General features: G+C 41.5%; 1 protein-coding gene across 1 annotated transcript; it reads right to left on the bottom strand.

The window, feature by feature from the left end:
- Positions 1-2,886: 2,886 nt before the first annotated feature.
- Positions 2,887-102,365, bottom strand: LANCL3 (LanC like family member 3). The gene is made up of 5 exons (XM_002719829.6): positions 101,654-102,365; positions 26,757-26,880; positions 21,214-21,411; positions 12,697-12,904; positions 2,887-4,700 (listed from the first exon to the last, which is right to left on the bottom strand). Exons 1-5 carry the CDS (start codon positions 102,224-102,226, stop codon positions 4,541-4,543), a joined length of 1,263 nt encoding a protein of 420 aa, XP_002719875.1. The 5' UTR covers positions 102,227-102,365; the 3' UTR covers positions 2,887-4,540.
- Between the last annotated feature and the right edge of the window lie 10,291 nt (positions 102,366-112,656).

Raw genomic sequence — 112,656 nt, 5'->3', positions numbered from 1 at the left:
TAGATGCAGCAGATAAAGGCTCAAGTAGCTGGATCCCTGCCATTCACATGGGAGACCTGGGTTTTGTTTCTGGTTTCTGGCTTCAGCCTGGTGCAGCCCTAGTTGTTGGGGGTATTTGGGTAAATGAAGCAGTGGATAAGAGATCTCTTTTTCTCTCTCTGCCTTTTCAAATAAATAAAAATAAATATATTTAAAAAAATAATTCTGTAATTAAACCAGCCCTGGTAAATCAGAATCTGAGACACACATGTCTTAGTCAAGACTGGTGGTAGAATATTAAAAATTTGCAATTGGTTTTACCCATTTTTAGCCAGACCCCAAGCACTGCATCCACATATGGAGATTCCATTTGGTTGAAAAGTTTACTGGAAGTCATAACTGATCAGGATTCTCTATGCACACAGTAGGTACTTAAAATATAGTACTCCTTTTAAATATATAAAGGGACTACATCTTACTCTTTTATATCCATTTTATCATTGACAACCCTGTGAAGGGGGTAGGGTGCTGCTACTGATGACAATGATGATGGTGGTGGTGACCCATGAAGTTGCAGAACAAGGCTTTCAGATTTCTAACACAGGGCTCCTTGCATTGCTAATATTTTTCCTTTTAATTGTGTGTTTTCTTAATACAGTTACAAATCACAAATCCCTTTTTCCACTGAAGTTACTTGTATTTGCTCTTTACAGATATTGAAATAATTTGAGAACTACCTTGATAAAAATCTTGGTGTGTCAAAAAAAGTTAAAGAAAGTTGCCAGTGGGGCTGGTGCCATGGCGCACTAGGTTAATCCTCCACCTGTGGCGCCAGCATCCCATATGGGTGCCGGGGTCTAGTCCCGGTTGCTCCTCTTCCAGTCCAGCTCTCTGCTGTGGCCTGGGATAGCAGTGGAGGATGGCCCAAGTGCTTGGGCCCCAGCACCCACGTGGGAGACCAGGAGGAATCACCTGGCTCCTGGCTTCGGATAGGCGCAGCTTCGGCCGTTGTGGCCATTTGGGGAGTGAACCAACAGAAGGAAGACCTTTCTGTCTCTCCCTCTCACTGTCTGTAAACTCTACCTGTAAAATAAATAAATAAATCAATAGAAGTTGCCAGTGCATGACCTCTCTTTTAGCATAGGCCATGGAAATGACTGTTTTCCTAGTTATCAGTAAGTGAATGTTGTTATCTTAATAGCACACTCAACTTCCTGAAGAAGTATAGGGAAAATAATATGCTGTCAAACCTGTTTTTCTAAGATAGCATTTTAACAAGAAAAGTAAAGACTTTTGACTGAAATAGGATTAAAATAAATATTACTAATATTTTGGGGAAATTTGGAAGAAAAGGTATGTAATTGTGTTAATGAAATAAAATACGCAAAATGTCCTTTTGCAAAATATAATGTGTGATTAAGTGACTTTTTCAATGTAACCTCATCATTTCTATTACCTTCAGGGTTTATACTTGTGCCACATATAGTAAATAATATTTAAAATATGTTGGTGAAAATGTCCCCGTAGCCTATAAGAGGCAACATGCCTATGTACTACATTAAGAATGTTACTTGGGGCAGGTATTTGATACAGCTTTTTAGATGCTACTTGGGATGCCTACATCCATATTGGAGAGCCTGGGTTCTCAAGTCCCAGCCCTGCTTCTAATTTCATATTCCTGCTAATGCACATCCTGGGAGGCAGCAATGATGGCTCAAGTACTTGGGTCCTTATCATCCACATGGAGGACCTGGATTGAGTTCTTCGCTCCTGGCTTCAGCTTAGCCCAGCTCTAGCTATGGCAGGCATTTGGGGAGTGAACCAGCAGATGGAAGATTGCTCTCTCTGTATCTCTCTGACTTTCAAATAAAATAAATTTTTTTTCAAAAAAGAATGTTACTACATAGAAAAAGACAACGTGAGTAAATAAGAAGTGGCATTCCAATTTCCCACAATAAAATATAAGGGTCTTTTTGCCTCCTTAATGAGGAAAATAGAAGAGTCCCTTCCCAAATCAATTATTCTGTTCTTCCAGGAATAAGAAAAGCTTCAACATGTTGAAGCACTAACAATCCTACTCTTCTTTCTACCTTACTGAGATATCATTTCATAAAGACAACACCAAAACATGGCTTTTGCTTGAATTTGATACCAAAAAGGGCTGCCCCCTCACCATGGTCAGCACAATTTGTTAGTCACCTCACCAGATCTTAAAAGGCCAGGTAAACAGGGAAGAGGTTCAGTTTCTCTAAAATTTCTAGCAATAGAACTGATATGATGAGCTAGGGTTTCACTTCTTAATGTTTTTGGTGTTTAGTTTCAAGGATGAATGGTGGAAGAATCAGCAAACAGAAACAGAAGGTAACTTTGAGGGAAGGTTCATTGTTATCTCCCCAACCTCCAGTGTAGAATCCCGAATAAATAAAGTTGGAAAGTGAAACCATGAGTTTGAATCCTTGTTCTGCCCTTTAGCAGCTGTGAGACTTTACAGCAAAAACAAACAAACAAACAAACAAAATCTAACAAACCTCAAGGGGACATGGAATGATGAAAAAAAAAAGGATGTGTCCCATAGGACCTGATATTGGAATGGTTATTATCTTCAGTCTACATGAGCTATATGAAATGAAGTTAAAATGAGATGCTGAAAAGCAGGCATTACTATCGTGTCAAAAGGAGACCACTTTGCATCTTGCCTTATGGTCTGGCACAAGGTACTTGCCTATTCATTAAGGAACTTATGGAACCCAATTTTGGGAGCCATTTGAAACCTGCTATTTATGTAGTGTTTCCCCAAAGTGAGTGTTTTCACAGATGAACAAATGAGGCCAATTTTATATGATTACATCTGAGGATGTAAAAAATGGAACAATAAGCTTGAAAAAGTCTCATAGTTTAAAAAAAGAATTATGTTGCAGTTGTTTTAATGAGTGAAAACATACACAGAGCCATAAAACACACAGAGTTCTTACTGTTTGGGGGTCAGATTCTTTTACGATCTTATGAATGCAAGAGATTCTCTACACCAAAAAATGAGTGTATACACACACACACACACACACACACGCCAACATACACATAAATATTTTAGGCAACAGAGTATTCCCTAACACTTCCAAAAGTCTACCTATGATTCAAGTTAGGAACTACTGAACTATCAACAATTGCTAGAAGTTTACATGAGGACAGATGGTACACAAATATACTTGTATACACATATGTGTATATATACACATATATACATATATCTTCAAATATTTAATAACTATTTAAATAACTAAGTCTTATGCAGTATGAAATTTACAATGACCAAATTATAAGAAAGGGGTAGACTCACGTTCTGCACATTTAAGTGACAGATGCTCCTGTAGTAGTTCTGCAACTCACTATTTAATTGAAGCAGCTTCACAATTTCTATGTGTTTACTGCAGGACTGTATATGATATGATAATTTGACTCAATGGGTATTGTAGCCAATTTCTAGCAGACTTTGGAAGGTACGGTGACTAGCCAGGTTGTTCCCTCATCTCTTAATCTAATAATACTAAAATACTGAGCAATGTTCTTTCCACAAACAGTGGTGCTTCTCCCAGCCTGTTTCTGCCTGTCCTAGGGGACACAGTATTCCATCAAAGACAGAAATGACACATCTTTGTAGTGGTTACCCTGATGTCTGAGATGAGTGATTTTTACCAATAGTATATTTTACAGTTCTGCTAATAGCTTCATACTGATTATGTATATAAATGCATTTTTAAAAATTAATTACTAACAACAGACGATACACAGCTCACACTTCAAACTGAGAAAAACACTGGACAGCAAAACTTGTGACAGTATTTGCTAGCATATGAGTTTTGCTGTTCTAATTGAGCATTAGGAAAGGAAAAGGAACCAGGAAGAGATGTTCTGAGGCCTAAGGAAACTTTTGAATTTCAATGTATAAGTTATGACATGATTTCTTTAAAGAGCCCAGGGTAATGATTAAAAAAAGAGACTGATATGCAAATATCTTCATTCAGTAAACATCAGGAATTTCAGTAAATAAAGGCATAGGACAACTAAGAGTCTTCTTTTATGTCCTTCAACAACCTGACACTTCATCCCTACTTGCAGCTTTCAACTGGGCAATGACTTTAGTTTTTAATTGTCTTTTTTTTCCCTGAATTTAGGGGTGGAGGGTACCCACAATGGTCAAATACTTTCCAAATGTGAAGGTATTAGCATTTTATTGCCCTACTCCACGTTTCAGTTTTATTTTCTATATCATAACTGAAAATAGATATTTCTCTTTCCTGTTTTCCTTTGATCCCTGGTTTCACATCTATTCCCTGAAATACTAAATCTCTATGGTTTTAGATGTGCAGCAGCATCTTCGTTTTGCAGATTGTCTCTTGAGTTTGGTATCACTGCCTTCACCTGCCTTCTCCCCTCCTTCTGGTGGCAATGTTAAGGCTCATGGTTGTGATACCATTAAATGTGGCTTATGTGGAAACTGCCTTGGGTAGGCTCAGGAAATCTCAGGGGACCTCAGCAAGCCCACAGTGGAAGATGGACCCTTCTAAACAAAGACGCTGAAGAGAGGGAATTCAGCCTGATTGGGCTGCAGCAGATCGATGAGAAAGCACACGGTCCCGGAGAAGCCTTCATACAAGCTGTAGATGCTTTCAAGGACCCGAGAACCGGCCTTGAATTCCTCAGTAAATAAGAACTGAGCAAACCTAAAAGAAGAAAACATAAAAAATTTTAGCTTGAGTGTTTCCATATAATTGACCATGGGTCCATATTTCCATTTCTGCTGAATTAAATGTCAAGCATTATTTTATTCCCAGAATTATGTAATTATTTTAAGACTTTTTCTATGGGGCTGGCCCTGTGATGCAGTAGGTTAATCCTCCATCTGTGGCTCCAGCATCCCGTATGGGCGCCGGTTCTTGTCCCAGCTGCCCCTCTTCCAATCCAGCTCTCTGCTGTGGCCTGGGAAAGCAGTAGAAGATGGCCCAGGTCCTTGAGCCCCTGCACCCATATGGAAGACCAGGAGGAAGCACCTGGCTCCTAGCTTCGGATCGGCACAGCTCCGGCTGTTGCAGCCATCTGGGGAGTGAATCAACGGAAGGAAGACCTTTCTCTGTGTCTCTTCCTCTCACTGTCTGTAACTCTACCTCTCAAATAAATAAATAAAATCTTTTAAAAAAAGACTTTTTCTCTGTTAAAAAAGGAACTATTATATAATTGTGTATGTTTCGCAATAAATCATGCTGGCAAGATAATCCAGAGTTTGCAAAGCAAAGCAGATTGGTGTTTTCTGAGGATTTGATTCCTCTATCATCTAATAATTAAAAGAAAAAAATGACAAATCACTCTACTTTTATTTATCTTGAATAGAATTAAACTGATATATCACTTTTCCTTTTTTTAAAAAGTAAATATGCCATGTTTTTGCAGGCGTATTATTTCTAATCTGGGTTTCATTTGTATGTGACAAAGAGCAGAGACTGAAAATAAATAGCCACGATTTTATACAATCTGTGCTTTGAACAAACAAAGGAAGAAGATGAATGGGAAAAGGCAAGCAACCTTTTATAACAATGACATCAAATAGCAAATTCAGCTCCATGACAGATTATTTTTTAAGACATCACCTTAAAAATAAATTACTGACCTCTAAATTCTCTAAGAAAGACCTTTTTCATTTACTCATATTTGCCACAAATCCTATTCACATTATTTGTAATGGGTAACATTTGTATAATATTTTATAGCCTTTAAAATGTTATCACCTAAGTCATCTTTTTACTGACTTGCTCTACTTGTTTTAATCAACAACAAAAATAATCAATAATTCAGAGGCTGGAGATCACAGCTTCTTTTTTTTTTTTTTTTTTTTTTTTTTTGGACAGGCAGAGTGGTGGACAGTGAGAGAGAGAGAGAGAGACAGAGAGAAAGGTCTTCCTTTGCCGTTGGTTCACTCTCCAATGGCCGCCGCGGCCAGCGCGCTGCGGCCGGCGCACCGCGCTGATCCGATGGCAGGAGCCAGGAGCTTTTTCCTGGTCTCCCATGGGGTGCAGGGCCCAAGCACCTGGGCCATCCTCCACTGCACTCCCGGGCCACAGCAGAGAGCTGGCCTGGAAGAGGGGCAACCGGGACAGAATCCGGCACCCTGACCGGGACTAGAACCTGGTGTGCCGGCGCCGCTAGGCGGAGGATTAGCCTAGTGAGCCGCGGCGCCGGCTCGATCACAGCTTCTTAAGGCCCAAGAGCTGATACTACCATAAATTTAGATTATTGGTACTACATAGGGGGTCTGTTGAACAATAATTACCTATTTGATCTTTTAGGGTGTCTGAGATTATTGGTGGTAGCTTAGAATATATCAGCAGGAAACATATTGTAATTTTGTTTGGTACAATTTTTCTTACAATTCTTTTCCTGAACATGCAACAATTTAAAATGGAATTTTGAAATTTTAAACAGAAGAATGGTGCATCTTAAGAATTAATTCAAGATTTATAATTATATAATTAAGTCAGTATCATAGTATAGCTTCAGAAGGGGGTCTTTTTAGTCCCCATGCATCATTTGCAGATGGGATTCCTTCTCAAAAAAAAAAAAGAAGAAGAAGAAGAAGAAGTTTCATGTGCATAAAGTAAAATACTCAGTATTACAAAGGAAGTTAACTTCATTAAAACACAGTAAGCAAATGTTTAAACCAAATTTATATTATAATAACATATATGTCCCTTACTAACACATTAAATGAAAAAATATATTAGTGGATCAAATAACTCCTGATATGCCTAAGTAGTGATGGGACTAAATATTTTACAATATCTCCAACAACAGTAATATGACATGAGAATATCTATTGCTTTTATCAGTTGCAGAGTCACAGTTACTGTTAATACTTATTGAGTTGGGGCCAGCGCTGTGGCACAGCGGGTAGAACTGCTGCCTGCAGTGCCGGCATCCCATATGGGCACTGGTTCTAGTCCCGGCTGCTCCACTTCCAATCCTGCTCTCTGCTATGGCCTGGGAAAGCAGCAGAAGATGGCCCAAGTCCTTGGGCCCCTGCATCTGCGTGGGAGACCTGGAAGAAGCTCCTGGCTCCTGGCTTCGAATAAGCGCAGCTCCAGCCATTGCAGCCAATTGGGGAGTGAACCAGCAGATGGAAGACCTCTCTCTCTCTCTCTCTGCTTCTCCTTCTGGCTCTATGTAACTGTAACTTTCAAATAAAATAAATAATTCTTTTTTTTTAAAAAAAAGCAGTGGAGTAGCCAGGACTCGCGCCAGCACCCATGTGGGATGCCGGCACACCAGGCGGCGACTTTACCTGCTGTGCGTCAGTGCCAGCCCCAACAGGTCATTTAAAAAACTTACTGAGTTATCTTATCTGTGACTTACTACTTACATTTAGAATCGAAGAAAATGTCGCATTTCAGTTTGAGATGTAATCATTTTCTCAAGCAAGTTCACAAACCCTAAATGAAGAACTCTTAGTACAATAGAAAGAGGAGAGTTTTGGAGTTGAGATACCCAAATTTGACAATTCCATGTTATATGATCTTTGTCAAATTTCTTTATCTGACTTTAAAATGATGGAGTTGAAGGATTGTATAGCATTATTCACAAAGATTAAAGATACCATATATTTGGCTCTGAGCATGTGGCAAACATTAAATAAATGAAAAACATCTTTTCATGTTTTTTTGACAGGCAGAGTTAGACAGTGAGAGAGAGAGAGAGACAGAGAGAAAGGTGTGGGGAGCAACTGGGAGCAACTCGGACTAGACTAAGTTACTGGAATTAAGACTTATTCTATGCATCTGCTCTCCCACAATATGGCGCTGAGAAGGGAGAAACAGCTTCTACACAGTTGCCTCCAGTTCAACCAATAAACAGCAGGACCTGCTCCTGATTGGAGGAGAGCAGCGTACTCGGCGTGTGGGTAGCAGAGTTGGGATTGGTGGAAGAGGACTATAAAGGAGGAGAGAGACAATATGCACCAGGAACATCTAAGGGGAACACCTGTGCAGCCCCCGAGAGAGCCGGCCGGCGGTGTGCCGCTCCCCCGCGGAAGTGGGGAATGTGGCAGGGGGAACCGCCCTTCCACGGAGGTGGAAGGGACGGTAGTTAACCCAGGAAGAACCAGCAGCAAACCCGGGAAGGGCCGAGCAGACAAAAGAACAGTGCAGGGTCCTGTGTCGTTCCTCCACGAAGACGGGGAGCGACAAAAGGTCTTCCTTTTTCCGTTGGTTCACCCCCCAAATGGCTGCTACGGCCAGTGCGCTGCACCAATCCGAAGCCATGAGCCAGGTGCTTCCTCCTGGTCTCCCATTAGGGTGCAGGGCCCAAGGACATGGGCCATCCTCCACTGCCCTCCCGGGCCACAGCAGAGAGCTGGCCTGGAAGAGGAGCAACTAGGACAGAATCTGGCGCCCCGACCGGGACTAGAACCTGGTGTGCCAGCACCGCAGACGAGGATTAGCCTAGTGAGCCGCGGCACCAGTGAAAAATATCTTTTCACGTGAACACAGCAGAATATTTCATTCCACCATAATATAAAAGAAATCCATAGTTAATTTTGCTTACTCTTCTCCTGGCCTTTATCCTCTACTCATTGCTTTATTGATTACATTATTATATATTATTAATGTGTAAATGATTTGGCATCCTGCATTCTTTTACTTAAAATAATATGATATATTCTGTGCTTTGCAAAATAATCTAAATATGCACAGCAATTTGTCAAATATTTTTCTGCAGTCATGAATTTTAACTATACATTAAAGGAGTAATAGGTGATGACCAGGTAATGTTTATTCCAGGCAGGTTAACACTATTTACCATTACCATTTTAGGAACCTCTCGGATGCAAGGGAACCAGACTGCATGAATAGGTATTGTGGGGAGCAATCCGGACTAGACTAAGTTACTGGAATTAAGACTTATTCTATGCATCTGCTCTCCCACAATATGGCGCTGGGAGAGAAGTAAACAGCTTCCGCACAGCTGCCTCCAGTTCAACCAATTAACTGTAGGACTTGCTCCTGATTGGAGGGCAGCGTGCTCGGCGTGTGGGCAGCCGAGTTGGGATTGGCGGAGGAGGACTATAAAGGAGGAGAGAGACGGCATGCACCAGGAACATCTATGGGGAACATCTAAGGGGAACACCTGTGCAGCCCCTGAGAGAGCCGGCCGGCGGTGTGCCGCTCCCCTGCGGAAGTGGGGAATGTGGCCAGGGGGAACTGCCCTTCCACGGAGGTGGAAGGGATAGTAGCCAACCCGGGAAGAACCAGCAGCAAACCCGGGGAGGGCCGGGCAGACGAAAAGAACAGCGCAGGGTTCAGTGTTGCTCCTCCACGAAGAGGGGGAGCGACATAATGGTGCCGTGACTCGGATAGGAAACCTAGCTCGGATAGGAAACCTAGGAGGGAAAGACCGGGAGGAACTGGGAAAATATCGGAGAGAGAAACTAGCAAAGAGCCTAGGGAAATTACCGGAGAAAGAGACTAGTAAACAGCCTAGGGAAAAGCCGGACGAAAAAGGGTGCCGGAAGAAGCTATTGAAAGCCTAGGCATAGACTCGGATACGGACTACGGGGGGAAGCTGGGAGAAATCTCTAAGGTCGAAAGCGAAAGTGAAAGCTAGAACAAACAGACTCGGATGCGGACTGTGGGGAGAGGCCAGGAGAAATGAGGGAGGAATATTGTTGGAAGAAAACTTAGGGAAACATACCGGGTAGAGAAAAATGTTTGGGAAATTGAAGCCGCGGGGGGCAGGCCAAGGCGGAAACGAAAGCCACTTTGGGATTCTCAAGTTAGCCCGGGAATAGGGGGCGAAAAGTTGAAACCAGAAGCTGAGACGCAAGCCAGGTTGGGATCCGTCTGATTAGCCCGGGGAGCAAAGGACGGGAAGCCAAACCGTGGGGCGGAGACGTACGCTGGGTTGAATTCGCCAGGCTAGCCCGGGGAACTTGGATTGAATGCTAGTGGTGGAGACGCAAGCTACGCTGTGTTACTCGCGGAAGCCGCCGCGTGCAGAGAGAGCACGGGGCGTGAATAGATAGGGAACGCTGGCGTAGGCCGTGGTTCAGACGCGAAAGGGTTAAGCGTGGAGACCGCGGAGCGCGCGAAGCCGAGCCGCGCAAAGCCGGGAAGCTGCGCAGATGAGAGAGGCGCGCGGGCTGAAGCGGTGCAGAGCCGGGAACCCGCCGGCGGGGCGAGGTGCCGGGAAGCTGCGGGGATAAGAGAAACAGAAGTTTGGAAGTGAAGTAAAAGAGAAATGGGAATGCTGGAAGATAGAAGTGAAATGGGAGAGGTAGGAATGCCCGGAGATAGAGAAATAGAGAAAAATAAGGCCTCCCCTCAACATGCCAATTAGAAGGCTTGGATTCGGTCTGCCCGATTAGTGAGGCGATGAGCACCTGGGCGGCTAGCCGCAGGTCACCGAAGACAGGCACGAATTAACATCAGTAAAGCTTCCCCACAATACCGCAATTAGGAGGCTTGGATTCGGTCTGCCTGATTTAAGGCGGTAAGCGCCAGCAAAGCTCGACCAGAGTATGAGCTGCAGGTCACCGAAGATAGGCACGAACCAACACTAATAAGTCTCCCCCACAATAAGGCAATGAGAAGGCTTGGATTCGGTTTGCCTGATAGGTCTTGTAAGTCCCCTGCAGGCAGAGCAGAGCATGCGCTGCAGGGCACCGAACACAGGCACGCATCAGCGCCTAAAAACCTCCTCACAACACGGCGAAGAGAGGACCCGGATTCGGTTTTCCTGATTGATAGGACTTGTAAGAGCCTGTGGCAACTCTAGCAAGTAGAGCAGAGTGTGTGCCGCGGGACACCGAAGACAGGCGCGTATCAACGCTAAAAAATAAAAAGAAAGGGGGATCTGTGGGGAGCAATCCGGACTAGACTAAGTTACTCGAATTAAGACTTATTCTATGCATCTGCTCTCCCACAATATGGCGCTGGGAGAGAAGTAAACAGCTTCCGCACAGCTGCCTCCAGTTCAACCAATTAACTGTAGGACTTGCTCCTGATTGGAGGGCAGCGTGCTCGGCGTGTGGGCAGCCGAGTTGGGATTGGCGGAGGAGGACTATAAAGGAGGAGAGAGACGGCATGCACCAGGAACATCTATGGGGAACATCTAAGGGAACCCGTGCAGCCCCCCAGAAAGCCGGCCGGTGGTGTGCCGCTCCCCTGCGGAAGTGGGGAATGTGGCCAGGGGGAACTGCCCTTCCACGGAGGTGGAAGGGATAGTAGCCAACCCGGGAAGAACCAGCAGCAAACCCGGGGAGGGCCGGGCAGACGAAAAGAACAGCGCAGGGTTCAGTGTTGCTCCTCCACGAAGAGGGGGAGCGACAGGTATGAGAGGCCTCCAACTTTAAAAGATCTAAGTGCCACAGAGGAAACCAGTGTCTCTTGTAGCAACTTATGGACACAGACAGCTTCCAACTCCCCTCAAAAGGAATGTCAGTTTCATGCCATTCAGCATTTTCTCACATTTGTGCTTTCTACCAGGTTATTTAGAGTTCATTCATAGTCTTTCTGGCCCAGTTTACCAGTCAGGGTTATTTCTATTGAAAACAACAACAACAACAACAATGTTTTCTGGCATGTAGCTGATGTCCCATCTTTATCAGGTTTGTAGGAAATAAGCTATAGAGGAAAATTTAGTGTTTGTCAAAATTATAAATAATAATATCTTTTGGTCTAATAATTCTACTTCTAGGAATTCCCCTTTAGATATACCTATATGTATGCAATGTGATAGTTGTACAAGATTATTCATCACAGCATTACTTGTAGTCTAAAATATTGGAAATTATCCAAATAAAATATTTTTTCCAAATAAGGTATTTTAATCCTAGTATTTCATAAAATGATTGAAGAAGTCCTTTGTATACTGATTTAGGGTGATCACTAAGATAAGAAAGTGCTACCATTGGTATAAATAAATGATGGACAAAATTTTATGTGGGATCTTCAAAAATTCATTAAAAAAGCATATTACAAAAAATCTATGCAAGCTGGCGCCGCAGCTCAATAGGCTAATCCTCCACCTAGCGGTGCCGGCACACCAGGTTCTAGTCCCGGTTGGGGCGCTGGATTCTGTCCCGGTTGCCCCTCTTCCAGGCCAGCTCTCTGCTGTGGCCAGGGAAGGCAGTGGAGGATGGCCCAAGTGCTTGGGCCCTGCACCCCATGGGAGACCAGGAGAAGCACCTGGATCCTGCCTTCTGATCAGCACGGTGCACCGGCCGCAGCGCGCCAGCCGCGGCGGCCATTGGAGGGTGAACCAACTGCAAAGGAAGACCTTTCTCTCTGTCTCTCTCTCTCACTATCCACTCTGCCTGTCAAAAAAAAAAAAAAAAAGAAAAAAAAAAGAAGAAAAGAAAAGAAAAGAAACTTCATTCTCTCATTAAAAAAAATCTATGCAAGAATTTCAAATTGTTTGTACCAAAATAAATTTATCTTTTAATTCCATGAGGCTTGTGAAGTACCCTCATACACCTATCTCCATGCATATACACAGACTATCTCTGGGAAGATAATGAAGAAACTGGTAACACTGATTGTCTCTAGGGAGGTCAACTAAATGGCCTGAGGGCACTGTTGATGTAATTCTTGCTGCACTTTTTGAACCACGTGATTATATTACCTGTTTGGAAAATTAAAATTTTGAAAAGAATTCACTTGAAAAGTGGCTGACCTTTGGGCTCGATAGATGTATTTCGAGTTTCCTGTGAGCCGGTACAGCAGCAAGAAGACATAGGCACTGCCAGCTACGCCATGGCAAATCCCTGGCCCCTTCTTTAGCAGGCCCTTCTTCCACGTGAGCTCCCCACACCGAATACATGTGTCCAGGTACTGTGGCTTCTTGGAAACCAGATAAGCTTTGGCAAACAGATAGGCAATTCCTGTAAAAACATCAAAGACATTCAGAGAGGTGACGTTCAGGACTTAATACTACAGAGTTGGACTTGTTGAACTGTAAAGCATCACAAGAAACCACAATTTCTAAAATGGTAGGGCTGAGGTGGGGCCTGACATGCTGCTTTTCTAACAGAACTCTCCTGGGGACCACACTTTGAGTAGGCAGGCTATAGAATGCTCAATGAGAGAGTATTTTTCCCTGTAGGATTTAAGTTGCTTTAATCGTGAGGCTGGCCCCTGGAGGAAGAGCAACATTTTAACTGAGTACATCAACTGATAAAATCAATAATTTAATCTACAAATGGGTTAATATTTTATGATGTTCACTCGGGTAAGTATTATGTATATCTGGCTGTTTGGAATATTTACACATCTTACCGATTTCCCCACAGAGGTTCAGAATTTGTATTGTTTAAGTACTTGTAACAATATGCATTTTCTTAAGAGCAAAACCTGGGGGAGTCTTCAAAAACAACAATGCTCCCAAATGACCTTGCCAAGACTTCGACCCCAGCTATGAAGTGAGTCCTTTCCAAGTGGATTGTTTCAAGGAAAGAAACGTTTCTCCAAAACTCATCAACAAAAGTAGTATCAATTACAAAGGCAGGAACAGAAACCAGAAGCACTGCTATTTATAGAAATGATTTTCTCTAAGCTCCAAGTTCCAAGTGCTCAAGTTCAGAGAGGAGGCTAGTAAGGCAAGATGAGTCTCTCCTGCATAGCTTACCTTTCTCCTAGATAAAAAGTGAGGAAGAATGAAATGCAGTAAGTGCATCGACTAACTCATCCATCAGGTCTACCTCTGCCTTTCATTGCTTCAACTAGGCTATTTTTACAACTCTGTAAAGATAGAGATTACCTTGTAGAAAACTGATAGCAATGTAAGTAAGTCCTGTTCCTAGAAACTCAAATCTGTCTGGGAGAGTTTGAAGTGACTTCCCTCTGCCTCTGTGGAAGAAACTAGTTTGGCATCTACATGTATTAAACAAATCCATTTCATCATTCCTAATGGCCTATAAATGTCTGCTCTTTGGATTTTCCTCTGAACTGGTTGTAACACCTTTCTGGTTTCCTTCTTAATTAATGAGCTATATAAAATGCTTGATATACTCAGGTGCTCATTTTATATTTGTGTGAGAGTCATGATTTCATCCTCTTAAAATGTATCCTTTAACACTCCCTATGATTAACACTTACATTGCAACAGGCTCCTTGCTTAGCCTGTGTATTCTAGTCCCATTTTTGACAATGGTTCCCCATAGCATTGCCCTGCTTAAGTTTTAGGAACTATCTTGCACAAATGAAAGGATGATTCTTTTAAAAAAAGAATCTATTTAATTATACATTCATTCATTCACTGAAAGTGGTCACTGATTATCTCCTGTATGCGTAGCCCTAGGCAAGACCGGCCTCATGGGCATGTAACCTGTGCAGACCCATCGACAGCCCACGTCCCTTCAAAGAATCCAATGCTGGTTTAAGTGTTCTGCTATTGCCATATTTAATAATTTTTCTTAATATTCTAGGCCCTGTAAGTTATGTAGCCAGTACTGGCTGCGGGTGACAGAAATGCTCAACATGACTCTTGTCCTTCAGGAACATACTGTCTGAAAAAGATAAAATATGCATATACGACTGACACATAATAGGACATATAGCTCATGATGCCACTGAAACATACATGCTACTGTCAATAATACTGGAGGGGGCGTGCAGTGGATTAAGCTGCCACTTGTGAAGTCAGCATCCCCTACTGGAATACCATTTTGAGTGCTAGATACTCTGCTTCGGTCCAAAATTTCTATGCTTGGGAGGCAGCAGATAATGGCCCAACTAATTGGTTCTCTGACATTCACGTGGGAGACCTGGAAGGAGTTTCTGACACTTGGCTTCGGCTTGGCCTAGTCCTGGCTTTTGTAGGCATTTGGGGACTGAACCAATGGATAGAAGGTCTCTCTCTTTCTCTCTCTCTCTCTCTCTCTCTCTCTCTCTGTGTGTGTGTGTGTGTTTAAATAAATAAATACTCTTAGTAATACTAAAAGAATTAAAAAGATTCCCTAAGAGAGAGTGTCAGACAATGCCTCAGATGGATGTAGAGCTTTTTAAGATTTTGTAGGATGGATGGAAAACTCCAGGCCCAAGATGAGGCAGTGAGGGCATTCTAGGCACCAGGATCAGCAGGGGCAAAGACTAGGAGCCAGGAAGGATAGGTTACATGAGGGTCAGTGGTGTAGAAGGATAGTTTCAGTTCAGATTATGGCTGATTTTACAAATCCAATTAGACAGATCATATTCGGTGGGCAACAGGGAACCAGTGGAAGTGTTTTTCTTGTGAACTGGCATGCTTTTCTTTTTATGTAACAATAGGACTATTACTATAAACAAAATGACACACAATGGTGTCGGCAGAGACCTAAAGAAGGGCAATGGAGTGGCTATGAGGTGATTATGTTGGCCCAAAGATGGGAATGAAGCTAATGAAAGGAGACACTTCACAGAACTTGGTGGCTGCTTAGTTATTAATTGAGTATCTACTGTATGTGAGACACACAAGCAGATGCTAAGGTTTTAATAAACTCCTACACCTTAACTGGAGATGTTAATTTGGCCATGTGTTGGAAAACAGAGTTGTCATGAGAGCATATAAGAGGACCCCAACCCACAGCTGGTGGCACAAGAGGCCTACTATAGGGAGTGACACCATCTAGCATGAGCACTGGAGGAGAAGGAGGAATTAGCCAGGTGTACCAGATACACTTGGTGCCCTGCCTGGATCCCCTTTACCTTACCAGCAGATTCCAAATCTCCCAGTTGCTGTGAGAATTGCAGCTTCCCCCTAAATGGGAGATTTATCCACAGCCAGATGGAAGGCTATGCTATGCACCCCTTCCTCAGAGAATTTTAGCCAATGACTTACTGACACAGGAGTACAATTGCCTCAAGACAGAACCAGCATGTTGGTATAACCTGGGCCTCTTAGCTTAACCTCAGAATCAGGGTAAAACTATCTGCAGGTGGGTTATGCGCTGTTTGGTTTTTCTCTACTGCCCTATCCTGCTTCCCTGCTCCCTTTGTTGGTTGTTTCCAAGAGCAGGCTCTTCTTCTAGACACTTGGCAAAGAGCATGTTGGAGAGGGATGTGTTCCAGCCACGGGAAGCCTAAATGGCTTCCTATTACCCAAGTGCCACAGCATGACCCAGAAAGCCCTTTGTGACACAGCTCCTAGTCTGTTCTCCTTCCTCTTCTCATCCTTTCCCTGTTTAAAGCTTTTCACTTCAGAAAATCCAACTGTCTGCATTGTTTTGGTGCCTCTGACTACCCATGCTGTTGACTCTTTTTGGAACAAGCTTCCCACCTTTCCTGGCTTAATTTACCCCAGGCATGACTTCCTCTAGGGAGTTTTCTCTGAACCTGTAGGCAGCACACCAAGAATCCCTCCCCTTATTACAGTACCAGATTAAAACAATCTATTCCCATGTCTACCTCCCCTAGTATAGTGCTAGCCATCCAAGGTCAGAAACAGCATCTTGTTCATTTTTGTTTCCCTGGTCCATAGTATAGTGTTTGGCACCTTGCAAGGGCTCCATAAAAGTCTACAGGCCATATAATGCTACGTTTCTCACCCTATCATGGGCTGTCACTGGGGTGAAGATGGGAGATGTGGAAGCAAAAAGGGATGAGATAGTCTGATTGCTCTATCAGGCCAGTATCCTCAGGCAGCTTAACAACAGCTATTGATCCTGTGTTTCTGGACAGAGTGCAAGGGCCTCTACATGAAGCCTGGGTCACAGAACGGTGCATGTAAGAGACCTTGCAAAACTTCTAAACCTATGGGTTCCTAACCTAATCTAATAGAATTCATAGTAAGGCTGCTTAATCTGAAGGGAAGGAATGTTGGCTTTCTTTGCTTTTTGGGGGAACCATATAATTTTGTTATGGGAACGCTAATTGTTGTGCATTGATAAGAGACCTCAGTCAGCAAGAACTTATGTCTTTGCCAAATGCAACTGGGAAAAGGAATTATTACCTAATAAATATGGCTTGAGAGACTAAATCTTCATAAACATGGGTTCTAGCAGAATCTTGTGATAGCCAGACTTGGTGCATGCAGTTTATACATGCTACACATTCATCACTCAGATCCATTCTGGGCTGCATAATATTGTTGAAGCTCACATCATATGTATGATCTGCACTACAGAACTTCGTGACCAATGACACCTATACTGCCAAAGCATTGCTCCTCTTTATTCAAAGTCACCAAGAGCCCTTATGAAAGAGTTAAAAAAACACACACCTGTTTCAAGCAGAGTAGAGGAAATGCACTGTCAGTGTTACCACGGTAATGATGTAACTCAATGCAGTAAAGAGTTTATTTTAGCCACAGAATTTGTTCTAATGATTTTGCAAAGTGACTTTCATCTTGTATTGCAGAGTTATCAAGGCTATGAAGCGATCATATGAATCTTCCTGTAATGCTTCATTGCATTTAACGAGTAAAAGCTACATGCCACCACTCCACATATTTATAAATGAGCTTGTTTTCAAAGCTTTCGGTATATATCCCACAGGAATGGCAAGGGTCCACAATCTAAAAGAGGGGTCTGTGGTTATAAAAAGGTTGGATTCCATGATGGATATTAAGCCTAACAGCTTAGACACTTGCATTCCACAATGGAATATGTGGGTTTAATAGTTAGCTCTTGGTTCCTGGCTCTACCTTCCCACAAATGTAGACCCTGGGATATAGTAGTGTTGACTCAATAACTGGGAGACCTGGATTGAGTTCTTGGCTCTTAGCTTTGGTCTGGCTCAGTCCCCACCACGGAAGGCATTTGGGGTGTGTGGCAGGGAGTGAGCTCGCTCCCTCTCTCTCTCCCTCTCCCTACTTTTTTTTTTTTTTTTTTTTTGACAGGCAGAGTGGATAGTGAGAGAGAGAGAGAGACAGAGAGAAAGGTCTTCCTTTGCCATTGGTTCACCCTCCAATGGCCGCCGCGGCCGGCGCGCTGCGGCCGGCGCACCGCGCTGATCCGATGGCAGGAGCCAGGAGCCAGGTGCTTTTCCTGGTCTCCCATGGGGTGCAGGGCCCAAGCACCTGGGCCATCCTCCACTGCACTCCCTGGCCACAGCAGAGGGCTGGCCTGGAAGAGGGGCAACCGGGACAGAATCCGGCGCCCCGACCGGGACTAGAACCCGGTGTGCCGGCGCCGCTAGGCGGAGGATTAGCCTAGTGAGCCGCGGCGCCGGCCTTCTCCCTACTTTTTGAAAAGTTAAATAAAAAATTGAATTCTGTACTCCATTTCAATGTGTTCATTTCACAGATGAAGAGACAATGGCAGAAAAGAAACTAAGTAACTTTTCTCAAAGTCATTTAGCTGAATATTGCTGGAGCTACAATTAGAACACAGAGCTATTAACTCTGAATCAAAAAAACCTTTCTACACAGCATCGCTGATAACTAGAGCTGCCCCCTGTACAGGTGGGTTGAAGGATAATAGAAAAAAATTATGGGGAGAGATAGAGCAGTATTAACGAAGTTCCACATTGTAGATTATCTCTGGCAGGTTTTTAATCACAGAATTGGTCTGCTGCCCCAGCCATCTGCACTGTTCATAAGTCTGCACTCAAAAATGTTTTCTTCAAACAAATGAAAATTATTTTTCTAGGCCACTTCCTGTTTCAGAATTTTTAGAGAGTTTGTTCTTCCCAACTTTAGTGAGATATCAATGTTCTCTGACCTGTACTTACCAGACTTCTAATCATATTCAATGCTATTATTAGAGTATTTCTTAAAAGGAAGACCTATTGGTTTTTAGGTAGGGGTAGAGGCTGGCAGAAATAATGGACTGCATTTAGTGTTTTATTCATTTGTGAGTTGGTTTAATTTTGGTAGTCAAGTGAATACGTGGATTGAATGATTTTGCTTTGGAGCCTGTGTTCAATCTTCTCAGGATATTGAACATGAATGACAAAGGAGAATAAATAAAGTCCCCAAAGTGACAAATCCTATGCTGCACTGTTATGGTACATGATTTACAAAGACAGATGGCACTTAATGTACAGAAATGATGGAATAATTGCCTTTCAAGATACCTAAATCAATGAACTGCCCCACTTGCTCATTTCAGCAGATAATGTTCCTATTCTTTATAGGGCTTTTACTAGCACACTGAGTGCTTTTAAAATATTCTGTATTTAATTTGGGACATCTCCAAAATTCAAGGATCCTGGGATGCTTGGAGGATATCCAGAGACCATCATTAAGAATGATTAAAGTGAATGGGAAATGGAGGTATTGAAAATAACAAGAAGAAATATAATTTCCAGGATGGTAAATAACTGCTTTTCCTCCAAAAAGGTCAAAGCAAGAACAAATGGACTGAAATTATAACTGGCAGGAGTTAGCCTGAACATAATGTACAATGCCCTGGTACTGGTTCAAGCACACATTTTGAAGTTCCTCCCATAGATAAATATGGCAGGTACACAATACATAGTCAATAGTCTGTGACATATTATTCATCAACTCAAACTATACTACAGAAAGAGTAAAATTACATTTGGATTAAAGAACATTAATTAGGGAGTGAAAAGAGATAATAAAAATCAGGTAACAAAGTAAAGATAAATCAAATATACGTATTTTAAAGCTGCACTTACAGGATTGAAATACAGCCTTGAAAATCAAATCTATTCATAATCTAAATATTTTCTTATTTTGATATTTCAAATCTCTTCACTGGTCAATTAACCAAAATTAATTGATTTATTTGAATTTAGTTTTTTCAAATTGCCTCTTCTCTGAAGGCCTAATTAGCAGTGTAATGGGACTGTAAAAGAGGAGAGAAAGAGGGTGTCTGATAAATTTCTAGGCTGAATTCCATTAGAATTCACTGGGATAGCTTCATATTTCTCTAGGCTTTTTATTAGATACTAATGGAAATCTTCATTTGAAGAATTATAGAACAGGGCTTGTCAAACTTTAATGTACATACAAATCACCTAAAGTTATTGATAAAATGCAGCTTCCGATTGAGTCTAGGGTGGGACCCGAGATTCTGTATTTCTAACAAGCTCTCCATTGTCCATGCTACTAGGTCAAAGACCACATTTTGAGCTTCCAGGTTCCGGATTTGTACCATGCAATATAGCTATTGAGAACTTGAAATGTGACTAGTCTGAATTAACATGTGTAACTATAACATATACACAGGATTTCAAACACAGAATTTTTGAAACATGAGATATCTCAATTTTTCAATCTGTTACATGGTAAAGTGACAGTATTTTAGGTATATTGAGGTAATATATAACATTACAATTAATTTCACCTGTTTTTAATTTTCCAATGAGGCTACTGAAATTTAAATTACATATGTGACTTGTGTTATATTTTTATTAGACAGTGCTTATTTAATGTAATATACAAATGGACATAAGTCATATATTTTAAGAAATATAGGATAATTTTCAGGAGTCCTTTAGAGACCAAGACATTTTTGGCTTTGAAAAATTTTATCTTGACCTTTATATCTCACACAGTTATGACAAGAGGAGAAATACTGTCACTTAGAAGAGGGCATTTGGCCTAGCACCTGAGACATCAGAGCACCTGGGTTTGATTCCTAGCTCAGGCTCTGGCTCTTTTTTAAAAGATTCATTTTATTTATTTGAAAGGCAGAGTGATGTACAGAGAGACAGAAGAGGGAGAGACAGAGTGAGAAAGAGATCTTCCATCTGGTGGTTCACTATACAAATGGCCACAATGGCCAGGGCTGGGCCAGGCCAGAGCCGGGAGCCTGGAACTTCATTCAGGTCTCCTAGGTGGGTAGCAGGGGCCCAAGCACTTGGGCATCAACTGCTGCTTAGGCCCATTAGCAGGGAACTGGATCAGAAGTGGAATGGCTGGGACTCAAAATGGTGCTCCAATATGGGATGGTGGCATTGGAGACAGTGGTTTAAACCCACTGTGCCACAACGTCTGAACCCAGCTCCAGCTCTTGACTCCAGATTTCCACTAACGCAGACCCTGGGGGGCAGCAGTGATGGGTCAAGTAATTACGTTCCTGCCACCCATGTGGGAGACCTGGGGAGCACTTCCAGATCCTGGTTCTGGCTGCCATTGAGCCCCAGCTATTGCAGGTATCTGGGGAGTAAACTAGCAGATGGGAGCATTCTCTCTCTCTCTCATAAATAAAAATATTTTTAAAATAGTGATACTTTCAGAAAAGGAACCTCTCTTTGGCTAAGCTGAATGAAAAGCAAAGGTTTCAGATAACAATGTGTGAGAGACCTGGAGCACCATGGCACCAGTGTACCAGCTCATTCTCCCTCTCGATCGTCTCGCCAAGCTCAGGGGGCCAGTTGCAGTTCTGTTCCTGTTCCATAAGGAAGTCTACACTCTGCCATACCAGCTCACGATCTGAGGGCTTGAGGTGCTCATGGTAAGACAGAAGCATCTGGAGAATGGATGACAGGCCATGAGCTGCCCCTATAACAACAGAGAAAGCGTAATTAATTCACATGATTAGAAGAGCCAGTTTGATTTGCTGAAAACACGCTCAACAGGATAAAAAACGACAGTATTACTTGAAAGCACATAGAGTACTACAATAATTGAATTGTTGAAGAACTACGCATCTGGCAGTCTACAACCTGCAGGTCCACTGCCTATTTTTTTAAATAAAGATTTATTGGAACATTCATGCTGATGTGCTTACATACTTGTTTAGCTGATTTTGTGCTACAATAGCAGAGTTGTATTTGTGAGACACAGTACATGATCTACAAAGCCTAAAATATTCACTGTTCAGCCCTTTACAAACCCAATTTGTTTTCCAATTCCTACTGTTTAGATTGTTTTAATTTTATAATTAACCTTTCAGTAGCTTTTATGAAAATGTTTCTAAAGTGCTTCAAAATAATTTGGTATGAGTACCCTAAACACTTATTTATTCATTCATCCATTCAACACAGAAGTATTAAGCATCTACTTTATACCAGATACTGTATTCCATGCTGAGGACAGATCAATGAAAAAAACAGATTAAATTTCTTATTTTGTAATGTTAAACACCAGTGACTGGTATTTTTACCTAATCCTTCACTTTTAGTACTTTGTATATAGGACACTGTCTAATCCTGGGAATATACAGATGGATATGATTTGGTTCACACCCTTGAAGACTTCCCCATCCAGTTGTGAGACAGCCAGGTTTGTAAATAAGTTATTAGAACATAGGGTGATAAGTGCCTATGGAGGGGTGTATTCCAGGAGTGTGGTTAATTTTACATGTCAAATTTGACTAGGGGGCAGACATTGTGGTGTAGTGGCCAGTGCTTGGAATGCCCTCATCTTATATCAGAGTGCCTGAGATTGAGTACCGCCCCCCATTTCTGATCCAGCTTCCTGCTGATGTACCCTCTGGGAGGCAGCAAATTATGGCTCAAGCACTTGGGTTCCTGCCACCCATGTGGGATACCTGGATGGAGTTCCTGGTTCCTGACTTTGGCCTGGTCCAGCCCGGACTATTGCAGGCATCGGGTAGTGAACCAGCAGATAGATCTCTTTCTCTCTCTCCCTCTCTCTCTCTCACACACACACTCTCTTTCTTTCCCTTTCAAGTAAATAAAAATAAATAAACTTAAAAATAAACTTGACTGAGTCATGGGATACCCAGATATTTGGTTAAGCATTATTTCTGAATGTGTCTGTGAGGGTGTTTCTAAATAAAAATAACATTTGAATCTGTAGGCTGAGTAAAGCAGATTGCCTTCCCTCATGTAAGTAACCCTGATATAATCCATCAAAGGCCAGAACAGAAGAAAATGAAGGACAAGAAAAACTTATTTCTCCCTAGTTGACTGTCTTCAAGCTGGGACACTGGTCTTCTCCCTTTTGACCCAGATTTGGACTTTAACTCACACCACTGGCTTTCCCTCACACTACTGGCTTTCCCCAGTCTGGCTTTATCAACCTCCACATAATGTGAGCCAATTCTATTTCTTTTTTTAAAGATGTATTTATTTGAAAGTTAGAGTTACACACAGAGAGAAGGAGAGGCAGAAAGAGAGAGAGAGAGAGAGAGAGAGAGAGAGAGAGAGAGAGAGAGAGAAAGTCTTCCATCCACTGGTTCACTCCCCAGTTGGCTGCAACGGCCCTGAGTTGTACTGATCCAAAGCCAGGAGCCAGGAGCTTCTTCTGGGTCTCCCATGCGGGTGCAGGGGCCCAGGGACTTGGGCCATCTTCTACTGCTATCCCAGGCCATAGCAGAGAGCTGGATCAGTGAGGAGCAGCCAAGACTAGAACCGGCGCCCATATGGGATGCCAGCACTTCAGGATAGGGCTTTAACCTGCTGCGCCACAGCACCGGCCCCTGTGAGCCAATTCTTTAAATCATATATATGTCCTGTCTCTGGAGAATCTTGCCAAATATTAATACAAAGAGCTAAAAGACAACCAGTGAAGGAGAGTTTAATTTGACCTCAGGAGTGAATTTGGTACTGAAGGTTCCACATTAGTGGTGCCATCTAAGCAAAGTCTTAAAGAATTCCTAAGAGTTCCAGCAGAGGGTACTGAACCAGCCAAAGCATGAGCCTCCCTTTGCAAAAAAGGAGTTAGTTTAAGAACGTTAAATGCTTGGTGCCAGCGCAGTGGTGCAGCAGGTTCACACCCTGGCCTGAAGCACCAGCATCCCATATGGGCGCCAGTTCAAGTCCCGGTTGCTCCACTTCCGATCCAGCTCTCTGCTAGGCCTGGGAAAGCAGCAGAAAATGGGCCAAGTGCTTGGGCCCCTGCACCCATGTGGGAGACCCAGAAGAAGCTCCTGGTCCCTGGCTTCGGATTGGCGCAGCTCCGGCCATGGCGGCCAACTGGGGAGTGAACCAGCAGATGGAAGACTTCTCTCTCTCTGCCTCTCCTCCCTCTGTGTAACTCTTTCAAATAAATAAATCTTAAAAAAAGAAAGTTAAATGCTAGCCCAGTCACTGTAGGAGTTTTCATTTATTCCCAATTAGCGAAATCCTGATTTGTGGGGTATTAGGTTTAGTATATTCTGAGGGTGTCGCTCCCCCTCTTCGTGGAGGAACGACACAGGACCCTGCGCTGTTCTTTCGTCTGCTCGGCCCTCCCCGGGTTTGCTGCTGGTTCTTCCCGGGTTGGCTACTATCCCTTCCACCTCCGTGGAAGGGCAGTTCCCCCTGGCCACATTCCCCACTTCCGCAGGGGAGCGGCACACCGCCGGCCGGTTCTCTCGGGGGCTGCACGGGTTCCCTTAGATGTTCCCCATAGATGTTCCCGGTGCATGCCGTCTCTCTCCTCCTTTATAGTCCTCCTCCGCCAATCCCAACTCGGCTGCCCACACGCCGAGTACGCTGCTCTCCTCCAATCAGTAGCAAGTCCTACAGTTTATTGGTTGAACTGGAGGCAGCTGTGCGGAAGCTGTTTACTTCTCTCCCAGCGCCATATTGTGGGAGAGCAGATGCATAGAATAAGTCTTAATTCCAGTAACTCAGTCTAGTCCGGTTGCTCCCCACATGAGGGCTTGTTCTTTAACTCAATTCTATAATGTTAACACTTTCTCTGTATTCAGGCATCTTTTAAAACTCCTGACTCACCAAAAAATGCCTGACAGTTGTACCTAGTCAACAATTCCATAGTTCTTAAAATTTGGTCATAAAATTTGAAAGTACTTTTTTCACTGGACTTGAAATTGCTAGGAAAAGCTTGATTTTCAGGAAAATGTTTACGGATTAAATAGAAATTTGGTTTGCACTCTACATGTAAGTGCCCAGACATTAATTTCTCTTTAAAAATCTGTAATGGAAAAGGGGTAGCTGTATTAGGGGCTAGGGCAGATACTATCAGTGGCCAGCCCATTACCTCATCCAATACTCACCGATCAGGTGCAACTACTCTCCCTGCTTCCTACCTAATGGAAGCATGTATCATTCCACCTGAGGCTTTCTCTGGTCACATGAGTATGCCAGAGTGTGCCCAGACCACAGAGGCAGGTAAAAATTGCTAGGGAATTAATACTTCTGGAAACAGCTGTGAATGAAGCAGGATGTTGGTGGAAAAATACTCCAGCTCCCTCACCTCTTAGATGAGAAAATTCAGAGGCAAGTTCCATAGTTTCTCAAAGTCCCCAGTGGAATTGAGTCAGCTGTCCACAGCTGCTCATTATTACACACTCAATTGGCTTCTTTTTCTTCCCTATATCATTTTCTTATTCTTCTATAAAAACTTTCTGGGATCACCAGAATGAATGAATGAATGAATGAATAAATCTTCTACATTCAAATCCTCATTTCAAGGTCTAATTCTAGGGAAACTTAGACTGGAAGTTAAAGGTTCTTTGAAAGATTAAAAAAAAAAACAAAAAACCTCTGATGTTTTCCTTAGTCATGCACCTAAGGAAATTTCCTTAGCCAAGTTTAATTTATTTGGGTACCTTCATTATGTGCATGCTCTGTGGCAAAGATCTAGGGATCACAAAGATAAATGAAAGCAAGTCCCCATCCTGAAAGTGCACAAAGCCCTCGAAGGTAGTTGAACTACTAACCCACTAATTATAGTGTGATTTAATAAGGGTTCTGACAGCAGTGTTAGCAGAGTGACAAGACTGTTACCCAGTTTTTGTTTCAGGCAAAAACCTGACACATATGAAAGTTTTTTCCAGATATGGTTCAATAACCCTTTCTCCAAAAGCACATAAAGCTTCTCAGTAGATCTGATGACATTTGCGCAGTCTTCATGTCCGGGTATGATTATTACCGGTACAAGAAGGGGCTGGAGGAAGTGGGCGATTCTAGGCAAAAGGAACATGCACAAAGGAATAAAGATAGGAGGCAACTTTGTGTAGGGTGGAGACTACGCTGGACAGAATGTGGAGGGGAGAAATAAAGCTTGTGTCTGGAGAAAGAGGCACGTGGTCTAAAAGGGCCTGATCAATCCATTGAAGAAGTCAAAACAGGAGGAACTTATTCTTTATGCGGTTTAGAACTCAAAATTTGTCATTGCAATTCAGTAGTCTTTTACTAATCTACAATTATTAAAAACTCTAAATGTGGGGCTGGTGCTGTGGCATAGTAGGCTAAGCCTCTGCCTGCAGCACCAGATACCAGTTCGAGTCCCGGCTGCTCCACTTCCAATCCAGCTCTCTGCTATAGCCTGGGAAGGCAGTAGAAGACAGCCCAAGTGCTTGGCCACTGCACCCATGTGGAAGACCTGGAAGAAGCTCCTGGCTCCTGGCTTCGGCCCAGCTCTGGCCACTGCGGCCATTTGGGGAGTGAACCAGCAGATGGAAGGCCTCTTTCTCTCTCCAACTCCACCTTTCAAATAAATAAATAAATCTTTAAAAAAAAAAAACCTCTAAATTTTAGTGGCTGAATCCTGTTTCCCTATGCAGAAGCACTTTTGGAAATCAGTGAGAGTGAAAATTATTCACAATCTTTCATCAAAATTGGGCCAATGAGCTTTCAATCTAGAAGAATGATTTTAATATTTGATGAAAGCAGTTGTTAAAAGAGCTACATTTCTGCAGGGAGATTATGAAAACACATATTGAACCATGAATTGTAATATCTGTCAATATTTGTTTTAAAACTGCATTTTATCAGTGCACACTGTATGCTTATATTGAAATATCACACTGTACCCCACAAATACGCACAATTACTACATGTTAATCAATTATTAAAAATAAATTTAAACATTTTTAAGTAATATTATTCCTTACTAAATGAATCCTTATGACTTAGGGCAGAAACAAAATGTTTCAGTCATTGCTCAATGTTAATGTCAGAGACTCCTTCTGTATCAACACCTTCACTCACCCAAGTACTCAGTTCCATAGTAAGAATACATCAGGGGAATCGGTTTTCTCTTTTTCATGGCATACTGCTTCCCAGAGTCCAGAATTGCCTGGCAAATTGATTTGATCTGTGCTGGAGTCAGTACCTGTGTAAGAAATTCAAAAGGCAGAAGTTAAAGCAGAATCTTTTTTTTTTCTTTTTCTGAGACACTGGGTTTTCTTGATTGTGAAGTGTATGAGAACATAAAGAAAAGATGAGGAAATAGAAACATCCATTGTCTTATTTGATTAATTTATGTTGTATGCATGTGTTGAAGTATTGTACTGTACCCCATAAAAATGTATAAGTATTACATGTTAACCAAAACTTTAATTTTTAAAAAAGATTTATTTACTTGAGATGTAGAGTTACAGACAGTGAGAGGGAGAGACAGAAAAAAGTCTACCCTCTGCTGGCTCACTCTCCAAATGGCTGCAAAGGCCAGAGTTGGGCCTATCTGGAGCCAGGAGCTAGGAGCTTCTTCCAAGTCTTCCATATAGATGAAGGGGCCCAAGCACTTGGGTCATCTACTGCTTTCCCAGGCCATAGCAGAGAGCAGCCAAGACTAGAACCAGCACCCATATGGGAAACCGGTACCACAGGTGGAGGATTAACCTACTGCGCCACAGCACCAGCCCCACCAAAACTAATTTTTAAAAGGCTCATCAGTATATCTCCAGAATCCTTACCTGTATGTAAATAAGCTTAACTATTTATATGTATTTTACCACCGATTTTCCCTTTAATGTCAAATGTATCTACCATCTTCAGAAAATTCGCTGTTTTGATGATACTGCTATAGACCATTATAAAATACAATCTACCTCACAGCTGTTATATCATTAACCCTCAGCCAAGAACAAGAATATGCTCAGAAAAGAACAAGTAGTGGTCCTAACTGATTTTGATTAAAAAAGTTGCAACTTGTCATGTATAGTGCAAGTCTGGCCCAGACACTGAGTCTTCCATTTGTGTCACTTAGACTGTGCATAGAAGCCATGATTCTGTGACAAGCTGTTGCATGACATACTCACTCTAGATATTTGTTCTCTGAATGAAACCCAAGTTCAATAATGTCAAGAGAAAATAATTTCTAAACATCAAAGTGAATGTTCAACCTAATGGTTAAGACACTCATGTTCCACATCTGAGTGCCTGGGTTTAATTCCTGGCTCCAGCCCCAGACTCTAGATTCCTGCTAATGCTGACCAAGGTAATGGTGATGGCCCACATAATAGGGTTCTTGTCACCCACATGGGAGACTTGGATTGAGTTTCCAGTCTCCAGCTTTAGTCTGGCTCATCCCTGGTACTCTCTACTTTTCAAATAAATTAAAAAATAATAATAATAAAGACTTCTAAACATCAGAATGACTCTGAATTCAGAGAATGACTAAAATGTAAGAACTTTCAGTCTTCCACATTTTATTCAATCTATCCACAGTCAGTTTTAGGACCATGGCAATTAAAATGTTCTCAAGCCTTCAAAGCATCATTGAATTTATTATTCTGCTCAGGTTTGCAATGTGTTCTGTGTCCTGTCCTTCCTCGGGGCAGATCAGAAGCTCCCTCTGGCACACTGCCTGCACCACCAGAATGCTTGCTCCGGTGCAGCATTTACCACCTGCTACGTTAGGTCTCTCATTAGACTCTCAGTTCTTTGAAAGCAAAGACCATGGCATCTCATCATTTTGGTATCCTTGGTGTCCTACACAGAGCCTGAGGGGTTGCTTGGTATCCAATGAGTAAATTTAAGTGTCAAGTTAACTGGTATGAAAAGCAGAGCCCTCCCTCCTTTTCCTTTTCCCTTGCCTCCCCTTCTCCTCCCATCCCTCTGTTTCTCCCTCTTTTCCTCCCTCCTTCTTTTACATCCATTCAGGATTATTTCTTAAGCCCCTAATGTATTCCAGGCAAGCCTATTTGAGATGCTGGAGGTGACAGTGACCAAGATATATAGGATCTCTGTACTCATGAATCCAACCTCTCCAAAAGGCAGACCTACACAAGAAAAGTACCTGTTACATCAATACCTGTCCCTAATAACAACAAAATGTTACCTTAAAAAAAGTCATCTAAAGTTCAGTGTGACTGAATGAATACAGAATCAAGAAAAAGCTTGTTGGATTTTGGCCTCTCTTGTAAAATCCATACATCTAATTTTCCTACCTGATACCTGGCATTAGACCTGCCAATTCTTTTTTCTTTTTAAATTTATTTATTTGAAATGCAGAGATACAGAGAGGGAGCAACAGATAGACACATGGACATCTTCTATCTTCTGGTTTACTCTTCAAATGGCCATAACGGCCTGGGTTGGTCCAGGCAGTGTCGCTCCTCCGCGGGCTCGAAGGAGAACGACACCGGACCGCACGCTGTTGTTTAAGCGAATGACTCTGCATTGTGCACTCAAGTTTGCTCCTGTGCTAACCGCATTCTAACCGCATTCCACTTGGTGTGTGTCCGCATTCTTGTTATTCTTTCAGCGTGTGGTGTGAGATGTCTGGGGCGCCTCGCGGCGCATAAGCGAATCCCCCCGCGCCGCTTCTGTCTTGCCTTTATAGTCCTCTCCCACCAATCCATGCTCTGCTGCCCACGTGCTGAGCACGCCGCTTTCTTCCAATCAGAGGTTGGGTCAGCTCCTGCAACTCATTAGTCAAATTGATGAAGCAGCCGAAGCCGCTGTGTGGAACTTGTTTACTCCCTCTCAGCGCCATGTTGTGGGAGCCGGGCCCTGCTTCCCATAGGCAGAAACCAGAAGCCAGGAACTCCATCAGGGTCTCCCACATAGGTGGCAGGAACCTAAGTACTTGGGCCATCTTCCACTGCCTTCCCAGATACATAAGCAGGGAGCTAGATTGGAAGTGAAGCAGCAGGGACTTGAATCGTCACTCTGACATGGGATGTCGGCGTCTCAGGCCACAGTGTAACCTGCTGTGCCACAACGCTGGCCCTGAGACCACCAATTCTTTTAGAAATAAAATCCCACTTATATCCTAACTTGTTCATCTGATTCACCCAACATAAGAAGGGTATATTAAAATCCAGGTTTTGGTTCACTCAAATCAAACATTTAATTTGGAAAAATAATCACTTAAAGCAGAAACCATTAATTTATTAATTCTGGCAATTAACATTTGTTTGGCTCCTATTCCAGGAAGGTCGAACACTAGGTCTCATACTAGGCATTGTGGGGAAATTCTAGAAGGCATGGGACGCATTTTTTCACATAGGGAACTTAAACTGCCAGAAATGAAATATGACAAAAATTCACAATAGCTCAGTTGAAGTTTATGAGCCTATAAATGGAAAGAAACAGGAATGTAGAGTATGCAACATGGACAGTGAAGCACTACTCATCTTCACAAAGACTTTATTCTCTCCTCCATTTCATCTGTCTGCTCATAAACAATTAAATTAAATTTCCCTTTTATTAATTACCTATCTTTGTCTCTTGAGTTTAGTCTTCTTTTCCTGAAGACCCTATCTGCCTATGCATTCCCACTGTCATCTGGCAGCCCAAGGTCTTTCCTCAGTCCAACAGCAAATTTTTCTTAAATGCTTTACTGGTCTGCACTCATTCACATTGCTATCACAATTTTCACTTGATATTGAAAACCTTTACTCTCTGGGTTTTATCTGTATCAACTCATCTTACATTTAGTCTTTACTTAAAATCTTGCATCATTAGTCTCAAATCATTCTCTCTACCCTGGCTCATTCTCAGAAACCTGCTAACAGCCTTGAAGGGCATGCACTTAACAGCACATTACCCTGGTTCCATCTCATATTTTGGGGGAATATATCTTTCTCTTTGGCTGTACTTAGGATCTATGCACCCAATATTGATTTTGAATCCATATGGCAGAGATGGTAGGAAATGATCACTAACTTTTCAGAGATATACTCATTTGGATTACTAAAATTCTATAACTGAAAATTGGGTTATTCTTTCCTCAGTTGAATGTTTATTCATGTTTTCTGTGTGTTTATATGTGTGTTTGCTTGATTTTAACCCAGAAAAAAAATCAACTTATGCTCTATGTGGTGTCCTCTCTCTTTCTTTCCATCTGTAATCCACAGCTCAGCATTGGGAATGAGTTTATAAATATTATTTCAAAACCTCTCCTGGTCATGCATCATGTCTGGGTGGTTTCCTCTTATCTCTCAGAAACACTGTGAAAAACAAAGAGAAACCAGCACTTGTTCAGCTGGATAGAGACCAGTTATGCATGCAGTTCTTTATCTCTGGAAACAGACAAGACCAACCCTTGAGTGTATTGATCAGCAAATAAAAACTGAAAGCAGTAGTCATTAAAAAGTCTTTGTGGGGGGGATCACCAAGGAAGAGCATGTCCCCTTCCCCCCCCCCCCGACAATAGGGAAAGAATAAAGGAGATGAAACTCAGGGGCAGGTACTGGATCTTTTCCTCTGGTTTGTCTGCTTTCTCAAACATTCCACCATTCCCCACTCCTAACACACAGGAGCAAACACATGCACATGACTCACTACCTCTAAGAAGATGGCCTCTGTACTTGTCAAATACTCTGAGGCCCTGGCAAAGAGGAAGTGGCATTTCCCTGGGCAAGGGGAGATAAAAAAGTAACTAGGGATGGCAGAGGGTCTCCCTGCCCACAAGTCCTTCACCAAAACAAACCCAAATTCCCTTTCCTGTATTTCTAGCACCTAAGGCCTATGCATGTGTTCAGATTTTGTATGGATTGGGTTTTTAAACCTTTCTTTTTTTGTTTCACTGAATTAAAATAAACTAAGATATCTCAAAAATACAAATCAGGTTGTGGTGTTTTGACTATGTTCCTGAAGTTGTACTTATGAAATGCATGCAGTTTGTATACTTTAATAAAACGTTTCTGGGTGAAACAAAAAGCTTCATTAGTGTAAGGTTTTCTTCACTGATCTGTGAAATATTCCTAATGAGATGGCCTCTGAGTATGAAGACACAGGAGAACAATAAAGCATATGCAATGCTTCTTGGCCCTGCCTAAAGGTCATGCTATGACTGATTTACATCCACACAGAAGAGATACGACCTCCATTAAGGAAATGAAGACAATGGGCCAAGCCACAAAATGCTTGTCTTACCACACACCCCTTCCCCAGGCCAGTGTCCTGCCCACAGCCTCTCTAAAGTAGCAGTCTTTGGTGGCTATTTTTCTTTTGCTAAGTATCAAACACCTCTTGCCCCTCCCTCATCAACACTGATTGAATCCAAAGGCAACAGCAGTGGAGTCCTGGGTGTGCAAGTGTCCTAAAGCATACTATGCCAATCAAATGCCACTTTTCAATTTGAAATACCTGTTCCAAAAAAAAATTGAGGCCTGTTCCAAAAAAAAAAAAAAAATTTGAGGCCGTCAACAATTACAGCTGGTGCTGAAAGCAGGTCAGGAGGTAGGGCTGGAGGCCTAATGGGCCTATTTGCAAGCTGAGGGCAAGGGTTGAGTAAGCAGGAGCTGTAAGTCCAAACAACAGAGTAAAGGTGAAAGAAGACTGGTTCAGATAAGCCGAGAGGTACAGGATACCAAGAGAGCAAGTTAGAGAAAGGTCCTTACCTTAGTTCCTGGCCACCCCATCCTCCTGCTCCCCCCTTGACTTTAGTCATTTGAGAAAGTCTCAGTTCATTGCAAAAAGAGCCTACGTAGAATAAGCACAAATATAAAGGCAGCCTTTTCATTTTTCACTCCTTTACTCTTGATAAGAAAAATCAGCTTTGCTACCTACCATGCTAAATCCTTTCAGCTAAGATTACAAAGATGCCGGCATCTGAGACACATGGTAGGGCCCCCAGTCTGGAATAATCTATCTTCAAACTTCTTTCAAAAGCCCATTTGAGACATTTGGTGTCTGAGAAATAACTGTGGTCCATGGGCATTATTCCAGGAGTCCCAAGCCCCGGCCCAGACACACCGACTCAGGAACTGAATTTTAACAAGATCACCAGGTGGTGTGAATGTACACAAAAGCTTTAAAATCATTGGTTTAAGGAATAATACCCACAAATGCTGAAAATTTCCCAGTATTAGGTAATATTCCAACACAGCATGAGCATAACTCAAAAAGTTCATGGGAAAATGAAATTAAACATATTTTGATAAGTATTTTATAAGTATTGGAATCAATATAGTTTTTCATAATATGCCTTTCTATACATTTTTGAATACCTCTCATATATATGAATTATATAAATCTGGCTTTCCACAGATTTTTTTCCCCTAACCATTACTCTTATCATGCCCTTCATTTCTATACAAAGGAAAGGTTGATAAAGGAACAAAATTTTTGCAAAACTGCTATGGAAGATACTGCCTAGTTTTCTAACACTTCTATATAAAGGCCCAAGTGATAAGCTCCTCTCATAGTCCACCTAACAAACTGATAAGCTTGCTTTCATTTATAGTAGAAGCAGCAAGAGTTCTGTCTTGAGGTTCAAGAGGCAAAGTTAATTCCTGTGCTTAGTACAGTAACTCTCTTCAGCCTAGGGGAAAAATTATGCTTCCTGAGCCTTAATCATTGTTTGAATGGTTAATGGTTCCACCATATTCATGCTTTTTTGTTGTAAATCACCCCAAATACTCTTTTGGAAGTAGGAAGAACAAAAGTAAAGACTTTTACGATGTGAGGGATAGGTGTCTTGAGGTGGCAATTCAGTGAATGTCAGTTATTACTGTCAAACCAAAGTTCTCAAGCTAACCTAACAACTAATCCTCATGGAATCTGAAACAACTATCAGAAGATTCTAGACTTCCCACCCAGGCCTTGCTCAATCGCAGCCATCATTGTTACCTAATAGTCAAAATGTTCTGAGTGCCCATCTGCATAGAATGCAGAGTCACTCCAAAATCATGTCAAACGCAGAAGTAAAAGAATAAGAATCTGATACTAAGTTACATGTTTTTCTCCAGAGATTTATTTCCTCTCAACCCTTTGTCCCACAATTCTGGTGGCAGGATAGGCTTCTTCTCAGAGAAGAAATAAGCCATTTGGCTACTAGCAAACTTCAAAATGATTTTTGAGGGGCCAGTGCTGTGGCGTAGCAGGTTAAGCCGCTGCCTGCAGTGCCGGCATCCCATATGGGCGCGGATTTGAGACCCGGCTGCTCCACTTCTGATCCAGCTCTCTCACCTGGAACCCATTAGGTTACAGTGAACAGCCAGATCTTTCAGGAAATCTCTGAAACAAGTGTGGATTTACTTAAGGTGTAGAGAAGACAGACACTTGGAGGAGCTGTTTTGAAGTAGAACATCATGAACAGAGGTACCAAGGAAGCTTAAATAAAATAGGGCTAAGGGAAAACTTTCAGACAGGAAGCTGATTTGATAAAGGGAACAATTTGTATTATGTGCAAGGCCTGTGCTAGGTACTTCTAGGGAACAATCTTAATGATCAGACTAAGTAAATATGTGAACCATTTAAATAATGAAAGATTCAGCATCTGTTTAAATCCTAAACATAGGATTTAACCTGTACATAGACCTGTAGGAGTAAGATGCACAGAGTAAATACTGGGAGCTTCCCAAAGGAAGAGAAACGTGAGCTGAGCATTGAAGGACAAGTAGCAAGTAGATAAAAGAATTATGGGATGATGGGGAAAGCCCTGTGTATTAAAGTAATGCTTCTCAAACCACAGCTTGGACACAAATCATGTGGAGCTCTTGATAAAAATGAAGATTTCTCGGGTCAGCAGGAAAAGCCGTTGCAGGTGATGCCTCCATCCCATGTTGGAGCTGGCTGCTCCACTTCGATACAGCACCCTGCTAATGGTTTTGGAAAAAGCAGTGCAAGATAGCCTAAGTGTTTGGGCCCCTGACACCCACGTGAGAGACCCAGATGAAGCTCCTGGCTCCTGTCTTCAGCTTAGTCCAGTGCTGGCAGTTGTGGCCAGTTGGTGAGTGAACCAGCGGATGGAAGACCTCCCTCCACTCACTCTCTCTCTCTCCCTCACCCTCTCCCTCTCTCTGTCTCTCTCTGTAGCTCCCTCTATCTCTGTAACTCTGACTTTCTAAATAAATAAATAAATAAATCTTTTTTTTTTCAATGAAGATTCTAATTCAGTAGGATGAGGGTGTGGGCAGGATTTGAAGTTTCTAAAAAGCCTCAAGATGATGCTGAAGATAATGCTGCTGGTCCATCAACCACACTTGCAGTAGCAAAGGATTATGGGGATAGAGACTGGTTTCGGCAAAAGGCTTCATTTTGGGAAAGTGAGAAAATAGACTGAAGGAGCTACAGGAAGCTCCCAAAGATGTTCAAGGAAGGAAGAAACAGCACAAGGCAAGAACACTGCATGCTATAATTTAAATGATTAGATTACCCAGAGAAGGGAAGCATCAACAATGCTAAATCCTCCTCCCATATGCTGCATGTAGGAGAAACATGTCCAAATTTGCAAACCCCAGTGGGGAGCTCTCTTAGCCAGTGTGGCCAGGTTTGTTATTTTCTTAATTAGTCTCTAAATGGGGCATGTGTGCTGGTGCAGAATGAGCAAGTCCCTTCCATCTGGTTTTCCTGATGGTCCCTGACCATTATTATGCTGGACTAGGAGGAATGGGAGGCAGACAGCTCTAGTGGATTATTATCATCCAGTCATTAAAGAGATTCAGCAGGGAATGCCAGTTATAATCATTTGGTCCCAGATTCATTTCACAGTTGTTTCTTTCCCTTCTTATGTTACAAAACATAAGCCAAGAAAACATGGGAAACCAGAAAAGAAAAACAGGTTTCACCACATTCCTACAAAGTGACTGTTGGCTTTAAAGATTTATTACTAGTACCTGGTAATCCAGACTACACAAAGTGTCACTAGATTATTTCATTCTTTCCTCTAAGACACCAAAAGTCTCAAGGGTTGGAACTTCCTTATCTATACACAGGAAGAAACAATACTTGTCTGACTGAATTCCTCAGGAAGTAATGAGACTTCAGAAAAAGCAGTTCTCAATGTTTGGCTACATACTGCAATCACAGCAGGAGCTTTTTAAAATCCCTATGACCTGACCACACCCTGAACCAATGACATCAGACTCTGGGCATGAAGCCCAGGCATAAGGATCTTTTTAAAGCTCCCTAGGTAATTACAAAGTGTGGTCAAGGTGGAGAACTATGCATCATGAAATACTGCCAAAATAATATAATGATGCTGCTATAGAAAATGATGATGATGATAACGATGACTAAAGGGAAGAAAAAAGACCTCTGTGTGTAGAGAAATACCTTTGCTGTGAATCATGGAGGAATGGAAGGGACAAACCTGAAATACCTATGAATGGTCACGCTGGGACAGGCCAGAGATCCATTAAACTTCATCCAGTGTTTCCAACACGGGCACCAATGAGTATTTTGTGGGAGGGTAACAGGGAAACCAGAGAACACAGGAGACAGTGCACCAGACTAGCAATCAGGAGATCTGAACTTGAGATCCAATTTTGGCACCATAACCATGTTTAAGTCATCAGACATCCATTTTTTCATTTGAAAGGATTTCTTTCGCAGAGCCCTTTGGCAGGTGCCCTGGGACTGACTGTTGCACTGAGGTCATAAGTGGGGTAGGGAAGGTGGAAATTCTTTAAAGTTGCTTAGATATTTTTCTTTTTGCAGTACCTTAAATACATTTTAATAATATATTCCTTGAGGCTAGAGAAAGCAGTGGGATATAGTGCTAGTTTGGTCATGAATTGGTACCTTCTCTGTGTGCAAATGAAACTTAAAGCTATGGGGGCTAGGAAAAGCGAGGGTCAGGTAACCATGGTTGGAAAATTGAAACCCTGGCTTTGGGCTGGTGCCGTGGCTCACTTGGTTAATCCTCTGCCTGCGGTGCCGGCATCCCATATGGGCAGCGGGTTCTAGTCCCGGTTGCTCCTCTTCCAGTCCAGCTCTCTGCTGTGGCCCGGGAGTTGCAGTGGAGGATGGCCCAAGTGTTTGGGCCCCTGCTCCCGCAAGGGAGTCCTGGCTCCTGGCTTCAGATCGGCGCAGCGATGGCCGTAGCGGCCATTTCGGGGGTGAACCAACGGAAGGAAGACCTTTCTCTCTGTCTCTCTCTCACAGTCTATAGCTCTACCTGTCAAATAAATGAAAAAAAAAAAAAAAGAACTCTGGCTTTATTTTTATAGGGCCCTGAGAAAGGGATTTAACCTCTCCGGCTTCACTGTGTTCATCTGTAAAATGAGGTAGCCACCCTAGTATCTTCTCAGGACCTTTCTGATTCATGATTATGTCTACATATATCATCCCTCTCCTCTTATTCACTTAAGTATTCACTTAGGATGTAGGGAGTCCATCCTATGTGTGACTATGTCCAAATCAGTAGTGATAATGTTGACACTATGCTTTCCAATATTTTAAAGAAATAGAAGTTCTAGTTTCCTCTTTTTTGGTTTCTTTAAATAAATAATTTAACCAGGGATATGTAGAAGAGCTAGATTATAAAATTCAGATAGAATCAATCTCCATACAAACGAGGCATTGAAACAGGAGATTTGAGGTGACCTGAGCATGATGGTTGGATAAACGTGACTGACATCATCATCCCCTGACTAGGGCCCAGGCGTAATTTACAAAAGTGTTGTATGGTTAGTTTCAGTTTCTATTTTCTACAAACAGGAAAGACAGAGGAATAGAGAACTTCAGGAAGAGCTGGCTTTATGGCTGAAGAGGAGAGAAGAGTGAAGTAAACTGACACTGGGACTATGTAAAGGGCAAGAAATTCCCCAAAGACTCTTCCTTTGAGTTGAGTTTTGACAAGCTCCAATGAACCATTGAATGAATGTAGCAGGGAAGGCTTTTAGTCCTTAGGAAGGCTAAGGTGAGCAACAGGGTTACATAACCAGTATAGGCTGAGCACCTCCAGTCCAAAAATATAAAATCCCAAGTGCTCCAAAATTTGAGCATTATTCAAGGGTGTCATTGCTGAAAAAGTTTCAGAGTACTTCGAATTTTGGATTTTCAGATTAGGGATATTTAACTGTCTTCATGGGCATTCTCAAATATGAAAAACTCCAAAATCTGAAAAACTTGGAAATCTGAAACATTTCTGGTTGCAAGCAAGCATTTAAGGTGAAAAATATCCAACCTGTCCTAAGCAAATTAGGTATTACAACCTTGTAAAGTAGTAACTAAGGTATTTGTCTTAGACAAAGGTTTATTCTGTAAGTATTTATTGAGTCTTTCTACGGTTCATAGTGAGCAAAAGAGCAAAATCTATGGTACTGTGGAGATCACATTCTAGTGATATAGTCTGAATAAATTTATATTGTGCCACATATTTGATTTCCTCAAATATATCTTATTCATCCGCTTTCCATAAGTTGTTATTATTTTAATGGGACTGTCTTTATAAGGGAATCAATTTTAAGTGACTTGTGTGCCTCATTTCATGTTGTCTGTGGAAAGTTTAACAAAGAGATGAAACCTATTTACAGTCTCGAATTTCCAACTGAGGGCAATCACCAGAATTGTAAGGATGGACATAGGAAAGAAACGGCCAGCAGCTAGAACCCATAATTACATAGAAAGTTTTAAAACAGAGGCCCTGGTCTAGACCAAGATTTCGGGAAGAGTAAAATTAAACACTCTTATTTAAAAAAAATTCTACATTCTACTTGTGATCCTATAACACAGATATTGCTTTCCAGGGCCTTGCATTGCAAATCCAGTACTATTTAGTATGGAAAAAGCACAGGTGGCTGGAACATGGAATTCAGCTTAATCTTCTGTTACTTATGTAGTTTGTCTGGATTTATTCTTAGTTACAGACTAGATTCTTAATTACAAAGCTGAAACTCAGGTACATTCCCTATATATTTGCCTTATCAGTTGTAACATAAAATACTATTGACCATTTACTACTTTTTTGTCGCTCCTCCGCTCGTGGAGGAGCGGCACCCGGCCGGACACTGTTATTCCCTTGCTGTAGGTTTTTTTTTATAGCAACGCAAGAACAGGTAAAGAGAAGAGCAAAATAACGAGCTCCCCAGCGAACGCTCCACCAACTCTCCACCAGCCCGGAGACAGTAGTTGTCCCAGAAAGTGCAGTTGAGTCCCTTTTATAGTCCTCTTCCACCAATCCGTGCTCCGCTGCCCGCGTGCTGAGCACGCTGCTTTCTTCCAATCAGCAGTTGGGTCAGCTCCTGCAACTCATTAATCAAATTGATGAAGCAGCGGAAGCCGCTGTGTAAAACTTGTTTACTCCCTCTCAGCGCCATGTTGTGGGAGCCAGGCCCTGCTTCCCACACTTTTTTTATTTTTTTATTTATTTTTTATTTTTTTACAGGCAGAGTGGACAGTGAGAGGGAGAGACAGAGAGAAAGGTCTTCCTTTGCTGTTGGTTTACCCTCCAATGGCTGCCACAGCCGGCGCACCGCGCTGATCTGAAGCCAAGAGCCAGGTGCTTCTCCTGGTCTCCCATTCGGGTGCAGGGCCCAAGTACTTAGGCCATCCTCCACTGCCCTCCCGGGCCACAGCAGAGAGCTGGACTGGAAGAGGGGCAACCGGGACAGAATCCGGCACCCCGACCGGGACTAGAACCCAGTGTGCCGGCGCCACTAGGTGGAGGATTAGCCTATTGAGCCGTGGCGCTGGCCCATTTACTACTTTTAAAATGAACAAAAGCGGTGCTGGTGCTGTGGTGTAGTAGGTTAACCCTCTACCTGCAGTGCCCGCATCCCATATGGATACCAGTTAGAGTACTGGCTGCTCCACTTCCAATCCAGCTATCTGCTAGTGGCCTGGAAAGCAGTGGAAGATGACCCAAGTCCTTGGGCTCTTCCAAACTCGTGGGAGACTGGGAAGAAGCTCCTGGCCCCTGGCCTCAAATCAGCCCAGCTCCAGCCTTTGCAGCCATTTGGGGAGTGAGTCAGAGGATGGAAGATCTCTCTCCTTCTCTCTCTCTTTCTCTCTCTCTCTCTTTGTAACTCTGCTTCTCAAATAAATAAATAAATAATTTTAAAAAGTAACAAAGGCATGCTTCCCCATGATACTGAGAAAATAGTCTCATGTTTAATATGTAAAGGGGACAGGTGCATTAAATATGTATTTAGTTATGAAGAGGTACTTACAAAATAACTCTCAATTACAATATAAATGAACATCTCAAAACAGAATTTAGGTATGTGTGCGTGCACACACACACAGGTACTTAAAATGTGTGGAAAATGGAAATAAAGTGTAAAATTTTTGAAATCCATGCATAGTTTTTTCATAACATGCTTTCTCCATGAGCTTCTTGACAAACTCATATGGTAAAAGATATGAATTTGACCTCTAACATAATATATCTATATCAGTATCCAAAGGAAGTACCTGGGTTCATCTGTATAGTAATGTCCATTGCAGGTATATTCACAAGACTTAAAACCTGGAAACATCATAAATGTCCATCAACAGGAGAATAGATGAATAAATTGTAGTATATTCATACAACAGAATACTACTTAACAACAGAAAAGAGAACAAATTACTGATCCATGTAAGAATATGGATGAATCTCATGAACACGTTGGGCAAAAGAAGCCAGACACCAAAGAGTACTTGCTGTATAATTCTACTCACATACAGTTCAACAGGCAAAATCAAACTATGGTGATAGAAGTCAGCAAAGTGGTTACTTTCCAGTGTCTCTCTGCGTGTGTATAGTTAAGTGATACTAATTGGGATATAAAGGAACCTTCTGAATAGATGGAAATGTACTGTTTCCTGATTTGGGGAGTGGATTATATGAATTACAGTGTTGAAGCATTGAGCTAAACATGTACAATTTGTGCATTTTGCTATATGTAAACTATACTTCAATTTTTAAAAAGCCAAAATAAATCATGGTGTTGAATATCATTATCTATCGAATGCCAGAACAAATGGTTTAGCTGTCTGTAAATGTATTTTATATGAACGTCAAGGTCCTTTGGTTACAAGCAGAATGCACCAACTTTACCAGCTCTCCTGAAAAAGGGTCTTCCTGCATTTGTATGACATAGAAAAAGATGTGTTCCCTTGTGTGTGGACAAATTACATAAAGAAGCACACTACTTTTGAGCTGATGCAGCCCTAGATCGGGACTAAGTGACCAGAACATAGGGATGGATTTCGTTCCCTCACCTTTCTGACCAGGTGCACTGCACAGGGCATAACTTTGCCCATCACATGGGGCCGCCCCACTATCTGGAAGGAAGCTCAAGCCTAAGGGCTGCCGAGCCTGAGAAGGAACTAACACTTGGATTTAGGAAGCCACTAGGCCTCAGGCAATGTTCTCTCTCGGTGACAATGGTCTCTCCTTGTCTCTTTCACTTTCTACAGGCCTGTTTTCTACATAGCTGAAGTTGACCTCTGATCACACCATAACACACACACACACACACACACACACACACACATACACAGAGCTTCCAGTTTTCCACATGTTCCTCAGTTTTAGCCACATTGCAGGAACAGCTACTATCACTGGAACTCACTATCGAATCCCTGAGATCAGGGTTATGCCACTGCCTGTGAAACTGGCATTTCATATGGGCACTAACTTATGTCCCAGCTGCTCCACTTCCCATCCAGTTCCCTGCTGATGGCCTGGGAAAAGCAGCAGAATATAGTCCCAGTGTATGGGCCCCTGCCACTCACGTGGGAGACCCAGATGAAGCTCCTGGCTCCTGGCTTTGGTCTGGCCCAGCACCAGCCATTGCAGCCATCTGGGGAGTGAACCAGCAGTTGGAAGATCTCTGCCTCTGTTTGTCTCTCTCTCTATATATATATATAACTCTGACTTTCAAAATAAATAAATAAATCTTTAAAAAAAAACTCCCAAGACAATCTGGTTTGTCCAGCCTTGATCAGGTGTGTTCACCCAGTTGCATCCATTCCAGCTGAAGGCCAAGTAGTTCAACACAGCTGCAAAGATCTGGAGGGAGAGTGAGACAGTATTTCACAGAGAAATGTGGTTATTTTGAGCTGGCTACCCAGCTCAAAGGGTTTACTACATTTCTATTAGCAATGTGCTTAAATTAATATGAAATCTCACTTCCAATGTGTTAATCAAGTAGCAGGTTATTTTTCTCGAATAACAAAAAGTCAGGAAGTGACTGCTGACGTAGTTTAGTGACTTGTGATGTCAGAGCCAAGATGATAGTTTGCTTTTCCTTCCTTCATATGGTCCCATAGGCACAAAATAGCTGCTGCAACTCCAGACAGCATGTCTACATTCAAGGCATGGAGAAATGGGGAAGGGCAGCATCAGCCATATGCATTCTCTTTTATCAGGAAAGCAAAAGTTTTATCAGAATTCCCCAGCAGACTTATGACATATCATTAGCTAGTACTGTTTGACAGGGTGACCCATGTCAAAGGTCCAAAGTTGGAAGATCAAGAAATTATTAAGAACACCAGTATGGCACACAAGACTAGGGTTCCATTAGTAAAGACAATGTGGAAAATGGAGCTCTAGCAGGAACACTGGTGTGTCACCACACTACTCTATAAGAATCCCTATTCTCCAAAAATTTGTTAGTCATTCATGATCGTATCTGAGCACAGGTGAAGGAAGGCATACTTAATTCTTTTTTGCAAAAAAAAAAAAATTCATTGCTTCTCTTCACACACTAAGCCACTATACATTTAATTTTGTTCTCCACCACCTAGGATCTTTCAACCATGATTTGCAATCTATTTAAAAAACTATTGTAGAAATAATTGATTAAGGCAGGTTTCTCAGTTCCCAATCTGACCACTACACAAGTGCCTTTTGTATACTACAAGTAATACAGTGTTATAGGAAGTATGCTCCAAGGATGATCAGCTTTCTGTAAATATACTGCTATTTAAGAAGTGATCTGAGCCGGCGCCGTGGCTCACTAGGCTAATCCTCCACCTTGCGGCGCCGGCACACCGGGTTCTAGTCCCGGTCGGGGCGCCGGATTCTGTCCCGGTTGCCCCTCTTCCAGGCCAGCTCTCTGCTATGGCCAGGGAGTGCAGTGGAGGATGGCCCAGGTGCTTGGGCCCTGCACCCCATGGGAGACCAGGAAAAAGCACCTGGATCCTGGCTCCTGCCATCGGATCAGCGCAGTGCGCCGGCTGCAGCGGCAGCCATTGGAGGGTGAACCAACGGCAAGGGAAGACCTTTCTCTCTCTGTCTCTCTCTCTCACTGTCCACTCTGCCTATCAAAAAAAAAAAAAAAGTGATCTAAAGATAATTGTTTCAACACATGCAGATAAATAATATTTCATTTTAAATCTGTTAGTGTGAAACAGGTACAAGAAATGAAAGGAAAAGTGATTAGGTAACCAACTGCAGATAGTCTTCAGTTTTAAAAGGAGTGGGTGGGAACTGATGTCTTCTAGGTGCCCCCCATGCCTGATATTATGCTCTCTAAATGGACTACAGTCATGAGGGATGTTTCCAAGAACTGAGTCCGGATTAGCTTTTTCAACTGATAGCAATTGCATTCTGTGAGGTGACAAAAATGCCATAGAAAAGGACAGAATGTACCCATGACACAGGACAAATGGAGAAGTTCAAATCTCTGAGCTAATTTTCGTAAGACTGTGTTGCACAATTATTCTTAGGTGTTTAAATTTTAACTGAAAAGTGATCCATGTTAAATATAAGAGTGGGAATAAGAGAGGGAGGAGATGTACAATTTGGGACGTGCTCAGTCGGACTTGCCCCAAATGGTGGAGTTAGAAACGTGCCAGGGGATTCCAATACAATCCCATCAAGGCGGTATGTACCAATGCCATCTCACTAGTCCAAATGATCAACTTCAGTTCACAATTGATCACACTGATAGGTCTAAGAGTCAAAGGGATCACACAAACAAGTCTAGTGTCTGCTAATACTAGCTGATAGAATCAGAAAGGGAGAGAACGATCCAACATGGGAAGCGAGATACACAGCAGACTTATAGAATGGCAGATGTCCTAAACAGCACTCTGGCCTCAGAATCAGCCCATAAGGCATTTGGATATGGCTGAAGAGCCCATGAGAGTATTTTAGGCATGGAAAGCCATGACACTCTGGAAAAAAAAAAAAACCTATATGAAAGATCTCTGTGAGTGAGATCCCAGTGGAAAGAACTGGGCCATCAAAGAAGGAGGTACCTTTCTCTGAAAGGAGGAGAGAACTTCCACTTTGACTATGACCCTGTCGGAATAAGATCGAAGTCGGCGAATTCAAAAGGCTTCCATAGCCTTGGCAATTCATGCCTAGAGCCTAGGGAGATTACTGACGCCATAAACAAGAGTGTCAAATTGTTAAGTCAATAACAGGAGTCACTGTGTACTTACTCCTCATGTGGGATCTGTCCTTAATGTGTTGTCCAATGTGAAGTAATGCTATAACTAGTACTGAAACAGTATTTTACACTTTGTGTTTCTGTGTGGGTGCAAACTGATGAAATTTTTACTTAATGTATACTAAATCGATCTTCTGTATATGAAGAAAATTGACAATGAATCTTGATGTGAATGGAATGGGAGAGGGAGCGGGAGATGGGAGGGGTGCAAGTGGGAGGGAAATTATGGGGGGGGAAGCCATTGTAATCCATAAACTGTACTTTGGAAATTTATATTTACTAAATAAAAGTTAAAAAAAAAACTGTGTTGAAAGACAATTACCCATATGTTTTTATGTTTAAATATTTGAATTCTCATTTACACGTGCAAGGATAAAATTCTGAGAAGAAATAATGTTAATCATGTGAGGGGAGGTGTCTAAATTCTTGTTCATAGAATAGATACATTCATGTTACAGCATACTTATCATTTATGCTAATTTTGTACTTCAAATAATATTGTAACTTAACAGTATGAGGAAAAGAACAAACTCTTGGGATTCACTAATAAACCAGTGTGGACAGGAGTCCTAATTGCAGGTGGAAAATTGTATTCATTAGGAGTTGTTGGGCAACTTACTTTTGCTGCTTGGATCCCAGTTTTGTCAACCATGAAAAGGAGATGTCCAAGGCCCTTAAGAGTCCTTTTCTTAGTCTTAAATTTCAAATTTCTATTGCTCTCTGCCAAAGAAGTTCATCCAGATGAGAATTTGTTCTGGTGCCATCATCTTCACTTCCAGTTCCTAAGGTCCCCATACTGCCCTCAGCCTTACACCTCTCTTCCCCTAATTCTGGGAGGTTTCCCAGTATTATATCAATAACTCCCATTTTAATTTTATTTTTAAAAAACTTTTTGGTGTATAACTCCATAGAGTTATAAGATTAGTACAAAAATTCCCATGTGTCATTTGCCCATATTCATCTTCTGGTAACAATTTTCCCATATTTATTTTACCATTCTTTTGGGGAGGGGAGGTGGTTTTTTAAAATTTGTATTTTTTTAATTTATTTGAAAGGCAGAGAGACAAGGAGAGAGAGACAGATTGAGATATATCTTTCAACTGCTGGTTAACTCCCCAGTGCTGGTAACAGCTGGGATTGGTACAGGCTGAAGGTAAGAGCAAGGATACACACACTTTAGCCATCATCTGCTGCCTCCCAGGGTATGCATGAGCCAGAAGCTGGAATTGGATGCAGATCTGGGACTTGCACCCAGGCACTCTGATATGCGATGAGGACATCTTAACTGCTGTGCCAAATGCCCTCTACCTTACCCTGGGGAAGCATTTTAGAGTAAGATGTAGATATGATGCTCCCTTAGACAGAAATATTTTAGTGTTTCTAAAGTATTTAGAAACAAGGGAATTCTCTTCTCTTAACTAGAATTCAAAACCAGGACATGTAATATTGATACAATAATACTATCTACAGTCCACACTTAAATTTTTCCAATAATACCAATAATTTCCCTTAAAGCTAGTTTAGTTTTCACAGGAGCCAATCCAGAAACACACACTGTAGTGAATTGTCATGTCCCTATAGATTTCATTAACCTAGAATAGATCCTCAGCTTTCTTACTCTTTCTTGACTTTGAAATTTTTGAAGAGTACAGGCGATTCATTTTACAGTGTGTCCCTCAATCTGGATGTGTATTATGTTCCTCGTTGTTAGATTCAGCTTACGTGCTTGGGGCAGGAATACCCAAGAAGCAATGCCCTGTCCTTTGCAGAACACATATTGGGAGGAACATGATATTTGACTGATATTGGTGCTCTCTTTTACCTTTTAAAATTTTTTAGAATTCATTTATTTGAGAGGGAGGGAGGGAGCGGGGGAAGGAGGGAAGGAGAGAGAGAGAGAGAGAGAGAGAGAGAGAGAGAGAGAGAATCCTCTCTACTTGGTAACTCCTCAAATGCCAGCAACAGCTAGGGTAGGGCTGGGGTTGGAGGTACTAGAGCCATCATTGCTCCCTCATAGGGTGCATGCTTGTAGGAAGCTGGACTTAGGTGCCAGAGCTGGGAAATGAATCCAATAACTCCAATGTAGGATATGGTGTCTTAACCAGCATCTTAACCACTAGGCTAAATGTCTTCTCCAATGCCCCACATTTTAAAATAAAGCCATTTCAGGTTGGATTTACTGATAATTTTTTAAAGTTATGAATAATCTAAGGCTTAGTTGTCAAAGCCTCACAGACTCTTTTTTAAAAGATGCATTTATTTGAAATACAGATATATATATATCTGTAGTTATATATTTATATATAAATATATAAAATTATTTATATATAAATATATTTATGTGGGGAGCAACTCGGACTAGACTAAGTTACTGGAATTAAGACTTATTCTATGCATCTGCTCTCCCACAATATGGCACTGGGAGAGGAGGAAACAGCTTCTACACAGCTGCCTTTCACCAACTTGACAAGCTGTAGGAGCTGCTCCTGATTGGAGGAGAGCAGCGTACTCGGCGTGTGGGTAGCAGAGTTGGGATTGGTGGAAGAGGACTATAAAGGAGGAGAGAGACAACATGCACCAGGAACATCTATCTGAAGGAACACCTGTGCAGCCCCTGAGAGAGCCGGCCGGCGGTGTGCCGCTCCCCCGCGGAAGTGGGGAAAGTGGCAGGGGGAACCGCCCTTCCACGGAGGTGGAAGGGACGGCAGCCAACCCGGGAAGAACCAGCAGCAAACCCGGGGAGGGCCGAGCAGACAAAAGAACAGCACAGGGTCCTGTGTCATTCCTCCACGAAGAGGGGGAGTGACATATTAATACATATAAAATATATATTATACATATAAATTTATATATAAATACAGATATATATAAATATACATGTAAAATATATATATATATATAGAGAGAGAGAGAGAGAGAGAGAGAAAATTATCCATCCACTGGCTCTCTTCCCAAATGGCCATAATGGCCAGGGCTGAGCCAGATAGAAACCAGGAGCCTGGAACTTCAACCACGTTTCCCATGTGGGTGCAGGGGCCCAAGCATTTGGGCCATCTTCTGACTTCCAAGGCACATTATCAGCGAACTGGATCTGAAGTAGAAACAAACCAGTGCCCATATGGGATGCTAGCATTGCAGGTGGTGGCTAAACTACTATGCCACAATGCCAGCCCCTCATAGACTCTTAATACTTTCTCAACAGCAAGGCATGTCATGTAAGCCTGACTGCATCCAGTTGGGAAGGTCCAGAAAATAGAAGTTTGGGCCAGACTATCATCTCATGAATATACTATGGGAGCCTGATGAGTTAGCCAAGTCAGTGCAGGAGGTGTAGACAGGTAGGTGCAGGAAGCAAGAGTCCATGAGGTCAAAGTCAATAAGCACAAGTCAACAAGAATAGTAAGCACTGATTTCAGGGCAGGGTTTGTGGGCTCACTGCCCAGTGTTATAAATCTAATAGGTAGAGCTGGCCACGGGCCCATGGATGTTAGTCATAGACCTCAGTAGAGTGCAGGAGTAAGGTGCTCCTGGCTATTGAAGATACTGAAGTATCTCACTATCTCACATGACTCACTGTTGGCATTACTGTGTGCTTTCCCTTTATTCTAAACTAGTGCTTCTAGAATTATAATATGCATGCTAATTCTCTGGCAATCTTGTTCAAGTGCAATGTCAGGTACAGCAAGTCTGATGTGAGGCCTAAGCTTATGCATTTCCAATAAGTCCTCAAGAGACACTAATGATGTTGGTTCAAAGGACCATCACTGTCCTTTGTAGGACAACACCGTTTTTGGCTCTGGCAGAAATGAAGGTGTTGCCACACCTCACATACAGTGGAGGGGACATTAGTGGGAAATTTCCTTCTACTCTATACCATCACATACAGGGGTGGAGAACCTTTTGTCTGCCAAGAACCATTTGGCTATTTATAATATTATTCACTGGTCATACAAAATCAACTTAAAATTAGCCTGCTATTGATTTATTGAACTTTGAGTCCCATCTGTGGTTGTCTTGGCAAGGCCAAACCAAATGATTTTGCAGGCTTTATACGGCCCACGGGCCAGGCATTCCCCACCCCTGACACAGAAGTTTCTTTTAACCAGTTAATTCAGAACTCACTGAATTCCCTACTAAGTAATTTAATTCCAAAAAGATGGAGAGGTGATACAGCAGGAGACATATATGGCATGCTGCCAAACCAGAAATAAAGTAAAACTCTAAAAACATTAAGCAATGAATAATGGCTTTATGTTAAAAATTCACAAGGAATATTGTTTTGATAGCCCTGAGAATCTCTGTGTCCTGAGAAAGGGTTGCTCTCCTGGGCAGGGGAAGTGCTGGCTTTGCATCCATCCTCACTTTTTCTATGGAAAATTAGAGGCTACCTACATAACAAACCTGGTGACTCAGGATAATTTCCTTTTAGCAAGCACCTCTAAATAGGTCCATCACAGCCTTCCCATAATACTCCCAGATGTTCTAAAATTGAGAAGGTTACAATTGAAGTAACAAGGGCATTACTCACAGGAAACAAGAACCTGCTTATTATTAACAATTTATATTTCTGGCAAATTCTTTTAAATCAGTACCTTTTGTAAGGTTCTGTTTTGAAAAAAACAAGTAGCACCATTTATTATTATAGCTTGATGACAGGTACATTTAGGACACAGCAGGCAAAACATTACATGAAAAGGCAGTCTAGCAATGCAGCAAATTGTTTATTGCATTTGCTTTCAATTAAAAGGGAAAGGATCTTAAAATCTTGAGAAAAAGAAGATACCACTTCACTCCAGCAGAGGGAGCTTATGAAATCACCAAAATCAACCCTAAAACACAAGAACACAAGTGTTCATATAATCTTGTCTGAGTGACTTTAGAGTCATTTGCCAAAAAAAAAGGTCTTAAAAGTTAGTTTATTGAAGCATACATACATGACAATAACCTTGAAATAATGATTTCAGGTGCTCAATCAATACTTGTTTAGTGAATAAATGTTTTGCCTCTTTCCTCAGGGAGCTGTTCTCTTGGTGACTTCTCAACCACTTATCAATTTTATGGAATGTCAACATTTAATCCCACACCTGTGTTCTGGGAGGAGCTCACTTAGCAAACAATCAGACTTCTATGGTGGGAGTAGAGGGGTAATTTGGTTAGGGTCACATATGGTAGATGATTTATATTTAAACTTCACATCAACCCAAAAGAGCCTTATGCCATCTTGAGTCCCGTGCCAACCTTGAAAGAGTCTAAAGTTCTGAGAAGCAAATGACTTGCCTATGTTAAGACACTTAGGAAGGGTGAGAGGATGGAAAATTGTTAAAAGTCTTCATTCTAGTGTAACAGGATTATACACCCACACCTTTGTCATGTAATTTCAATGCTTCCCATCATGACGGGAACATAACCTGTGCCCTATTGGGGGCCTTCACTATGAGAATTTCTGTGGTCAATGAAAGTCAATGACATAAGAAGCAGCTTGAAATGAGCTTGCGTGGTTTTCCTTGTGCTGAAACACAGGAAGCTGAGCCGAATCCTACCCACAGCCTGAAGCACAGTTAACCCAGATGACCTACAAACCTATCAGCAAGAAAAGTCAATATTTGTTATAGTAAGCCAATGATATGTGAGATTGTTACAGAGCAAAATTCACTAATACAGAAGTTCTGTGAGTTATACCTAGGCTCAATCTGCATATGAGTGCACTGACATATTGACAAAAGCCTTTTTTTAAAGAGATTTAAAAGTATTTATTAGAATCAAGGACCTCCAGCCAGAGCAGCGTGGAGGGGGGCTTCCAAGAGAGGAAAACCCAAAGGGGACTGGTGGCAGTCGGCCTTTTATGTACAATTTCGAAGAAAAAAAATTTGACAATCAGATTGGCATTCAGTTACCAGGCAGGACAAAAACCATCAAAAGACCTCATTTACAATTCTCCATCCTGTCTGGCCTGCTAAGGATAGGATAGGTAATTTATTTTCACAATAAGCTGTGAGCTCAAGCAACATTAATAAATATTATCTTAACAACTGCAAAAATTATTTTTTTCCTGAGTGTCCAAAGATGTATGTTGAACTTACTGCAGCATTATATACAGTAGGAAGACCAGAAACAATCAAAATCCCTTTTAGGAGGGTACAATCAAACGAAATGTGGTACACCCATACATATATACAATGAAATATTATTGTTCTATGAAAGGATAAGGTAGATCTATATGAGATGACTTCAGTTTGTGTAATTAAAATGTAATTAAAAGATGCTTATTTGGATGCAAGAAAATGAGATCCATGTGTGTTTTTTTTATAACATGCATTTTCCATGAACTTTTTGAAGATCCTGCACCCAAGATATAAAGTCAAATTATAAACATGCTACAGGGGCCCATGCTGTGGCATAGCAGGTAAAGCCAACGCCTGCAGTGCCAACATCCCATATGGGCGCTGGTTCAAGTCCCAGCTGCTCCACTTCTGATCCAACTCTCTACTATGGGAAAGCAGTAGAAGATGGCCCAAGTCATTGGGACGCTGCACCCACGTGAGAGACCCAGAAGGATCTCCTTGCTCTGGACTTTGGATTGGTGCAGCTCTGGCCATTGCAGTCACTTGGGGGAGTGAACTAGCGGATGGAAGCCCTCTCTCTTTCTTTCTCTGCCTCTCCTTCTCTCTGTGTGTAACTCTGACTTTCAAATATATAAATAAATCTTTAATAAAAAAAACAAGCTGCATACAGTGTGAATAGCATGATCCATTCACACTTGCATGCTCATGGATATGATTAGAATATTCCAGATAAAATTTGCAAAAAACAAATCAACTTGGTAGCCTATGAGAATGAGAACCAGAAACTGGCAATTTGAGGCAAGAGAAAAACCTATCTTCCATTTTATACGCTTTTGTACCACTGGATATTTTTTAAAATGAAAATTTAGCTAATAAAAATAAGTCATATGATACACAAATAATTATGCATCCTAATGTACAGGAAGACAAACAAAAACAAAATTTAATAGCCTTCCTATTACTCTTGAAAAATCACTGCCTTTTAAAGAATAACTTTCTTTTTTAACAATGATCTAGTCATTAGACTGTGGAAGGTCGAACTGTCAAGGACTATTGAATTTCACTCTGTAGACAAACAGTGACCTGAAAAGCAAACTAAAGACAGTTTTTCAGTTAGTAAGGGAAGTAGGGCTATTTACATAACTTTGAGGACACAGGAAAGATAATGTCTGCATTATCTTCATGGTTCATCTTCTGTGGCAAAGAAACTGCAGGGACAAGACCCTCAATTTATGCCTATGGTATGACTAGTCCAGGAGAATTAAAGCATTTATTGGGCAATGAGCCATTATGAAATTTCCAAGCAGTCACTTTGGTTGAATTAGAAAAGAAAACAAATCCATATGTTTATGTTCTCATTAAAATAGAAATAAACATGTTGGGCTTTCATATGGGTGAATTCAGAGCAACTGGATTCTTAGGAAAAACTGAATGGTACTTGGCTAAAGAAACTGCATTCAATGCAGAAAAACTGCCCATCAAATGCTGCCACTTTCATGGTTGAATGAACATTCTCGTTATCCATCAATCAATGAAGAAGTATTTGGTAAATTTTTTATATCCTTGAGAGGAGCTAAAGAGAAATAGTGGAGCTGACGTGATCTGGCCATGCCTTATGGGGATACACAGTTGTGGAGACAAAATTAGTACTTTACCTGGTGCAGTACTAGAAACAGAGTATTGCCTCAGAGAATAGTGAAGCCGGAGGATTTGGAATACAGGCTATACTAAAAGTAAGGGTATCCAAATCGGTAACAACACATGAGCAAAGAAAGGTCTAGAGGTGGACCAATCATCTGATTAAGCAAACGGACACCGGTGGACTAACACTTCAGGCTGTGAGGACAGAGAGATACCATTTAGGTTGAATACAGAAACTCAATCCAAATTGCAGCAAGGCTTGGAAGGCATGGGGAAATGTGCAATTCAAGTGTTATGTGTTTACAAATTTCTGTCCCACTAAGATGACAACAGATAATCAATAGGGAGGGAAAGGGGTGGGGCAGCTCTTGTGGTTAAATACTTGTCAAATGTTAGGTTTAAAAAGATGTTTTGAGGGCAGGTGTTTGGCATAGCACTTGGGATGCCTGCATTCTATACTGGAGTGTCTGGATTTGATTCTTGGCTCTACTTCCAGTCCCAGCTTCCTGCTAAGGAGCTCTCTGGGAGACAGCAGGTGATGGCTCAAGTAGTTTTTGCCACCCATGTGGGAAACCCTGGATTGAATTCTGAAGTCCTGGCTTAGGTGAGCCCAGCTCCATCTGTTGAGGGCATCTGTGGAGTGAACCAGCAGAACGGAGATCTCTGTCTCTCTGCCTTTCAGGTTGTAGTATAAATCTCCAAGAGTAGGTTAGTTTGCAAGGAAAATATTTGACAGAAAGTCCCTCTTTTTTGCACAATCTCCATTTAACATAACAATCCAATTTGGGAAATGGCAGAGAGGGAATAGGGTATATATACTGCTTCAAGAGAAAGGAAATGACTTGTGCAAGGTCTACAAGCTGTTAAGTACAAAATGTTTTAAAGTATTGACATGAAAACATTAGTGACTCTCCATTATATGTAAAAAGTTTCTCAACAACTTGAGTTCATCTAATATACATATAATTCTATACATTTTCACCACTATAAGAACTGAGATTCTAGGAGATGCCAAGTGTGTATTTTGGAGGCTCAATCCTGTGGGCACTCTTAGAAAACGAGGGAAATGAGGATTAGGAGGTAAAACACATTGGAAAGAGGAATAGAAGTTTCCACAGTGATGTCTTTTTTCTTAAGATTTATTTATTTATTTGAAAGGCAGAGTCACAGAGAGGCAGAGGTAGAGAGAGAGAGAAAGAGAGAGAGAGAGAGGATGAGAGGAATAGAGGTCTTCCACCACCTGGTTCACTCCCCAAATGGCTGCAAAGATTGGAGTTGCACCAATCCAAAGCCAGGAGCCAGGAGCTTCTTCCAGGTCTCCCACATGGGTGCAGGGGCCCAAGGACTTGGACCATCTTCTACTGCTTTCCCAGGCCATAGCAGATAGCTGGATTGGAAGTGGAGCAGCCTGGACTCGAACCAGTGCCTATATGGGATGTCGGCACTGCAGCTGGCAGCTTTACCTGCTACACCACAGCACCAGCCCCAACACAGTGATGTCTTGAGAAAGAAAAAGGCACATGTAAGTCATCCTAGGCCTCAGAACTGTGAACAATCCTCAGAGGGCACCTGAGAGACATGTGTAACAGGAGGTGACAGCAAGTGCTTTGGCTCAAAGCTCTGAGTGTAAGGCAAAAAGAGATACTGCCAGTTAAAGGAGGGAGAATGGCAGGGGCTGCACTGCACTGGAACAAACACAGCTTTTTCCCTCTTAAGCTACCAAGTGCCTTCACATCCCTGGAATATGTGATTCACTAAAATGGGCCACTTGGAGTTCAAGGTCAACTATTACATATCATAAAACAGGAAATATTCTGAACATTTGGACATAGGATCTGACACAGCCCAAAATAATCTTTTATAAAATGAACTACCTTCTGTAACAAAGCAAAACAAACAAATCAATTCACTGAAATTGGAAAAAAGATAATTCTCAAGTGAGCTGGGGAAAATATAAAAATAGAATAACTATTAATTTAATGTGATAAAATGCCATTGATATCCTTTTAATTTAGAATGCCTCCTTTAATGTTTTATTTCACTGAATGTGAAAATATTTGTCAATGGTTTTCCATTAATCCACCAACACTTACTTCTGCCGTGAAGATGACCTTCAAGCAGGATTTCCTCTAGCAGAATTTTCTGAAATGTAAAATTTGCAGCTAGAGAAAGACTACAGAATTGATGTCTTTCAGAATCAATGAAACATACACTAGGTTGAGTAAAATAAGCCTGACCCAAAAAGACAAATACTGCATGTTCTCACTTATATGTGGGAGCTAAAATTTAAAAAAAGAAAATGAAAAAAGAAAGAAATGTCTGTGTGTATCAGTATTGCTGCAATTATAGTTTTGTAAAACTTCGTTTTATACCTTTGTCAAACCAATGGTTAAGGATGTTATACTGCCATAGTTTTAATGATCTATAATTACTTTAAAATCTACCATATATGGGTGAAATGGTCATTTTTTCCATTCAATTATTGTTTATAGCTGTTGTGTGTATTCCTACTAAACCAGGGTCTTCTTACTTGTTAAAAGTTCTTATTTAGTTAAGTATTAAGCCTTTTTACTGTAATGCAAATTTAAAATATATTATCTTAAAAACCAAAAAGAAGAGAAGGGGAGAAGGAAGAAGGATAAAAGGGAGGAAGGAAGGGAATATCATTATGTTGTTAGAATTGTATCTACAAATCACACTGAATCTCTTAAACATTTACTAAAAATTAAAATTAAAAACTAAAAAATAAAATGTCTTCAATTCTATTTATGATTTTGCAAATGCCAATATGTAATCTTTTATGGCTAAATAGTTTTCCATTATGAATTTATACACAAGATTACTTGTCCATTTATTAGTGATGGACACTAGATTGAGTCCATTTCCAGGCTATTGTGAATAGTGCTACAATAAACATGGCAGTACAAATGTAAAGAAAAAAAACCACGAATCAAGAAAATATCTTGCATTACTTGTCAAGAGATAGTATTTGTGTGTTCTGAAACTGGCGTGCCAAGCTCTCTGTAGACTCTAAAAAACTAATAAAAGACATAAGTACATGACCTCAAGGCAAGTATAATGGACAAGAAGGGTAAGACTACAACAACAATGCATATTGCCCAAGGACTAAAATAATGATAGGAAAAGGACAAGGGAGCTTTAGTCCAATCTTTAAAAGATAAATTCTTGGTTGTCTTAATTTGGATATAAATGAGATCAGGGCACTATTAATGTGTCAGAAACAAGGCTGTGATCTCTGGGGATCTGTGTTGAGAATTTGTGAAGTGAGAGTCCTCGGTCATCTCCCTAATCCTTCAGGTCATTCCAAGAGTATACTAGAGAGGAGAGTGCACTTGATCGCAACAGCCTCTCAGCTTTGTAAAGAACACCCCTCTAAGTCAGGCATGTGGGGTTCAATGTTAATGAACAACCAAGAAGCCAGATGACTGCTCGAGAAACAAGATCCCAATCATGTTTCAAACAGCAGTTGTCTCTCATCTGAAGGTACTGAGGGAAGTAGCTGAATCTCTCAATTCTGGCAATTGGCTAATAGTTGGTCGTATAGCCTTGGCCCCAGTTCCAAGTTTTCTGAAGCACTGAGAAGTAAAATAGCCACAGGAAAGCTAGGATTTCTGGTTCTGGAAATGGAACCACCAGCAATTAAGAAGTACGTGGAGTAGGGAAGAGTCTGAGCTGGAGTAGCCCCCAAAATCTGGCTACACCAAACTTAAAAGTCTTTGGAAGTTCTCTGAAACCTGCCTCAGCTTCTGAAAGACAATGTGGATTCCAGAGCTCATCCTCATATCCTCAGACCTGATGGGAAACGGATAGATGAAATTCTCTGATTTCACCACAGGCCTGAATCTCTGCCTCCTTTTCTTTAGGATGGTTTCAGTCCTCCAGTATCCCAGTGGCACCAGTTGTCTTCTTATGTCTGAGTCTCAGGGTCATCTGCTGCTTTGCCTTGGGCCTTTCTTTGGAGACTCCCACACTCTATCACTATAGAGGGTAGCTGGATCTTATGAGACTGCAGTTCTAGACGACCCCAACTGGTCAATAATCCTGAGCATCTCAGGCATGGCAAAATAGCAGGGCTACAGAGACAGAGAAGAAAACCAGGCTATGTCACCTGCCTACTTTCCTTCCTGGAGGATTCCCCATTTTATGCCTTCCCAGGGCTCTCTCCCTGGCTATATCTGGAAGGAGAAAGGCCATTTTGGGTAGAAGTGACAATGTGAACAAATGGCTAAGTGTCATGCTTTTATAAGAGTAGGGAGTCCACACAAAGCAAGGAAAATGCTCTGAGGAAGAGACATCAGTGTTGTCATTTTTGTTTGTTTGTTTGTTTGTTTTTGTAGAGTGGGCTAAAGGGAGGCAAATAAGAGTCTTTGAACACAAGCAGAGTTAGATGAAGGTTCTGTGCAGATGTACTCCAGTTCCAGGGAAAATGGGATAAGAGGAAATTCCCACTGTGTGAGAGGAAACAGTGCTAACATCAGACAATAGAGCTGAATAAAAAAAAACAGAGACTACTGTCTACAGAGCAACTTCTTGATCAAAGGAAGATTTTGTTACCAAGAAGTAGAATTTATTTAGCAAGTGTCACTGACAAATATATTGTCAAATCAGTACCATATGATCTAAAATAGCTTGGCTTAAATTCTAATTCCACCTTTGTAAGCACCCTTACCTCTTCCCAAATTAGAATTTTTTTAACTTTTATTTAATGAATATAGATTTCCAAAGTACAGCTTATGGATTACATTGGCTTCCCCCTCAATGACTTCCCTCCCACCCGCAACCCTCCCCTTTCCCGCTCTCTCCCCTTCCATTCTTATCAAGATTCATTTTCAATTTTCTTTATATACAGAAGATCAGTTTAGTATACATTAAGTAAAGATTTCAACAGTTTGCACTCCCATAGAAACACAAAGTGAAAAATACTGTTTGAGTACTCGTTATAGCATTAAATCTCAATGCACAGCACATTAAGGACAGAGATCCCACATGAGGAGTAAGTGCACAGTGACTCCTGTTGTTGACTTTACAAATTGACACTCCTGTTAGGATTTTTAAATTTCGTTTTATATTTCTTCAGTGTATCATTCACTCTCTCTTCACCTCCCCTTTAATTTGGGTTTCAGCTCAATGCTGCGTGAAGTATGACAAATTTAGGAATATTTTAGTTATGTTTCTAATTAAAGGGGTTTCTGCAGATAATTCTGTCAGGAAACATCCTCAAGGAGAATTTATTTTGGAGAATAAGTAGATGTGAAAAAGGGCTCTTGATCACTGGTAGAAAGGACTGTACTTCCAAATGAGAATCTGGATGAAAGTACCATATAAATGGTAATATTGGTAATAATTACAATAATTATTAGTTGGTTTTTTGATTCTTCTGGTTTTTATTCTAATCAAAATCCCATGTACAAGACTGAATACAAGTATATAATTTAGTGTGTTTCTTTTCATACAGTACTTTACACAATTATTTCTTCAAACAGAAGAGTAAGGATGGGCCATTCTTTGAAATAACACCACTTCCCCACTAAATTCCACTGAAGTAAGAATTACATCGAGAATGGCTGCTGGAATTGAGAGTGAGAGGAAAAGGCCCAAAAGAAAAAGAAGTGGCTGTTTGGAATATGGGGTGTGTTATAGGCTAACTTGTGTGTCTCTCCAAATAAATATTGTTGTCCTAACCTCCAATGCTTGTGAAAGACTTTATTTGGAAATAGATGATCAGGTTAATATGAAGTCACTAGGGTGAGTATTAATCCAACACGACTGGAAATTTGGACACAGAGACATACATATACACAGGGAAAACTGTGAAGGTAGACAGGTGAAAATGTGCAGATGAAGGAAGAGAGGTGCAGGTTAAGGAACACCAAAATGGTTAGTAAATCACCAGAAGCCAGGGGAGGGGCAGGGAACAGATTCCCCTTGCAGTCCTCAAAAGGAACCAGCCTTGCTGACATCTTGATCTTGGATTTCTAGCCTTTAGAACCATGAGACAATAAGTTCTGATGATTAAGCCACCTGGTTTGCTGTACTTCATTATGACAATGCTGGGAAACTAATACAGGGTGATAAGGGGAAGGAAGTGAGGGAAGCCACTAATCACCAGGAATAGAGCTCCCCTTCCACCGACTGTTTTCTCATGATGCCTCCTCTACTCCTGTTTTAGTGATTCAGTGTCAGGATTAGAATTAAGAGCTGGAAGACCACCAGTGGTATCTGCAAAGAGCAACAGCAAAGAAACAACCACACACACCCAGCCTGGATCATTCTATTGTCCATGCATGCGTGCAAAATTCCAGCTTGTGTCCACATGGTAACCTTGATAAACGCCTGCAAGGAGAGGGCCCTAGGGAGCCTTGGGTGTGGCAGGTCCAAGTAGCAATTTCTAGGGCATTGTTCTTCAGTTTGGCTTTTAAGAAGCCATTTTCAGCTAAGGTGGGCCAGAGATGGAGCAGGCCAGCTCCAATGGTCCCATCCTACATAAGATCAAAGCAGCTATGCTTTTTTCTCCTTTGTGAAAGGTACTTCCACAGTCTTTTTTTAAATGGCTGAAAATTCCTTTGGAAGACTCACATGCTTCAAACTCATCAAGCAACCATCCTTCAAATACACTTCATGCTCCATGCCTTTGTTCATGCCTTTCCTTCTCCTGGGAATGTCATTACTCCTGGATTCACTTACTACAGTCCACCATACACTGTTGGCAGCCTACTCAAAAGTTCTGCCACTTAAGAATACTTGTTACCTGCTAACAGAAGCTCGATTCTCCTTGAACATTGGGCTGGGATTCCTAGAAGTCAAGGAAAGTGGACCAGATCCTGGTCTACTAGTGGCCATAACCCTAGTTCTCGTCAATGACATATGGAATAGGTTTGCCGGGAAGCCTCAAGGAAAGAGTTGACTCCTTGATAAGAAAACAGACGGAAGAGTCTTTGTGAAACACCTGTCTACTTCTTACATTTGCATATCATTAGATGATAATGTTATTCTCAGTGCTACAGCAGCCATCCTGGGATCATAAGTGGAAATGAAGAGGGATACAGAAATACTGACTCAAACCCCAACATTCTTGAATACCTGAACCAGCACCAGAAACCAACTACCTCCAGACTACTTTTTGTGTGAGAAAGAACAATCTTCCTTCTTTAAATCACTTTCAGCCAGCTTTTCTGTTACAGCCAATTGCACTCCAAACTGATGTTTCCCCATCCTACAAAAAACATTCACAGATCCCTACGCCTATCATCAGAAAAAATTTCTCTCTACCTCCCTTTCTCTTCTTTGTTCCCACAGTCACATCTGTGAATGAACCTTATCACATCTGATTATGCACATAACAATTTCATTTTGTCTTTTGAGTTATAAGCCTCTGAGAATAAGACCTTAGTGTGTATTTCATCTAATAGAAAACATTTAATCACAGTGATACTAAAACTTTGATTTGCATTCAAATCACCCAGGATCCTGTTAGAATGCAGAGCCCTGAGCCCCACCTTCTGATTCAGAAGCTCTGAGGTAGGGCCCAAGAATCTAATTTATAAACAGGCTTCCAGATAATGCTGATGTGCTGGCCCAGGGACCACTTTCTGTTGACAGACTGCTCTAAGTCACTGTGCACCACCTGTATTATCTTTGTCACACATCATTTCTTACCGTTATCCTCTTTTCTGTTTGTATTGTATCCTTAACAATTTTATGAACTCTTTGAGGGCAGGGTCCACATCTTATGCCCCTTGGTACCACCATAGTACCTAGCCCAGGAACACTCAACAACCTTTACTGAGTAACCAAGTGAATAAATTCACTTCAGGTCAGGTCTGTTATTTCCATCAGTGATAAATGAGAACAGTGAGTATCAGAAAATATCAGCTTCAGAATGTTAGTAAAATCCAGCGTAGAGTCCTTTTCTTAACTTTGGACCCTGTTACAATGTAGAGATGCTAGGATTTCAACCCCGATTTCTGTTGCATAAAGTCACATATTTTTATGCATCACATATTTTATACTAGACACTTTGTTCCCTCCAGTTCTCTGAGCCAAGGACTGCCTCTTAAAATAATTTGACAAGTAAATAAATTTTCTTTCAGGCAAAGGCTCTTTGTCACATATATGCATTATTTGTTTAGAAAACATTATTCAGAATAGTGGGAGTGGGTAAAGAGTTCTTCCTGATACATAAATGGCTATTGAACTGTTGCAGGGAACATGAAATTTGATTCTTATTTTTATCTTTGATGGGTTTTATTTCAGGAGGCCCCTCATGGAGGAAATCCATGATATCAGTACATGGTGAGAGTTGGGGACCTGAATCTCATTCACCACACAATTGCATTGAGTGTGAGTCGAGGTTACAAATGGAAATATTTCTTTTCATCCAAAAAGTGAAAAACAATGTCTTTGCTCAAGTCCCTTTGATGGCATGATATCATATTTGCATAAAACCCACATACATTCTCCTATTCCTGCATACTTTTTAAAAAAGAATTATTTATTTTGCTTGAAGGGCAGACTATCGCTTCTCGGCCTTTTGGCTAAGATCAAGCATTGAAGGGCAGACTAACAAAGAGAGAGAGAGAGAGAGAGAGAGAGAGAGAGAGAGAGGTCTTCTATCTGCTGGTTTATCCTTAAAATGGCTGCAATAGCCAGAGCTAGGAGCCAGAAGCTTCTTCCAGGTTTCCCATGTGAGTGCAGGGGCCCAAGAACTTGGGCCATCTTCCACTGTTTTCCCAGGCTCATTAACAGGTAGCTGGATTGGAAGTGGAGCAGCTACTATTCCCATATATGTTAAATCACCTCTAGGTTACTTATAATACCTAATATAAGTGAATCCCATGTAAATAGTTGTTATACTGTATTATTTAAGAAACAATGACAAGAAAAATGTCTGTAAATGCTCAGTACAGGTACAATTTTTTTCTGGATATTTTTGATTCACAGTTGCCGAATCCATGGATACAGAACCCATGGATTTGTAGAGCTAACTATCCTAGATTCATTTCCAAGGTGTAAAAAGTGCAGATGAAATGTATATAATGACAGCCTCTGTTTATTACATTCCAGTCCTTGACTATGTTGGTGATCTGTTGGACCCCGAACTGAATATCAGTTTACTCATTCATTCAATAGCCATTTACCAAGTATCCAGATATAGTAATCAATCACCTTTTTTTTTAAACTTTTATTTAATGAATATATATTTCCAAAGTACAGCTCATGGACTACACTGGCATCCCCCACCCCCCTGATGACTTCCATCCCACCCGCAACCCTCCCCCCTCCCGCCCTTTCTCCCCCTCCATTCACATCAAGATTCATTTTCGATTCTCTATAAATACAGAAGATCAGTTTAGTATACATTAAGTAAAGATTTCAACAGTTTGCACCCCCATAGAAACACAAAGTGAAATATACTGTTTGAGTACTCGTTATAGCATTAAATCTCAATGTACAGCACACTAAGGACAGAGATCCCACATGAGGAGCAAGTGCACAGTGACTCCTGTTGTTGACTTCACAAACCGACACTCCTGTTTATGGCATCAGCAATCTCCCTATGCTCCAGTCATGAGTCTCCAAGGCTATGGAAGCCTTTTGAGTTCTCTGACTCTTATCTTATTTAGACAAGGCCATAGTCAAAGTGGAGGTTCTCTCCTCCCTTCAGAGAAAGGTACCTCCTTCTTTGAAGACCTGTTCTTTCCACTGGGATCTCACTCACAGAGATCTTTCATTTAGGTTTTTTTTTTTTTTTTTTTTTTTTTTTTTTTTTTTTTTTTTTTGCCAGAGTGTCTTGGCTTCCCATGCCTGAAATACTCTCATGGGCTTTTCAGCCAGATTTGAATGCCTTTAGGGCTGATTCTGAGGCCAGAGTGCTGTTTAGGACATCTGCCATTCTATGAGTCTGCTGTGTATCTCGCTTCTCATGTTGGATCACTCTCCCCTTTATTTATTCTATCAGTTAGTATTAGCAGGTACTAGACTTGTTTATGTGATCCCTGTAATCAATCACCTTTAAGACTAATTGTAGAAATACAAGTTACAGCTTTATTGTGCAATTGCTGTGAGAAGCTGGTGAAACTGCTATCCCCTCTGAGTCTCAGGATACTTACCAGAAAATGGAAGCAATAATAGAAATTATCTCAGAGGGTATGCACTTGCTACTTAAAATGTGGCCCATGAGTATACAGCACTTGAGAGCTTGTTAGAAATCCACCCCAGAACTACTGAGTCAGAATCTGCAGTTTAACAAGATCCTCAGGAGGCTTTTAAGGAAACAGGCTTTAAAGCCAAACTACTCGACTCTTAGCTGTAATGTTTACCACCTGTGAGGCCTTGGCATGGCACTTAACCAATCTGTGCTTCACATTCTTAATTCATAAAATGGGCATAATAATAAAAACTCATAGGGTTGCGACAGGAGTACATGAAGCAATACATTTAAAGAGCTTAGAACAGGACATGACACACAAGCATTCAGTAAGTAAATGAGTTGTAAATGCTGAATAGTAAATTACAAATAGTACTTCCTAATGTTAGTTGCAGTGAACACAATACTGTTAGGTATTATTAGGGAGAAAAATAATCGCAACAGTCTGTCAGAAGTACTCATTCGCTGGTAGACAAGGCATCCTTCCAAAGCTGGGAGATTAAATGATGGCTCTAAATTGTAGTTCATGGGCCAAATATGGTTCTAGATACCAGGGAATGATATGGTAGAAGAAAAAGCCACATTTCTTGGCTATCTCATTTTTAAGCAGTTTTCATATAAATTACTCCCTGAGATTTATAAAAGCTGACAGTTCTCAAAAGAGTCCCATCTGGTAAGTTGTGTGGAAACAAACTGATTCTGCCTAATAGGGGGGAAAGGGGTGAGTTGAGTCAACATGTCTGCACTATTTCCTAAAATAAGATGTGTCCTACAATGGTTCTCAAACTGCTTCCCACTAGAATTGCCTGGAGAGCTTTGCAAAACTAGGAATATCTAGCCTCCCCACCCCCCACCCCCGAGATACTGACATAATGGATTTGGAGTAGAGCCCAGGTAAGGGTATTTTTAAAAATTCCCGAAGTGATAATAATGTGCAGCCATGGTTGTGAACCTCTGCTATAAAACACATTAGCCTAAAGATGTCCCTAGTTAGTGGAGGGAATTAGTAGAAAGCAAACAAGAACCAAGGACATAAGAGGAAGTGAAAGGACAGTATCAGAATGAATAGCTAATTAGCATTCTGTTTCTATGTTTTGAGATGAACCAGCAGGAATGTGGGTTGCGCCACCACTAGGCCAACCACGGGGTTTGTAAATTTGATTTAGTTCTAGATACACATCACTGGTCCAAGCATACATCAGAACCCTGAAGTAGCAGGAAGAAAGGGGACAGCTCCAACAATGCAGGACTGACAAAATGGGGTAATGAGGAGAATGACCCAAAATAGTTGCCATGGAATTCATGACCCTTAATTCCAGGATATTAAAGGATCTTTCTGAAAACTCATTTCTCAAAACTCATTTGTGGTGCAGCAGATTAAGCTGCAGTTACAACTTGAGCAGCCCATGTTGGAGCACTGTTTTGAGTCCTTGCTGCTCTGCCTCCAATCCAGCTCCCTGATAATGTACTTTGGAAGGTGGCAAAAGATGGCTGGAGTGCTTGGGCCTCTGCCACCCACACTAGAGACTCTGATGGAATTTCTAGCTCTCCGCCATTGTGGCCATTTGGTGAGTGAACCAGCAGACAGAAGTTCAATCTCTTTCTCTCTCTCTCTCTCTCTCTCTCTCTCCCTCTCCCCCTTTCTCCTTCTCCCTCTTTGTCTGTCTTTCAGATAACTAAATCTCAAACCAAACAAAACCCCTCGTATTACATAATAATCAGACTTGGAACCAACCACAATGTGAGTAGAAGCGATAAAATGTATAGCAGCAGAGGGCCGGCACCTTGGCGTAGCAGGTAAAGCCACCGCCTGCAGTGCCGGCATCCCATATGGGCACTGATTTGAGTCCCAACTGCTCCACTTCCAATCCAGCTCTCTGCTATGGCCTGAGGAAGCAGTGGAAGATGGCCCAAGTCCTTGGGCCCCTGCACCTGTGTGGGAGACCTGGAGGAAGTTCCTGGCTCCTGACTTCGGATCAGCGCAGCTCCGCTCGTTGAGGCCATGTGGGGAGTGAACCAGTAGATGGAGGACCTCTCTCTCTCTGCCTCTGCCTCTCTGTAATTCTGCCTTTCAAATAAGTAAATAAATATTTAAAAAATGTATAGCAGCAAATTTACCCAGTGAACATTACAAGTAATGATAAAGCATCAACTTTACGACACACAACAACACAGATGAATCCCATAGATACAATGAGGAGAAGGCTGACATGTAAGAGCACAAATTACACAACTCCATTTACATGAAATTCAAGAATCAGTAAAACTCATCAAATAATGACGGAAGTCAGGAGAGCAGTTATGTTTTGGAGGAGGTCCTGACTGGGTGCTGTAAATGCTCTATATCTTGGTCTGGGTGGAAGTTACAATGTGTGCTTACATAACCACTATTTATTGACCTGGAAACTCAAAATGGACACACTTTACTACACACAAGTTATGGTACAATGAAAAGCCAAAGGAAATGTATTTGATATTATTATCATTACTCATTCAATAAATATTTATAAAAAGCTGATTTGGAACCTGGCCACATGCTAGTGTACTAGTGGTGTACTAAACTGACAGCTCCTGCCCTCCTGGCATTTATGTTCTAATGAAGAAGGCAGATCATAGAACATAAACTAATACATGTAACATGATGCCTGTTAGGAATAAGAGCCATGAAGAAAAACCAAGCAGGATAAGGGGCCGCAGAGTTTGTGTGTCTGTTGGGGGTGAGGATGCTATTTTAGATGGCAAAGTTGGCTGGCGCCGCGGCTCACTAGGCTAATCCACCTCGCGGCGCCAGCACACTGGGTTCTAGTCCCAGTCGGGGCGCTGGATTCTGTCCCGGTTGCCCGTCTTCCAGGCCAGCTCTCTGCTGTGGCCAGGGAGTGCAGTGGAGGATGGCCCAAGTGCTTGGGCCCTGCACCCCATGGGAGACCAGGAGAAGCACCTGGCTCCTGCTATCGGATCAGCGTGGTGCGCCGGCCATTGGAGGGTGAACCAATGGCAAAGGAAGACCTTTCTCTCTGTCTCTCTCTCTCACTGTCCACTCTGCCTGTCAAAAAAAAAAAAAAATAGATGGCAAGGTCAGAGAAGGCCTTTCTGAAAGGGAAACCTTGCAGCAAGTTCAGGGTATCTGTTTTCCAGCCCACAGCAGACTAGAAGAAGTGCATTAGGCAGATAGGGATGCGACTTGAAGTCAGACGAACTGACATGAGCAAAGAGTGTCAACTGACAGCAAGGAAGGGACACAGAAGCTCTAAACTATCAGACCCAGGCACTCAGGCAGCTTAGCAGGAGGCGAACACATCTTTCCACTTGAGAAGTCTCTAGGACATCCCTATGATAAAATCCAAACAGCCTTTTGTTCTATCACCTCTACTGTCTCAGCACCATCTCCTGGCCTCTCTCCCAGTTACAGGGAGCCTCCTGAAGGCAGGAATCTGGTCCTGTTCACTTAAAAAAAGATTTATTTGAAAAGCAGAGTAGAGAGGTGGAGAGAGAAAGAGAGAGAGAGAGATCTTCCATCCACTGGTTCACTCCTGAAATGGCTACAATGGCTGGAGCTGGGCCGCACTGATGCCAGGAGCCAGGAAATCTATTCCAGTCTCCCATGTGGGTGGCACTTGGGCCATTTGCTGCTGCCTACCCAGGCACATCGACAGGGAGCTGGATCAGAAAGCAGGGCAGCCAGGACTTGAACCGACACTCTGATATGGGAGGCTGACATCACAAATGGCAGCTTAACCCGCTGTGCCACCATGCCAGCCCCAGGCCCTATTCAGTTTTGTATCCTCAGTATCACTACACTGAGGACACACAATGAGATAATCAACAAACGTTTCCTGTCTGGCTGGCTGATGATGCTGAGTCACCTGGCAAAATATTGCTACAACATAATTTCCAAAATGTTTTGTATAGACATATGATACTATTAAGAGTTAAGAATGAACCATACAAAAAGTTTTAAACTTTTTTGAGATTGAGTATTTAAAACAAAGAGTCTTAGCCATCTGGAGAACTCACTTACAGGAAACTCCTCATTTCCCAAAGTTACTGGGGAAATGAGGTGTTACTGTGCTAATAAATCTTGTCTTGACATCACCTGATCTCTCTCCCTGCTTCTCAGCTTGGAGCAGTAGTGCTCAAATTTCAGAATATATACGAATCACACAAGGGACTGGCTAGAAATGCAAATTTTCAGGCTCTCCCCTCAAAGTTCATGATTCACTAGGTCTAGGACATGGAGTTGGAATAATAAAAAACAACAGCTAACATTAGTGAACACTTAGTAACTGCCAAGCATTATTCTAAATTCAGTTTCCATTCTATCTCATTGAATCAAAAAAAATCAATTATATGCTATAGATACATTTTACAGGTGAAGAAAAGAGGCACAGATGATGCAAGTAAATTCCCCAGGCCATACAACTATCAGTAGCTCTGGGATTCAAACTTAGGCACTCTGGCTTCAAAGCCTCTACTCTGAAGCTCCTCAGTTCACTACCCCTGGGCACATCCAAGGATTTACAACCCAGTTACGCTGGTGACCTGGGTGTCTCACATAGAAAACATCGACCTATGTCAGTCGTTTTCTTTACCTTTTGCATCCCTTATCTATAATTGCTATTACCTTAACCCTGGCCATTCGGTGAGCCCTTATACTTCCCACATCAGAAAGGGACCATTTGCCTTGCATAAAATGATAAGATAATTAGGCCTACATTTGTGGCAAGGATTGAATATGACACAAATCACTGTAAGCAAATGCATCTCAAACCATGAGTTGGGATGGGAGACAAAAAAGGAAATCAGCATAACCACAGCACTGGGGAGATGGCCAAGGGATGAGGGTGCTCATGGGAGAAGATGAGAGAAAGTTAATCCATTCTGCTTCTCTTTCTTGCCCAGCAGGATCATCTGTGAAACAGTGGAAAGATGGCTCTCTCTGCCTGGAGTGTTCCTCTGGCTTCATGAGGGTTTGGCTGGGTCATAAGTCAGGCTGTAAGTGTCAGAGTTGATGCCTTCAACCAGTGGGGGACAGGAATTGGTGGAGAAATACTCCACTTGCCTCATTCCTATTAGCAGACAACTGTGAGTGTGTTCCACATCATCTTTCAAACACTCCCCTGGGATTGAGCTCCATTTGCCCCCTGGGGTCACCTGCTTATTATCACACAACTCATTGGCTTCCTTCCCTGGCTTACCTCACCTTCTACTCCCTCAGGTGGCTAAAGCAAACTACTTGCTCCCAAATCTTTGTCTCAGGGTATACTTTTGGGGAATCCAAACTAAAACAGAGAATACATATAATAAATGTATTGGCTACCACAGCTGAAGTTCTAAATTTCTAGACCTGGTGCATCTCAGTATTTGGAAAGGGTCACTGCTGGTTGAAAATGTTTAACATTTCCAATGTCTGCTTCTGTTGCCTAGTTCTTTTTTTACTGTCTTCTTCCCAGTTCTATGACTTGAAATGTTTTTAAATGGCCAAAATTGTCCTCTTTATGGGGGAAAATAGGGTTGTTTCTGGGATTGGCCTTTTAGTAAAGCCCAAGAATTCTGTCTACAGGAGTAAAAAGAGGAAAAGTAACAAAGTAAGAAACATTGAGACATCTCTTTGTTGTAAATAGTAATTTAAAACCTAGAACACGTCATAGGTTTCATGTGCAGCAAATTGTATCATCCAAAATTGTCCATAATAGCTTATAATCCACATGCTTTTCTAGAACGTTGTACTCTCCATCCCCTTGAGCTTCAATGGCCATTGTGACTGCTTTGACTAACAAAGTACAGAAATGATATTATATGAAATCTGGAGGTAGCTTGTGAAATGTCATGCACTTTTGTCATATTCTCTTAGGATGCTCACTTAATTCTGCCACATTTTAATATTCGAAGGAGTCTGCTGAAAGGTTGATGTGGAGACAAACCAAAGCTCTCAACCTGAGATGAATTCCCAGTATACAACCACTACCGACTTGTCTCCCACATGAATGAGTATCTTGAAAAGGGCTCATCTAGTCCCAAGTTCAGTCAGCTGACTGATTACAGAAGGAGCAGAGAGACAAACCATCTCACTGAATTCTGTGAGAATAGTAATTTGTATTAAAATAAATGATTATTGTGATTTGGAACTACTATGTTTTAGAGTGGTTTGTTATGCAGCAGTAAATAACTGAAACACTTGGTTTCCCAAGAATGGAAACGTGAGTCAGAGTTGATACCAAAAATTTTTCTTCATCATCATAGTATATCTTCCTGTTTATGAAGCCTCTAGTGTCAATTTCTTCCCTGAATCTTCATGCCCCTCTTTCATTAATTCTGTTATAACAATAGGGAAAGTTTTCCACTTCACTAACAGCAAGAACTTTCAGGTAAGTGTAAATATTTGTTAATCTATGGATTGGAGTAGTGTTCCTCTCATCCCGTTTACAGTGGTATCCTTGAAAACTTACTTTTTCATGGATTTTATTGATCTCAGGAAAACAAACTTTCTTAGAGCACAGATGAGTCTTAGATACTTTGGGGGAAATTTAGGGAATCTGAGGACCTGTGTGATCCAATCTTGGAGCAAGGTCTTTTTCAGCAGTTACAAGTAATCAGAAATAGAAATCCATTCATAACCCATAGTAACATTTCCTTAAACCCCTTCCCCATTCTCCAATTCCTTTGTCCCTCACAGCTGCTTCAGAACCTTTTATACATCAATGCTTTCTCAAACCCCAGACTCCATCTGGGGTCTCCCCCCCCCCATATTTTCTCTTCCCCTCTCTGAAAAATCTTTATTTGGCTTTTAGACTAACAAGGAGTGATTATTTCTCATCTAGGAAGGCAAAAGATACAATGAGGAGGGATTGTGAACAAGCAAATAGGGGTTCCTTTTCAGCAGGTGGGAAGGTTGCTGGAGGTGACCCATTTACCCACAGATTTTGTTTCAATACATTGTAAAGTATTCATTTGAATGTAATCAGCTAATGAATATTGTTGAAAAACTAAAAACAAGAAATAAGTGAAAATAAGCATTATGTTAATGACAAGACAGGCTTACACTCTGCTATGAGAATTTGGGCTGAAGATTTAATCTTAGTATCAGAAAACCTTCCCATTTTGTAGCACCGAGGAAAACATAAAGCACATTTGTGGTGACAAATTTGTTAACTAGATCAGACAAACACAATTCAGGAGGATTAAATTACTGTTTAAGTACACTTCTCTTTGTCAACTCAATTATCCATTGTTTCCTTTGCTTCCAGCCATCATTTCTGACTTTCTCTTTTTACTATTTTTCCTGTCCTAATGTGAATTTTCAAGATGAGTAAAGAAACTGCATAATGTCTTGGTAATGATGTGGATTCTGAAGAAGTAGTGACAATTAACCATTATTTTATATCTTAAAGTATCTCTTAGGAATTTGCTTTCCTTGACATTGGTATGTTATGTGGTTCCCTTTACCCATTCTCCTGGCCTCCAACGGAGAATTATGACTCAGTTAAGAAACTTACAAGACACTCATTCAGAAAACATAAGCCTTGTTCAGTAACAACTACAGATGTAAAAGGAAAAGTTAACTTACTAAAAGACAGGCCCTTTAATTCCCTAAGTACTAAGATACTCGGGACTTGGTCCAATCAATTAATAATTTCTTTCCCCAGCAGAAAATTTCACAGCAAATTTTTAGTTTCCTCTCTATCCTCTCTACCCCTTAGACCAGTGGTTCTCTGTGTGATCACTGGACTGGCACCATCAGCATCAGGAAACTTGATAGAAATGTAAATTCTCTGGCCCTATCCCAGACCTATGGGAATAGAAACTCTGGGGTAGGGCCCAACAATCTATAGGCTAACAAGTCCTTCACATGATTCTGACACCTGCTGATTTGTGAGAATCATGGCCCTCGAATATCAAATTGGATCAGAATGGTACAGTGACCTGACAGATGAAATACCTGAATTCTGTTCTGTCTTTTGCAATTAGTTTACTGTATGGCCTTCATCGAGTCACTGCACCTTTTTGAACATAAGCTTTCTCATCTACAAAATGAAGGAGTATGGATAAAAATGTTTATCATTCTTACCAGTTCTAAAAAGTAACAAAGTCCCTGCCCTCAAATGCACTAGCAACCTACTGTAATATCCTGGCATAGGGTTCCATTTTTTTTTTTTCATGTCAGATCTTTTCAAAGTTTCAGGAAAGGCTAACCCAATCTTGTCAAAATGACTAAATACCTTAAACAGCTAGAAACTGTATTTAAAACATTTCTGTCAAGACCAAGTCATTTGTTCAAGTTGCTGGTGAATGTTCCCTGACAGTTTATCTTCCTTAGAATTTATCATTTCTCAGCCAGAAATATTAATTCATCTGACCAGTCTAGGAATCCTGATGTGCAATTATTTTTATTTGACCTAAGAATAGATTTGTAATTCTCCTTTCATTCATAAAAATATTCTCACTGCACAAAAATGACTCAGCATTAGAATTATTATTAAGATGCCAACCCAGCATATTAAATTACTAGGAATGATATTTCAACAGTTCTTGCAATAATATTAAAACTTAGTTTTGACAACAAATGTATGCAAGCTTTATATTCTAAGAAGGTACTATGATATTTATTTTGAAAACATTTCATTTTATCTTGTTGATCAATTCAACTCAGTATTTTTGAGCTGAGACCAATTTAAGCAGAGACACAGAACATGGGCCAGATGCTCTTTGTTGAATTTCAACAAATGATTCATTCCATCACTTTGTCAAACTTCAGAATGTGACAAGTAAAGTTGTGATGAAATAAACTGACTTTCCAGATGGGATGAAATTCTGACACAAGTAGTTTTGAAATTAGCTTAATCTTTCTACTACTGACTGAGTGAGTAGAGAATGAAAAATGAGGTTTTTACTTAAAGAATCACTGATAACAGTTAAACTGAAGAGCTTACATAGTCACAGTGAAAAATGGCTCAGGATCTGGAAACAGAAAAGGAAAGAAATGTACATTGTGTGGAGGGGAAAATCCTTTCACATGGTCCTTTGCCATTACAAATAAACTTTAAAAGAAGAAACTGCAATATCTCCAGCCACACGTAAAGTCACATGGTCGCCCGTGCCAGTTTCCAGTGCGAATCAGCTATTAAATGTTTAAAGGCAATATGACATCTACTTATCACTGTGACAGGCACTGTAGATAGTGAAAACCAAATGTGATTAAAAGAAAAAAACTGGATTAGGAGACCTTGATCCTCAGTAAGCAACTCAGTTACGCTGGGCACGCTGTTCGTCAGCAAAGGACTCTTGAAGGAGAAGGTCCTTTCCAGCTCCTATGCTGCATGATTCCATCAAAAGGGTTTGGAATTTTGTGGAGAAGACAGACTTACCTAGGAAATAATTAGAGAGTCAGATTAAGGTATGGATTCTGGGCTTATTTCAGTCTCCCTGGATAGGGAGAAGCCTAAGGAAGGGTAGATAGGCCTGTTGGTTCGGGTGAATTCTTTTGGGGGTAAATCAGGAGATTTTTCCTCCTTTCCAAGACATTTCTGCCATAGAGAAATTCACACAAGAGCTTGAAATCCAAATATTCACTCAATAAATATTTATGAAGCACCTATGTGCCATACACTGTTTTAGGGAATGTATCATAGAAGGAAACAAAGATCTCTGTCCTCAAAGAGCTTATAATCTTGTATAGTTTGGAGAAAAGAGATAACACAGAAGTTCTAAGACTTCTATCCTTAGTAAGGTCTGTTTGCACGGTTGGTCCTTGGCTAGCATTTGAGAACTTGATTTGGGATGACCATTCCTAGGACCAGTAAAAGTAGCTCTCTGCACCTAACCTGTGCAAACAACACTTATTCTGAACATCTTCTTTTCTTCTGGTAGTTTGGAATTTTTTAAAGATTTATTTTATTCATTTATTTGAAAGGCAGAGTTACAGAGAGGTAGAGACAGAGTGAGAGGTCTTCCATCTGCTGGTTCACTCCCCAAATGGCCACAATGGATGGAGCTGTGCCAATCCAAAGCCAGCAGCCAAGAGCTTCTTTCTGGTCTCCCACGTAGGTGCAGGAGCCCAAGGATTTGGTCCATCTTCTACTGCTTTCCCAGGCCATAGCAGAGAGCTGGATCAGAAGAAGAGCAGCCAGGACGGGACTAGAACCTGTGCCCATATGGGATGCCAGCACTGCAGGTGGCAGCTTACCCGCTACGCCACAGCACCAGCCCTAGTTTGGAATTTTCTACATGGTTATGATTATATGTTGAACCCTTTCAGTTTTCCCAGTGACTCACTGGTGTTGGGGTGGTTGTGGCAACCCTCAACACATAGGAACGGGAGGTTTAGACAACACAGGATTTATAAGTGAGTAAGTCATCTCTTACACTAGAAGGTGATCATTGTGAAAGAAAAAGGAACCTGTAAAGAAGGGAAAGCAGATTGGGATGTTGGGGTGAGAGAGCAGTGGGGTGCTGTAGTAAACAGGATGATTATACAGGCATTGTCAAAAAAGTGCCATCTGACCAAAGACCTAAAATAGGTGAGAATATTAGACAAGGTGATATATGAGGGAAGAGTTCTGGGCAGATGGTATAGCTCATGCAAAGTCCCTAAGGTGAGTACGTGCTTGAATGTTTGAGGAACTGTAAGGAGGCCATAGTGTCTGGAGCAGTAGGAGTAGGGAGAGGGAGGTAGGAAATGAGGTCAGAGAGGTAAGGCCATCAAGGAATGTTGCTCATCATTTAAGGCTTTATAGGCCGCCATGAGGATAATTAATAAATCAAAACAAGAGTATGGTAACTAAGATGAAGTCAAGGGTGAGGTGAATCTACAAAAAATGTGCACTGTTGACCTTTATAGTAGTTAAATGGATTCTATATTTGTATTGGGCTCAGAGGGAAATAGCTGAAACTGTCAAAAGCAACAATAACTTCATAATTGGGTTGAATAATAACTATTTAGCTTTTGCTTTTCACACAAACAGCAAATAGCAAAAATGCATTACTGAAAAACACCACCACCATTCTGGCCTCACTCTGCAATTACAGACATTTACTACCTTAGCAGTGGCCCTGTAGAGGGACAGGGGTAAGTGATCCATGATACTTGTAAAGTTAATAAAGCTCTTAGGGATCATGCATGGAAACACTAATGAGAACTGATGGAAGAAAAGGGAACATGGAGTATGGAATATTCCTTAGCATCTGTCGTACCGCCTCTCCAGAAAAAAAAATTCCTAATCTTCCTAGAAATATGGAACTCCAAGAATAAACATCACGCATCTATGCCACATGCACGACTTCATTTTGCCTCTGACATGACATATTGTGACAGATGGCAAAATCTGCCACAAACTCACCCCTTTCTGCATTTGTGCCCTTGCAATTTTACTTTGTACTTTCTCCCACCAAGAAGTGGAGTCTAGTTATCTACCCTCCTGAAATTGGACCGACAACATGACTTCCTTTTTCAAAAGCACGTACAGGAAGAGATGGTACACCACTTCCAACTAAGTGTCAAGAGGCCTTTGCGTGCTTCCATCCTTGCTCTTGGAATTCAGTCACTTCTAGCCTATCACCCCACCCAATAGTCAGCCACCTGAAAGACATATGAATGAAACCATTCCAGGGCAGCTAGCATCAGTTTAATTTTAAGGTAACTTCAGACACATGTAAAGATCCAGCCAAGATCAGTCAAGTATAACCCAGATCAGCAGAAACACCAAATAACCAACAGACTTGTGAGTAACAATAATAAAACACATAAGCCACTAAGTTTTGAAGTTATGCAGCAACAAACAGCTGACATACATGTCCAAGCCTGAATATCTCTTTAAAATTTCTCCAATTAACATATAGCAGCTGTTCTAAAACTAAATTTGCAGCAGGATCTCTCTCACAGCATCTCTCGGGACTAAGGGAGATTCGACAAAGGCAGATTTCACTTCAAAGCCAGAAGGACTTGGAGGGAGGCCACTGACTTCAAAGATGGGATGCTTAATTTCAGAACATCCTTCACAATTTGGCTTGAGAGGCCAACGGTTGTCACATTGTTTCTCTCTCTACCTCTCACTGGGAGAAGCCTAGTTGAAATGTTGGAAACATTCTCCGCTCAAGTACAAAAAGGGCAGATTCTCATATGGCTCAGGGAGGCTGAGCCTTTGGCAAAGTAGGGAACAGCAGAAAGGGCAGACGCTGGAGTAGCTAAGAAAGAACCTAGAGCCTGGGTGAAATGTCGGCAGGCTGCCCAGCAGGGAGGCTGGCATCCTTTCAACATTACAGTCTCATTTTGTAGAGCTGAGATAATATTTTCATCTCCCGTGAACAGCAGAGCTTCCCATTTTATTGTATGTTTCTTAGGCAGCAATGTGTAAAGATGATTTAAAACTTGAATGTGCCCATGCCTATCAACTTCAACATTTTTCTCTTTCTCCCCCATCCCCATCTTTTTTTTTTTTCTGTTAGTGCTGCACACATATCTTCTCTATTGATTGTCCTCTGAAAAGAAAAGGTCAAGATAGTTCAAGTACTTCTCAAAGTCATACCAAGAATTCTAACACCAGCTGATTAGACTCAGTGAGAAGTAGGCACAACTTTTCAATGAGAATATAGATCTTAAAATGAGATGCAAACTCAAATCTAACAACCATAGTGAGATTCTTCATTAACAAATTTCTTGGGTACTATGTGTGGTGATGAACAACGCAAAACACATTGTTTGCCTTCTGGAGTCTGAGTTCTTGAGTCTGCCCTCAAAGAGCTCTCAGCCCCTGTAATGCTCAGGATACAAACAGCTGATCCGAAGGCAGGAGCCAAGTACTTCTCCTGGTCTCCCATGGGGTGCAGGGCCCAAGTACTTGGGCCATCCTCCACTGCACTCCCGGGCCACAGCAGAGAGCTGGCCTGGAAGAGGGGCAACCGGGACAGAATGCGGCGCCCCGACCAGGACTAGAACCCGGTGTGCCAGTGCCGCAAGGCGGAGGATTAGCCTGTTGAGCCGCGGCACCGGCCAAAGAGGGAGTAACATTTACAAGTACCTCAACAGGGGTAGGAGTTCTAATGTCAAGTTAGAATGTAACACTCCAACACTCACATCTCCCCCAGGGTCTGGAAGTTCAGCTCATTCCCAGGCAGGTCTTACAAGAAATCCCAGTGTCTGGTATGCCTGCCACACTCTCCCACCAAGACTCTGCCCATCCTCAGACCCTAGCATACAGTATCTTAGACTTTGATTTGAAAGCAGGAAAGGGAATTCTTTAGCAAGAATAAATCATTTGCTTCAAGATATATCAAAAGAAACCTGCCCTTATCTTTTCACAATCACTATCCTTTGGTAGACTTTCTATGGAGATCTATAAAACACTTCCATTTTCTTTAGATGGGTGGAAAAATTAAAATTTGTCTTTTATCTCACTTTCTCCTCAAATTCTAAAATCTATGCAACACAGAAATCATTCCTTTTCATCCAGTGACTAGACCACAGATAAAAATGTATGAGCTAATTCAGAGCCAGAAAGCACAGAGAAAGAGGATTAAACGAGGCAATCACCTTCAAAATGTTACAAAGCCAAGCTGAAAAGCCTGATTTTGACCATACACACAGTTTTTAATTAAAAGAAAAAAAATCACTCCTCGAACCAAAATTGCACTTTTCCTCATTTCAAAAGAAGAGTTAATTCCTAGTTACGAAATTATTTTCCTAAGGTTAAATGAAGAAGAAAGGGACAGAAACAGTTACCCAAGCTCAACAGTGTGCACAATTCTGGTCTAACACAGATCTAATTACCTTTAGTAGATAAGGAAGGTCACCAAAAAGTAAAAGCAAATACATATCAACTCATTAAAAGGATATTTATTTATTATTTAAAGACTTAATGTCCAAGGGGTATTTTTAAAGGGAATATACCTTCATAATTTTCATGTTCCATGTTATTTCATTCTTCATCAAAAGATCTTATCAATTGCTCCTTATCAAGAACTAAGAACTGAATCTTGAAACATCCCAAGAGGTATTCTAATTATAATTAATGGTAAAGGGTTTGCTTTCAAAATCATTAGGGATTCATTAACCTGATAACACAAACTGTTTAATATTTAAACTGTCTAACAAGACTGCAGAATAAGGGATGCTACCATAATTATGACTCTGGAAGTTCTATTGATGAATTTACAAACTGCTTTGCATGCACAATGTGATGTCCATATGCACCATGTATGAAGGATTAGTTTGGATGTTTAAAAATCATTTGACCTTCGCATTTTCCCTCTATCAAACTCCTCACCACCATACACTCACTCTATTTCCCAGTAGTGAGGATTGCATTCTGCGAAGTTTAATAATAGCAGGGAGGGAAATTTTATTTCTAGTTACTTTTGTCGTGGTACACAGTTGCTTATCCAAAAGGCATTTCTCTCTTCTTTCTTGCTAAAAAAACTGACTTTTTTCAAGGTAACCCAGATAAATGTACATTTTTTTAGTCACTGTTGTGTGACTGGCTCTGGTCAATAGATATAAGGGTACTTCAAAAATTTTTTGGAAAAATTAAACTAAAAATAGGTTTATTTTCTGCATTTTTGGACATCCATGCATAGATTTTTTTATAATATGCATTTTTCATGAACGTTCTGAAGATCCCTTATATTAGGATTTAATGAACAGTTTTGGCTTCCCTAACAGGTTCAGACAAGCCTGATACAGTCTTCGCTCTTATTTCTGATTTGAACACAGACAAGGTATCTGGAGCTTACACACATATTCTGTAATCATGAGGTGTGAAAGGCAGTGCAGAGGCACTAGCCCTCCTGTCACCAGCTCATTGAATGGTCGCCAGCAGGTGCCTGCTTCCACACTTGTTTATATGCTAAAAAAAAAAAAAAAAAAAAAAAAAAACTATCCATTTTGAGTTACTATAAATCAGGTTTTCTAGCACTTGCAGCTAAAAGCATCACTAACTGATACATTCAGCCAAGAAAAGAGTTCAAGACTCACCCTCAGATCACCTTCAGTGGATTTCATTGTATAAGAATAATCTGCTTATAACCTGTCATGTGTTCTGTGGGAATAGAAGTATACCAGGGTCTCACAGCAAGCAGTGTCCACACACAGGCTCGTTAATAATATCTCTCATTTTGTTTCACTCAAGACCACAGTAAACAACAGAATTGTAACTTCAGTAAAGCAGAACTTATCGTAGGCACTGGTGATCATTGATCATAAGCTGAAGTTTCTAAGTCAAAACGGTGGCCTTCTGAGGATAAAATTAAGTGTTATATCACAAGCCTGCCTTTCCTTAGGAGTTGTTTGGGGGGGGGGGTATTTCTCTGATACTATGCTATGGAATTATCTTCAGTATGACACTCATGACAACCATTCACCCCAACAGAATTTTCTGATGGAAACGAATCTGACACTTTCAATGACCAAGGTATAAAGATCTTAAAGGATACAGACGTAAAAGGAGTGATTTCCAATATGCATACTATCCATAGATTAAGCCAAATGTTTAATGAGTGGACACAGGGATGCAGGTAATGACTATCTTGTGGGACCAGGCTAAGTTTCTCATGAAAGGTCACACCAGTGTCCCGCTTGCTAGTTAAGAAGGGCTACCGTATGAAAGAAGGTGGTTCAAAAGTGTTCAGCATCTTGCCACTCAACATGTGGTCCTCTGACTAGGAACACTGTAATCGACTAGAGGTGGGGAACTTTTATTCTGTCAAGGGCTATTTGGGTACTTAAAAAATCATTTGTGAGCCACACAAAATTATCAACTTAAAAATCAGCCTGCTATAGGTTTACTGAATTTCAATTCCCACCTGAGGTTGCCTTGGCAGGGCCAGACCAAATGGATCTTGCTGGCCTTATATGCCTGTGGGCCAGATGTTCCACACCCACGACACATACTTAAAAGAAATGCAGAATCTCCACCCCCATCCTAGACCTTTAACAGTTTCTCCAGGTGCCTCAAATACACTAACATTTAAGAAACATTGGTTTAGAAGTTTGAGAACATTTTTAGCGGGTTATAATACCTGGAATTAGGGGACACTAATTATTCCCACCCCAGTGAAGAGAAAGCACCAGCTAATATTCACATAGTTTGTAGATGTTGCCTGTAGAAGTTGAAAAGATTTACGGCATTTGCCATGGCTGTTGCTCCCCCTCTTCGTGGAGGAACGACACTAAACCCTGCGTTGTTCTTTCGTCTGCTCGGCCCTCCCCGGGTTTGCTGCTGGTTCTTCCCGGGTTGGCTACCATCCTTCCACCTCCGTGGAAGGGCGGTTCCCCCCTGCCACATTCCCCACTTCCGCGGGGGAGCAGCACACCGCCGGCCGGCTCTCTCGGGGGCTGCACAGGTGTTCCTTCAGATAGATGTTCCTGGTGCATGTTGTCTCTCTCCTCCTTTATAGTCCTCTTCCACCAATCCCAACTCTGCTACCCACACGCCGAGCACGCTGCTCTCCTCCAATCAGGAGCAGGTCCTGCTGCTTATTGGTTGAACTGGAGGCAGCTGTGTAGAAGCTGTTTCCTCCTCTCCCAGCGCCATATTGTGGGAGAGCAGATGCATAGAATAAGTCTTAATTCCAGTAACAGTCTAGTCCGAGTTGCTCCCCACACATGGCAGCAAGAAGGAAGGTTATTTTGCCTGTGGTACCAATGATCAATCTACTTGACTCATCCAAAGGTATTAATTTCTTCCTAAAAGGTCACTTGTTAAGGTTCCTGGGGTTAGTACATATTCTTTGAGCTGTTGCTAGGAAGTAAGCCATGAATGTGCAGTGCAAGTTTTTCATAAAGGAGCGTCTTCTTGTTTCCTTGATGAGGCATCACAAATATCTTAGCAGTCTGGTAAGCTGTCTGGTTTATACCACTGGAAAGGGTTACCTAGGGCATCTGTGCTACTTGAACAGTCAGACTCTCAAATGCTGTCAACAGATCATCCAGGATATTCTCAAAAGAACTAAGAGCATATTTACACCCAATCGTGGCACCAATTCACTTGAGAAGTAAATGTACTATTTTCTCTTCTAAGAAGAGTGTGAACATCTAATCAAACACAATCACATAGTCACATACCCTTCAGCCTACACTGATTGTGCCAGCTCTGAAAGCCAATGGCATTCTGAACAGCTCAGCAGGGAAAGGAGATTAAACAGAGATATAGAGAAGTTATTCTAACTTCAGTGAGTGATCACTGGAAGCAGAAACTTTGCAAGACAGTATCAGGATGTCTTGTCCTACAAATCCAGCTGGAAATTCTTGGTAATAAGCTTTGTATTGTCAGCACAATAGAGGTCCAGGGCAGTGGTTCTCAAAGTGTGGTCCTTTTTCGTTCTAGAATCACCTGGGAACTTGTTGGACAAGCAAATTCTCCCACACCACCCCATACCAGCAGCCTGTTTTTATAAGCCCTCAGGTGATTCTCAATAATGCCAGCATTTGAGAAACACTAGAATAAATATTGCTCAAACTATCATTGGTAAAAGAAGAGTCTTGTTTGGTTTTATTTCTAATTAATACTTTTGTAAAATAATATATAGATATGCTGCTAGAAAAATAAAATAAGACATTCAAAATACCAGTCCCAATGTTTTATTATTAGATTCAACTGAAGAAGTTTCCTCAATCTAGTTTCTAAAAAATAATTCCTAAATACCTATTTCTAATTTCTGTACCACCACAGTGCCAGCCCCTTTTTCTCTCTCTTATTTTGACATAAAAATGTACTTACAGAATATTATAATTTATAAAATACTACATATCCTTTATAAAGCTCACTACGTGTACTTAGGTTCAACGAAACTAGGAGAATCCCCAAGGTACCCTACAAAAGCAAAATAAAACAAAAAACTTGAGCTTAAGTATTATGTGCTATGCATGGCAAGGGCACTCTGATGGCAAATGTTCAGACCTACATCAAGCTGGAGGACCAGGAAGTAGCTATAGTGGTCTCAGGCTAACTGAATCCCTGCTCTCAGAAGCAGCCATACAAATTTTCTCTGTAGGGAAGCATCTTCATTTTAGCCACCACATAATGAAATCAACCAAATATTTGCGCACTGTGAAAGACCAAAGCTGCTGCCTGCAGTGCCGGCGTCCCATACGGGTGCTGGTTAGCTCCTGGATCCTGGCTTCGGATCAGCACAGCTCCGGCCGTTGCAGCCATTTGGGAGTGAACCAGCGGATGGAAGACCTCTCTTTCTCTCTGCCTCTCCATAACTCTGCCTTTCAAATAAATAAATAAATCTTAAAAAAAAGACACCATAAATGACAATCTGCAAACACAATAATCAAGAAAAGTAAACTACTATTTCCAATATTGAATCTTTTATTTTTTTATTTTTTTTTTAACAGGCAGAGTGGACAGTGAGAGAGAGAGACAGAGAGAAAGGTCTTCCTTTGCCGTTGGTTCACCCTCCAATGGCCGCCGCGGCCGGCGCACCGTGCTGATCCGATGGCAGGAGCCAGGAGCCAGGTGCTTTTCTTGGTCTCCCATGGGGTGCAGGGCCCAAGCACCTGGGCCATCCTCCACTGCACTCCCTGGCCACAGCAGAGAGCTGGCCTGGAAGAGGGGCAACCGGGACAGAATCCGGCGCCCCAACTGGGACTAGAACCCGGTGTGCCGGCGCCGCTAGGCGGAGGATTAGCCTAGTGAGCCGCGGCGCCGGCCCAATATTGAATCTTTTAAAAAAGCATTAAATACTCCAGGATAAGGTTAAATCGCAAAAATTAGCAATCAATATGAAACCATGAAAAGGAACAACTGGAATGTACAGAGAAGAAAATTACAATTGATAAATATAAAGCTCAGTGGATACATTAAAGAGCAGATCGAGGCCAGTGTTTTGGCATAGTGGGTAAAGCTGTAATATGCAACATCGGCATTCCTTATGGAAGTTAGTTCTTGTCCTGGCTGCTCCACTTCTGATCCAGCTCCTTGCTAATGGTCTGGGGAAAGCAGCAGAAGACGGCCCAAATGTCTGGCCCCTCACACCCGTGTGGGAGACACAAATCAAACTCTTGGCTTTGGCCTGGCCTAGTCCTGGTCATTGTAGCCATCGGGGAAGTGAAACAATGGGTGGAAGATCTCTCTGTAACTCATTCAAATAAAGAAATAAATACACCTTTAAAAAAAAGAGAGCAGATGAATCACTGCTCAAGAGAGAAATGATGAACTAGAAGTAGCTCTAAGATACCCAAAATGCAGCACAGAGAAATAAATGAATGGAAAATATAAAAGAGAGGAAAAGCAAAAGAAGATGATATCAAGTTGTAATATGAGTATATTATCACTTGGAACCCTAGAGGAATACAGGGCAGAGTATTCAACCTTGGTTGCCCACTGAAATCACCTGAAGAATTTCAGAATTATTGATACATAGGTCCTATCCCCAGGAGATTCAGATTTAGTTGGTCTGAAATGTGGCCTAGACTTCAGGAGTTTTTAACATGCTTCAGATGATTCTAATGTTCAGACAAGGCAGCAAAGCATAGAAATGGAAAATGGAAAATATTGTGGACTCGATTTAGACAAAATCTTAGGTATGATGCCGAAACACAGGTGACAGATGATAAAGTAGATACACTGGACTTTATAAAATTTAAAAATTTGGGGCTGGTGCTGTGGCACGGCAGGTTAAGCTGCTGCCTGCAGTGCCAGCATCCCATATGGGCCCTGGTTCAAGTCTCTGAGAATTCACCTGGGAAAGCAGTGGAGAAGGGCCCAAGTGCCTTGGTTCCTGCCACTCACATTAGAGGCCTAGATGAAGTTCCTGGATCTTTGATTTGGCTTGGCCCAGCAGCAGTTGTTGTGGCCATTTTAACAGTGAACTAGTGGGCCGGCGCCGCGGCTCACTAGACTAATCCTCCACCTTGCGGCACCGGCACACCGGGTTCTAGTCCTGGTCGGGGCGCCGGATTCTGTCCCGGTTGCCCCTCTTCCAGGCCAGCTCTCTGCTGTGGCCAGGGAGTGCAGCGGAGGATGGCCCAAGTGCTTGGGCCCTGCACCCCATGGGAGACCAGGAGAAGTACCTGGCTCCTGCTATCGGATCAGCGCGGTGTGCCGGCCGCGGTGGCCATTGGAGGGTGAACCAACGGCAAAAGGAAGACCTTTCTCTCTGTCTCTCTCTCTCACTGTCCACTCTGCCTGTCAAAAAAAAAAAAAAAAAAAAGTGAACCAGTGGTTGGAAGATTATTTCTCTCTCTCTCTCTGTGTGTGTGTGTGTGTGTGTGTGTGTGTAGCTCTGCCTTTCAAAAAACAAATAAATCTTCTAAATTAAAAACTTGTGCTTTAAAGAAAACTGTTAGCAGTTACAAAACAACCCACAGAATGGGAGAAAAATGTGTTTCTCATAAGAGATTCATATATAGAACATTAAAGATCATCAAAAGGTTAATGGAAAGGCATATTATGAAAAAATATACATGGATTTCAATTTTCATATAATCTTTTTAAAAATATTTATATTTATTTTATTTATTTGAAAGGCAGAGTTACAGAGAGGGAGAGACAGAGAGGTCTTCCATCTGTTGGTTCACTCTGCAAATGGCCACAATGACTGGGTCTAGGCCAGGCAAAAGCCAGGAGCCAGAAGCTTCTTCCTGGTGTCCCACGTGGGTTCAGGGGCCCAAGCACTTGGGCCATCCTCTGCTGCTTTCCAAGGCAGATTATCAAAAAGCTGGATCAGATGTGGAGCAGCAGGGACTTGAACTGGCGTCCAAATGGGATGCCAGCGTTGCAGGTACTGGCTTAACCCACTATGCCACAATGCCGACCCCTAAACCAATCTTTTAACTCCATTTCTCAACTTTTAAAAGTACCTTTGTATATAAATAACTCTTATAACTCAATAATAATTCAATTTAAAAATGGGCAAAGGATCTAAATGGAAATTTCTTCAAAGTTGTAGAAATGGACAAGAAACACCCGAAAAACTGCTCAACACCAGTGGTCATCAGGAAAAGCGCTATCAAAGCCACAATTAGATATCACTTCACACCAACTTAACATGTTTATAATTAAAAAGTCTGGTAATTCCAAATGTTGGTAAGGCCGTGGAGAAACTGGACCCCTAATACACTGCTGGTAGGGATGGAAAATGGTGCAGCTGCTTTGGAAAACTGACAATTATCTCAAAATGTTAAACATAGAGTTGCTATATGATCCAGAATTTAATTCCTAGATATATAACCAAGAGGAATGAAGAAAATGTCCAAGCAAAAACCTGCACACAAATGATGAAAGAATTATTCATAACAGTCAATAAATGGAAATAATTCAAATGACCTTAACTGACAAATGGACACATAAGATGTAATGAATTCATACAATGGAATATTATTTGAAAATAAAAACAGAATAAAGTACTAACACATGCTACCACATGGATGGACCTTGAAAATGTCCTGCTTGGTGAAAGAAGTCAATCATAAAAAACCATATATTGTATTATTCCATTTGTATGAAATGTCCAAAGTAGGCAAATCCAGAGACAAAAATTAGATTAGTGATGCCCAAGGCAATAGGATTAGGCAAAGGAGTTGAGACAAATACAGAAATGACTGTTAATGGCCTTGAAGTTTGTCTCTGAAGTGATAAAAATATTCTAAAATTGGTTTTGATGTACAACTCTTTGAACATACTAAAACCACAGAACTGTATACTCTCAATGGGTAAAATGTATGGAATATGAATTATATCTCAATAAAGCAGTTTCAAATGATAAAGAGGTAACAGTTGAGACAATAATAACTTAGAATTTTTCAGAATTCATTAAAGAAAGACATCCACAAATAGAAAAGTTACAATATACAACAAATAGAGGACATTTTAAATTAAATCTACACTAGATACACTATAGTGAAACTGGACGGAGCCAAAGGCAAAGAAATCCCTAGCAATCAATTCAAAAGGCACTGCGGGTATATCAAAAGCATCACAGCATCTTAACGGTCAGAGAATAGAACTTCAGAACAAAGGACCACTCAGAAAATGCCACTTCTGTCCTGCAATCTCTAGGAAAAAAAAAAAAAAACACTAGACAGAAACAGAAAGCAAAATAATATTGCTCTGCCTTTGATTCACATTTGGTTCATCAGGACAGGAACACAGCTTGCCTGATGGAAAATGTAAAATCCTTCAACCGTGAAAACTAAATGTTAAAAGTCATTTGACATAGCAGTTTTAGTTTGAACCTCTAAAAAGTTCCCTGCACCAAGAGGAAGAATTGGGGACTTTTCTCTGACTCTTGGAGATACTGATGTAGAGTTACCTGTTATTCAGTAGTCAACAGTACAAATCAGAAACAGTTGTGCCATGGAGGGTTCCACTTAGATAAACAAAACTCACACTGTCTACGAGAGAGCTATTAAGTCATAATGCATTTCCAAAAAAAATTCTGAGGTTTCATTTTTCCTTCCAACTTCTAATTTAATTAATTTCTTCAAGTGTCTGTTTATTTACTATGGTAAGGATTTGCTTAGGCATTTAAAGTAACTTCTAAATACTTAACAACTATTTGGAGGACAGTATTTTAATAAAGAATTAAAATGAAAGCTTTCCATATTAAGTTCTCCTTTCTTTTTAAAGGAGAACGTAACTCCTCTGTAATAAGGAAATAAAAGAAAGAAATTCTAATAGCTGATTAAGTGCCTATATCTGTCAATATTCCATTTATCAAGAGTAAATGCAGGCCGGCGCCGCGGCTCACTAGGCTAATCCTCCGCCTTGAGGCACCAGCACACCGGGTTCTAGTCCTGGTCGGGGCGTCGGATTCTGTCCCAGTTGCCCCTCTTCCAGGCCAGCTCTCTGCTGTGGCCCCGGAGTGCAGTGGAGGATGGCCCAAGTGCTTGGGCCCTGCATCCCATGGGAGACCAGGATAAGTACCTGGCTCCTGCCATCGGATCAGTGCGGTGCGCTGGCCGCAGTGCGCTGGCTGCGGCGGCCACTGGAGGGTGAACCAACGGCAAAAGGAAGACCTTTCTCTCTGTCTCTCTCTCACTGTCCACTATGCCTGTCAAAAAATTAAAAAAAAAAAAGAGTAAATGCAAGCTTTAAATAGAAGGAAGTAAAAGTCCTGAAATATCCACAAGATTTTATCATCCACAGCAATATAGTAGTAAAGGGAATTACTTTCAAAAGTAAAATAAAAACCCTTTTAGATGTCAGATATTGTACAAGTCCAAAATTGCCATCTCGTAAGAGGTATCTTTTTTATGTCAACAGTAAGAGAGTTCTATTTGTCAGCAGAGAAATCTGTAAGTGGATCACTTTGACCTGTCTCAAGCTATACATATTTCTCATTTTGTAATGTAAAAATGTAGAATTTTACCATCCTTTGGCTGTCAGAAAGCTGATTGTGAGTGAAAATATGACAATATTCATGGCCAAGCAAGTATCCTGTCCATCAAATGCCTAATCCTAAGTGGCTCTGCTGTCAGGTCCATAAAAGCTAAAACATATTTAGGCACAGCTTTCATAAAGAGCTAGTTTTAAGATGAGGGTTGTCCCATCTTAAGACTTTATACTTGGGTCTCAAATAAAGGGAGTTAGTTTGTTTCACGAAATTAAAAACATCTCATCCACATTCATTCCTTTGATCATCAGTATTGAGAATCTTCTGATGGCCATGAAGGCACCTATTATTCAGCTCAGCAGTAGGAAAAGGCAGCGGAGATTGAGAGCTCAGAGCTGACCCAGTTATGCTGCAGGAAAAACTCCCTAGGTAACATGTAGCATGACAATGAACACCATATGTGCAATCAGGAAAGAAAAGGGGCTCGCACAAAGGAGAGCAAAAGAAATTCAGGAAACAAATGTGGTGTTAGAAACTTTCTGCTTAATGATTTATCTCACCTTCTGCCACTAAGTTTTTAATCCATACACTCAACCATCTATCACTGTTGCTAAGATTGTATGATCAGGGTTTTTTTTTTTTTCCTCCACCATGTTCTGTTCAGGAACTTCTTACCTGTACCTGAGTGCTTCCCAGACACTTCCCCTCTGGGAGGGAGAGGAGCAGGAGGGGTGAGAGGGTGGCTATGGTGGGAAGAATCACTATATTACTAAAGTTGTACTTATGAAATGCATGAAATTTGTATTCCTGAAATAAAAGGTTTCTTTGGGGAAAAAAAGAAATTGAAGCAATGAGTTACAGCAGAAAAAAGAAAACAATTTCAAAGAAAATCTGTATCTCAAAAATTATATAATTGTCACCCACTTTTACCTCAAAATATTTAAGATTACAATTAAATCTAATCCCTCAGTTAAAATGCTTGCTGAAGAAGAATCCACCCACTGTAGTGAAGCTTTTCCAAAAATAGTTGTGTGTGGGGCAGGCCTGGTGGTAGAGTCACTTGGGCCACCTGCATCCCATATTATAGTGCCAGTTTGAGTCCCCTCCGATCTGCTTCCAATCCAGCTTCCCACTAATGCATTGTGGGGTACAGCAGTTGAGAACTCAAGTGTTTAGGCATCTGCTACCCATGAGCGAGACCTGGATGGATCTATGCTCCTGGCTTCTGGCTTCAGCCTGACCAGGCCCTGGCTATGCAGGTATTTGGGGAGTGTAAAACAGATAGAAGATAGGAAAATCTCTCTCTCTCTCTCTTTCGGTGTGCGTGTGTGTGTGTGTGTGTGTGTTGTTCTGCCTTTCAAGTAGATGAAAATAAACATTTAAAAAATTGAAAAAAAAAAAAAAAGATACTCAGATGAGTGTAGGGGTGAGAGTAAGCAACTAAATTAGTCCTGAATCCTCAAGACTGGTTTAGAAGCTTCATACACGCCCTTCAAGGCTCTTCTAAGAGAAGGAAACAACTGTTTGCCATTAAGTCAGTATTTATTTGCATATTTAGGGAATGAAGTCTGTTTAACACTAATGGTACTACCAGCCCCAGGAAGCAAAAAGATCACAACTTTCTTTTTTTATTTTTTGACAGGCAGAGTGGACAGTGAGAGAGAGAGACAGGTCTATGCTTTGCTGTTGGTTCACCCTCTAATGGCCGCCGCGGCCAGCGTGCTGCGGCCTGCGCACCGCACTGATCTGATGGCAGGAGCCAGGTGCTTATCTTGGTCTCCCATGGGGTGCAGGGCCCAAGCACTTGGGCCATCCTCCACTGCACTCCCGGGCCACAGCAGAGAGCTGGCCTGGAAGAGGGGCAACTGGGACAGAATCCAGCGCCCCAACCAGGACTAGAACCCGGTGTGCCGGTGCTGCAAGGCGGAGGATTAGCCTAGTGAGCCGCGGCGCCGGCTGAAGATCACAACTTTCAAGAAGAACTTCCGTTAGGGTCAATCTCTTTTCAGCTTTGGTCCATAAGTCCCCTAAGTAAACACTATTTCGAATTGATCAGTTATTTTAGACTCCCAACTGGTTGATGCCTATCAAAAATATCCCATCTGGGCAATGTATGTTATCATTATCCTATTTTCCAACCATATAACCTTGGGAAAGTTACTTAATCTCTGTGTAATGTTTTCAACTTTCTATTCTGAAAATGAAAGTAGTAATAATATCTATCTTGAAGAGATTATGTGAGAATTTAATAGGAGAACTTATGAAAAAAGCCCTTAACAACTTAATGATAATTATTAGTTATATTGGTTGGAATGGCTTGGAAGCATTTTAGGATTTTGGAGCATCTTAGACCCCATGCCATGAAAAACTGTTATTCTTGCTCTGCTTTACATAAGTGATTCAACCAATCTTTATCATATTCTAATAATCTGTCTTTTCCATTTTAATTACTTTAACTGAGCCCTTCTCCTCCTCCTGGATAGAAGCTTAATAAATACCATTGTGATCTTCAATATTTTATTCAATATTAGGAAAGGCACAACTGTTTATTATATGTATTTCCTTTCTCAAAATATTTATAATTTGGGCATTTGGGAAGTTTTCTTATACTTCTAGTATTATCTGCTTCCTCCAAGTTTCATTTTCTGTTTGTTATAACCACATTTCATATTTGATACTTTCTTCAAATTTCTTTTGACAGTCTCTATTTAAGAATCCCATCCTAAAAAAGGTCATTGGGAACTCTGAGAGTTGGAATGGTCTAGCCAATTCCTGGGCTTAACTGTAGAATAACAGACAATGTAAAGACAGTGTAACTGCATTTACCTTGGGATGAAGTACTCTAAATGTCAGTATCTAGTTCTTTTTTCTTAACTATATCTGACAACCACAGAGCCTCCTTCAATCCTTTGCTTGGTGGGACATATGTCTGCAGTATCCTGGGAGATTACCTAAGGAAAAGGCTGTATGTATGGGATGAGGGGAAGAGTCTCACCCGTCAACTTTAATGTCACTCTGCTGTTTTCAGTGCAGTACCTCATCTCTGCCCTTGACTGTGTCTTGAACTTCAAGGCCTATTTTCTCAGACTCAATCTGTCAAGAAAGTAGATCTCAAAGTTTCTACTAAGGTCTGGAGGGCCTGGGAAAAAGAACTGTAGATGTAGTAACCAACCCTACCCAAATGCTCATTACTTCTGTGGATCCATCCCTCAGTGTTGCAGTGTCCATGTGCATGGCTTCCAACAACACTCACCCGCATCCTTCTTCAGAGTCCTACTTTCGAGTCACAAGAGCCACTTTGACAGTATGCCATGATAGTAGGTGGAATTTTACATGTCCACCAGCTCCCCCAACTGGAGCTAATTACTGGTACAACAGTGTGCCTCTAGTTTAGAGTGCAATTTTTATTCCAGAGTTCCCCTATAGGATGAAATGTGGGATAAGACTAAGCCTAATATTGTACCCTTGCTTGGATTCCTACCCTTCACTGCTTCCTGCTTTCCTCACTCTCATAATGGCTTCTCCTTATAGCACTTCCTTAATAAACACCTCAATACAAATCCAAATCTCAGGATCAGTTTTTGGAAAATCTTGTCTAAAAGCACTATGTGGTTGCTTGGATTAGCGAAAGGATCTGGAGTCTAACCACTCTTTATCAAACTTGCAGCTAGTTCTGTTTTCACACCTGACTCATACCCCCACTACAGGTATTTGGAACTTCCAATTCTCGAACCTCTCCAGTGCTCAGAAAGCCATGAATCAAAGCCTTTTGAAAGTCTGGGACAAATGTAGAGCATCTTCCTGTGTGTTGTCATTTTATTCTATTTTAATTGAAACTTCACATTTTGATTTTGTTAGAATGAAGTTCAATCTGCCATTTCAAATGTCTTGGAATATGATTACCATCCTCTTGAAAGTGTGTGCTTTAATATAAAAATATGCAGAGGGCCTACCTGACTTAAATCTATAGAAGCTAAAACATTCTATAGTCAGACAAACATGAGTTCAACTACTTTACCAGCTGTGCAATGACAGGCAAGTTACGGAGTCTCCCTAAGTCACAATTTTCCCACCTATAAAATGGAGATAATAACTTATCATAGTGCCTGTCATGTAGTAAATCCTGTTGTTTTCTTTTTTCAAAAAGAATTATTTATTAGAAAAAATGTGGTATACACACAATAGAATAACACTCAACTATAAAAAGAATAAGATCCTGTCTTTTGCAGTAAAATGGATGGGACTGGAGGACACTGTGTTAAGTGAAATAATGCAGACACAGAAAGACAAATATCAAGTCTTTTGTATGTAGAAGTTAAAAAAAACTGAATATGAACACAGAATGGTGACTACTATAGGCTGGGAGAGATACAGGGATAGAGGGAGTTGGCATAAAAAACAGTGGAAGCTCGGTATGGTTCATTAATTACATGTATACTATACTTATATGAAACGTTAATTTTAAAAAGACAGATGAATACAGTTCTGATGGAGCTGGGTTAGTTACTGAGAGTTGTTATAAAGCAAGGTTACCCAGGCTTCAAGCTTTGTTTGGTTTGCCCTTCTGCTTTTCACCATAACTTGAAGCAGCACAAGCTGACACCCATGCTCTTGGACTTGCCAGCTCCAGAGCCGTGAATCAAATAAACTTCCTTTAGAATTTAAAAAATACTAAAATACAGGATTTCAATTTCTATGTGTCTGTTAAAAATAAAATAAAAGAAAACAAAAATAAAAATTGGAAGAAAGCGAGAGAGTGAGTGAGCCAGCTGTCTCCTATCTTCTGGTTCACTCCCCAAATGGCACAATAGCCAGGGCTGGGCCAGGCTGATGCCAGAAGCCTGGGGCTCAAGCTGGGTCTTCCATGTCTGTGGCAAGTACTCAAATACTTGATCCATCACCTGCTGCCTCCCAGAGCAGCACACATTAGCAGGGAGCTGGAATGGACAGCAGAGCCAGGACTCGGACCCAGGCACTTTGATATGAGATAGCAGTGCCTTAACCATTGTACCAAACACCCACTTCCTAGTTATTTTCTGGTGGTCATATTAAGTTTGTGGTACTACCACCACATGCTCTCACCTAGTTCCCATGTTTCAGAGATGTCTGGCCAGTGTTAAGGGTATAGTCTAAGCAAGTAGTTCTCAAATTCATTCCCCAGACCACCAATAGCAGCATCACTGAGAACTTGTTAAAGTGAAAATTCTTATGCCCAACTCCAGACCAAATGAGTTGTAAACTTTGGGGGTGGAGCCCACATATGTCTTAACAAGCCCTCTAAGGATTTTAATGCACACTCAAATGTGAGAAACACTAGCCTCAGAGAAAAATATAACAGACCACACGGAGAATAAAGCCAAGACCTAGACCCAGTTGGTATGGTACTGAAGAGCTTCAGCATAACTCATGAATATCCATGACATCATAATTATAGCTCTATTATTAGAATATTATAGTTAATATTAAGAGCATTATGCTATAAATGAATATAAATAGGAGCTGGGAGCTGAAGAGTGAAATGGAGATTGAAGTTTGTAAAACTGACAGTGAGTCTATACCATATTTTTCAAATCCAAATAGAAAAGTGCATTAATGCAAGAAAAAATAATTTCTTGGCCCAGAAGCTGAAGAAACACATGAAAGAACCATTAATTATATTAATCCTTTTCTGAAACAAGCTACCAAATGTACATTGCCTGAACTTTTGCAGAGGAAAACTCATTTGAAGTTGTCACTTCAACAGAATCACAACTATTGATATTCTTCTAAAATTCTGAATTAGTGCCAGGCAAGCAAATGATCTTAGGAACAAAGAGGAGAACTTAAGAGCAAGAAGCAATTCCTTGAATCCATCACTTAAAATATTAAGTGGAGGGGCTGACAGGTCTAGAAACAAATCCCAACATCACCTGCAAAGCAATTTGCAGCAGCTTAACGCCAATCAGGTGATTTACTCCAAGGAGTACATATCAGAGACAGAGAAAAGCCAATTCCTACATTAAGTCTGCAAAGAGCCTTTCCCTGGAGGTAGTGCAGAGGGTAGCACACAGGTTCCTGTTACATGGGTGATGCTCAGCCATTCAATTTACTTTGACACATAATCTGTCTGAGAAGCTCAGCTTAATCTCCTGCATGGCAGAGCAGAGGATATTTCCCTCCAGCCCTTTTTGGCCTCTGTGTGCAAATCTCAAAGCTTCTCCATTGCAATCAGGGATATAGCAGCTTTGAATACCATTGTAGGGAATATTCGACAGACTGGCTGAACATCAGAAAAACATACCTATGCAATCTAGTCAACTTAGAGTCTCATTTAATGATAATAATACTCAAACTAATAACAGAGTCTTATTTAATGATAATAATACTCAAACTAATAATAAAATAGTGGCTGACATACAGAATGCTTACTCTGTGCCTAGGGGACTTGCTGATAAGCACATCACAAGAACATTTTCAGTGGCTCTTCACAGAACACCTGGGGGTAGGTGCTTCTTGGGTTGCCTTTTATAAATGAGGAAAGTAAGCCCCAGAGACGATAAAATAGCTTGCTTAAGGTCAACCAGCTAACGTAGTAGAGCCAGGATTCAATCCTAAAGCTACCCAAATCTAAAAGTTCTGAGCCGCCATGTTTTATGCCTTCATTGAGACTCCAACCTATTTCAACAGATGTACTTTGTAATAAATGTGCAATTCTCTACCTCACTAGGAAAAAAGAAAGTATCTTCAAAAGTAAGATGAAATTACTGAGATATACATGAAGACAATACTTCTGTTCTTGTTGGATGTCTTCAGCCTTGGATCGCTGTAAAGTCTGTCAAAAATGTAGCTCCCTCTAAACTCACTGTGTGAGTGGAGATTCACCTGGTCCCCACAGTGCTTGCTTTGAGATTGGTGATGCTTTGGTTGCCATGGACACCGGATTTCACAACACCACTGAGCATAGGGAATCCATTCCATGCAAGGCAACAGAGCCAGCAGATGGGCACACGAACAGTTAACTGCACATTAGTACTGTGACCAGTATTTGCTTTGCTACCTCTAATTTAGATGATGCTCTCACCAGTGAAGTCTGTAAGACTTTATATCTCATCTGGGAAACAGCTTTTTTATGGCCCAGATAGCAATACTCACACTTCAGTGTGTCAAAGTCATCCGTTTCTCTGAGTTGTTGAGTGGTTAAAGCTTCAGAAAGGGAAATCTGATCTTACACAAAACACTCCTTTGTTCAGCTTGCACAAAGAAATTACGTGTCAAATGATTTCTTGAAAATACAGTTTGTCCAAAAGGCACCTCCAAAATAATGAGTCTGTTATCTTGGTGAGTTTCTCTAGCAACTAAATCCACAGAGAAAATAATTAGGAATAGTTAAGTAGTACTTAGACATATATAATGCATTAGAATAAGTTTTTATGAAAGAAACAAAACATCTAAGGGATTGTACTTAAAGACTTTAAATCAATGACAAATGTGTACAATTGATTAAAGAAAAGCAACAATTCCTTGGACAAACCATGGACTGTTGGGTCAGTTTACCAAGAGATCATCTCCACTTAGGGAACTCCACTGTGTATCATGCAGCTGTCAGTCACGTGGTAAACATCACTTAGTAACAGCAAAATTGAAATTAGCAAGAAGTTGATAAGAAATCAATACAATCTATCATTTTCACATTCAGAGGTCAACAGATACAGTAAAATTCCATTAAAACAAGCTCTCTATAGAACACTGGGAGTTTTAGTTATTGGCAAAATAAAGAAGTCAGTACCTTTAAAATAATTTTGACTGTGCTTATTCCTCCAATTTACTTATCCAGTAACAGAAACTGAACCATGCTCTCTTCAGATAATTGCAATACTAAGTTTGGGTTTTAGCGGAATGTATATATATATTTTTTGGACAGGCAGAGTTAGACAGTGAGAGAGAAAGAGACAGAGAGAAAGGTCTTCCTTTTCCGTTGGTTCACCCCCCAAGTGGCCGCTGTGGTACCGCGCTGATCTGAAGCCAGGAGCCAAGTGCTTCTCCTGGTCTCCCATGCGGGTGCAGGGCCCAAGCACTTGGGTCATCCTCCACTGCATTCCCAGGCCACAGCAGAGAGCTGGACTGGAAGAGGAGCAACTGGGACAGAATCCGGCACCCTGACCGGGACTAGAACTCGAGGTGCCAGCGCCACAGGCAGAGGATTAGCCTAGTGAGCCACGGCGCCGGCCAGTAGAATGTATATTAAAAGATGATAAGGTATAAGGAAATTATACTTAATGCTAATTGCATTATTTTGAATGGGGACGTTAAATCATTATATCAAAAATATTTTAAAATAAAAAGGAAAATATCTGATCATCTAATTTAAATTAATATAGAGTTGGGGAAGAAGCACTACTTTATGTCATACAGATACAAATAACTGAATGATTCTGAAATAGGAGTGGCAGCAAGATTGTATTTTCTATCACATCTGGGAATGTTGTAGTTAAGTGTCTCTTCTTGTATGATAAGGAAGTAATTTTAAAATGCTGGAATATGGTTTATTTGGGCTTTTAAGTACATTCTAAAATGCTTCTATATAGACTGTAAAATTAGATTTATTAAGGAAATAGAGTCTACGGCCATACTACCCTGAACATGCCTGATCTTGGAAGAGAAAAGAAATTCATGCATGCATTCATTCTTTCAATAGATGTTAACAGAATCCTTAATCTACAAGGAGATATGCCAGGCAGTTAACCTTTCCTTCACTGTAACTAAACCAGAGAGCTGACACTATGGCATCTGTAGATGAAGTCTTTCTCATAACAAGGACAAATGATGAAAATGATGAGGTTTGGGGGATCAAATTTATTAACAAGCAATCCCATAAAAGTTGGAGAAAATAGTCATTTAGATTTTTGTATGGGTCTATTCAGTGTATCATTAACAGTGGCATGACCAAGAGCTATAGATTCTTGGGTCTGATTGCACACCCCACTGAGCCAAAATTTGATTTTGAACAAGGTACCTGTGGTTTGTATACACAGTAAAATGATGAGAACACAAACTGAAACCACAGATTTGGTAACCAGCCACAGGAGATGGAACCTCATCTCTGTCACTGGCTAGTTGTAGGATTTGGAACAAGTTCTTCAATCTCTGTTACTCAGTCTCCTCATTGGGTATGCTGGAGATAGTAATGGTGCGCATGTTATAAGGCTGTTGTTAGTACGAAGTGACACATACATGGAACTTAAGAAACATAAAACCAAGAAATAGAAAGTAGAATGGTGCCTATCAGCAGCTAGAACAGTGGGATATGTACATCCAAGGAAAACAGCTAAAATGTACAAAGTTTTAGTTAGACAGGAGAAATAAGTTCTGGTGATCAACAGCACAAAAAGGTGACTACAGTTAATAATACTGTACTGTATATTTCAAAATTGCTAAAATAATAGATTTTAAATGTCCATAGCACAAAGAAATGGAAAGTATGTGAGGTGATGACTATGTTACTTAGCCGAATCTGCTCACTCCACAATATGTGCAAGTAACATCACACTGTACCCCATAAATAAATATAATTATTATTTTTAATTCATTTATTTGAAAAGCAGAACAAGAGAGAGATCCTCTACCCACTGGTTCACTCCCCAAATGTCCACAACAGCTGGAGCTGGGACAGGTCAAATCTAGGAGCCAGGAACTCCATATAGGCCCTCCATATGGGTGGCAGGGACCCAGGTACTTGGGTCATCCTCTGCCATTTCCCAGGGACATTAGCATGAAGCTGGATCAGAAGCAGAGCAGCTGGGACTCGAGCTGGCACTCCTACATGGGATGCTGGTGTTGCAAGCAGCAGCACAACCTGCTGTGCCACGACTCTGGTCCCTACTATCGTTATTTGTCAATTTAAAATTAAAATAAACTAAAATAACACTTAGGTGTATTAAAAAAGTGGCATTAATATATGTAAATTGCTTACAACAGTGTGTAGAAATAAGCGATCAATCATTGTTAGTTCTTATTACATCTTTTTAGCATTCACAGTATTCTGGGTCATGAGTCACAAAGGATCTAAGCTGTAGCCCATGGAAATGTTCTGCTTCCTGGATGGAAGGAATATAATAAGGCAATTAGGAACTTAAGTTGGTCTACAAAAATCCAGCTTCCCCAACCCTGCTGTCATTTCAAGTCAAACGTCGGGGTTTACATAGCCAGTGCACAATATATACTTGTTTTAAGAACAAGGACTGTTCAACGCAAAATGTTGAAGGAAATACATGCCTTTTGTTTGGTAAGAGTGGAAAAGAACACTAAGGGGACTCATTTCTCAATTTATACTCTCAAAACCTCCATTTTCCTACTGTTGAGTAGAAACTCAACAGTTTGGTGAGGGCTTTTCAAAAACCTCACGGAAAATGCATATTATGAGAAACTATGAATAGATTTCCACATTTTAATTGTATTTTTAAAAGTTTATCCTACAAACATATCAGAGGACTTCTAAAAGTTTGTGGGAAATGGAATTCATAGATACTAAGAATTTGCCAGGAAGCCCCTATGTACTTGCAAAAGTAGGCAAATATTCTTTATGATAGTGTTCATTGTAGAAAAAGAAAAAGAAACTTAACCTAAATGTCCATCAATAAGGATTTAATCATGGTATTGCCATTAAATGGCACCAGTATAAAAAATGAGACATCTCTCTATACAGTAATGCATAAAGATCCACAAAGTATATTAATCAATAAAGGAAGCTGTAGAATATATGTATGATTTGATCATTTGTGTCAGTGGATGAAAATAAAGGCATTTTATGGAATATACCATTTCTTGTAAAAGAAAATAAATGTTAACTACTATTAATTCAAAGATGATTTATTTTGCTTTATATATTTCTGTATCCTATGATTGAATTTACCTTGCGAGCAGGATAGTGATAGTTTTTAAGTTAATCAGGAAAAGTGAAAATAATTACTGCCATAATGTATGCTCCCAAAACGTTATTAAAATTTTAAATTAATACTTAATAGAAGCACTGGAGTGTGTTAATGAAAAAAGGAGAGGGGAAGTCACAGACAGACCTTGCCAAGGAATGCCAAAGGACAGGCAGTTTGGTAGCCACCCAACAGCCATTTCCTTTTCTTTCTTTCTTGTCTGTTCCAGGCTCCCCTGAAAAACTAGAACTGGCCAGGGACCACGTGCTTGGCAATGAGTCAGAAAGGAAATTCCTCTAGGGTATAACGTTCTGCATGTTAAAAGAGATGCAGGGCAAAGAAGCCTCAGATCTTCCCTTTTTACTTCAATTGTACAGGAACATGCTGCTTGGAGTGGCAGCAGCCATCTTACAACAGTGACGGACGACACAGCTCACACACTGAGACTAGCAGAGAAAATGGCCAGAAAAGGGTTGAGTTCTTGTAGTTCCTCAGTTGCCAAACCAATACTGAAGTCCAGCTCTACACTCCTTGTTAAGTGAAGTAATAACTGTTCACATGATTTCAATCACTTTTTATTGGACATTCTGTTATGTAGCTAAAAGCATACCCACATTTACAGCTGCCAGCCACCTGCCTTAGCAAGCTGAGTACCCAATTAACAACTCTGCAATCATTTTAATTACAGCAGGAAGACAGATACCATATATTGAATATAATTTTTTATGTGATGCTCAGATTTACCTTGGGTTTTCCGTTAGCAGGAGCAAAAAGGGCTACTACTGATTTCATTAAGCAGCTACTATATGCCAAACATGATGCTAGGCATTTTGTCTAGGGTTAGTCATCATAGCAACTTTCAAACCAATTTCCTTTGGGAAAATAACATCACATCTATATATGCAGTTAAACAATTAAGCATTTCCTTCCATGACAAATGTAGACCACAAATAACCAGTACTTGGGACTTTGCCACCTACTGATATCACAGATTTATGCATATTACATTGAAGTTGTTGAAGATATCTTGAAATATTATCAGCCCTTATAACTGCTTCAAAATACCATAATCCTTAGGCCCATTACAAAATACTGTAATTTAACGTGTTAATAAAAATGCATGTATGATACTACATCACACATTTTTAAATGTTTTGGTGATTGAATTGTAATCTGACTTCCTTTCTAATTCTATTTGTTTTATATTATGCATTCAAAAATCTTCTTCTAAGGGAAGATCCCATAGGTTTCACCAGAAAGACAAACGAGTCCTTGGTACAAAAGGGGGTTAGAGCCTCTATAACCAGTGCCTTTTGCAATCATTCCTAATATTGTCAATCCACTCTCCAAACAGAAAATCAAGGTCATCTTTTTAAAAGGTAAATAAGATAAAGACATTCCCTTGGTTAAACAAGAACAAATGCCAAGTCCTAACTTTGACTGACCTGGCCATGTAGGATTTTACCTCTTCCCATGGTACTGAACTCCTCTGTCACCTACTCTCTTTGCTCAAGCCATGCTGGCCTCCTTCCATTTCTTTGAAATCTCCAAGCTGTTTCCCAGCTCCAGGGCTCTGTCCTTGCTGTGCTCTTTGCCTGGAATGTCTGCTCTTCGGGCAGTCACTTCATTTTTGTGCTCTAGGGATGAGCCAGGACATCACCTCTACTGAGAAGCCTTCCTACCAATCTATCCTAATTGCAGGCCTACTGTCTCCATGTGCCCTAAGCTAGTTTACTTCTGTCAGAGCGCATAGCACAACAGAATTATATAGCTTTTTTGTTCGCTACTGAGTCCCAGTATCTAGTAAGGTATCTGGCACAATGCAGAAGCCTGCTATTCACTGAATTAACAAATAAAGGGCAGAATAAGTCTTTTATTAAGGAAACTTGTATTAAGCCATTTACATAGGATTAAATTGAAGCTCAAAATGTTAAATTACTCATCCAAGATCACTCAGTGGCAAAATTATTTTAACTGGGGTCCTAGGCCTCCCCTTAATCCCACCACTATTGCCTGTAACATTTCTGCCCATCTGTGGAAAGCAGAAATGACCCAACAAAAGATTTTTTGGGACTTCAGTGCCCCATTGCTCAAGGGTATCTGCCTAATAAATCCTCAGTGGTACTTGAGTATTACCAGGAGGACCAAGTTAAATGAAAATATACTACCTGGCTAGAGTGATTCTCTCTGTATGCCTGTCTCTCTCTATTTACACACACACATCTATTTTCATCTTTGAATCTTATAAACATAAATACAAGTTATAAAATGAAGAAAAGGATACATTTACAAAGGAACAAATTAGATAAGCCCAGGGGTAAATGCTGCTACATAAAAATTATACATGGATAAGGCACCGTATGCTAGCTTAAGTGGACGACGATTCTGGCCAAACACTTCTTAAAAGCCAACACAAAGTGAGAAGTACAATCAGTTACATGGAATATTTCAAAGGTTAAAACATCCAATAAATTGCCAGAAGGAATATAACTATGTCTGGTTTCTAGGACCTGAGAGAAATCTGTATTGTGAGTCCTCAGGATGGAAGCTGGTAGAATATACTCATAGACACGCTTTCAAAATTTTTTTGCACCAAAATAAACTTATTTTTATCTCACCTCCCGTGAAATTTTTGAAGTACCCTTGTAATAATCAGCATTCTAAACTACAGTCTTATATAATGGCATCGTGCAGCATGCCTTAGTAGATGTGGCTGGCATAATGCCAAAACCTGTGTAGTACTGTGTTGCCTTGCTGTTCAAAGCATGGTCAATAGACCACCAACATCATAAGCATCACTTAAGACCTTGTTAGAAATGCCCCATCCCAAGCCTGATTCAGAATCAGTATTTTATTGACAGGATTTGCAGGTGATGCCCATACACATTAAAATTTTAAGACCTAGCAGTCTAATGGTTGAGGTTCATCTGGGGAAAAATTTGTGAGAACTACATTCATTCATTCATTCATTCATTCAACAAACACTTACTGAGACCCTGAGAGTAGGAAAGGATTTCATTAAACATGACACCAAAAGCATAATCATAGAGGAAAATATTGATAAATGAGCCACCATTTAAACTGGGTGAGAAAGCAAGCCACTGAATGGACAGTATATTCAACAACAGCAAAAAAAAAAAAAAAAAGTTATCTAGATATGTGCTGAGCTCTGTCTTGATGCTGAGGAGAGAGCAATGAAACAAAAATTTCCACCCTTGTGGAGCTTACATTCTAACTGGTGAAAACATAAAGAAACCTAATAAAATAAATCATGGAGGGAGAATAAATCAGGGAGAGGGGTTGCAATTTTAAATAGGGCAGATAGGAAAGGCCTCACTGAGGAGGTAAAGACCTGCACAAGGTCAGGAATCTAGGTATAAAAATATCTGGAGGAAGTGTTCCAAGCAGAGAGAACAAAGAGTACGAGCACCCTGAGACAGGAGAATGCCTACAACAGCAAGGTCAGTGTGGCTGAAGAAGAGTAAGCCGGAAGTGGAATAGGGACGCAGGGGCCTAGATCATGTGGGGCCTTGTCGGCCATTTTAAGTATTGTGGTTTTAACTATAAGAGAAGTCCCTAGGGAAAAAAAAAAGTAATAAGGATCCATTGTAGGATGTTGAGCTGGGAAATGACACAATGAAAAGTGTTTTTAAGAAAATTAGTTTCTTAGAGGTAGATGGAATGGCTTGAGTGGGAGAATCCAGTTCAGAGTACACTGTACTAATTTGAAGATATGGTGATTCAGCCATTCACTTATTCGTTAGGTGGCAAGGATATGTCAAGTAGTGTGGGGAGGATCTAAAAGGGTGATAACTGACAGAACTGTTAGGGGAAGGTGAATATAAATGAAATTGGAGGGAAAGAAACCTGAAACATAATGATAGATTATTTACGGAAAAATGACACAAGTTGGAAATCCCATTTCACCAAGGTTTATGGATCATCTACTTAGTCATGTGCTGGCTAGGACTTTGGGATGGAGATTCATAGCACAGACAGACAGATCTGGCTTGACAGGAGGGTGGAAGACAGGTCTTAATAAACATGTCTGTGGATCAGTGTTACACACTGGCCCTAGAGCACCAGGTTTTGGCAGTCTCTCTGCTCTGCTTCTACTGGTGTGACTTGGTGGATCTCACACTCTTTGCCATGCCATTCTGGTGAAAAGATCCCAAGGCAAGGAAAGAGAAAGAAGCAAGCTTAAGGAAAACGACTGGGGGAAAAAACTGAAAATTGCGGATCACCAGACTGCAAGGTCTGGGAAGCAGATGCAAATGTAATGCAAATTATATGTAAATAGCTCTGTGGCCTTCTAAAAGGTTTTATACAACTGGAAGGGCCCTTGGGAAACTGCTAGCAGATAACAGTGACTCAGAAGCAGAGTGAACTATTTCAAGACAACTTTGTCACACAGACCTTTGCTGCCCTGCTAGCACCATGCACATTCTTTAGTAATCGCTTTTCTCACTTGAAACAACCTCACCTGCTATAAATAAATAAATAAATAAATAAATAAGTCATGTCTGCCGCTGTAGAGGTTATCTGAGTTAATTACTTTTAAAACACTCTGTATATCTTTAATTTTTCTTCAAACGCCCTTCTCACCCAAATAAAGCCAAATTAAATGTGTCACTTCCTGTCTAGAACCGTATTCGGCTCCAATGGATTATGAATGAAAGTGCCTCCCTTTCAGTTCTAGTTACTATGATCCTTTGGAATTTTTTTTTTTCCCTACTCCAAAGAAACTGGCACATTCTCTTCCAATAGCTACATGCTGCATTCAAAAGTGAATCCAGAAGAAGAAAAAAAAAAAAACCATACATAGATGTGAAATCCAATTCATTTCAAGAAGACACCAAAAAGCTATACATGGAGGAAAGCTGCCCTGTCAGTGGTCTTGTCCGTCCTAAGTACACATTTTAAAATGAAAAATGCACATTCAACCACCACGGGGTACAATTGTGCCCGCGTTTCTGTATTTCCAAAAACAGAAATTCTATCAGATTTGCATTCAATAAGAGTCCCTGAAGGAGCTGCATAGTAAGCAAGGCAGTGAGCGCATCAGAGCAGCTGGGCGGTTACCCTCCGTTGCAGACCCAAGGATTCAGAAGCAACTAACCTCCACGGCGGCCCCCACAAGTTCTGTTACTTTTCTAGTACTCGGACATTTCCAGGTGCCTCAGCTTTTAACAGCACAGTCAAACGAAGGGAAATCCCTTCTGTGTTTGAGGTGTTTCCCTTTCTAATGTCACTTGCAAGGGTCACACTGCCAGCCCTTGGGCAAAGAGGAATCCGGGGTGAGGCCACGTTCGGCATAAAACACAACAAAGAGCCAAGAGGAGGATCCAACGAATGAGACTGGAAAAGAGAGGGGAAATGCACAAAAGCAGGAGATAAACCTCAGGAGACAAGAAATGGCAGCGCCAGACAAAGAGTAACAAAGAGAGACGGAGAACACGCAGGGGCGGGAGTCACGGAGTCCGGGAAGGGCGGTGGGGCAGGGCCGGGCCGGGCAGGCGGCGAGCGCCCTCCCGCGGCCGGGGCTGCCTCTTACCTCCTGGGCGAGCTTCTGCTTGAGCACCAGCGCGGCACACAGGTAGCCCGCGCGGCCCACGAACAGCTCGTCCGAGCCGCACTCCAGGAAGGAAACCGGCGCGCAGACGGCGCACAGAGCCCGGAACTTGCCCAGCGGCTGCACGTAGTCGGACCGGCCCAGGGCGTGATATACGAGCGTGGCCACGGCGTACACGCCCGCGCCCCCGAGCAGGAAGGCAGCGCGGGTGTCGGCGTCCGGCTCACCCCACTCTTCGGCGCGGGCGCACGCGTCTATGAGGCGCTTGGCCGAGCGCAGGTAGCGCTCCCTGGCCGCGGCGAAGAGCGGACTCTGGGAGACGTGGTAGAGCATGTAGGCCACCCCGGCCACGCCGCTGTACAGCCCCCCCTGGCAGCCGCTGGCTGTGGCCGTGGCACCCCGGGCCTCAGCGCCGCCCCCAAGCGGAGGCAGCTCCTGGAGGATGCGCTCGATGGTGGCGGTGACCAAGGGCGCCACCGCCTCCTCGCACTGGCCCGCCAGCAGGCTGCCCTGGTAGTCATCGAAGCGGTTTGCAAAGCATCGCTTGGTGTCCATGCTGTCGCTCGTGCCCCTCAAAGCCGAGCTGGGGACCGCTTGAGGGTGCGCCCTGTGGCCCTGTGCACCACCTCCGGCTGTCTGAGGAACTCGGATGGCGGTGTATGCGGCGGGGATGGAGCGAGAAGGATGAGACGAGAGGTGACAAGAGGAGGCGGGCGCGAGGAAGAAGACTACGGAGTGGATGGCCAAGTGGGGCACCGGGCTGCGCGAGGCTCCCGAGTGGCCCGGGAGCGCGCGGGGGATGCGCGTCGTGCGCCCCCCTCCCAGAGGCCGCGCCCTCGCCGAACCCGCCCCCTCCTGCGCCGCCGCAGCTGGACCGCCTCTCCAAGGGGCCGAGGTGATCTCCGGCAGGACCCACGCGGGGCCCGCGCCACTCCTCCCGCTCCGCCCTCGGCTCCTCCCCTCCCAAAGGAAGACCGGGGACGTACGGGACACGGATCGGGAATGCTGAGACTGGGTATTCGCACACCTGGTGGAGGAGGTGACGACCTGGAGTCCGTTGTACGCTCAAAGTGTGGTTCTCAGGTCAGCAGCAGCAGCATCACCTGGGATTATTAAAAATGCAGTACCTCAGGTTTCGCCTATTGAATCAAAATCTGAATATTTAGCAAGATCCCTTGCGGATCGCATGCACCTTAAAGTTTGAGAAGCCACTTAAGTAGGCTCGAGTAGCAGGAAAAAACTAGGTGTCCTCTGCTACGCTTGTGGTTCGCCTTTGGTCCCTTTAGAGTCCTCATTCAGAATGTTTCAATCCTAAAGGCTGCGGAGGGGTTGAGTACCTCATGTTCCATGCATTAAGATGGTGAAATGCCCCACGTGGAAACTTCCTCTTGCCTTTGGTTCTCGTACTGTTTTTCTTGGAATATGCAGGAGTAAAACCCACGTCAGGGTAGGGCAAGGGAGTGAGGCATCCCCTGCCCCGTATGCATAGTAAGAGTCTAATGAATATCTTGAGGTGGCTCTCTAGTTGATACAAGGATAAACGCTGTGTGAGAATTCAATTCGATTTTTAAATCTCTCTAAAGCGTGTCCTTAGTTTCCTCCTTCTCTGCATTTCTCCTCATGGTTGTTCCCTTTTTGGTTTCTTTCCGCAGGCATTATTGGGGGTCTCCTGTGTCTTGGAACCTGTAAGTACACGCGTATATAACATAGACGTGGTCCTACACCTCTTGGGGCTTATATTTCAGTGGTAAAGGCAGACAATGAAGAGTTATGCAAATTACATATCTTTCTTACGCTCAGCTTTTAAAAAATAATCCTTCCTTCCTCAAAATATTGACTCTTGAAGACTAAAGCTCTCCTGTCTGCCAGAGGTATTTGCATGTGAGAGAGATTGTGCCAAACACAAGTTTCTGACACTTTGTGGGGAAGGCAACCACTCCACTTACTTGAAAGACTAGTTTGTTTGAAATCATTTTTTCCTCAAAAGTATTCATTATCATGATGACTGGGAAACAAAGATTAAATAGCCTGCCCCTGTGTTCTTGTGTTAGGCTGTCTGGGAAAAGGACCTCAGTTTGCCAACATCATTGCCAGAACTGACACATCCATACAGTTCAAGGATAGTATGGCCGTCACCCTCAGAGAGTGCTGCCAGGAGTTTTATTTTTAATAATACTGTCATAATATTAAAGTTAAGGCCACTTCGAGGCAGGGAGCTTGAATGTTAAAAAAGGAAGGGCATCAGAAAGCAACTGGAATGTGTAGTTTCTCCTTGAGGCTTCCTTCCCAATTCTTCAATTGTAATAGGCTTTATGAGTGATGTTTTAAAAATGATTTATCTATTTATTTACTTGAAAGGAGAAAGAGGAGAGGGAGAGGGAGAGGGAGAGGGAGAGGGAGAGAGAGAGAGAGAGAGAGAGAGAGGAGATCCCCATTCACTGGTTCATTCTCCAAATGCCTGTAACAGGCTGAAGCCAGGAGTCAAGAACTTCATCTGGGTCACCCCCCTTGGTGGCAGAAAACCAAGTACTTGAGCCATCATCAGCTGCCTCCTTCCTGTATTAGCAGGAAGCTGGGTCAGAGCAGAATAGCTGGGGCTCAACTGAACACTATGATATGGGAGGCAGGTGTCACAAGCAGCAGTTTAACTCACTGTGCCACGATGTCCACTTCATAGGAAAGATTTGTTTGTCCTTTCAGACAAGGAGACATAAAATGCATACCTTAACAGGCAGAAATGAACCCTTATTCTGTTTCGTTCTGTCACATATCGCCCTTGTAATGAATCTAGAGGCAACTCTGTTAATTTGGCTCTGATTATCTTTCCATACACTGCTACCCAGAGCTAAGATCAGCAGCAATGGCAGGAACCTACACTGACTGGCTTCAAACTAGAACTGTAAGCCTGTCTCAGAAAAAAAAAAGAACTCTGTTTTTCCCAGTTCTTTTTTCTTAATTTTTATTTATTTTCATTTTTATTTGAAAGAGAGAGGAAGGGAGGGAGGGAGGGGGAGAGAAAGAGAGAGAGAGAGAGACAGATCATATACTTGTTCACTTCCCAAATGCTCGCAACAGCCAGGGGTGGGCCAGGCTAAAGCCAAGAGCCAGGAACTCCATCTGGAGGCAGAGGTCCAAACATTGGAGTCATCATCTGGCCTTCTATGGTGTATATTAAAAGGAAACTGGATTGTAAGAAGAATAGCCAGGATTTAAACCAGGCATTCCAATATGGGATGTGAATGTCCCAAGTGACACTTTAACCACTGTGCTAAAGGCCTGCCCCACGTTTTTCTCAGTTCAGTCACTTTTGCCACAAAATTCTATGTTAACAATGAATGAGAAAATCATGTAGCATGTAGTGATGAGTTTATCAGTCATGCATCTTGGATCTTGGCTGTGATCATTCATGTGTCTAGAGGTAGGCTGACTCTTGCATGAAGAAACCAAAGCAAATTGGGATCTGGCCCACGTGACTCTCATCCTCCAGCAAGCCAACACATGCTAATTGTATTGCAATGGCAGAGGGGCAAGAGAAAAGGTAGAAACATGCAAGGCTTCTTAGGGTCTATTCTCAGAACTGGCGCTCTCTTTTCTGCCTTACTCTATTGGCAAATCATGTGAGGAAATATAAGATGTCTTTATAGGACTCCAAATTACATGACAAGGATGGGGATATGGGGAAGGGTGAAGTGCTGGGGCCCTTAACAATTTCTTTTGAACAGTGATGCCAGCAAGTGACAAGGGTCACAAGGTGGATGTCAAACAGCATGATTTGGGAGGTGAGGTTAATAATAGCCAAAAGTACTCGGACTTGCAGGAGAAATTAGCCCTTTTATCTATGGAATTCTTTCTCAAATTGCTCACTGTTGTACAATCACCTGGCAAAACTCCAGCCCAGAACATCCCCTAGGGTGGAGCAAGCTCCTATACCACGTGTGGCCACACCTTTAATCATCATTTACGTAATTTGCAAGAACTGCTATTTATTTTAACATTATTACACCACTAAAATACACTCTCCATGAGTGTATGGCTTTCTATTACAATTATTTACTGATATGCACCTAGAGCCTAGAATAGTCCACATTTTACTACTATTACAGGTAGTAGGTACTCACTAAAAGTTTCTTAAAGTTTATGAAATGATGAGTGAATAACCATAAAAGTGTTATTGTTTAAGCTATCCTGGGGTATAGAATCAAATTCAGACCTTTATTGAAACTTTATTCTGATTTGTTTAAATCCCTACTGTATTTTGAGTCCTTTTGCTCTTGTGAATGCGAGAATTTAAGGATTCTGCAGTTTCTGCTTCTTTACTTTGCTTCTCAACAAAATCAGGTGACTTCTGAACAAAATCAGGTGACTTCTGTACTTTACCTTGAATCCAGTGACTTTACACATTCTATTTTTACTAACCCTGTATGGCAGATATCTTTTCCAAATATGGCCATGACAGTCTCTCTTGTGCCACGTACTCCTTTACAATCAATGTGACCTTGACATTTCTCTCATTAGGAAGTAGGTATGTGTCACATCCTCTTAAATCCGGGTGGGCCTTGTGACTCACTTATAACCAATGGAACATGATGGAAATACCACTGCATGACATCAAATGCTAATATATACAAGGTGATGTACCTTTCTTTTTTTTAATTTTTTTGACAGGCAGAGTGGACAGTGAGAGAGAGAGAGAGAAAGGTCTTCTTTTTGCCGTTGGTTCACCCTCCAATGGCCGCCGCAGCTGGCGTGCTGCGGCCGGTGCACCGCGCTGATCCGATGGCAGGAGCCAGGAGCCAGGTACTTCTCCTGGTCTCCCATGGGGTGCAGGGCCCAAGCACTTGGGCCATCCTCCACTGTACTCCCTGGCCACAGCAGAGAGCTGGCCTGGAAGAGGGGCAACCGGGACAGAATCTGGTGCCCTGACCAGGACTAGAACCCGGTGTGCTGGCGCCGCAAGGCGGAGGATTAGCCTAGTGAGCCGCAGCGCCGGCCAATGATGTACCTTTCTTCATACATGCTGGGGCACTCACATTTGGAACTCTGAGCTGCAGTGTAGGATTCTGGATGCTCTGAAGCTGTCGTATTGTGAGGAAGTCTAGACAACATGAAAAGGCCGCTTGTATGTACTTGGGTCAGCGGCTGAGCTGGTGGTATCAACTAATAGTCATGTGAGTAAGCCACTTTGTATATCCAGCCTGGTCAATTCTTCAGATGACTGCAGCTCTATGCAAGATCCACTGTCCCAAATCCTTGCAGAATTTCTGACCCACAGAAATATAAGCAAAATAAAACAATTGTTTCAAGCTTCTAAGTTTTAGGGTAATTTGTTATGCAGCAATGGTAACTGGAATATTCTGCCATTCCATTCTTCCCATCATCCAATGCTATAGAAGTCCCCTCTAATCAATAGTACCCACTCAACAAAGCAACAAGCATTTGGGAAGAGGAATATTTCAGAGGAATGTGGAAGACATGGAGGTATGCGAGTACCCAGAAAGTTGTGTTCCAAAATAATAATTCTAGTTGAATTTTTTAGAAGTAGCAGTGACCCAACTAGAAATATGCAGCCTGTACAAAATCTTGCCAAAGCCATTTATTTTATCCTTATCTGAAAGATTTGTCCTGATACTCACAGAATTTCTAGCAGCATTTGCTGACAGGCAGCTCCCAGCACATGGCTTCTGTGATCTTGCTGAATTGCTCAGTTCCAAGTTCTTCCTCAGTATTTTCCTATTATGCAGATTATGTAAAACTATGGATGGAAAATACTCTTAGTAGGTTCATCAAGGAAATCACATAAAAATTATGCAAAACTATCCAGGGAAAGAGTATTAACATAAAAGTTCTCCTTTTATGCAAATTACTGCTATCTAAAGGTGAATATGAAAAAAAACAGCTATTGCATAACTGTCAAATCTCATCATTTAAAGTTTAATGCATTTTATTGGAAAATCCATCTTAAAATGCTTTCAAAACCTTTTCCAAAATTTTGCTAAAAGAGTGCATCTTGGAAATGGTTGAATTAATGCAATAGTGCCACATCCAGTCCTTATGGGGTATCCTCATCCCCAATTTGTTAGATTAACAACCTAATTATAGCCGGCGCCGCAGCTCACTATGCTAATCCTCCGCCTAGCGGCGCCGGCACACTGGGTTCTAGTCCCGGTCGGGGCACTGAATTCTGTCCCGGTTGCCCCCCTTCCAGGCCAGCTCTCTGCTGTGACCCGAGAAGGCAGTGGAGGATGGCCCAAGTGCTTGGGCCCTGCACCCCATGGGAGACCAGGAGAAGCACCTGGCTCCTGCCTTCGGATCAGCACGGTGCGCCGGCCGCAGCATGCCGGCCGCAGCGGCCATTGGAGGGTGAACCAACAGCAAAAGGAAGATCTTTCTCTGTCTCTCTCTCTCACTATCCACTCTGCCTGTCAAAAAAAAAATCCTAATTGGAGACTTCTCCCTGCTTCTATACTTTCACCTCCTATAACTCTTCTCAATACTGCAGCCAAAATGGTGTAAGTCCGATACTGCCTTTTAATTTAATGTCAAAGTTTTACATGTCCCTCAGAGGAAAATCCAGGGTCCATAGGATGGGCTATAAGGCTTGCTGCCATCTGGATCTCATTACTCTGACTTCTTTATATTCCTTGCTCCTTCAACTCCAGCTTTATTAGCTGCCTTGATATTCCACAAACCTACTCCTACATAGACTTAACTCGAAGACTTGACTTAGCAGAGACATCTTAGAAAACTCTTCAAAAGGTGCATTCATTCCATGCCCCTTCAACTCCCCTTCAGTAAAGTTTTCCACAACTTATTATTTTTTTATTTTTTTAACTTTTATTCAATGAATATAAATTTCCAAAGTACAGCTTATGGATTACAATGGCTCCCCCCCCCCATAACTTCCCTCCCACCCGCAACCCTCCCCTTTCCCGCTCCCTCTCCCCTTCCATTCACATCAAGATTCATTTTCAATTCTCTTTATATACAGAAGATCAGTTTAGCATATATTAAGTAAAGATTTCAACAGTTTGCTCCTACACAGAAACACAAAGTGTAAAATACTGTTTGAGTACTAGTTATAGCATTAAATCTCAATGTACAGCACACTAAGGACAGAGATCCTACATGAGGAGTAAGTGCACAGTGACTCCTGTTGTTGACTTAACAAATTGACACTCTTGTTTATGGCATCAGTAATCACCCCAGGCTCTTGTCAGGAGTTGCCAAGGCTATGGAAGCCTTTTGAGTTCACCGACTCTGATCATATTTAGACAAGGTCGTAGTCAAAGTGGAAGTTCTCCCTTCAGAGAAAGGTACCTCCCTCTTTGATGACCTGTTCTTTCCACTGGGATCTCACTCACAGAGATCTTTCATTTAGGTGTGTGTGTTTTATTTGTTTTGTTTTGTTTTGTTTTGTTTTGTTTTTTCCAGAGTGTCTTGGCTTTCCATGCCTAAAATACTCTCATGGGCTCTTCAGCTGGATCCGCATGCCTTAAGGGCTGATTCTGAGGCCAGAGTGCTGTTTAGGACATCTGCCATTCTATGGGTCTGCTGTGTATCTCGCTTCCCATGTTGGATCATTCTCTCCCTTTATTATTCTATCGGTTAGTATTTGCAGACACTAGTCTTGTTTATGTGATCCCTTTGACTCTTAGTCCTATCATTATGATCAATTGTGAACAGAAATTGATCACTGGGACTAGTGAGATGGCATTGGTACATGCCACCTTGATGGGATTGAATTGGAATCCCCTGGCACATTTCTAACTCTACCATTTGAGGCAAGTCAGCTTGAGCATATCCCAAATTATACATATCCTCCCTCTCTTATTCCCACTCTTATATTTAACAGGGATCACTTTTCAGTTAAGTTTCAACACTTAAGAATAACTGTGTATTAATTACAGAATTCAACCAATAGTATTAATTAGAACAAACAAAAAAATACTAAGAGGGTAACGTATTAAGTTGTTCATCAACAGTCAGGGCAAGGGCTGATCAAGTCACTGTTTCTCATAGTGTTCATTTCACTTTAACAGGTTTCCTTTTTGGTGCTCGGTTAGTTGTCACCAATCAGGGAGAACATATGATATTTGTCCCTTTGGGACTGGCTTATTTCACTCAGCGTAATGTTTTCCAGATTCCTCCATTTTGTTGTAAATGACTGGATTTCATTGTTTTTTACTGCTGTATAATATTCTATAGAGTACATATCCCATAATTTCTTTATCCAGTCTACTCTTAATGGGCATTTGGGTTGATTCCAGGTCTTAGCTATTGTGAATTGAGCTGCAATAAACATTAAGGTGCAGACCATTTTTTTTTTTGTTTCCCAATTTCATTTCCTTTGGGTAAATTCCAAGGAGTGGGATGGCTGGGTTGAATGGTAGGGTTATCTTCAGGTTTCTGAGGAATCTCCAGACTGCCTTCCATAGTGGCTTTACCAGTTTGCATTCCCACCAACAGTGGGTTAGTGTCCCTTTTTCCCCACATCCTCGCCAGCATCTGTTGTTGGTAGATTTCTGAATGTAAGCCGTTCTCACCGGGGTGAGGCGGAACCTCATTTCCACAACTTATTATTTAAATTACACTTCCTCTCCCAACCATTAAGTATCTAATGACTATATATTTTCTTATTTGGCTCTCATCTGCTCCCCTATTACAGCATAATCCCCATGAGGACAGAAGTTTTGTATGTTGTTGTTCCCTGTTGTATCCCCAGCATCTTCATCAATGCCTGACACACAGTATGTGGTCAATTGACAATTTTTGATGTGTGTGAAACTCTTAATAACATCAAAATCTCCCATTGATGGCTGGGCTTTGATGTCTGCTTGCTTTCTTTGTTTCTTTCTTTCTTTCTTTTTTAAAGATTTATTTTATAAGAGTTACAGAGAGAGAGAGGGAGAGAGGGTGAGAGGGAGAGAGAGAGAGAATCTTCTATCCACTGGTTCCCTCCCCAGATAGCCTAAGCCAGTAGCCAGTGGGTTCTTCTGGGTCTCCCACATGGGTGGCAGGGGCCCACATACTTGAGGCATCTTCTGCTGCTTTCCCAGGCCATTAGCAAGGAGTTGCATCAGAAGTGGAGCAGCTGAGACATGAACTGGCACCCAAATGGGATGCCAGTGTCACAGGCCGTGGCTTTACCCACTACATCATAGCACCAGCTCCTGTCTAGTTTCTTGATTGGATTCCTCTGCCACAGCAGGCATAAAAATGTTGACATTGATTTTTAATTTTAAATTCAAACATTAAACTTAAAATTTTAAATTGTAAACATATATTTTATTCCCTTTCTTGTCTCTTTTTCTCTATCTCTAATATTATTAATTGTGAGTGTTTTGCTAGCCATTATAGGTCAAACATAATCATAAATACACAATATCATGACAGAACTAGAAACTAGGTACAATAAGCCATCTTATGACTGCAGGGAGAAAGCATGCTTAGAATAAAGCCACACAGAAGAAAGCAGAATCAGGTACTAACAGAATCATAGAGCTGGAAGTATAGCAAAATATGTGTCCTGAAAGACTGCTCAATTATGAGACCCAGTACATTCCTTCTTTAAGTGAGCCTGTGTCACTTAAAAAAGAAAGAGGTCTGGACTAATTCAGGTTTTTTTTAATCATTAAAAGTAGTTTGCTGTTGTTTGCTTAGAAAAGTTAGGTACGGACCCGCACTGTGGTGTAGTGGGTAAAGCCACTGCCTGCAGTGCCAGTATCTCATATGGGCACTGGTTCGAGTCCCCGATGTTCCACTTCTGATCTAGCTCTCTGCTATAGCCTGGGAAAGCAGTGAAGGATGGCCCAAGTCCTTGGGCTCCTGCACCCATGCGCAAGACCCAGAAGAAGCTATAGGTTCCTGGCTTGGGATTGGATCCTGGCTGTTTGGGGAGTGAACCAGCAGATGGAAGAGATTCTCTCTCTCTCTCTCCCTCTCTCCCTCTCTCTCTCTCTCCCTCTCTCCCTCTCTCCCTCTCTCTCCCTTTCAAATAAATAAATAAATCTTTAAAAAAAAAAAACAGAAAAGTTAGGTAGGCATGGAGTAAAGCAAAAAAAAAAGTCTGGAAAGATTGAAAGATTGTCAAAGTCCAGTTTGAGGGTGTGATTGAAGGCAATCTATGAGCTCTTGAGTAACGAGTAAGTGCAGATATTGAAGTTAGACCTGATGTCAAGTTCTTGCACCAAACCTAGCTGTGTGACCTTGGAAAAGTTATTTAACCTTCTTAAGGCTCAATTCTCTCATGTATAAATTCGTTGTGATAATGGAATCTTTCTCACAGAATGGCTAGGGTAATGCCAACGCAGGGTTTCTAGCTCTGAATAAACATTAGCGTTTGTTGCAAATCATTATTTTTCTGTATGTAGTTGCTTCAAGAAATATATTGCCACTGCCTGCTTACCACCAAACCTCTGGTATCTTCCTCTCTTCCCAAGTTAATTCTCCTTAGAATAGAGGCATGGAGGGCTTTTTTGTTTCTTTGTTTTGCTTATTCATTCTCAACAATTCCTAAATCAAATGTGTTCCATTCATAAGCATAAAGATTGTTTTTAGTGTGACAAATCCAAGTTCTAGGGTGAAAAAAATCTTGCTGTGTTTTTCAGCTTTTATGTGATTGCTGGTAATAAAGATTCAACTTGACAAATTTTGTTGCTGATGCATGAGACAGAATAAAATTAATCTTTTTCAAGGCTATCTGGTTCTGCAGCAGTAAGGGTACATACAAAAGTAAAAACGTGTGACAGGAAGCTAAGTGGGTGAGCACATCTGTAAAGAGAGGATAAGCAGGCAATACATGAAGGGGGGAGACACTTGGCTCAGTTGTTTTTGATCTTTTAAGTACTGTGGAGGCTTTCCACAGTTTCTCCTTATTTTTATCAACTCTCATAACTTTAGAAAAATATTACAAAATGTCTTTAGATTTGTGATTGTTTGAGATACTTCTGGAAAGACTGTAAGAGACTTGGGTTATTACTGGCTAG

The sequence above is a fragment of the Oryctolagus cuniculus genome, chromosome X, assembly GCF_051225735.1.
Source record: "Oryctolagus cuniculus isolate XC-2025 breed Fujian yellow rabbit chromosome X, ASM5122573v1, whole genome shotgun sequence".
In the NCBI taxonomy this organism is placed as follows: Eukaryota; Metazoa; Chordata; class Mammalia; order Lagomorpha; family Leporidae; genus Oryctolagus; species Oryctolagus cuniculus.
This window is presented reverse-complemented; position numbering and strand designations above follow the sequence as displayed.

Excerpts from the sequence above, each read along its gene's own strand:
- LANCL3 (XM_002719829.6), bottom strand. The coding sequence starts at position 102,226 with ATGGACACCAAGCGATGCTTTGCAAACCGCTTCGATGACTACCAGGGC. Across the intron at positions 12,905-21,213 it reads CTGGTGCCATGGTGCTCCAG|GAATTGCCTATCTGTTTGCC; the intron begins GTCTCTCACACA and ends ATGTTTTTACAG. Across the intron at positions 4,701-12,696 it reads TACATCTATCGAGCCCAAAG|GTTTGCTCAGTTCTTATTTA; the intron begins GTCAGCCACTTT and ends TTCTTCTTTTAG.